Raw genomic sequence first — 144,179 nt, 5'->3', positions numbered from 1 at the left:
GATGATGAAGCCATCACTCAACAAGGAACAAAAGTGGTAGATCTGCTGCACTAAAGAAGATGATAGAAATCCTTAAAAATTTTGACAGAGTCTCCCCTGCAAAACTGACTTCTGAACCCAAAACAAATGTGTGCAATGACTAAAATGTTGCTCAAAGTGGCTAAACTGGCAAGATAGAATCTCAAAGAACTGTGATCATTAGTGTCTCCGACTCTAGAAGAGTGTCTCTGACCGATTGAACACTGCCAAACACATACGCATAACGATGACATCAATGCCAATAACGGCGGGTCAGCAGATGCACACTAATGTTGCACTGACCGCAAAAACATACATCCTATGTTGATGCCGACACTATGGGGATATCGGGGGCTCGCTCCAAAACCTTTATCACCGAAAGGATCTCCACATTTGAGAATCCCCCAGCTCAACAAAACCTTACCCCACGACCCTCAACAATAGGCTTTGCATATTTCCATCACAATACATTAACCACATAAGATCTTACATCAACCACAGACACCCTTTTCTATAATTGGTACGGTAGTTTGTCTGATTTAACAAACCCTCAAGATCTTGCATCAAATATGCATGTGACAGAAATTGCAGAAAGAGTCTGCAATGAAAACCTATACGTAGAAGAACCGACGAAGGTAGATCACCTTGCTATCTGAATGAAATATCTCTCAAATCGTGCAAAATTTGCAAAAACTTCCTTCTACAAAGTTGTAGACCACGTGAAAACGGTTGGGTAGAGTCGGACTAGACATGAAGTCAGCTGTTTTTACAGGTCAAAATAGATCTGTAAAAATTTGCAGCTTGTACTTCATGACCTACAGGTAGTCTGAGTGACATATCTCAAAATTCGTGAAGATTTTGAGGTGAAAATTTTGAGAGAACTTTATTTTGCAAAGTTGAAGAGGACCAAAAATCCATCAAGCACAGCGAGAATCGGCTTCAATGAAGACGTTTTTATAGGCCAAAACACATCTACAAAAACATGTTGCAGTTTTTGCTACTTCTCCGCCTGCTTCCCCGATCGGAGCTCCAATGGTGCTCCCAATCCTTGAGCTCTAATACCCGTTGAAGTGCACGTGCAAGAGCATGTGTGTGTGTGCAATAATGGAGGAGAAGAGAGAAGAAGAGAGGAGACACAAGTTTGGGTGGACTTTAAACACAATAGTGCGAGGGTTATGAGTCCTTATTGTTTTATGTAGAATGAATGGTCAGTGTTAGTTCCCGGTTAGTCTCTGATCGTCCAACACTTAGGCGTGGCACATTGGACTTTACCACCCCAACAATAATGATTGAATAACTTTTATGCATATTACAAGCCCAAAAGCTTAAGAAGAAATCATTCTTATATTTGTGTTAACACCGGCATCCACTTCTACTCAACTAGTAGTCATGGGCCGGGATTGTCGGTCCAATAGGAAAAGGGTAAGAGTGATCGCCGATGAGAGGTGCACTCTAACTTGAACATTCAAGGGTTAGTTGGCTAAGCATGGGTACCCGAGTGTGAATGGGCGAGCTCATATAAAAGTCACCTAAACCTAAAAAACACTCATTCTCTCATTTGTGCAATTGAAGAGTGCTCTTGCTCCATCTCCATCTTCTTCTTCTTCATCTCCTTGTGTGTATGTGTGTATGCATGAGAGGGAGACACACACACACACACACACACACACACACACACACACACACAGCGATCAAGCATTGTGATGATGGCACGGTGGCGGCGGTTGAGCGCGGCACGACGGTAGCTCCTTCTTCTTCGCGGCGAGGAATTCTCCACGAAGGTGAGCGTAGGGCGGTGAGTGACACACCCTTTCTCTCTTGAGCTTGCTAGATTAGTTTGGTTGTATTCTTGTAGCCATTTGTGGCTCGCACACAGTGTATGGCAAGTCCCTTGCATTGACACGTACAACAGACGCGCATATTTTTGGCACCGTTTCCAGGGAAATTCCCTGCATTAAGCTCGAGTAGCACTCTATGCTGCTTTGTGGTGCATTATGAAATGTAAGAAAGGTAGAGAAAGAAGGTGTGTGGCTTGTTGAGAAGGATTTTTGACCTTTGTTTTGCTGCAGTGTACTGTTTTTGTTAATAAGGTGTTGAAAGGTACTGTGTTTTCTCTGTTGATAAGGTATTAGAATTAAGGTAGTAGATCTATAATGTTAGTTCTGTGTAAAGTACACTAAGTAGATTTGTTAGCTAATGAGTTTTTGTAGTATTGTGTTAGTGTGTAAAAGTAGATGCGTTAGTTGTAAGTAGGTAGGTTAGGCGTGTGTGTGCTCGCAGCGTAGCGTGGCCACAGTGACCTTATCCCCCCGAAAAAAATGTAAAAAAATTTCAAAAAAAACTAAAGGTAGGACCGGGATCAAGAATATTCCCCAAGCCCAAGGCCACGCTTAGGCTCAGGCCTGAGTCACCCTTTATAATTACTTATTTTAGCCTCACGTCTAAGTAAAAACCGACCTTTTTGAGGACCAATGGAGCTTCGGGTAACCGAACATTATGTTGTAAAGCACATCACGACCCCCCGAGTGATACGCTTGTTTCGAGCTATCACACGCTCTAATCCAAAAGCCGATCATTAAAAAAACATTAAAAAAACATTAAAAAACATAAAAAATGAGTGAAAACGGGATGCAAAACGCCCAAAAAATCAGGTAGCTAACCTTCGAGGGTATTCACCGACGCTTGTAGGGTGTCAAAGGCACATGCATCTGCGCTCTGATTGTGTGCTAGAGGCCGAGAAACCAGCGAGAATTTCAACTTACACGAGTTCTCAATACCCACCTACTTTAGGTTTCGGGCCCTCGGCGAGAACCCAAGGTAGTACCACTCAAGACCCGCATATAGCGTCTAGTGACTCTTCCTCTGACTACGACGTCATGGAGGGTTACCCAATTCTTAATCTTGATAGCTCAAGCCAAGACATGCATGCCATGGGCCCACGGTCCAGACCGAGTGTGCTTAGCCACTTGAAGGAAACCTTTAGTGGAGCCACTCTCCGAACATGGAGCTAACGATGTAAATGAGGGGGTGGGGAAGTAAATTTTCCATTTATGACCAACGTAGACCCTATGCTCTTAAAGAGTGTGCACGTGAATACTCCAATCACTACACCCCCTAACTCTTCAAAGCTATTCCCCTCTGAGGTTATATTACCTGATGGTAGAAGCCTTGCCGAAGTACAAGAAGTTGAGCGATATATCATTGCGGCTAGGGAAAAGGAAATCGAAAGCTTACGCAAGACGGAGCAACGAAGAGAGTTAAAAGCGAAAGCCCCTATGTTAAATTTCTTGCTAGGAGAGCAATTGAGTGCGCTTGAATTAGCGACCACTAAGGGTCAACCCATAGAGAGCCACATTGCATCTAGTTCAAAAGACACCCCTAGCACCTCAATCCTAGATGGAGCATTCTTAAATGAGAACTGGAAGTACGAACTACAAACAAAAACTCTAACCAACCTATACACAGGTCACACCTATCACGTGGGTTGGTTAGATGTCCTAAAATCCACAACGGGTGCTACTAGTGTGGAGGATCAACAACAAAGAGTTTGTGAGGTCATCCATAGGGTTATTGAGCTAGAGAGATAGAACAAGGGGATCCACATGCCTTCAACAGGTCTCATGAGATTCTTGGATACAAGGAAGGCTAAACAACCAACCTTATCGCAAATGGAGACTCCCTCGGTAAGTCCGATGGATCCTCCATATGTTGTTTTGACAGGGGTCTCAGTGCAATCTGAGCCCACACGTGATATCTTTACCTTTCCAAGTCTAGCTCATCTTTCCCTTGATGGAACCATGGCTACCATGCCTACCCCAATGATGGGCATGCCAAGAAACACGCCATGGACCTCATTTGTTAGTAAAGCACCACTACATGGTAGCTCAATACCTGCAATAGTACCTACAAGTGTGTACCAATCGTATACACCTATGGGTCCTCGTACTCATGTAGTTCGTACCCCTCCCATTGTTTCAAAAACCTATTCCACAAACACAACACCCAAGCTCTTATTTCCATGGGACCATACCGGCTAGCATTAGCATGTCACATCCGATGTCTGCTATGCCTAGGGCCACACATATGAACTTTGGGCCACCACATGGCGCAACATCGTACCAAACTTGGAACCCAAGGGCTTCCTATGCACCAAGCCCAATTCCAATACCTACTCCAAATGTAGTCTTTGGAGCACCTTCACCCACGGTGCCTACTCACTTAGGTGACCTGGCAACATTTGCTCAAGCTACCGGTCGGTCTATTGCTGAGAATATGCATAACATGCCCGATAGAGAGCCTAGAAGTAAGGCAGTACAAATAGCCAAGCTCACCCAAAAATTTAGTGGGGATGGGGATGTGAGAAAGCATATCGAAGTGTTTGAACAAATATGCAATTCTCTAGGAGAACACAATGACCTGCATAAGAGTAATGCTTTAAGCCTAACCTTAAGTGGGAAGGCTAGGGATTGGTATAGAGCCCTAAGGGTGGAAGAAAAAACAATTTACACTAGTCTTAGGAGATTGTTCTTGAAAGAATATATACGAGAGGGAGTGCTTTGGGGTGTAGCCTCTCAGCTCTAGAAAGCCCAATGAGAGGAAGGAGAGTCGATGAGAGACTTTATTAGTCGCTTGAAGCATTTGAATTCTCTTTGTAATCCAAATAAGCGCTTCAATATTAATCAATTGCTTGATAGATTCATTAGGGGATTACGACATGAGGATATCTTCAATGGCCTAGTCATTAGAGGTATCACCACTTGGAAAGCAATCATCACCAATGCAGTCCAATTGGAGGATAATTTAATGATTCAAGGAGAAAGAATGTCTGCTGAGCCTAAATCTATTAGCTCGCAAGCATCGGGGCATCAGCCAATGATCCTAAAGACTATTGCTAAGGAGCCAAAAATATCTGAGATGACTTTAGCAGATCTCACCAAGGCCATTCAAGAGAGTCTTAGAGGCAATCGTGCTCCGCAAAACAATCATATGTATCCAAGAAGGGAGCAACAATGGTGCTCAGTATGCTATGGTCCGCATAGTACATGTGAATGCCCTACTTTTAGAGTAAAATTCAATGGGAATTTCAATGCGTATGGGAGGTATGGTCATCAAGCTAAGGATTGCATAGTATTTAAACGCACTATGGCCAATAGACCAACCTTAGCATGGACAGACACACCTCGAGTTCTTGCATTGATGTCGGTCCCACCTCTGGAACAAACATCACAACACATGATCCCTAGGGCCCAAAATATTGTTCAAACAACACCCTTACCACCTCCAGTGCTAGGACCGCAACCACCACATCTGAGAATCACTTCTGTGAATCAAGTGGGTTGTGAGTCATCTATTTCTTGTTTGGAAGGCTGTGAGGAAGATATAGACCCTAATATTTCCTATGGGATGGATGCGCTTGAAGAAATTCCACTGTACTACATGGAGGACTATTGGGGACAAGTCAAACCTGTCTATCAAGTAGTTGCTCTTGCTGCAAGAGGCCAAAATATCAATTACACTGCTAAGAGACCACCTCTTCAATGCTATGAGTGTGGAGGTTCACATCGTGTAGTCGAGTGTCTATTAGGCTACAAAAGAATGCCACACTAATGCAAACCAATCAAGTAAGCACATCTACAATGCCAATACTCATGTGTAATCAGTGCGGCATAGATCATTTGATTGCCCAACATCCAAATAATCCAAATGCATCGAAGATTACGGCATTAAACTTGATTGAGGTTACTAAGGAGCCATCACAAACTATAATTGTGGTACTAGTAAACGTACTCACACGATCGATGCTCCAAAAACAAAATTATATTCTTGAGGAAAGAGACACGGCATCAATTGCCTAATCACAAAAAAAGAATAAAACACGAAGGAAGAGATCGTAAAAAGTAGCAAAGTCAGACCCCAGTTCAAAGACCAACATAGGGACTGGTGACGACCCCGTATATATGAACGACACTAAAGAGGATTCTGATTCAGGTGAAACCATGGAGACCAAAACGACCACTAAGATAGAAACAACCAAGGAAGATCTTCATGAGCCACAATGGCCAAGATCCAAGAAGAAGATAGGAACTTATCCAAACCCTACAAAGGAGATCAAGCAACTTAGGCAATCAAGGAGTTTGGTAGAAGATACCCAAAGGGATCTAGAACCAGCACCTAGGCAGATCCAGATTATAGACACAGTGTTCCCTACGCAAAAACAACCTCACCAAGTACATAGACCCTTAGCCATACCTAGTGTCATCCAAGAAGACAGTGACTTAAAGTCATGGGAAAGTGGGCATACTCACTTCTTGATGGAAAGAATGTTTATAGAGGGACTACCTGACCCTATCAAAGAAATGGAGATCCCATCTTCCCCACATCAAGGGACTGAAGCCCAAAAGGTGCCGTTAAACATTGCCAAATTGATGGATTTCATGTCTTAAAAAGCTAGAACCACCATTATGTCTAAACTATGTAAAGACCCTAAGCTAGTCTTAACTCTTCGAGCTTTCCTCAATGGAGAACTGAAGGTTTGGCTACCACAATTTTCACAGATGGATGGAGCTGGGGAGATTCTAATAGAGGAGGAACACTTAGATCCACAACCCAACCTAGATGAGAACCTTGTTGTAGAAATACATGTTAACAAGTTGGGACAATACTTTGAGAGCAATGAATCCAATGCAACCATACCAATCACTACCAAGGGATTAACTATGAAGGGAATCCTTGATGGTGGCGCTGGGGTTAGCATTGTGACTAAAAATTGCTGAGAAACTATGGGAAGACCTCACCTTGGGACCACAACCATACTAGTAAAGACGGCCAATGGGTCTATTGTTAAACCAATTGGGATGCTAGAAGATCTCAAGATCAAGGTCTTTGGACATAAAATACGAATTACCTTCATTGTTATGGATTTATCCAAGCAAACTAGGGCATCTGAGATGATCTTAGGATGTCCTTTCATGAGGGAAACAAAAATGGTGCATGACTGGTCTAAAAACCATGTCTACTTGCAGTTCCAAGATTCTGTTCATTTGAGTGGATCTTATAACTGGTCGAGCACATCCTCTAGGAAACAGGTTTATAATTGATCATAGATCTGACACCACAGTTCACTCGGCCGCATTGCAGCATTGTTACACGTGTAAAGTGGACATTGATGTTGGGGAAGATTCTCCTTATATGGATGTACTATCTGGGATGATTGAGTCGGACAATGTGGATTGGGTCCACCTAGCAGCAACCATAGACACTTGGGGAAACAGGGGGACGACCTGGGTAACAACCGTCGAGGGGGATGAAATACCACCACTCGTACCTTTAAATATGCTAGAAGCAACGCATATAGCTTTTGATGACCTACAAGATGAAGGTTTGACTGGCATTGGGACCATTAACGTCTCACAAGACTATAGTCCACATGATTTGGGGTCAGCATCATCAATTGAAATTGACTCTGAGGACAAAGAATCTAAGTTAAATCTTAGTGCAAATGTGGGGACAAACCATTCAGGGCCTAGTGGTACCCTAGATGACAATCTATCCAAGGGAGCAAAAGACACAAGTAGCGATTCATCTAGTGACTCTTCACTAGAGATCCGCCGTAATTGAAAATAAGACAAGAAGAGTAAGAGATATAAGAGGCGATGATATCGATCAAATGTGTGTGCTAGAAAAAATGAAAAGAAAGCAGCCAAAGAACAGGCAGAGCGTAAAAAGATCCAAGCAAGAGTTGAGGCTCAAGAAAGACAACAACGTCTTAGACGCCAACGAGAAACTAATCTGGGAATCACGGAACCGTTTTTTGAAGACACTGATGATGATTCATTGGAATTTGAGCCACCTCTACGGTATCCAATTGAACTAAATAGCCTCTATGGGAAAGTACTATATAACGCATTATTGGATACATGAGCTCAACATAATTTGTTATCCTATGGAGTTTGGTGTCAACTAGAAAAACCACCCCTATCCACAAGCACCATCCAAGTCAAGGGTGTCAATAGAAGAAGACCACTATTTTAGGAATCCTAAACACTCATGTTATTTATGACAATGGAACCGTGGTTCAAAGCTTTTTGGTCATGCCTATTGGTACTATGGAGGGTAATATAAACCTGGTTGCAAATGGATGTCTGCAGTCAAATGTAATATTGATTGGGAGATCGGAGTATCACGACGCAGAAACCAACTCATGGCCCTATGGCTCAAGGAATAACACCTGAAATCTCACCTCTTCATAACACAAAAAACAACAAAATATTGCCAATCCAAAAAGTCACAACATCCTTGCGAGTAGCACAACCCTCTAAAGCTTCAAATTCCATGGACAGATAATGCTACATCAAAGGCTCCACGTGATTTGACCAAGGGGACATATCAATGGGTCCCCAAGGTATCATTATCGAACCCCCCTATGGTTCAAGTTCATTCACAAAGGAAACCTCAAAGGAAGGCGTCCACTCAGGTTAAGAAGGTGAAAACCAAATCATGTTGGATTCCCAAACAACTATTAGAAGCCCAAGTCTACTATGATGGAAATGATTGAACTTGGGTACCTAAACGTAAATCATGTCCTTTCCTATCCACTATGAAACCATGTCAGTCAAACCTTGTGATTCCAAAGCTGATGGAAGACCGTGGGAAGGGAAAGATCATAGAATGCTACACACCTATTCCAGAGCTAGTTTAGGTTCCAAGGCAAAACCAATCTATTTAGCTTAGCTTAGGAAAGGGGGAGTTCCGTGAAGCTTCTAGCTCCTCATGTAATGCATCCATAGAGGTAAAAGATTCTACTCAATCTTCACCTACCATAGGCAACCTCCATGAAGCTACAAAAGATTCGACACCTCCCATTGTTCAATTATTACCTGATGCACTACTTCAAGTTCGTTCATGGGAGAGTACCTTACCACCCTTGCAACTCGATGAGGCACCCAAGGTAATAGAGATCTAATGGCTAAAACCCTCACTTATTACCAATTAGAATAACTGGTTCCAAAAGGTGATGACATCCTTTTAAAGTATGATCTACCCAAGGAAGGGGGAGGTCTTCATTCATGTCAGCCTATTGAATTATTTCCCTCTTACCCTTCTTTCCCTAACCCTTGAGCTTTCCGATTTTAGTGATTGTATATATATAGATATATAGTAACTAACCACCCTAGTTTAAAACAAAACAAAAAAAATATATAGTAAAGAGCAAGAGCAATTAGCAAACGAGTGTGCACAATACTAGTCATAATCATTGACCCAGACCTACACATGTCACATCCAGTACACTGAAACAGAAACCTATGTCATTAAACACCTTTGATCCTCATCACTTGAGTGATGAAGAGTAGGTAGGATTAGTACGATAGGAGTGTTTTAGTTTTAGAGTTTAGTGATTACCAAAGTTCTTTTTTTCCATTGATGTGCCTCTGGAAGGTAGATTTTTGGTGGTGACTATTGTGCAGTTTGTGACTACATAAGGATGCCTTTGAAGGACAATGACAATGGATGTTTACATGTTACAACGTTCTCCATTATATCAGGTGTACTACTTCCTTTTATCTATGCTTCCGCATTTACATGTTTGCATCTTGTCATTTGAATTCTAACAATGAATAAAATTTATGAAGTTGTGACATTGCCAATTTAGATGCTATAATTTTTTCAAAATTATAGTACCTTGTTCTTCTCTTTGAGTTTGGTCTATTAGTTGACTTTAAGTAGGTATTAGGACCTTAGGCTAAACTAGGCCATTTAATTGCTGACTTCAATTCCTAAATAGTCTATTAATTGTAGTAACTTTTAGTAATGGTTTAGGCTCTGAGGATATAGTTCTCTCTAGCTATTCCACCTAAGTGTGACTTGTGTTGTGGAAGTCCATGTATTAATCTGGTATTTGAGACCTTGAGTCTCTCGGCTAGTTTATGCTCAAGCTGGTATTTGAGACCTCAAGTCTCCCAGCTTGCTGGTATTTGAGACCTCGAGTTCTCCAGCTACTTGTAACAACTAGCACACCAACAAAAAAAAGAGAGAAAAAAAGAGAAAAGAGAAAGCAAATAGCACAAACTTCCTCGTATTTTATGCTGATCACACTTAAGTGGTATAAGTGATAAGATCACTAGTCTTTAGACCCTAACGAGCATTCCTAGGGTTAACTACTCTTTAGTTGACATTTTTTAATTAACGCTAGACAATCTAGTACTTACTTTAGCCCTAGCTCTTGTGTACTTCTCTTAGAGTCAACCTAATAGACCTTTACTCAATTGCATTTCATTCAGGTACTACGCTTGTTCTAGTTGGCAATGTTACAATTCATGATTTTTTTTGCATTTCCTAGAATATCATGTATGCATCTCACTTATTGCATGCCTGCACATGGTGCCTTTGAGCTTTCACAATGTTGCTCTTCTTTTGAGACAGGTACTCCTATCGTGGATCCCAATGCTTCACAGCTATATTCCAAGGATGGAATCTACATCAGGTAGGGGGGCATGTTAATGATGGAATCTACATCAGGTAGGGGGGCATCTCACTTATTGCATGCCTGCACATGGTGCCTTTGAGCTTTCACAATGTTGCTCTTCTTTTGAGACAGGTACTCCTATCGTGGATCCCAATGCTTCACAGCTATATTCCAAGGATGGAATCTACATCAGGTAGGGGGGCATGTTAACGACCGGCGTCCACTTCTACTTCTAGTAGTCATGGGCCGGGCTTGTCGGTCCAATAGGAAAATGGTAAGAGTGATCACCGATGAGAGGTGCACTCTAACTGGAACATTTAAGGGTTAGTTGGCTAAGCATGGGAACCCAAGTGTGAATGGGCGAGATCATATAAAAGTCACTTAAACCCAAAAAACACTCATTCTCTCATTTGTGCAATTGAAGAGTGCTCTTGCTCCATCTCCATCTTCTTCTTCTTCATCTCCTTGTGTGTGTGTATGCGTGAGAGAGAGAGAGAGAGTGTGCAATTGAGCATTGCGACGACGGCACAGCGGTGGCGAGGCGGTTGAGCGCCGCACGGCGGTAGCTCCTTCTTCTTTGCGGCAAGGAATCCTCCACGAAGGCGAGTATAGGGCGGTGAGTGACACACCCTTGCACTCTCTTGATCTTGCTAGATTAGTCTGCTTGTGTGCTTGCAGCTATTTGTGGCTCGCACACAGTGTACTGCAAGTCCCTTGCATTGACACGTGCGATATACGTGCACAATTTGATTGATGTGGTTTGGAAACACCGAGGTGCAAAACAAACAAGGAAAATATAACAAAATCATTTAACCATGAAACCTTGTACTTCATGGTGCCACCATACAAATCACTTGAAGTGTTTCCATGTACAACTTTAGTTCCCAATATATTACTACACAAATATGAGTTTGCCAAATAGAGCCGTGTCAATGGGAACAAAAAACATTTCCTTCAACGTAGAAAATGATTGATAGCCTTTGAACTATGATATAATATAACACCTATTTTGCAATATGATTTTGAAGTGGTTTTCCTATGTATCCCAAACGGGTGGCATAATATATCATACTAGAGTCCTTTAATTAAAATTTTGATGGATCTTTCCTTAGAATTTCTATTTGTTTCTTCATTTAGCTCAAGAGTGGCTTACTCATAATAGGAAAAGAATTGCTTTTGGGTATGGATGATGTTTACTTTTGGGTATGGATGATATCATACTAGAGTCCTTTAATTAAAATTTTGATGGATCTTTCCTTATAATTTCTATTTGTTTCTTCATTTAGCTCAAAGAGTGGCTTACTCATAATAGGAAAAGAATTGCTTTCGGGTATGGATGATCTCCTCCATACTAAATACATAGTTCTTTCCAATGTCTTTGCGAAAAGAGCTACTAGTATTTATCAATCAGATAAAGAAATACGCATGAAAATTAAGCACAAGTGATTTCTATTCTTCAATTTGTGTTTTTGGCTTTTGGATGGTTGTTCAAATCTCATAAAGCCCGGGGAAGAGCCAATCTATATTCTATATTCTTTATAATGCACCTTAAAATTTTCAAGGAAGAAGAGGGCGTCCATGTGTCACTCCCTGGTTCATTTCAAAAAACACCTTACAAAACATCTAATCTAAAATGTAGAAGTAAAGGGTAAGATTGTAAGAAATGACAGCTTTCTCCTTTTCAGAATGTAAGAAGTGACAAGCCTTTTCAAATGTAAAATCAAGAGACTTTGTATTTCACATAAAATAAATGTTGAAATTTTATTGCACATAACAAAAAGGGGATAACTTTAGTGGAGGTTTTGTTACTTAATGCGAATTTACTTTTTGAAGATATAACAAAAAAAGAAAAATTTTAGTGATTTTTTTTTGTTTAATGGAAATGTGTGTGTGTGTATGTGTGTGTGTGTGTGTGTGTGTGTGAGAGAGAGAGAGAGAGAGAGAGAGACCATCACATTGCATGTGTGCATCCACATGTACATTTATGAGGGGGAGAGAAAGAAAGAAATATTTTACCGTTGAGCTCACGCACTTTTTAAATTTTCAAGATATTATTTTTTGGCGTTAGTGTATTTTCAAAAGGATAGCTAAAGTTTTTAACCCGTAGAAAAAGGATTAAATACCCAACAAAGACCAACCCTCACATTAACACCCCAAATGGGTCCTTTTACCAATTCTTGGATATTTTGTTCTTTTTATTTTTAAAAGTTAACATGTGGGCCATGCTTAAAAATTTATAAATTCCTTAAATTTTGGCAGACAAGGGTGCCAATCTAAAATCAACAAGAGAGAACACCCCAAATGGGTAGAGAGATTTCCCAGTTGATGGACCTTTTACCAATTCTTGGATAATTTTGTTCTTTTTATTTTTAAGAGTTAACATGTGGGCCATGCTAAAAATTCTATAAATTCCTTAAATTTTGCAAGACAAGGGTGCCAATCTAAAACCAACGAGAGAGAGAGAGAGAGAGAGAGAGAGAGAGAGAGAGAGAGAGAGAGAGAGAGAGGGGGGAGGACAATTGTTAATGCCGTATTTAATTTGTTGAAATGCAAAGTTCAACAAATGACGCAAAAGGAGAGAGGAAGACATAACAAAATGATTGTGTGTAGCAAGAATCTAAAGTGACTTTAAAAGTTACAAGACAAGCCTTCAACAAAAGTGAATATCTATGGGGAGGAGAGAGAGAGAGAGAGAGAGAGAGAGAGAATAAACAAGCAGAAAATTTTTAATGCCATCAGAACAATCCCAAAAGATATATCTCACAACATGGGTAAGAATAAAGTTATTTTTTGTTTCATCTTCTCTCTCTCTCTCTCTCTCTCTCTCTCTCTCTCTCTCTCTCTCTCAAACACACACACACACACATGTCTTGATAAAAGGAGAATTTGAAATGTTGTAGGAACATCCAATGAGATCTCAAATATCTATCCGATGGTAGAGAGAGAGAGAGAGAGAGAGAGAGAGAGAGAGACCAATCAATATTTTTCTTTTCAAAAAAAATGAGAAAAATGAGTTCAATTCTTCTTTTTAAATGTCCACCTCGGATAGTCACTTCAACTAGAGGGTTTTGGGGGGCCGGGGGGGGGGGGGGGTGAGGGGAGCATAGAAACTTTGAATGTCATAGTTACTGTATTGGAACAATAGCAAGATGCCTCTTTGTGACAAATGTGACAAACTCAAGACATATGTGACAAAGCTTTCCTTCAAGCATATATGTGTGTGTGTGTGTGTGTGTGTGTGTGTGTGTGTGTGTGTGTGTGTGTGTGTGTGTGTGAGTGTGTGAGCGCGCACTATGTGTACATATAGACATAGTTGGAACATATCACGATGTCTCAAGATTTATGTGACAAATCTTCACTTCAAGCGCATATATATATATATATATATATATGTATGTATGTATGTATGTATATGTGTGTGTGTGTGTGTGTGTGTGTACTATGTGTACATATAGATGTATATATGTATACATACATCCATACATACGTACAAGGATAGAAGCATGTAAGAGAGTGGAGCAGAGATATTGAATCCAATTGCGTTCCTATCATTGAAACCAATTCTAGAACTCAGTCCATTTTATTTATTATTTTAATTATTACATTGAATTCTCTTAGATTTCATCTCTTCACACCATGCTAACTTATCTAATCTCTATAATCAAGCTTGGTAGCATTGCTAGATCAAGGTAGACCAAATGAAGGAATCTCTCTCTCTCTCTCTCTCTCTCTCTCTCTCTCTCTCTCTCTCTCTCTCTATGCACACACACACACACACACACCCCAATAGAATTAGATCACTCCTAAGTTTGTTGAACAAGGGCTAGCACCTCATGAAAAATAATGTTTATGAGAAGCTTCCAATCTTGGTATCAAAGAATGCTTTGCATCATCTATTAAGAGTTCGTGTCATGCATCACTTTTTAAATGCCATAGACTATACGTGTAGGAAGAGAGTATTGACATTGTTCCACTTGGAAGAGAAGATAGCCCTATGAGAATAGAGGCATTGTTTCCTTGACCGCAGTAACGCGCGGGTCACATATTAGTGATAGATGGAAGTTAACGCTCAAGAGATCTTGTAAACTCAAGATGCATGTGCACTAGTGGAGATAATAAAGTCATGGTTCAGCTCACATAAGAACTGTTACTTTCTTTTGTATTTGCAATGTACTTTTGTGAATGTATTTTGTCCTTCTTAAGGTAGCATGGCACTAGCACCCAGAAAAGTCAATCAAGAATAGCCTATAAACCTATGATCCATAGATTTTGATTTGGTGTGACAAACAATTAGATCAAACAAATATATTGAAAAAATTGAGAGTGAGCAATTTTATTCTCCAATCAGCGTTCTTGAGTTTTGTACAATTTTCCAAATATCATAAAGGCTAAGGGAAAGACAATGATAGATGGTAAAATATCTTTTAGTACACCATTCCAAGTTCATGATGTTTAGACAATTATCCAAATCTCACAATTACTAGGAGAGGGACAACAATTGATGGGCATCTAGTTCAAATAGAAAACAAATCATCTAATAAATTAGGAAATGTAAATATGAGATGGTACATACATGGTTATAAGTACGCATCAGAATATGTTTTATCAATTAGTTTCTATCATTAAGTACACAAGTGCATGGAAACATTCACGAAATCACACAAGTAAGTAGAAGTAACGTATAGAAGTTAAAAATGTTTAGGTACTTACATCCTCATTGTTGTGGGTGGCATGATTTGGGATCCATTGAAAAGGCTTCACAAGTGTTCCAAAGATGTCCCACTACCTTCTCACATGCGTTAACTACTCTAGAGTTGATTGTTTGTCATAAAAACTAATATCTAATTCTTCCAAATGATTTTCTCATGTTAAACTGGTCATTTAATATAGAGAAGTACCAGGGGAGTAAAAGCTAGAATATTGTTAAGGCTGCCAGATCGGTCTCTGCAGGGATCCAAAGGAGGAAAAATAGGGATCCAAAGGGGGACACTCTACAAAAGAACAATGTGCTTCAATGGGGCTTAAAAGACCTAAGGTTCAACTCCATTAAGACTTCCATAGGCTAAGGTTCCTAAATTTAATTTAATTGTCCAAAGGCCAAAGTAGGGGAAAAATGGATGGTCATGGGAAGACTAAAAAGTCTTCCCACATCCCTAGGAAGGAGGGGGCGAGCCCTAATAGTAGGGGATGAGAGAGAAACACACACACACACACACTCCAAAGCTCCCCCTTTACACAAAGGGAATACTGCAAACATGTCAGGCTCCTAGGCCAGTTGCCCCCAATCTACCCTCAAATCCTATTGGATGGTCATAGAGGTGGACCAATGACAATTAGGCTAGAGTAAAATTAGTCTAATCAATTTAAAAACACTTGATAAAAGAACCAATAGAAAGTAAGCTCCCTAGAAGACTATTGGACAGTCTACCAAGGGGTCCGTCCAATGAGCATCCAGTAGCCCAATGGCTTTCCTCATTCCTATTGGCCAAAAGACTAAGAGGTCCAATGAGAGTTTAATTGAATTATTTAGTTACGTAAAGCTCTTGCAAAAGGGGAAAGGGGGATACATTCAAAAGGCTATCAATTATGCTATTAATTTGTGATTGGCTAAGCTTTGCCGGAGCCGATAGGATGCCAACATGAGCAAAAAGCAAGAGGGGTCGACCAAGAGAGAGGGAGTTTGGCATTTTAGTCTATCTTTTATGCTACACACACACAACTCATGTGTGCAAGAAGAACTCCATCTCCTTCTCCAAGAACAGAGAAGTAGAGGCCTACACTAACAACTCTTGGCTATGGAATGCAAATCCAACCAAGAGCCAAGCTTCAATGGCATGCTTATCTCCTCTACCATGCTAATTACTAAGCTAAGCTATGCTATTGGAGTGATTATGTGAGGAGAATACTTCTTTCTCGTAGATACATCTTCCTCTCAATATATCCTCATTCCCTCCTAGCTCTCACCATTTTTGAAGGTGTGGGAGGACTTGGGACTCAGGCTAGGGACACTAGGTCTGTTTTTCAAGAATAATTTGGTGCATGAAGCTTCCATTTTCATTGCACCAACTAGTTTTGTTAAGGAACAAAAATATTGTATTGTACAAAAGTCTCCTTTGATGGGAGAAGCTATAATACAAAGCCTTTATGGAGGAGGGATTGGGTCCATGTATATCTGGTCTTCAACTGTTGTCAATTGTTCTATTTCTCTCTTTTCAAGTATTGTCAATGCCAAATCAGCTAGGTGTAAATTGCTATGTTGCTTTCTCAAATTAAGTACTCTCTCTATGCTCATTAGGAACTTGTTCTTAATGAAATGCTCACTATGTTATCAGCTTCTGCTACACACAAGTTATTAGTGCATTAAATGCTCCATTGGTATCAGAGCTATTGGTTTCTCTTTTCTTGCTCGAGAAGAGAGGTCATCAAGCTTGCTACAAATGGTTGGTATTATTAATTGCAAACGAGTAAGTAGATTATGGATTTTTTATCCTTGAAGCACGCCTACTTTATGCAATTAACGAGGATACCGTCAAGAGCTATGGTCTCTTCTGAAGCAAGTGATGGTGCAGACAAGGAGGAACAACGGAAGAAAAAGGCGAGAAAGAGGTTATCCCCTTCTCCATCCTCCTCATACTTTTCCTCATCTGAAGAAAGTGATGTTGCAGCTCTTGAACCACCTAAAAGAAGAGGCCATAGCAAATCCTATGCCACCTAGAAGAGGTCGTCCAAGCTCAAAAAGTTCAAAGAGGGAGGAAAGAACATCTCTTTCCTTACCTACGATGGCACTTTTGGTGCTACTGACAAAGTCTTGGCCTTTATCCAACAATTCGATGCCGCGTTTGGAGATGGGGGGCTTCACGGAGTCCTTAAGCTACATCATCTAGCTATGAATTTTCAAAAGTCCTCCAAGAAATGGTGGTCTAGCCTACGAGCAAATTGTGGAGCTCCACAAACATGGAAAAATTTAAGAGCTTCCATCATGAAGCAGATTTTGGCTACCGATGCCAAAGACAAAGTACTCACCGAATGGCGAAGCTTGAAGATCTCTCCCTACAAATCTATTCACAAATATGAAAACAAGTTTTGTGATTTACACCTCAAAGCCATTGTCTTCAAAAAGATGGATTTTGGAGAGAAAAACAACAATTTTGTGCGGGTTTAACTGAGGATATGGCGAAGTATGTTAACTTGCAAAGGCCACGCAGCATATCTGCGGTCATACACCATACCATGGTGGCTTCAAAAATCAGCTTCCAACAAGGGGCTAAGAGAAATCTTAAGCCCACGGAATACAAGGACCGTAACAAGCCTAAGGCGAATGACAACGTCCAAAAGTCTCCCAAAGGCAACGCCAACAACAAAAAAGCTAAGGAGAAGGGAGTTTATAAAGGAAAAAATAGACTATCTCCTGAAGAGCTAGAGTGTTATCAAAAAGATAACCGTTGTTTCAAGTGTGGGGAGCAAGGGTATTCCTATTGTGCTTATCCCCACAAGAATACACGTAATGAGCCTCCTAGAGCTACCTTGGTCAAAATTGAAGAAGAGGATGCTTATCACAAAGTATCTCCTCTATGCCATGCTTGGGGAAAGGTAAGAGAACATGATGCTTTTATTCTCTTTGACCCTCGTTCTACTCACAATTTCATATCCCCATAGTTGGCCACCAAGATAGGCATCCAAGCCTATGAGATGGGAGATGTCCTACCTGTTGATGGTGCTTTCAAGGGGCAAGAAGCCTCAGTCACTCGCTTAATTGGGAAATTGAGGCTCCATGTCCAAAGCTATGTGGACAAGAAAGATTTCTTCATCTCTCCTCTCAAGCATGAGGATGTAACCCTAGGGGCACCATGGTTTGATCGCATGGCTGCCAATGTTAAATTCCCTGAAAGGCAAATTTACTTTAGGTTCAGGGAAAAAGATATGTACATAGATGGTAAGGAGTTGGGTAGTACCATATCCCTTATACATAAGCAAGCTTTCAATAAGCCAATAAAGAGCTCTATTTTTGTGTACGTGATTTTTGTCAAAGATTCTCAAAATGAACCTAATGCTTTAGCAAAAGAAAATATAAACAATCAAAAGGAATTAAAGTTATGCAGTTTCCTCAAGGGGTTCCTAGATGTTTTTATTGACGATATCCCTTGTGGACTACCTCCCAAACGAGGCAATGACAACCATGCAATTGAACTTCTTCCAGGAAGCTCACCGCCTAATAAACCTCCTTATCGAGTTTCTCAAGCTCAACAAGAGGATATTATGCAGCAAATGCATGAGTTGGTTGAGAAAGGCATGGTTAGGCCTAGCTCATCTCCATTTTGTTCACTAGTGTTATTAATGCAAAAGAAAGATGGCACATATCGTAGTTGTGTTGACTATAGAGCACTAAATAGGATCACTATCAAGAATAGGTTTCCCGTTCCACGGGTAGAAGACCTATTTGATAAGCTACAAGGGTCGACCTACTTCCGTAGGATTGACCTAAAAAGTGGCTACCATCAAATGTAAACACGGCATTTCGCACCACATTTGGTCTTTACAAGTACATTGTCATGCCTTTTGGCTTGACCAATGCACCAGCCACATTTAACCGCTTGATGGAGAAGCTATTCAGGCCTCACTGAGCCTTTATTGGAGTGTTCTTTGATGATATAATCATCTACTCTAATTCATTAGACGAAGACAAGCAACACCTCCAGGTAATATTTCAAGTTTTATGAGAGAATAAACTTTATATTAATCGAAATAAAAGTGAATTTTTCTTCAAGAGATTTAATATTTAGGTCACATTATCTCTCAAGATGGCATCCAAATGGATCCATCAAAGCTAGAGGTAATAAAAGGATGGCCTAATCCAAGGAATTTACATGAACTAAGAAGCTTGATAGGTATGTGTGCATACTATAGACGCTTCATAGAAAAGTTCTCACAAATTGCAGGACCATTACATGACCTAACAAAGAAAACGGTTAGGTATATATGGTCCACCAAGGAGAACAATGCTTTTAAAAAGCTTAAAGAGAAGCTCATCTCTCAATCTGTGCTTACACTGTTGGATCTTTCAAAGCCATTTGAGGTCCAATGCAATGCTTGTGGTGATTGCCTTGGAGCTGTTTTGCTGCAAGAAGGGCACGCCATAGCCTATGAGAGTCAAAGGCTTGACCCTATTGAGCAAGCTCTAGGAATATATGAGAAGGAACTCTTAGCAGTTCTTCATGCTCTAGACTCGTGGAAGCTATTTATTGGGGACTCCTTTCATTCTGTGAACGGATCACCAAAGCCTTAAGTACTTCATGACACAGATCAAGCTCTCCAAAAAACAAATAATGTGGAAAAATTTCCTTTTGCAATTTCATTTTCATATTGCTCACATTGTTGGCAAGTATAATCAAGTGGCCGAGATGCACTCTCAAGACGACCGAGAGTGAATGTGATATCCATAGCAACTCACAATGATCTATCTTCTATGATAGATGAGTACGCTATCGACCTTGATTTTAGAGATTGATTTCATCCCTTGCACTAGGGAAGAAGGAAGAACCATTTACCTACAAGATGGTTATCTTCTCTATGGAAATACACTATGCGTTACTAACTCACTAAATTAGAAAGTAATGTATGAATCTCATGCTCCTCCTTATGTGGGGCATAGAGGGATTCAGTCTACCCTAAATGGGATAGAAACATATTTGTATTGGCCTACCATGAAAGCAAATATACAAGAGTATGTTTCTAAATTTGTGGTATGCCAAAAGATGAAGTTTGATAGAGGGAAGCAACCTGGATTGCTTCAACCTTTGCCAATATCTAATATATCATGGGAGAGCATTCCATGGATTTTATCTTTGGATTCCCCAAGTCTATCCATGGGAATACAGGAATATGGACGATAGTAGACAAGTTTAGCAAACAAGAACATTTCATACCTGTCAAAAAGACTATCAAGGCCCATCAAATGGCACTCTTTATATCCCAAATCTTCAAATACCATGGCTTTCCAATGTCTATAGTGTTGGATAGAGATCCTAGAATGACCAGTAGTATCTGGAAGGATCTCTTTGAGAATTTAGGTACAAGGCTAAACTTCTCTTCGGCTAAACCAGTAGTATCTGGAAGGATCTCTTTGAGAATTTAGGTACAAGGCTAAACTTCTCTTCGGCCTATCATCCACAAATGGATGGCCAAAGTGAAATAGCTAACCTAACATTCTTGATTTACTAAAAGCTTATTTCCCAAAAGTAGATCAAAAGTCCCAATGGAAGAAGTACTTACCTTTAGTGGAGAATGCCTACAATAACATTGTACATACTTCCACGGGAAAAGCACCTTTTGAGGTGATAGAGGGAAGATAAAAAAGTCCCTTGCTACTCAAGGTACATGGGAAGATCTTCGCTGCAGATGAATATAGCCGAGACCTACAAGAATCTTTCCAAAAGATTAAGGATGCTAAAGCCATCTCTCAGCAAAGGCAAAAGACTGCTACTGATAAGCACAAAAGAGCCCTAGCCTTTAAACAAAATGAGTGAGTCTTGCTTAAGTTTCCCAAGGCTCGATTAAGGCACACAACGGGCAAGAATCCTACAGGACACCAAAAGTACTATGCTAAGTTAGCAAAAAGGTACTATGGTCCCTTTTAGATTCTTATGCCCATCAATGAGATGACCTATCAACTTAAGTTGCCCAACCATTGGCTCATACACAATGCTTTCCATGTGAGCCTACTAAATCCTTACAAAGGAGAGCCACCTTAAGAAGCAATCATTGAAGACCCAACGGAGATAGAGGACCAAGAAGAGGTGCTGCAGCTCGAGTCCATTATTCTCCAACATGAAGAGAAGGTATTAAGAGGCAGTAAGACTATCCGACGATATCTTATCAAGTTTAAAATTTATCCTTTTGAATATTCTAGATGGATGCAAGGCATACAATTAAAGGATAGTCTAAACCTTGTCAATGCTTACAATAATTCCCTAGAGTAAGCAAATGTAAATATGTTTTAATGAACAAAGTTTTTGTCTTATAAGACTCTCTTTTTCTTTATTGTGCACAAATGTTAATAAGTATGCATGCTTAGGATCATGTTTGTGGAGACGACGTCTCCCAAACAAAAGTAGAGTTTGTCACTCTACTCTGGAAGATTGATACAGACTAAAGTGCAGACATGCTTGCGGTAGCTAAGGCTCTCAAGCACCAAATGGACTAGTCATCCATTATGGAATGGTGTCATAGGGTACGATAGGGATCCTCTACCCTCTAGCAAACGGACTAATGACTAGGCTTTATCTTCTCCACCTCATGCTCGAGGATGACTATGATTTCAAGAGAGAGGTAATGTCATAAAAACTAATATCTAATTCTTCTAAATGATTTTCTCATGTTAAACTGATAATTTTAATATGAGGAAGTACTAGGGGAGTAAAAGCTAGAATATTGGTAAGACTGCCAGACCAGTCTCTGTAGGGATCCAAAGGGGGAAAAATAGGGATCCAAAGGGGGACAGTCTACAAAAGAGAAATGTGATTCAATGGGGCTTAAAAGACCTAAGGTTCAGATCCATTAAGACTTCTATAGGCTAAGGTTTCTAAACTTAATTCAATTGTCCAAAGGCCAAAGTAGGGGAAAATTGGATGGTCATGGGAAGACTAAAAAGTCTTCCCACATCCCTAGGAAGGAGGGGTGCGAGCCCTAATAGTAGGGGATGAGAGAGAAACACACACTCCAAAGCTCCCCCTTTACACAAAGGGAATAATGGACACATGTCAGACTCCTAGGCCAATTGTCTCCAAGCTCCCCTCAAATCCTATTGGATGGACATAGAGGTGGACCAATGAGAATTACGCTAGAGTAAATTTAGTCTAATCAATTTACAAATGCTTGATAAAAGAACCAAAAGAAATTAAGCTCCTTAGAATACTATTGGACGGTCTACCAAGTGGTCCAATGAGCATCCAGTAGCCCAATGGCTTGCCTGATTCCTATTGGCCAAAAGACTAAGAGGTCCAATGAGAGTTTAGTTGAATTATTTAATTACCTAAAGCTCTCGCAAAAGAGGAAAGGGGGACACATGTCAAAAGGCTATCAATTATGCTTCTAATTTTTGATTGGCTAAACTTTGCAAGAGCCAATAGGATGCCAGCATGAGCTAAAAGCAAGAGGGGTTGAACAAGAGAGAGGGAGTTTGGAATTTTAGTCTATCTTTTATGCTACACACACACACACACACACACACACACAAATCATGTGTGCAAGAAGAACTCCGTCTCCTTCTCCAAGCATGGAGAAGTAGAGGCCTACACCAACAACTCTTGGCTATGGAATGCAAATCCAACCAAGAGCCAAGCTTCAATGGCATGCTCATCTCCTCTACCATGCTAATTACTAAGCTAAGCTATGCTATTAGAGTGATTATGTGAGGAGAATACTTCTTTCTCGTAAGATACATCTTCTTCCTCTCAATCTATCCTCATTCCCTACTAGCTCTTGATGGGGGCTTTTCACAAGCCAAGCTCCCATACCCCTCTTCTCTCGTCCCCACCCCATGAAAACCCCCTCTTAGGGAGGGAGTGATAAAAGGCATTGGAAAAAGTAAGAAAAAAATAAAGTATGATTATGTAAATATATAAGAAAGGTAAAATAGGCCACCTCATGCCTGCGGGGTAGCCCATCCCCACCTTGCCTCCTTTTTCTTCACTGTTGCCCCGCCGGGTGTCCCTTTTCCTCTCCTCCACTCAAAAGGTCAACCCCCTCTCTCTTCCCCTTGTCCTTTCTCCTTTCTCTCTCCCCTCAAGCTACCCCACCTCTCACCAATAATGCATTATAACTCACCAATAATGCACCCTAACTCACATGCAACTTATGCTATCTTCCAAAACAGTATACCCCACCCCCCTTTTCTCTCTCCTACACTCTCCCATGATCCAAATACCCCCCTCTCTCTCTAAAATTCGAAATCTCTCTTGTCTTCGTAGCCAGATGGCCTCCCCCACACTCACACACACTTAGTTTCACTGAAAAAGGTGCCCACAGACCCATCCCCACCCAGTGGTTACCTGATTTTCTTGTGTTCACACACATCTGCACACAGATTCACCTCTTAACACACTCCCCTCTCTCTCCTCTTGTAATTACTTTATTCTCCATGTCACCTCTCACTTTTTTTCATCAACCCATCTCTCTCTCTTAGTCTCTCTCTCATGAGACTGCTGTTCTGGCACATATACACACAGCCAGACAAGTGGGGCCCACAGTCACATGGTTTGTGTAGATAATGATTTCTTCATTTCTAAATTCTAGAATTTCTCCCCCCTCCTACCCTATATAAAGAGGAATCACTATCACACTAAACACACACAACATCACCAAAGAATACACTATGCATTGTGTGTGCCTAGTGCACACACACACACACCCACACCATCACCATCACCGCAATCACCATGCTCGTCTTGAGCATGACCTCTACACCCTTGGGCTATGGAAGATGAAGGGCAGCTAAATGAAGGATGATGGCCATAATCCTCGTGCGAGTCTTCGCCATCAACTCCCACATATCCGCCATGTGCTCTACCACTCTCTCCCTTCTCATTCCCCTACCTTATGCTCCCCATTTCATCACCTTATTCTCTAAATAAAGCTTGAGGTTTTGTGAGTATGTTTTCCTGCAATTTTTTGCCCATGTGAGGTGTGTGGAATCGCCACCTAGTCTTCTGTTTGGAGTGAGCTTGTGTATGTGTGAAGGGTGTGCGGATTCGCCATCCTTCTGTGGTGCCTAAGTACTAAGCCGCTATACCTCTCTCTCTCTCTCTCTCTCTCTCTCTCTCTCTCTCTCTCTCTCTCTCTCTCTCTCTCTCTCTCTCTCTCTCTCTCGATCTCATTTCCCTTCCTCTTCATCATTACTCCCAAGCATCCATCTCTCTTGGATGAAAACTTTGTTATGGTGGTGTGTTGTTTGCGTCCTAGCCGCTGAAGCTAGGTGGTGCCCCCTGTTCGCTTTACCGTGACAGGCTCGAGGCATGCCATTCGGTCCCCGGTGTTTTAGAGGCCGTCGGGGGTTCGGGGTTCGCTTTGCTCCCGTCATTTGGTGCCCCCACTGAGGAGGGCTTTCTAAGACCCTTCAGTTTACAATGTTGAAAGTGACGCCCACTATCAATCATGGACGAATGGCTGAAGGAATTTTTTAACTGGAGGACGGAAGAAGAAGAGACGAAGGAGGCACTAGCCGCCTTCATTGAGGTGCTACTGCCAGGCTGCAGTGTCGTCAGCATTCAAGAGGTAAATTCTCCATCTCGTGTCGCTCGTTCTAACTATAAATTGAGAGCATCAGGTGGGAGGTCGGTGAAGTGCCATCACTATTGTCAACCAAGGCACACTGTCAATGAGTGCCAGCAACGAAGGCAGCGAAAGGGCTGAAGTCATCTACATCAACATTCATCGCAAAGAAGTCATTCACATCAAGGAAGGGAAGCAAACGGTGAGACCTCTTTTCCCTAAAGAAACTACAGTCAAAGTTATAACTCCAAAGTGGCCTAAAGGGGCTGCTCAAGCCAAAGGCAAGGAGAAGATAAGCCAATCTGGAAACACATGACCCCGAAGGGAGAAGCATCTGGCCAAGCAAGTGCTTCAAGCTCAGAAATCCGGGTTGTACCCAGTTTTCCAAAGAGGAGGTCATCCGAAGCTAAGCGGCGAAAGGTCGCCTACCGATTTGCCCGACGCATGCGAGTGCTACCAATCCACTTCGACAATCCGGAAGAAGAAGTGGTAAGAAGATTCCCATGTCCTAGAGAAGAGTGGTTCGGCTACTGCTCTCGCTGTTTTGGAAAGAGAGTGGAGGATCTTCCTCCTCTCCCTGTACAACTTATCCTGAAGAAGCTCTCTACCACGGGAGAAACCCAGTGGGCTGGGGACGAGTTGCAACTGAATGGAGTAGAATTCATGCAAAACGCCGACTACGGAAATTACCTGCAATTGCTGTTAGCCAAGAGGCTGGGAGTGGTCAGACGCGTCGCCATCACCGCGTACATGCTGAGCAACGAAGGAAAGGTAGAGCCCATGAAAGGCGACGACCTCTTGTGGATGTGCCGACTCATCAACACTGGCACGGTAAGAGTATAAGTAAGTATTTCATCCTCTGGCATGATGGAAAACGGGCCAACGGCATTCCCGTTCAGATTCTTGCAGCATATGCATGTGAATATCTATGTAGATAGGAAAGTCTTCTACCAACAGAAGATCGTACACCTATTCGGTGCGGCGGTACTAGGAGAAATCCTCAATTCCCTGAACCCTATCATTCTCCCCATATTAGATTACCATCATTCCTTTAATGTTTCTATCTTTATCTTGTTTTAACCTATCCACCCACCCTTGTAAAAAAACTGCTATGAGCCGCTACTGTTAATGTAATGTAAAAAAGAAAAGGAAAAAAAAGAAAAAAGAGGTTTGTAATTTCCTGAGTCACTACCATGGCAAGTGTTTCTTTCCCCACATTCAGTGGAAAGAAGGGAGAGGATCTCACCACCGACTTTTTGGATGATTTCGACATTGCTTGTATCGTCTCCAACAAAGATGACGATGCTTCACGACTTAGAATTTTTCCTCTACTGATGAAAGTAGAGGCCAAGTCTTGGTATAATGCATTGCCCCAGGCCACCAAGAATGCATGGGATGTGTTAATGGCTGCTTTTGTAAAGAGGTTTGGTGGAGGCACAACCACGGAGAGGCTATGGCAGTTACTGACAGAATTAAAGCAGGGAGGCCTGTTGGAGTATGCCACCTACGAGTCTAAATTTGTGGACTTATGGGAGACATGGGTTGCCTCACTGGAGGAAGGTGAAGGAGCGCCTAATTTCCTAAAGAAGGACCGTTTCATTGCTGGTCTATGGTCGTCGCTTAGAGAGAAGGTGAAGGGAAGGTTTCCTGCAACATATGAGTTGGCAGTCGAAGTAGCCCGCCTTAAAGACAAGAAGCTACGCATGCAAGCAAGAGTAAACGAGTCAGAGGAAACAAGCTCGGCCCAACCAACCCCAGTGACTGCAACAGCCAATCATAGAGTCCAACCACAGGAGGCATCAGAAGAGCAAGACCTGCTGAGTCGCATCACCACCCAACTAGAGAGTTTATCTGTGCATCTGGTGCAGCAAGGGCATACACCTTGAAGGAACCCAGAACAAGGAAGAGGACAACGAAGGCAGAACCCAGAGTACCATTGTTACAACTATGGGGAAGATGGCCGTGGAATGTACTACTGCCCACACCCGAGGAGGCAGAATTTCAATAGAGGGGAGAGACAGAATCAGATCTCTCCACCAAGAGCAAGACCACCGCCACTCACGCAACCAATCCCACCTGTTCAAATCCCACCACCAGCGGTGCAACCACAGCTGGACACACCAATTCGATGCCAGTCACCAATGCAACCACCACCACAATCACCACTTACAATCATCCTACGCCCACCATCAATTGGTACCCGCACACCAAGTATCATTGGTCTTGTAGAAGAGGTCAAAATGAGTGTAACAGAAGAAGGATCAAGTAAGAAGTTTATTCAAAGAACTCAAGCAGTGGAACAAGAGGTTAAAGAATCAAAAGATGCTACCCAGGTAGGGGAGGTAAGTGAAGAAAATTGTGTTACAAATGTGATTACATCTTTAACCTTGAATGAAATAGGCACCAAAGCGATCAATCGACAGCATTGGGCAGTAAGGGTAAGAAGGTGTAAAGTCTTGATTAGGCCTCGTCAGAGTAAGAGGAATGCAAAGGGCATGAAAGATACAAGAGAAGAGGAAGACCAGCCTGCTAGCAAGGCTTTGCAGAAGGTGGACAACATATCAAGCAAAGGGGAGGGCTTTGAAAACGGAAGCCTGTGCACCACCATGGACCCAGGACAGTGTAGCAAGCTAAAGGAATCTTGCATCAAGGCAGTTTCACTTAAGGACCATAACGAAGAGGTAAGTATGACTGAATGTTTGGAGTTGGCTATTGCTCCAGAGGCTTGGCAGCCGAACAAGACTTTATTGTGTAGTGTTATAGACTTAGAGATGGGTAATGCCTCTAGTCTACTAAAGGGTGTTATAAACTTGGAGATGGGTAATGCCTCCAGTTTATGTGAGGATGTTCATAGTAAGTTTGATGATCAATATGTTGCCAACCTTTTAAGGATGTTCCAAACTCCTCCACAACACAGCATTGTGTTTGTATGGGATGCATCAGACCTATGGCTATGGCTAGCTGCTCTAACATATAGAGAGAAGATCAGCATGGAGATAAGAGCAAAGGATCCATGGATAGACAAAAGCCTGATAGAATGCAAGAATAAAGACCTCATTCACAATTTGGTACAATTTTTTACAAATAGTGCATCCTCTCTTTGGAGAAACGTAAGTGGATTACGCTTGTATTTAAGCCGCAAGGTAGGTGGCTTGCTATTAGCATCAGTAAAGGAAGCTGACATGTTTGAGCACACCCAAAAGAAGCATGATATGCTTGCAGTTTTTTCTAATGGCAGTAAGCAGGACTCTGAAGACAACTTGAGCTCACCACACCAACAAGGCGGCCATATATGGTGGATTCTTGGTACACTCTTGGGAATCATAATTTTCAGTTCTGTCTTTGCAGGAGCCAAGATGCTCATTTCCCCTCTCGCTACTGGTGGTTACAAATTTGATCCAATTTGGCATGCAAATTTTATTGTTCGGACACTGCAAACAATGATCCTATTTTTCACTTGGGATCCAGGAGGACACTGGCATAAAGTTCTGGAAGCCATGGGCTTCCCCTTTAATCAACCGACACTATTCCAAGAAACAAGCTATCACCCGGACCTGTTACAGATCAACGAATATCCCAGAAATCTCACCAATGGCCAAATGGAATGGATAGTTCAGAAGGCAACTCGATATCGGATCCTACAGCTAAGCGGAAGAAGAAACAGATGAGCTAGAGGCACGAATGCCTCTAGCCAAAAGGGGAGGGCTAATGATGGGGGCTTTTCACAAGCCAAGCTCCCATACCCCTCTTCTCTCGTCCCCACCCCATGAAAACCCCCTCTTAGGGAGGGAGTGATAAAAGGCATTGGAAAAAGTAAGAAAAAAATAAAGTATGATTATGTAAATATATAAGAAAGGTAAAATAGGCCACCTCATGCCTGCGGGGTAGCCCATCCCCACCTTGCCTCCTTTTTCTTCACTGTTGCCCCGTCGGGTGTCCCTTTTTCTCTCCTCCACTCAAAAGGTCAACCCCCTCTCTCTTCCCCTTGTCCTTTCTCCTTTATCTCTCCCCTCAAGCTACCCCACCTCTCACCAATAATGTATTATAACTCACCAATAATGCACCCTAACTCACATGCAACTTATGCTATCTTCCAAAACAGTATACCCCACCCCCCTTTTCTCTCTCCTACACTCTCCCATGATCCAAATACCCCCCTCTCTCTCTAAAATTCGAAATCTCTCTTGTCTTGTAGCCAGATGGCCTCCCCCACACTCACACACACTCAGTTTCACTGAAAAAGGTGCCCACAGACCCATCCCCACCCAGTGGTTACCTGATTTTCTTGTGTTCACACACATCTGCACACAGATTCACCTCTTAACACACTCCCCTCTCTCTCCTCTTGTAATTACTTTATTCTCCATGTCACCTCTCACTTTTTTTCATCAACCCATCTCTCTCTCTTAGTCTCTCTCTCATGAGACTGCTGTTCTGGCACATATACACACAGCCAGACAAGTGGGGCCCACAGTCACATGGTTTGTGTAGATAATGATTTCTTCATTTCTAAATTCTAGAATTTCTCCCCCCTCCTACCCTATATAAAGAGGAATCACTATCACACTAAACACACACAACATCACCAAAGAATACACTATGCATTGTGTGTGCCTAGTGCACACACACACACACCCACACCATCACCATCACCGCAATCACCATGCTCATCTTGAGCATGACCTCTACACCCTTGGGCTATGGAAGATGAAGGGCAGCTAAATGAAGGATGATGGCCATAATCCTCGTGCGAGTCTTCGCCATCAACTCCCACATATCCGCCATGCGCTCTACCACTCTCTCCCTTCTCATTCCCCTACCTTATGCTCCCCATTTCATCACCTTATTCTCTAAATAAAGCTTGAGGTTTTGTGAGTATGTTTCCCTGCAATTTTTTGCCCATGTGAGGTGTGCAGAATCGCCACCTAGTCTTGTGTTTGGAGTGAGCTTGTGTATGTGTGAAGGGTGTGCGGATTCGCCATCCTTCTGTGGTGCCTAAGTACTAAGCCGCTATACCCCCCCCCTCTCTCTCTCTCTCTCTCTCTCTCTCTCTCTCTCTCTCTCTCTCTCTCTCTCTCTCTCTCTCTCTCTCATTTCCCTTCCTCTTCATCATTACTCCCAAGCATCCATCTCTCTTGGATGAAAACTTTGTTATGGTGGTGTGTTGTTTGCGTCCTAGCCGCTGAAGCTAGGTGGTGCCCCCTGTTCGCTTTACCGTGACAGGCTCGAGGCATGCCATTCGGTCCCCGGTGTTTTAGAGGCCGTCGGGGGTTCGGGGTTCGCTTTGCTCCCGTCACTCTCACCAATTTTGAAAGCGTGTGAGGTCTTGGGACTGAGGCTAGGGACACTAGGTGTGTTTTTCAAGCATAATTTGGTGCATGAAGCTTCCATCTTCATTGCACCAACTAGTTTTGTTAAGGAACACAAAGATTGTATTGTACAAAAGTCTCCTTTGATGGGAGAAGCTATAATACAAAGCCTTTATGGAGGGGGGATTGGCTCCATGTAAATCTGGTCCTCAACTATTGTCAATTGTTCTATTTCTCTCTTTTCAAGTATCGTCAATGCCAAATTAGCTAGGTGGAAACTGCTATGTTGCTTTCTCAAATTAAGTACTCTCTCTATGCTCATTAGGAACTTGTTCTTAATGAAATGCTCACTATGTTATCAATTTTTGCTACACACAAGTTACTAGTGCATGAAATGTTACATTGTTTCTTCAACAAAAATTACTTTTCTAGATTTACCATCAAAGAGATCTGACACAAGATTGTGATGGACAATCATCCATAAATATTGCCAAACTTTTTTGCTTTGTTTTTCATGTGGCATACTCAGGATCATCTATGCTTGTGAAGATCTTTGCAACCATTATTAAGTGTTGACCCCCAAGAATCTAATACCTAAGTATGCTAAGATTTTTCTTCTTAAATTGTTCCAATTTAATTGGTTTCTTTGTCTCTAAATTGTATGTCATAAGGTCTACTACAAAAGAGCATGGTGTCACATTGTCCCAAACTCTTCTACTACATTCTCAAACAATGGTTCATTCATAAGTAGCAGAATGTCAAATCACATAATGCAACTAGGTGTTACTTGGTATATGAAAGCCCCAATGGATAACATTTCTCATATTGAACGAGTCTAGCTAACACAATATGGCTTCTATTGTCAAAATTCTTACTAATTCTTTATATCAACATTGGGTAAGACATTGTGAACACTCTCTCAAATGATTTCTTAGTATGCAACATTGAAAAGATCATGTTTCTTTTTCATTTCCTCATCATCAAGTAGGATGAAATCTCAATAGAAACTAGCTCAATAGATTGAGCCTCATCTATAACTTATTCTTCAATAGGACTCAAGTTCAAATCATACCCTTCTTCTTGAACCATGCCATGCTTTGGGGATACCACTATTGCTAATTGTTGCATTGAGTGTTGTTTCCTAAAAGAGGATCTTGAACCATGCCATGCTTTGGGGATACCACTATTGCTAATTGTTGCATTGAGTGTTGTTTCATAAAAGAGGATCTTGCCTCAATTTTACTTTGAATGATCTTCTCTATTTGCAAAGAGTTTCAATGAGACAAATGAAGATGCAAGTTTTGATAGCGATCAAGTATAACACTACTTGGGATGTCATTATTATCCACCCCTTGGAAACCATGATACTTGGTGCAATATATTTCTCATACCATCAAAGTTATAGTATTCTAGATCTAAGAGCAATTTCTTACTTACATGAGAACAGACGACACCTTGTGAATATGGGATTGATATCTAGATGAGTTTCTAGATCGCATTAACCCCTAAGTTTAAAAATTTGTTAGATTATGTTAAGACCACAATTCTATAAGTGACAAGTTTATGAGATATGGTCAATTGCCCAAATATAATTCCCTAGTTTGTGTATTTTTTAGGGATGCTAAGATGTCAAAAAGAGTGATCAAGGCTTTTATACTTGAAGCAATTGACTATAAGAGGTGCAAGATCCACATGTCAATTTAACAAAAGTAAAATATGGTGTCTAGTAGTAGAAATCCCATGAGAAATGTTGTCATTGAAGCTTGGGTTAAGACATTGATCACTCTCTAAATCTTATTTGAGGTTGATATATGGATGAATTTCCAAAACTCATTATCCCATAGGTGTCTTTATTTGTTATGCATGTTAAATGTTCTATATTTAAGAGTCACAAATCTATTGGATCGAGACAACCGTCCAAATCTCATTTTAAAGCATGGATTCTCTTTGAGTTTGAGATTTGGACAATTTTCCAAATCACATTCCCTAGGTTTGTGTATTTCTCATGGATATTAATATGTAAAAACTATTGATCAAGGGTATTGAATTTGAGCTAAGCTTTGAGAAATGGACAATCTACCATATTTGGTACAAGACCCATAAGTAAAAATAGAAAATGGATAATGTGGTATTTGGTTGAACCAAACTCATGAGATAGGTGGTATAGAGATTGGGTTTAAGCTTTGGATGGTGGTTTAAATCTAGTTTGGGTTGAGATTAGACGTTGTCTAGATATCATCCCCCCATAGGTTTTTGTATCTGCTAAAGGTGTTAAGATTGTTGAATCAATGGGTGTCAAGCCTATGAGATTTGGAAAATTGTCCAAATATCATGGTCAAGCATGGATCTTCTTTGAGCTTGAGATTTGAACGATTTTCCAAAACTCATCTTGTAGGTTTGTGTATTTGTTAGGGATGTTAATATGTCAATAAGAGTGACCAAGGATTTTTAACTTGAGATAAGCCTTAGGAATTAAACAATCATCCATAATAGGCCCAAGAACCATACGTCAAATCAACAAAAGTCTGTTTGGCATATGGTTGCATCAATGCTATGAGAAAGGTTGTTAACAGGTAAAGATTGGGCTTGAATTACATATAGCTGTCCAAATCTCATTATCGCACATGTATCTATATTTTTTAGGAATTTTAATTGTCTTAAACCAAAGTGTGGCAATTCTACTAGATTTGGACAACCAATCAAATCCAATGTTCAAGCATGGATCTTATTTTGGGTAGAGCTTTTGACGATTTTCTAGATTTCATCTCGTAGGTTTTTGTATTTGATAAGGATATGAACATGTCAACAAAACTGATCAAGGGTCATGGATTTGAGATAAGCTTTGAGAAATGGAAATTGAGTGGAAAATCAACCATAATTGGTACAAAACCCATAAGTAAAATTAACAAACACCGGATTGTGTATCTAGTTGCACCAAACCTATGTAAAAGGTGATCTTTGAATCTTGGGTTTATTGGATTGTTGTTTAAATCTGGTTTTGGCTAAGATCAAAACCGTTATTTAGATCTCATCTCATAGGCTTTTGTATATGTTAGAGATGTTAAGAGTCCTAAATCAATGAGTGACAAGTGTATGAGATTTGGACAACCGCCAAAAAAATATGCTTGGCCGTGGATCTTCTTGTGCTTGAGATATGGACAATTACCTAAAACTCATCTCCTAGGTTTCTTCATTTGTTAGAGACATTGAGGGTCTTAAATCTTTAAGTGAAAAATCTCTGAGAATTAGAAACCATCCAAATTTCATGCTCAAGCATGGATTCGATTTGGGGTTGAGATTTGGACTCATGTGACCTTTGAAGCTTGGGTTTAAGATTTTGATGGTTATTTAAATTTGGTTTGGGGTTGAGATCTAAATTGTTGTCGAGATCGCATACCATAGGTTTTCATATTTAAAATCAATGATAAGAGTCCTAAATCAATGGGTGAAAGTTTATGAGATTTGTCCAAATCTCATGGTCAAGCATGGATTCTCTTTGGTCTTAAAATTTGGACGATTGAAAAAGCTCTTCTCATAAGTTTTTGTACTTGTTAAAGGTTAAGAGTTTTAAATCTATGATGAGTGACAAGTCTATGAGGTTTGGACAACCATTGAAATCTCATGTTCAAGCATGGTTTGAGGTTGAGGTTGAGATTTGGATGATCCACCTTCATGACCATTTCAGAGGGAAGAGTACATTTACTACTATTGAACATCTGTTAAAAGTGTTATTTAAATTATCAAATAATATCTAAAGACAACCTTTATCCATGATTTGTTGCAACTTTTAGCCTAGCAACTTGAGGCATGGTAACAAAATTTCACCTTAGAAATGTTGAGATTGGGATGTCCGTACAAATATCATGCATCTTCTGTAGAGCTCCATTCCTTAGCATTCCATCTCTGTAGATTTAAACATCTCATGAAGTTTTGTTTTGAAGGAAAAAACAATGGTGGCATACGAGTTTTGGACAGCCGTCCTAAACTAAGCATGTCCTTATCTTGTCTACAATACCTACTGAACAATAGTACCACTTTAACACATAAGAATTTTGCATGCAAGTAAAACACAAATAAGTCATCTGCCCAATGAAGTGCGCGAGCGGGAGCATGTGTGTGTGTAGCAATGGAGAAGAGAGGAGAAGAGGAGACCTTGTTTGCAGGGGCTAAAATTCACTTTCAATATGTGAGCCCCCTTATTCTATTATGTACATAATGAATAAGTATAGTGGGGAGGCACATGGCCTAACCGGCCACATGGGGCTTTATCCCAACAACCTCCCACGTAAAGACCAATGTGGCTGTGAGACAAAAAATAAAACCGTACAAAACTTGTACAAGGTCATCACAAGTATGACCTCAACCAATGAGCACTGGCTCACTGAATCTGTGTGCATCCATCTCTAATGTAGAGAAATTATAGAGCGATTGACATCATACCCCTCACCAAAGTCGCACACATCTTGTAGGTATCTCACCATATGCTGCAAAGTGCCTTTATGCTCAAGGCCAATATCAGTCATTGCATGAGTACTAATTGGGTTAAGCCTTTGTATAAATGAGGGAATGTAAAGAATGTAAACAACTACCGGAGTATAATGATTGGGTCTCTTATGGCAAAGTTGTTTGGGTGCATAATGGAGATGAAATCAAGTGATTGGGCTGAAGAGAATCACAAGCATGCAAAGGGACAAGCGGGTTTTTGTCGATGCCATAGCATCATTGCTCATCTTGTCACTCTTCGTGTTCTCATGGAGGAAAGTCAGTTGAAAGGCAAGCGATTGTATTGTTGTTTTGTGGACTTTAAGGAAGCCTATGATATGATTCCATGTAACATTTTGTGGAGAAGGATGGAAGAACTCCAAACGCCAAGTGAGTTTGATTTGTCAATTGCGCATGGGAAGAGAAATTTCAAAAAAAAATTGTAAGCACCATTGGGGTTAAACAAGGATGTCCGTTGTCACCAACTCTCTTTGGTCTATGCATCGATCAATTGGAACAAATGGTACTTGACTTTATGCAAGAAGAAGGCATTGAAGAGGTCACTATTTGCAATGCAGTAATCATGCTTTTGTTGTATGCGGATGATGTAGTGCTTCTAGCACACACTTTAGAAGATGCACAAAAGCTTATGGTTGTCCTTGAGAACTTTTGCTTGCATAGTGGGATGATTGTGAATGAATCCAAGCCAAAGGTTATGCTTGTGAAAACCAACCATAAGGAGAAGCCATGCATTGTGTACAACAATGAGACACTTGAAGTTGTTGAGAGCTTTAAGTACCTTGACCTTGAGGTTCCGTCCAATCACAAGTGGTATGAATGTGCTATGCGTCGTTTGGAAGTGGAAAAGAGAGAATTTTATGCATTTGAGAACATGTGTAATGCGGGAAACATCAAGTGTTGCGTTCTCAAGAAGTATGTTTTCGATGCATTGGTGACACCGGTTCTTCTTTCTGGAGTTGAAGTGTGGGATGGGAGCATCTCAAAGTCTACTTGGAAAGAGTTTGAGAATTTCCAAAAGCGTTTTCTCACAAACTTTCTCCACAAACACCTTATATGCTCCTACTTCTTGAGTCGGGATCTCTTCCAATTGAGGTTATGTACATGGAAAGGGTTGTGGAGTACATGATAAAGATGCATCAAAACCCCTCACATCGCCTTCCTACAATTGCATGGGAAGCAAGCAAAAAAGTTCAAAAGATGCATAAAAGCAAGATCTTGAGGACAGGATGGATGCAAGACATAAAGAAGTGGTTTGGGAGATGGGATGCATTACACTTGCTACATGATGCTTCGACTCCCAAGTGAATGAAGCTTTTCTACAATGCTAATGTATTACGGCTTGGGAGAAATCGGGTGGGTCACGCTACATACATTACACCACCCGTATTGCCTCCAACTACAAAACCATGTTCTTCGCTGAAAGAGGAAACCGTACTTAGACTTACATGCTTGAGCCTATCCTCTTGTCGGCGATACGCACTACCGCAACCATTCGGCTTAGCTCCCATTTCCTTCGATGCGAGATAGGGCGTTGGGGAAATGGAGAAGAGTCAAATTGATTGTGCACATTATGCTCACTACAAGTTCGAGAGTCTGAGTACCACACACTACTAGAGTGCTCATCTTTTGGTCACATCCGAACTTGCTTCTCTCACATTTTCAGCCATAACTTAGACCTACACACTTTCCTCTCCCAGCCACAATGTAGGCTCTCCATTGCGACTCTCATCACCACAATTTTGGAGCATCGAGAGTCACTCATCAGCCATACACATACTACATCACATGTAACTTTGGTCCCATAGGTCATATTTGACCTTCGAGGACGATAATAAACTCTCTCTCTCTCTCTCTCTCTCTCTCTCTCTCTCTCTCTCTCTCTCTCTCTCTCTCTCTCTCTCTCTCTCAAAAAGTCATATACATCTAAAGATCATAAATACAAGAATCAATGGACTAAGAGTGTTATGGTTAGTAAATCTTCCTTAACCAAGAAACATACGGGCCAAATTTGCGTTCTGCTAATTGCACTGACATAAAAAAATTGTCTTTAATTTCTAGCATGCTAATTTATAGTAATGACGAATGGTTTTTATAGTAAAATTTCTAGCATGCTAATTTATAGTAATGACGAATGGTTTTTATAGTAAAATTGTGTTCCCTTTATTTGTGCACATTAATTTCATTGGCATATATAGTGGAAGTTTAACTTCTCTAAGTCCGTCTTGTGCAAATTTTCTTTTTTAATACTTCATTAGAATGAGTAACTATTGGACTCACTTTTCATTATGGTATGCCTCATTATTACCTTGTTACCTAAGGATATGGTAATATGAACTAAGAAATTAGGAATTGATAATGAGAAAATTCTAAAAGATACCAAACCAGGTCTTCTTAAATTTGTGATTACTCCGTTTTGGGAGATTTATGAGTTACTTTCTCAAGTCCTTTTCTCTCAGAGGGAGTAGAAAGTGGAGTTGAGGAAATATTTAAAATGATTTTCAAGGTATAGCACTTAGAAAGAAGCTTTAGTCATTCAAAGGTCTAAAATGCATTTCTTTTGTACAATATAATGTGCCAAAATCTCATAGATGATCTATGTGGTTTTGTACAATCATATTTATCTAGTTTCGCAAGCAATGGTCAAGTTTGGGCCAAAAGAGCACTCAAACAAACATTCTTGGCCATGGCCAACAAAATTGGGACAAGTAATGAGGAAATTTTGATTAGAAATTATAGCACTTTAAAGAACAATGCAACTTTTGTTAGAAAATGGAAGTTTGACACGTTTTGGAGCACATTCAATAGTTGCAACCTGGAATTGGTGAACTGATATCAATTGGAGTATGTGTTTTGCTATAATTCTTTTAAGTTTTATGGGCAACCCCAGTTTTGCAATGAACCTTTACAAGAACTCTAGAAAAAGGAGTGTTCAATAACAAAAAAAATTGAACACCTATAATACTAGTTGAAGGACAACCAAAACAAACAATGGATTGCCAACTAGTAGAAAAGGGATACATGTGTCAAAAAAATGTGCCACCTAGAAAAAGGAGAGTGTTGAATTCAAAATAAGAAGCAAAAATGCGGATGGGCGTCTGATAAGTCGCGCTTCTTCTTACAATACATTTGTATTGTCTTTTTGCAAGCAATAAGAGTATTTCAATCAACATTATGTTGAAAGTTGGGCAGTAATGGTTGGCAAAGTCACAATGGCCCACATAAGAGGATGAGAAAGAATGTGTTTGATCCACTACTCCATGCCTCTATTTAAAGAAATATGATAAGCAAATGTGTTTGATTCACTACTCCATGCCCCTATTTATAGAGATATGATAAACAAATGGGAACTATCCTTCACTAGACTCTCTTAGAATTCTTTTATCCCATTATTCACTTGCCATGTGGCATTAATCGTCAAGCTTTATCCAATGGTCCACAATTGCTCCCAAGGGTTCAATGTAAAGTTCTTTCTATGAGTACATTGTTTGTATTTAGCTTTTTTTTTACTCTAGCATGTTAGTGTGTGAGATATGACTATATTCCTTGGTAGAGAAATATTTTTCTAGCTTATTGTGTCTAGAGACTTATCACAAATCCTTGCCCTCATTTATAACCATTTGTGATTATGTTACTAAGGGGTAGGGAATGGTCCTTTGGTGACCATTCCTTGTAATCCTTGTGACCCCTTGGCGATTGGCGGAGGTCGAGAGCCATGGGGGAGCAGAGTTTGCTAGTGACCAATTCCAACCATCAAGAGTCAGGAGACAGCGACGTTGCAAGCCATGGTGAGGCAAAGCGCAGCTGATGATTGCTAAGGTGATATTTCAACTGCTGATCTGTCGCGCGGTGATTGCATGCACCCCTTGAAAATTTTGTGCGATGAGGTGTAGCACGCTAGTTGAAATTCTCATTGTTCACCTGCCATGCAATCATTGAATAAGGCGAAACTAACTTTCGCATGTTGCCGCAAAGTGCAACAAATGGAGGGCGCAATCTACTACCCTGTGACTCCCAACCTTGACGGGTTGGGGATCTCTCAATTTAAGTAATATCCATGCAATTGAACCTTTTATACAAAGACTTATCAGAGTGGGCTTTTGTTCATGTCAATTTAGCCTCTTCTTTGTTTCTTGTAGCCTTAACCAGTGGCATTGGTGTTGCTAGTAGCCTTGGTAAAGTCATAGTACACATTGCTGGAATAATAGAGGGATAAGGCTACACAAGGTGAGTGTCCGGCTATGCACTATGGAGATTAATGTGATTTAGAATTTACTCACACAAAACATAAAGTCAATGTAATACTATTGAGGAGACATTTTACTTTCAAGCTATAAAGCTAGTAATATGAACATTTTCCCTTGTATTTAGGAGTTGCAAGACCATGATCTTTGTGTTTGCCAAAAACATCATGATTTTTTTATTTTTGCATAAGCCTGTAGCCCTTAAATTCCTTAATGCTCTTAAGAGCATAGGGGGACTCCTCTCCATCGCCTACTTTACAAGCAACACTCCCTCGTCTCTCTATCTACACACACACCAAAGTTGTGCGAGAGAGAGAGAGAGAGAGAGAGAGAAAACAATATTATCCTTTAATTGTGCAAAAAGTGGAAAACCTTACGAAGTAGACAACGCATCAGGCGAAAGGAACAAGTAAAGTTTTGTTTCTTACCTCCATCGCTAGATCCTCTAGCTCAAGCATAATTTTATAGCAAGAAAGAAAAATAGAATTTTGCCATTGGAACTTGGTGAGATGGAAAAACAGTTTTAGGCTTAGCACAAACTTTTGTACAAGAAGGTTGACCTCCTTGAGAGAGCAACATGTGACACCTTATGTCTGCAAGAGAGCAGTGCTACATCACACTTTTCTCCAATAAAGAAACAGTGTTAACTCCTCTAAAGGAAAAGGCTTGCTAGGTGCTCAAGACGACATATTAAGGTGGTGTGACATCCATGGTCATAGCTATGCTATGACACACACAAATCATTGGAGCCTTTGTGGTTGAGCAAACAGTGTTTGGAGTAGGATATCTTGGGAGTGAAAAGCCCAAGATCTTGGTGTGACATCCATGATCATAGCTATGCTATGACACACACAAATCATTGGAGCCTTTGTGGTTGAGCAAACAGTGTTTGGAGTAGGATATCTTGGGAGTGAAAAGCCTTATCTCGACATAGGATTTCTTGGGGGTGAAAAGCCCATCTCTCTTATTTTGTTTGATGTGTGAGATGGTAATTTTGCAAGGCGTTTTATGTTTTGCATGCATCCGACTATGTGCACGGATACAATGGTTGATACACACCTCAAGAAGTAGCATTGAAGAGTTGTGGTACACTCTTCACTAACCTGTTTGTACAGGTTCATTCTTGTATGGTACATTTAGAATAACATAACTTAAAAGATAGCTGACATTAGGAGTAGAAGTAACTAGGCAAGAGTAGGATATGATGGCAACCTTAGCACCCTCGCATATATGCATGAAAGACATGCTCTTGTAAAATGTACATATTCTCGAGTCTTCTTGAGAATATGCTAACAGATCCACAAGTCTTCACTGTCTGACTTCTGACAAGGGCATTCCTCAGATGCTTCCAAGCCCTTCAGAAAATGCAATACCTGGCCACAGTATTTGGTCAGTGCTCTAAAAAGCAAGCAATCTTATCGATGCATTTGAGAAGTTTGATCTGGTAAGCTGTAACTCGGGCTACCTATTGTTGGCTCTACCAAATGCTTTGAAACCAGGCAGTGACAAATCGCCGCAAACAAATGACAAAAAGATGAGACACAATGGACTTGTTCTTAAAATGCTAAGGTACCACTACTTCCTCATTACTTGAATTCATAGCACAGGAGTAGGACAATCCTGTGAAACATGTATACAACTTTATTTAGATCGTCAGTCAGTTGTTGAATGCTCACGAGCAAAAGTACCTAGTTTCTTGTACATCCGGGTACTGTATACTGCATGTGGAGGAAAGAATCTTTGTGAAGGCGTGCCATCTTGAGTTTCGAACATTCCTAAATCTTGCTCCTTAGGTGGACTCCCATCATCCTGCTTTAATCTTTCTGTAAGGGCCCTGAACATAGCGCGTCGCTCACTCATTTCTTGCTGGTGCTGTTGCTGGAACTCCCTCTTAATGGCTAGTAGTTTTTTCCTCTCCATCTGCCTCCATTCCTTGTCTGGCACCCCACCAGGGTGGGTCCTTGGTCCACTCCCCATCATCCATATGGTTTGTAAGGTTGCCATATTTCTCTTAGTGGCTGCACATGCCCCAAGCAACAGACACTTCACCACAACCCTTCAGATTATAAATAACCTGTAAAATTGGAAAAGGTGAAGCCCTTCTCTGCAATCACACTCTCATCTAGTATTATTCCTCGAAATGATAAAAAACCAACATCTAGTGAGCATACAAAAGTGGATATCAGGGTTCATACATCGTGGTTCACATGTACGCACAGTAATTAACGCTTCGCCCATTTCAGTAAAACAATTTCCACAAATTTGTGAGTCCCCAGCTTAGATTGGCCTTTCGTAATCTTCTGCTTTTCATCAAGCATAATCCTGATAGACCACTCAGACATCCCTAATGATGTACATTGAGTGTAACCTTCGTGTACACTGACAAGAATCTTTAGGCACAGCAAGGAGATTAGTAAATTATCCTCATTGTTGTTATCTGAATAAAAATGAGAATAGCCACTCAATTTATGTGCAAGAGTCATGGGTTACCGAAGTCCAGTTGATTCATGATCACAGCTGGCACTTGAAATACAGGGTATCCCCAACTTGAACAAGGCAAGGTATGAAGGTGTTAGAGAACGAGTTTGTGGAGGTGGTCTAGGAAGAAGCAGCACATAATCTTGCCAAGAAGGAAGTGCCACCTGGCACAAGGAGTGCCCTTGTTTGGCTGACATTTGTTGAGTCTGCAAGGGCGTTGCCCACATCCAACGGTGCACCCCTACATCCAGCCCATCTAGTCCTGTATGAACTAGTATGTTAGGTGTCTGATCAGTTTGACCATTGACTGACCAGCTGTCGTTTTGGGCAAATTTTGGCCCACGGCCAAGGCCCAAGGCTCAAGGGTGTGGGGCCAAGGTTCAAGCCTCTTGTGCTCCAAAGATGGTATTTGAGCCCTTCCAACTTTGGTATCCTAAGCTCTTTTCTAGACTCTCTTTCTTTCATCGTATGTGTCGTACTAGCTTTGGCTTAGTCCATTTTGTACCGTACTAACCTCAGAAGCTCGGACTGTACTAGCAAAGGACATTCGGATGTGCCAACCCTGGGTAAGACCTGCGTATTTGACAGCCATCTGGTCAATTTTCAGTCAATTGGTGCCAATTGGCATGCACAGCATATCCGATTGGCCGGCTGCTCTGAAATAGGAAGAGGAGAAGTTTCCTGGAAGTTGAAACCACAAGGAAGTTGCACGGGCAGCTCCCCCATTGACTTTTTGAGCTGAAGAGGAAACTGCTTAAGCAGCTGCCCACAACTGACTACAAAGAACATGCAAGGGAGGTGGCTAGAAATCCCCATGACATTTCTGAGAGGCTCCCCCTTTCCAGCTTCCCAGAAGCATGGAGATCATAAACAGGCGCTTCAAGGAAGGTTCCATGCAGCTGCTTCTTAAAGAAATGCCCCCGACAAGACACTGCTGCCTCGAGAGCCCCCTGACGAGAGATCATTAGTCAGCACTGCCAGGAAGTAACCTGACTGGCACGTGGAAGTTGCCGTGAAGCTTCCTCAGGTTGGAAAGCTGGCCCCCACCTTGCTGGAGTTGTCATCAAGACGGTACGCTGCAGCAGTGGAATAGGGAGGGAAAATCAGCAGAAGTGAGGGGAAGAAAGCAGCAATCCTCTGAGCAATAAGCCCTTACTTTGAGGGAAACCATTGATCATTCCTGTCCTTTGAACAAGAAGCCAGTAGGTTGTGGTGTTCAATCTGACTGCATATGCCTCCAATAATTGTAGTGCACAAGATGACTGCGAACACAACCGATTGCCAACTAGAGGATGGTCAGAGTTTGTCTGTTGAGGGTGCTTCAAGATCTGCTCCAATAGGCCAGAACAAATCCATCCTGTATGACTCCCTTATACTCCAGAAAACCCAGCCTTAGGAAGCTAAGCAAGCTTCCCAGCTGGCTGAACAACATCAAGCACAAGCCTTCCTGGTTGAGATCATCAACCAAAGATAATGGAAAGGTAAATGACAGCCATTTGTTTCTCTCCCTCTCTCTTTAGATGATTCATACCATTCCTGGCTATGTGGTGAGGGGTGCTAGCATGCCTCGAACAGCTCCCTCAAGACGCCTATAGGCAGGCTCTGCTTCTTATGTGACTTCTGCGCAGCGGAAGGAGCGCAAAGAGACCCATATTGACTCTTGGCTGGTGAAATGGACAGACTACTTCGATTTGTACCATTCGACTGATGCCCAGCACATCTCGAGGAGGAACTACAGGTACTCTATAGAATTTAGAAGCGCCATCTTGCTCTCTCTGTTCTTGAAGGGACCAGTTTGCTTTCAAAAAAGCACACACTTGAAGCTCTAATACCACATTAATGGGATGGCACCAATGCCAACTAAAAAGAACAGATTGGAACAGACTTCTAGAACTTCAAAACAATTGAACACAGAGAGAGAGAGAGAGAGAGAGAGAGAGAGAGAGAGAGAGAGAGAGAGAGAGATTTTTAACATCTATGTGAGGCCGAAGTCAGCCTATGAGACAAATCAAATATACATGTGTGTGTATGTCCCCATCTATCAGAAAAGACAAAACAATACAAATTGGTACAAAATAAGGATAAGGAGAAAAACCTTGGTTTGTGATGGGATCCGGGGGGGGGGGGGGGGGGGATGGATGGATCTCTAGTACTAGGGGTATGTGCATGTCTATATGCTTAGGTAGTACAACCATGCAAATGCATCAAGCTAGCTAGCTCCATTCTGTGCCAATAGGAGAGTGTAAAATGTGGTACATGGGAGGATCGTGAGCAAGGGTTGCTCGGATGAACGCAGCTGGGTGAGCCATCATCTCGGCTATTCTCTCCTCGGCAGCTCGACGCGCTCACATCTGGACCTCCTCAATCTGTCTGCGGTGAAGTCGTGGGGCTCGGCTTGTCTCAGCCTGCTAGAGAGTCACTCCTCTCGGTGGATCTGGGGGGGGGGGGGGGGGGGGGGGGGGGGGTCCTCTAGAAAAAATTTGTAAGCTATGGCAGTCTGCTCCTCCCCCCGTGTCTCTGTAGCTGGCTGAAGAAGTGTATCTTTGTGCCTCTGATCTCCAGCAGGTAGCGCCCCAACTTTCTCTGATCTAGAGAGTGCATGATCTTGCGGAGGGTAGGCTGCCCTCTGAAAAGTGACTTGTATCTGCCTCTGATATCATCATAAGCTCTGCATCTGCAAACAAAGTGCTCCTCACTCTCCACCTCCTCTCTGCATACTCGACAGACTCTCTCCTCTTTGGGAATGTCATGAGCGCGCCCCACCTCGATCGGTACTGATACTCTGAGCTGACCAATCGCCACTCGTGAGCTATGTGGTATGTAGATGTCCATATAGCGTGGTCGCTGTCTGAACCCGTCCTTGTAGTGTGACATCTGTATGGATGACTCAATGCTCGCCATGTTAGTCTGTCGGGCGGGAGCTCTCTCGCCCTCTAAATAAAGCACATCATCTGAAAGAGTGCCTCCACTACCATGGGGGGGAGCAAGCTCTGCCCTGATGATGTCGAAGGCACTGTGTGCTTGCCTCGAATTAAACAGGAGATCATATATATGTGTGGTCTCTCGATCCGTGCCCACTGCCTATCTATCAATCCGGGTGCCCACATTGCTGCTGCGTACATCAAGGCTGGGGTGACTAATGTATCAAATAGTCAGCCCTTCGTGCCGGGCTCCTGAAAGTGTGCCTGATGACATCTCCGCTCTAACATGGCCAAAGCTGCATATCCTTGGGTGAGTCTGTCAGTGGCGGCCTGTGCCATGGAGAAGGGTCCCTGTTTGCTAGTGAAGGTGACTCCCAAGTAGACGTAGGAGGTGACCACCTTAACTGGGCCTCCTACTGCTGCTGTAAAAGTGGCTGCTCACCGCACTGATCTGGAGGTGTGGAAGATCATGACCTTGGTCTTCCCAAGGTTCACTGTCTGTCCTCTATGTGTACACAACTCATCCAAGGCACTCAAATCGCTCAAATGGCTCTGTAAACCCTCTGGTGACTTTGAAATCAAAACAATGTCATCAGAATCTCGCATAATGTGGATTGGGGTACCTGCTAGGTCAGCTCCTGCTCCTCCCGCTCGTAAGATGTAATTGGAGATCTCGTCGATGTAGAATCCAAAGACGGTCGGGGAGAGGGGGCATCCTTGCTTAACACCAACGCTAGCAATAGACTCTGACAGGCCACATGGACAACGAACTCTCCCAGTCACTCTCTCATAGAGAGCATAGGTGGCCCATATCATCTCGGATGGTATCCCCAGACTTTGAAGCCACTGAAAGAGCCTCCCCGTGGGACTATATCAAACGCTTTGCGGAAATCCACAAAGCGGCAATAAAGTTTCTTCTTCCGCACCTTTGCCCCATCAATGAGGCACGCAGAACGAAGATGTGGTCGATGGTGGAGAAGCCCCGCCTGAACCCTACCTGGCCGAGAGCCCATAGGCCCTCATTTTCTCCATATAAACTGAGCTCAGCCTCAAGTATTGCCCCATATAGTTTGGCCATTGTATGGCCAATCATGATAGTCCTGTAATTCCCTTGGTCCAAGGTGTCCCCAGACTTGTGGATTGGCACAATGGTGTGCCGCGTCCACTCCTCTAGGAAGCCCTCCCCTACAATCTGATTGAATACATGTGCAATCAACGGGGCTATAGTGGCAGCTGCGTAAATGAGGTGCTCACTCCGTAATCCTGTATAATCTGAAGACCAGCAGTCCTGTAGACGGTGGATGGCCTTCTTGACCATCTCCGCTATGAAGAAAGAGGAGCTTGTGGGTCGAGGCCTAGGTGGTTGTGGGATCAAAGACTGGTTTGGTACCCGATAGAATTTCTCTGCATAATCATGCCATACCTGTGGATCCTTGATAGGGTAAGAGAGAGAGAGAGAGAGAGAGAGAGAGAGAGAGAGAGAGAGAGTCCACGTGAGAGACACGGAGTGGCCGAGGTCCACTCCCAGACTACACTAGCCCCAAACCCTGGTGCCCCTTTTGGTATTACTTTATATTGCTTCCACAAGGTTATAGCTTTGGGTCTCTTCTCCGCTCTTCTGAAAGGTAGGATGCCAGAGTGAAAGCCCACAAAAGGCCCTTGGCCCCCAAAAGCATCTCACATGAAAAGCAACTGCTCTAAAAGCGTCTGGTCCAAAATCTGCCACATATGGGGTGGTTCGTACAACACTACCATGTCAGCAAGAATTTCCATAATTTGCGGACAGGTCTGTACGGTTTGCCACGTCATCATCGCTTGCGCAATTGGTGCTCTGCTTGCTCTTTTTAGGGTTTAGACCCCTCAGCCGAGATATGCAAGTTGGTAGAATCCTAACCCCCATTGTCTTCAGTTCAAGTGTTAGGCCCCTCAGTTGGGATTTGTAAGTTAGCTAGGGTTAGGATCACGAAGTCATAACCCTCTTCATCTTCAGCGGTTGACACATCTGCAGTTTGTAACATAGACTCCCACCATCTGCTTGCATGTGCCTGTCACAAACTGCTTGACGTGTCAAAGCCCTAAAGAATGGAGCCAACTTGCAGATCCCGGCTGAGGGGCAACCCTAAGAACAAGTAACAGAAGAAGAAGTCCTACCAACTTATGGGGACCCCGTCCCATGGGGCCCCTGTGAAATAAAGGAATTAAAAATAAAGCAAGACCGACACACACACACACAAAGGCTTGCACAACCAATTGATGACGTGGCAGAACTGTATGGATCTCTGCAATTTGCGTTGACGGTGCTGACGTGGCAGATTTCCACAAAACGTGCTAAGAGAGCTGACGTTGTAGTTGTATGGAATTCCAGGATTTACGCTAGCAGCTTTTTGGCATTGCTTTTGGACCAGAAACTTTTGAGTTTGAAGGCTTTTCATGTAAACTGCTATTGGGACCTAGGGCCTTTAAATATGAGGCCATGGGCTCATTCTCTGGCATGCTTCCTGGAGAAGGTGCAGAGTCTGGAGTACCGGCTTGTACTGTGTTGATGCAATATAAAGAAATACCGAAAGGGGCGCCAAGGTTTGGGGCCAATACTTTCTGGGGTGGAATTCCGCCACTCCGTGTCGCGTGTCGTCTCTCTCTCAGTGTGAAGTGCTAAAAGTCTGTTCTTTTCTATTGGCACGTGGTGCCCGTCTTGTGACAGTGGTATCAGAGTAGCAGGCATGTGCTTTTCTGAAAGCATACTGGTCCTACCAAAGAGCAGACGGAATTTTATTTGAGGTATCTTCGGGGCTCGACCCAGACCCTGACCCCGACCCCGGACTTATTAGCCACTCGCACCCTTCATACATCGCGCATCGGGCGTGCTGCTCATGTCTTACAAGGCATAAGCCAAAAAGATCACTTGCAAGAGAAGGATCCAAGATTTGTTTCAAGTCAATGTTTTTCTCAAAAGCAGTGCCATAGAGATGTCAATGTCTATACCTACCAAGCCGCACACTCCAAGACCTTGGCAAGCTTTCAAGAAAAATTTTGCCCGAAGTTATATGGTTTCTCACATCTTCCTTCTGGGTGCAACTTCTGGTAGAGTGGGGTATCCTGAAATGCTTGCCATGGAAACCCTAGCAAATTATAACTTGAAATTTCTCGACATCTCTCAGTAGATGTCTCTTCACGAGCTGATGACCTTGGAGGTCCGATGTGATTGCTATGTCTTGGGACTACCATTGCCACCAGAGGAAGACTGTCAAAGAGATAATGGACCATGCTATGGTCGGCTACGACCTTATGGAAGGAACCTAACCCTAATTTTTGGTGCAGGTTTCAGGATGAAAAGTCAATCGATTTTCGAGCTCGTCTGATGTCAAGATTGCTTTTTAAGTTTGAGTTCTGTTTGAATTTGTTTGACGATGTTGTTTGGAATTTGTTTGAAATGGATGGTATCTGTTTTGAACCTGTTTTGGTGCCGATTTGAAATGTTTAACTTTGGTTTTAATATTGGTTTCATTGATTGGTGATCTTTACTCCCGAGTGGAGTAGTGAGAAATGTTGTTTTGGTATTGTTTGAACCTCAGAATGACGCAGGCCGATGCCTGGGGAGCGTTTCATTGTGTGTTTGAAAACCTCGGAATGACGCAGGCCGATGCCTGGGGAGCGTTTCGTTGTATGTTTGAAAACCTTAAAACGACGCAGGCCGATGTCTGGGGAGCCTTCCGTTGTATGCTAGAAAACCTCCGAACGACGCAGGCCGATGCCTGGGGAGCATTTGGTTGTATGCTTGAACCTCCAAGCGACGCAGACTGCGGTGGGGAGCGTTTGGTTGTACAGTCCTCTGAGCTCATGGCCCGAACCTTTTTGGGTTATTTGCGGGGGGTGGGATGAGGTAGTCGTTGAGTAGTTTCATACCGCAGACCATTTGTCTCGGGGGAGTGCTCAGCGGCGTTGTTTGTTAGCATGCATATGTGAGCATTTGTGTTGCATTGTGATGTGCCAACTATTGAATATTCCTAATTGGATGAGATTGCCTGGGTATGTAATTTTAGTGCATCAAGACACCCGTGGAACATCAATGCGGTCTGGGTGTGATGGCTAATTTTACTACGCCAACATATCAAGAGTGCCGAACTGGACGAAAGAAGAAGCCAACTCCTTAACAAAAAAATAGCGAACTATTTGTCCCTCGGAATGATCCTCGGAAATCTTTGAGCTAACTTGAGTTGTTTTGCAGATATGCTAGAATCGCGGATGATTACTTTCTTTCAAGAAGGGGGGATGTCACAAACTGCTGACTGTCAAAGCCCTAAGAATGGAGCCAACTTGCACATCCCGGCTGAGGGGCCTAAACCCTAAGAAGAACAAGTAACAGAAGAACAAGTCCTACCAACTTATGGGGACCCCGTCCGATGGGGCCCCAGTGACATGAAGGAATTAAAAATAAAGCAAGACCCACATACACACACAAAGGCTTGCGCAACTAGCTGATGACGTGGCAGAATTGTACAGATCTCCACAATTTGCGTTGACAGTGCTGACGTGGCAGATTTCCGCAAAACGCGCTTACAGTGCTGACGTGGCAGTTTTACGAAATTCCATGATTTACGTTGGTAGCGTTTTGGCATTGCTTTTGGACCAAAAGCTTTTGAGTTTGAAGGCTTTTCATGTAAACTACTTTTGGGGCCTAGGGCCTTTAAATATGAGGCCATGGGCTCATTCTCTGGCATGCTTCTTGGAGAAGGTGCAAAGTTTGGAGTACGGGCTTGTACTGTGTCGATGCAATATAAAGAAATACCGAAAGGGGCGCCAAGGTTTGGGGCCAATACTTTCTGGGGTGGAATTCCGCCACTCCGTGTCGCATGTCGTCTCTCTCTCTCTCAGTTCAATTGTTATTGAAGTGCTAAAAGTCTGTTTAGTCTGTTCTTTTCTATTGGCACGTGGTGCCTGTCTTGTGACAGTGCCCCCCTTGCTCTCCTTTCTTGCTAGTAGTGTCCCATACTGCACTCTGCAAAAGTGTAGAGAGCTTTTCACGCTAGGCCATCATGGCCTCATGAGCTCTAATGAATTTTTGCATGTTTCCATGTCATACACATAAGCAAGAAGAGGCTCTAATACCAGTGTTAGTCCCTGGTTGGATCCATCCTGCATATATCACATGACACAAGCCATACTCATGCATAAATGAGCGTAGAGAGCGGACATCAAACTCACCTCCAACCATCGAGCTAGTGCTAGGTTTATACTTATACAAACTTAGCAAAATTGCCCTACCTACTTTCCAACAAAAGTCACTTAAAAATAATAAGTGAAAAATCTCAAAAATAGGAAAAATAGGTTTAATGCACTGGAAAATTCCCTTGATGGATTCTAATGGATATGATGGGAATGTTGATGATCATGTTGTGTGCAACCAGAGGATATGCATCTAATCTAAGTGTCTGGACATGCACCGTCTACGAACAGACTCACAAAAGTGCCAAATCACTTCCTATTCTAGACTGACTTGACTGAACTGAACCTTGGTCATGCTGTAGCTTGTCCATGGACACATAGGGTTGGATGTGTCATGTGACAACCACTCGGCAAGACTTTGCAAGTTGGAAAAACTTCTTCTGCTTCTCTTCTTAGGGTTTAAGCCTCTCGGCCACGATTTGCACGTTGGCTCCGTTCTACAGAGAAACTCAAGCTAGCTCAAAAATTTCCAAGGGACAATCAGTTTTCTCATTCCAAATCGGAGCTCTTGATTTCCTAGGTCGTTGGCTTCCCAAAAGAATCTCATTCAATAAGGAGTCTCATTCCAGATTGGAGCTCTTGATTTCCTCAGTCGTTGGTTTCCCAGAAGTATCTCATCCAATAAGGAGTCTCGTTCCAGATCTGAACTCTTGATATCCTTAGTCGTTGGTTTCCCAGAAGTATCTTATCCAATAAGGAATATTCAGTGGTTTGCACATCACAATGCAACACGAATGCTCACATATGCATGTTACAAGACATAGAAACAAAAAGGCGTCGATTAACACTCCCCATGTAAATAACCATCCAGGTCTGGGCCATGAGTTGTTCAACGACTCCCTCATCACTCCTCCCGCATAACCTAAAAAGGTCCACGCTACTAACTTAAAAAGCAATCTCAACATCAGTCGAGCTTGAAAAGACGACTGGCTTTCCATCATGAAACCTACACCAAGATTAGGATTAGATTTCGTTCATAAGGTCGTAGCCGACTACAACATGGTCCATAAGCGCTTGAATAGTTGAAACAAGCCTCGACAGAGAGTTTTTCATGTGGCGACGATGGTAACCCCAAGATATACCAATCATATTGGACCTCCAAGGTTATCAGCTCTGGAAAAAACACATGTTGAGAGATCTCGAGAAATTTCAAGTTTTAATTTGCTAGGGTTTCTATGGCAAGCCTTTCAAGATACCCCACTTTGCCAGAAGTTGCAATCCGAAGGAAGATGTCTAAAGGCATGTAACCTCAGGCAAAAAGATTCTTGAAAGCTTGCCAAGTCCTTAGAGTGTGCGGCTTGGTAGCTATAAACATCCACCACTACATGGCACTGCCTCTGAGAAAAACAGCGGCTTGAGAAAAAATCCTTGATCCTTCTTTGCGAGTGATCTTTATGGCTTATGCCTTGTAAGGCAAAGCAATGAAGACAGGAACACGCCCGATGCGCGATGAAGTAAGGGTGGGAGTGGCTAATAAGTCTGGGGTCAAGGCACGAAGATAGGTCGGGGCATGAAGATACTTCAAATAAAATTCCAATAGAATTTGGAAGCGTCGGTTTGTTGTCTGCTCTTTGGTGGGACTAGGATGCTTTCAGAAAAGAACACGCCTGGGCCCTGAAGCTCTGATACCACTGTAACAAGGGGACGGGCCCACGTGCCAATGGAAAAGAATAGACTGAACACTTTTAGCACTTCAAAATAACATTGACCTCAAAGAGAGAGAGAGTGCACGACACACAAGACGGGGAGTGGCGGAGTGCCACTCCGAGAGAGCACTGGCCCCAAACCTTGGCGTCCGTACAACTGCCACGTCATCATCTTCTTCGCTTTGTGTGTGTGTGTGTGTGTGTGTTTTGGTCCCGCTTTAGTTTATTCTCTCTAGGTCACTAGGGCCCCATCAGACGGGGTCCCATAAGTTGGCGGAAACTCCTCTTTAGTAATAGGCCACTCGGCAAGACTTTGCAAGTAGGTAAAACTTCTTGGTGCAGCTTCTTCTAGGGTTTAGGCTTCTCGACCGCGATTTGCAGATTGGCTCTGTTCTTCATTGGCTTGGCACGTCAGCAATTTGTGACATCCCCCCTTCTTGATAGAAAGTAATCGTCCTTGATTACAGCATATCTGCAAAACAACTCAAGTTAGCTCAAAAATTTCCGGAGTCATTCCGAGGGACGAGTAGTTTTCTCATTCCAAATCAGAGCTCTTGATTTCCTTGGTCGTTGGCTTACCAGAAGAATCTCATCCAATAAGGAGTCTCATTCCAGATTGGAGTATCCTCGGTCGTTGGTTTCCCAATAGTATCTCATCCAATGGAGAGTCTCATTCCAGGTCGGAACTCTTGATATCCTTCGTCGTTGGTTTCCCAAAAGAATAATGAATATTCAGTGGTTGGCAAATCACAATGCAACATGAATGCTCACATATGCATGTTACAAGACCTAGAAACATAAAGCCGCCGAGGAACACTCCCCCCATAAATAACCATCCAAGTCTGGGTCATGTTGTTCAACGACTCCCTCATCACTCTCCCGCATAACCTAAAAAGGTCCAAGCCGAGAGATATAGAGGCCTTTTACAACCAAACATCCCCCCGGACCGCAGTCTGCGTCGTTTGGAGGTGCTGAGAGTAACCACTGCTTAGACTTCTTAATACTCCCCCCGTAATAACCACAAGGATCTGGGCCATGAATAAAAACAACACTTTTCAAACATCGAAACAAGCCTCAACAGATAGTGTTCCTGTGGCAGTGATGGTAACCCCAAAATATATCAATCATACTTGACCTCCAAGGTTATCAGCTCGAGAAGAGACACCTATCAAGAGATGTCAAGAAATTTCAAATTTTAATTTGCTAGGGCCTCTGCAACAGGCCTTTCAAGATACCCCACTTTGCTAGAAGTTGCAATCCAAAGAAAGATGTCTGAAGGCATGTAACCTCGAGCAAAAAAAAATTTGAAAGCTTGCCAAGTACTTGGAGTGTGCGACTTGGTAGCTATAAACATCCACCACTACATGGCATTGCCTCTGAGAAAAACAGCGGCTTGTAAAAGAATCCTTGATCCTTCTTTGCGAGTGATCTTCATGGCTTATGCCATGTAAGGCCGAGCAATGCAAAGAGGAGCGCGCCCGATGCGCGATGAAGTAAGGGTGGGAGTGGCTAATAAGTCCATGGTCGGGGAACGAAGATACTTCAAATAAAATTCCAGTAGACTTTGGAAGCACCGGTTTGCTCTGTTTGCTCTTTGGTGGGACCGGTATGCTTTCAGAAAAGCACATGCCTGAAGCTCTGATACCATTGTAACAAGGGACGGGCACCACGTGCCAACGGAAAAGAACAGACTGAACACTTTTAGCACTTCAAATAACCCTGACCTGAGAGAGAGAGAGAGAGAGAGAGAGAGAGAGAGAGAGAGCGAGCATGACACACGAGACAGGGAGTGGCAGGGTTCCACCCCGAGAGAGCACTGGCCCCAAAACTTGGCGTCCCTTCGGCATTTCTTTATATTGCTTGAACAAGGTACAATGTCGGTACTCCATATTCTTTGCACCTTCATACTGCAGCATTCCAAAGAATGAGCCCTTGGCTCATATTTAAAGGCCCTTGGCCATGAAAAGTTGTTACATGAAAAGCTTTCAAATTCAAAAGCATCTAATCCCAAAAACTGGCTAAAAAGTTGGTAGCACATCTGTACAGCTGCCACATTAGTAGCGCAAAATGCGGAAATCCGTATTGTCTGTCACGTGGCACTGCCACGCAAATCACATGTGTCAGTATAGCTGCCATGACATCATCTTTTACGCTTTGTGTGTGTGTGTGTGTGTGTGTGTGTGTGTGTGTGTGTGTGTGTGTGTGTGTGTTGGTCCCGCTTTAGTTTATTCTCTTTAGGTCACTAGGGCCTTATCGGACGGGGTCCCATAAGTTGGCGGGAACTACTCTTTAGTAATAGGCCACTCAGCAAGACTTTGCAAGTTGGTAAAACTTCTTCTGCTGCTTCTTCTAGGGTTTAGGCTTCTCGGCCGGGATTTGCAAGTTGGCTCTATTCTTCAGTGGCTTGACACGTCAGCACTTTTTGACATGCAATGTGCCATGTGGAAATTTATCCGTGTCCAGATAGTATGATAAGTAGAACAGTAGTCGGACGTAGTGCAGAATAGTTCTAAACAAGCACATGAATAAGATGGTGTCCCTAGTCTGCTCGAGCAAGCTATAATGTAATAATCTTGCAGTGGCTGCCCACGAAAGTGGCCGGTTGGACACAATGGAAATACGACCCGGCGAGAGCCAACAAATTGGGTCGGGAGAGACATAAAATCAGTCGAGTTGTTAATACTCTAGAGTGGCCAAAAACCCGGGTTTCAACACTCATCTTTAAGTCTAAGGTTTGAAACCTTTTAAAAAATGAGTGGCCCGGTCAGTATGAACGCGGTCAAATGACTTAACATTACAATAAGACTAAAAACTGCTAGCGTAGGATTCTAGAAAGCCCAACGTTGGCAACTCTCTCTCTCTCTCCCTCTCTCTCTCTCTCTCTCTCTCTTTGGTGCCATCTAGCAAGGATTTAGCATGTGCAACCTTACATAAGGCCTAGTGCTACCACATTTTCGAGTTCTGTAGCAATTTCCACCCACGCACAGAGTCCCCTCTCTCGGCTCTAAGTTCAGCCAATTCTCTCTCCCCTCGCGATTTTCTTACTATGGAATCCGTGAAGGCCGGGCAGAGGCTATGAAGCCCGCGACGGAGGTAGAGTGCAGCCATAGCAGCTTGTGTGCGTACCTGCGGAAAGCGTCCCACTCAGACAAGTCCAGTACCGGCCGCCCATGAAAATTTCCGCACTCTGACACATTTCAGAAGTAGGTTCCAACCAAGGAGAACTCGTGTGGGAGTCCCCTACGCGAGCAAATATAAGTAGAAGCTTCTCCCACGCTAAAAATCCCTGTACGAAGCAGACATATCCATTCTTGGCTACAAGTATGATGATTTCAGCCAATAGGCTTATGAAAGCATGCATCTTTACGCATCAAAAATATTTGGGACATGAACAATGAATTCTATTTCGGGTTCACATGCTTGTAACACTTACAAATAAATTAAAATCTCCTTCAAGGGGGAGAACCAGTCCATCTTCTAGTCCCTAGTGTTGTGTCGATTTGTTGCAATTTTATGTCTTGCAGAATTCCACGTGAATTAGTCACTTAGTTTTAAAGTATTATGTACACGCTTCCATTTTTGTGGCAGTGATATCAAAGCAAGGTCCTCTCATTTCCTTTCTTAAGAAGAGACAGTCCTTGGAAAAAAAATACCCGTCATGGCAGGACAAGCACAAGAGCTTGAGCAACTCAGGCAACAAATGGCAGAATTGCAAGCTGCTGTTGCTCAGCCATAGGTGCAAAAAGTACTTAAGCCCCTTGAAAAAGGGAAAGCAAAGATGGTGAAAGAACCACCTCAAAACTCCCCCAGTACCTCAAAACTCCCCCACCTCAAAACTCCTGCAATAGGAACCTCCCGACAGCACGAAGAAGAAGAAGAAAACAAATTCGCCGACTTACTCGCCAGAATACTCTTTTATGAAGAACCTGGATAATATCATTCCTCATGAGGAACGTGAGTTGCCCCCAGAGAAGGCTATAGATCAACCACCAAAAGCAGAAAAGCAAGAAAAGGATCGTAGGAAGAGTCGGCACACAATTCTGGTGCACAAGGATTCCAAAGCCATCTCCAAGAAGCGGACCCGACACCACAAGAAGAAGAAGAAGACATTCAAAGCTGGAGATAAAGATGTTAAATTCAAATGTTATAATGGAAAGAGGATTGATACGAAGGCTCTCCCTTTTATTCGACAATTCGAGGTGGCCTTTGTAGAAGGTAATTTCTCAGAGCGCTCAAAACTACGCCATGTTAGCATGTATCTGAAAGATACGGGTAGCAACAAGTGGCTTACCACAATTCTGGAAAAACACAAACCCAAAGACTTGGGAGGAGTTCAAAAAGGAGTTCTACCCTCAATTCCTTCCCCCATACTTTGCCGACAATGTGTAGACAGAATGGGATTGGCTCTCCCAAAGAGAGAACGAAGTTGTGTCCGACTACGTCTACAAATTCTGAGAAGTCCTTAAAGTTACTCCCTTTATAAAAGTTTCTGAGAAGAGACGATGCACAAGTTTGAAGCTGGACTTTAGCCAATACTTCAAAAAAGTATGAAGCTCTACCCCCGAAACACTGTTCAAATTATGATGCAGTCCGTCTTGATAGCCAATAACTTGCATTGGAAAGGAATTCCTCGCAAGCAGGAGTTTAGTACCTTTCATGCAAAGCAAAAGGCTCTCACTACTAAGCCAGAAATCTCCACACGAAAGCGGCCTTCAGATCAAACTAAAAGCCCAGAAAAGAAGCTAAAGTAAATTCTTCACTCCCTCTCAATTAAACCTACATGGACGAGGGAAAATGTTTCTATTGAGGTGAGAAAGACCATAAGAAACCAAATTGCCTACAGCTTAAGAAAGATTCTCCTCCTGCATCAAATCTTGTACCTGACGTACAAGCCAACACGAGGAAGGATAAAGAAAAAAGGCAGCTACTCATAGGGTGGGGCAGTCTCAATGGGCAAAGAGGATTGATCTTGTTTGATCCAGGATCCACCAACAATTTCATTTCATTGGACACCTCAGAATCTATGCCCGAGTGATTGGGAACTCCAATCAGTTCAGGATCAGCCTTTGACGGGTTGACTACGAATTCCATTTCAGTGCAAGAGCATTTGAATCTAAAGATTGGGAAGTACTCCTGATCAAGAGTCTTTCCTAGCTGCTCCAATACAAGGCTGCGATGTTATTTTGGGAATGCCTTGGCATTACATAACTCATCCATTTCCAGATTATGTAAATAAGGAGAATGGGTCTTGTTCGCCCTAGTACTTCTCCTTATTGTTCACCAATATTGCTTTTTCAGAAGAAAAACGGTACTTTTTGAATGTGCATTGACTATCATTCTCTCAACAAGATTACAATCAAAATTAGATTTTTGATTCCGCGAATCGATGATATCAAAGACAAGCTACAAGGGCACAAATTTTCAACCGCATAGATTTCAAGAGCAGCTACCATCAAATTCATATTGCTCCAAAAGACATACATAAGATTGCATTTCGTACAAATTTAGGATTGTACGAGTTTTTAGTAATGCCTTTTGGTCGTACAAAAGACTGCATTGTTTGCTCCATAAGATATACACAAGACTGCATTCTGTACAAATTTAGGATTGTACGAGTCTCTAGTCATGCCTTTCCGTCGTTCCAGCAACTTTCAATCGAATGATGGAACAAATTTTTCGTCCTCATCGACAATTCACAGGCATCTTCTTCGATAACATTTTTGTCTTCTCTCACACAAAGGAGGAACACAAACGACACATTGCCTCCCATAATCAAGTACGCATTGACCAAGCAAAGGTTCAAGCTATTTCAGATTAACCACACCCTGCTTCAGTTCATGATGTCCAAAGTTTCCTTGGCCTTTGTTTCTACTACAAAAGCTTTATTCGCCATTTTGCTCATGTAGTTGCACCTCTCGATGATCTCACAAAGAAAAAGATATCTTTTGTATGGGGCCTAGAAAGAAGGAAGCTTATGAAAAGCTTAAGTACCTTCTCACCCATGGACCCATCCTCATTGTCTCTGATCTCCGAAAACCATTTAAAGTACATTGTGATGTTTCAGGCGATTGCATTGGCTCAGCTCTTAATCAAGAAGGCCACGCAATAGCTTATATAAGAAAGTAGATGACTACGTGATGTGGAGCTTCATGCTTCCATCTATGAGAAGGAACTCATGGCAATCATTCATGCTCTCTCAGTTTGGAAACACTACCTTCTAGGAGCAGATTTTACGATCAAGACAGATCATCAAAGTCTTTGATACTTTCTCTCTCAACACAAGTTGTTTGAGAAACATATGTTGTGGGCCAATTTTCTTTCCATCTTTCACTTCCAAATTCTCCACACTCCTGGAAGTAAAAATGTGGTGGCAAATGCTCTCTCTCTCTCTACGGCCCCAAGTAAATGCCATAACAAATATACATTATCAAGAGTTGGAATCTCTACCCGAGATGTACTCTGACAACCTCGATTTCGGTGAAATTTGGCAGCAACTACAAACTGCTACTGAAATTTTTCCCTACTCTATTAAAGCTAGTTACCTTTATTTTCATCAGGCTCTTTGTGTGGTGCGTCCCACTTAGAACAAAGGTAATGGATAAAGCACATGCTTCTTCTTACGCACGACACGACATAGAGGTGTAATGTCTACGACACAAGCCTTAGAGATATTTTTATTGGCCAACACGACGAGCCTCAAAGACACACTCCTCAAGAAAGACGGTCCCAGATTGTTCATGTAACTGCTCATCTCGTTGTCAAGGTCTAGTTGCTCATCCTCAGTGAACATCCTATCTAGGTACTCCGATCGCAAGTTGAGCAAACCGCTCTCTGCAAAAAGCTCTGGAGTCTTGTAGAGAGGATGGAGTATAGCAGCCATCCCATGAATAGGACAACTCATATACGTCCATCTACTCTCCACAATAGCAAGGATGTCATCCGCCTGCAATTCACAAGACTTCACGATCAAGACTTAAAACAAATACAGCATCCAACTTTCCAAGGATCAAGCGAGAAGGCAGAAACAAAATACAGTACCAATTTTCAAATGCATTGACTTACCGCTCTGATGTCACGGAGGTACGTGTTGCTATATGCTGCCTCATCTGCATGAATAGATGATACACAAGGCCAAGAGTCGACCCCTCCATGTCTGTACACGCAAGAGAACATAGAGAGGCTGGAGAGCCACTGCCAAAGAGTGCACCTCTACCCAAAAGCTCTCATCAAGCACTTTCCTCTGTATGTACTTGGTAGGCTCCGTCTGCGCATGGTGCATCAACCGCCACTTAGGGTCCACAACTGTCTGCAACAATGGATCCCTCAACCTGTAAAGCCTCTGAAGTACTAGGTACATGTATGCAAACCTAGTCTTCAAGCGACGCACCATGTCTAGTGTGCTGACTCCTGAATATGGCAAGTGCTTGATGTTTCTTGCGGAAGAAAGTAGTCATCTTCGACGCATCAGAAACAATAGGCTGTACCCAAGTCAACTTGCCAATATCCTCCACGAGTAAGTCGAGGCAATGTGCAGCACATGGAGTCCAAACTATGCGAGGGAACTCCGCCTCAACCATCTCCCCCATGGCCTTGTAGTTGGACGCATTGTCCGTAACAACCTGCAAAATCAGTGACCATTATACGACCAATATCTTGTTAGTTACAAACTATGGCTTCTAAAAAGCGCAAGAGATTCGACAAACTACAAAACGCAAGAGATTCGACTCTCGAGAATGATAGAGTAACTGTACGACATTATCCTTCCCAACCCCCTTGATGGCTTGCCGAATGTGCCCAAAAATAAACTCTGCCGAAATATGCTCACCAGCCTTGCCCGCGTCCACAACACGTAGGAAGTATGTACCAAGGCAAGAGGAAACAAGGATGTTGATAATGTGGCGTCTGCGAATATCACTCAACCCATCAAAGATAATAGTACAACCAAACTGCTGCCACCCAGCTTTCACTGGGACCAATGCTCTATCAATGATCTCTTGCTGCTCATCTAACATTTTTGTGCGCATCTTCTGATAATCCAAGCCACTCCAAGAATCTGTGGCGCCGACTTGTGCAATGGCTCGGACCATTTTCTTCCATTGCTCTGTCCGCAAGACATTAAATGCAATGTTGCACCCTATAAGAGTGCGAGCAATCTCTGTTTCTGCAGTTTTTTGCCTCTCATTTACCCCGGACTGTGCATGGATACGTAAAGGCAAAGTAGACTACGTATACATGCCTGTCTCTTGATCTGTATCCTCATCTACATCCTGAGAACAACGAGCCCTTTTCCTGCTAACGTCCTTTCCTTGTTGTATATGTGCATCTGGAAAATCTGCAAACAATGCATCATGCGTTGCCTCATCTACTTTCTTACTCTTGGACGAGGGAAGACCCTGAAACGAACTCTCGGAGTGGATCTCCCAGCTACACGGACCGCCTACAGACACGCATCGGAAAAACCACCCGACCATAGCCAACATCCGACAACTCCCCCGTGCTGGGGCGTGCACCTATAAGACCAAGCATCCCATACCACCCGGCCTCACCTCCTCGAGGTGACCTCGTGCACTCCTAGCCTTGCAGGCTAACCATTGGCACTCTGTCGGTGGGGGTCGATAACTTCAAATGAGGCCTTGGCCTCCCTTTTATAATAATGGCCGGCCACACTAGTCGAGTTCACACTACGTCCGCCCGGACACTGGACGCCCATCCCGACGGCGTCTGGACTAGATCCCCTCTCCTATGAGCGGGACATAACAAACTTCCCCCCTTAAGAACCATTGATGTCCTCATCAATGAAGTGGGGATACTAAGCTGTCAGAGCCCTAACTGGTTCCCAAGTAGCAAACCTTTCAGTTTGACCCTTCCATTTAATTAGGTACTCGTCATAAGCCTTTTGGCGTGAATGATGGGTACGATGATTTAAAACTGCCTCTGGTTCTCGAGGAATATACTCAGTTTGCATATCTTGCCATACATTTTCCTCGATGGGCACAACAACGTCAGCTTCGCCCAATTTTACTTTAAGGCGGCTGACATGAAACATTGGATGTACACTAACATCCGAAGGAAGAGCCAGTTTATAGGCAACTTGGCCAATTTTCTTTGTGATCAAGAACGGACCACAATATCTAGCTGAAAGCTTATAATGCTTTCCTGTTCACATAGTCTTGGAATCCTCAGATAGACCCATTGTCCCACATCTAGAGTCCTTGGAGATCTCTTTTGATTAGCATAAGTAGTGACTCGATCACGAGCCGTTCTTATCTTATCCTTAGCCAATTCGAGCATTTCTTGCATGTCATGCAGGATATCACGAGCTTGGTGTTCGTTGACTTTCTCTAAGCCAATAGCAATCGGGGATTTAGGCTCAAATCCATACATCAGCATGAACGGGCTAAATCCAATAGCAGAATGCTTGCTACTATTATAGGCAAACTCTTAACTGTGGGAGATACCTTTCCCAATCAGACTGCCTTGAGAGACATAGGCTCTCAACATGTCCTCTAACGTCTAATTCATCCTCTCAATTTGTCCATCGGACTCAGGATGGTCAGAAGACGACATACTCAACTTAGTCTGAAGATGAGCAAACACATCTCGCCAAAATCGGCCAGTGAACTTAGTATCTCGATCACTGACGATATCCTCTGGCAAACCATACAGCTTATAAAGCTAATCGACAAATAAAACTACCAACTAGTGGCTTTTTGCTGTCAACTTCGTTAGTATCAACACTTCACCATTTTTGTGAGTCTATCGACCACAACCCAAATAGCGTCATTGCCCCAACTAGTATTTGGCAAACCAACGATGAAGTCCATGGAAATACTCTACCACTTGGCATCTGGGATTTCCAATGGATGTAGCAGGCCAGCTTTCCTAAGGCACTCTGCCTTATTGACCTGACACTGAGCGCACTTCTTCACATAGCCCTCTATGTATGAGCGCATCCTTGGCCAATAGAAATATCACTTGACCAAAGCCAAAGTTCTTTGGATGCCTGGGTGCCCAGCGCTAGGAACATCGTGGCATTCGCACAAAATCCTTTGTCGAACCTCATCGATTTTCGGCATGCAGACTTTACCATTTCTGAACAATAGTTCAACTTTAATGGAATATTGTCGTTGTCTCGTCTCTCTGGCACGACTCACTTGGGTCTCCGGATCACCCAAGCCTGTACGCGAGTGATCCCTCGCTTCGACCTCGTTCCATATCTTGCCAAAATGGCCATCGGAACGACATAGCCCTCGGAGGGAGAGAGAGAGAGAGAGAGAGAGAGAGAGAAGTCCGTCGAGATTTCAACCATAGACAAGGGCATTAACCTTAGGAATCCTGTTGAGTGCATCAGCAACTCGATTGCTGGATCCTTTTCCATAACGGATCTCAAAGTCAAACTCTTGCATAAGCTCAACCCATTTAGCCTTCCGGCCCTTGAGATCACCCTGATCACAGCCATAGCGCAAGGAATGATGATCTGTCCATGCAACAAATGTAGAGCCATACAAGTAGTGTCGCCATTTCCTCAAGGCGCGAACCACGGCGTAAAGCTCCTTCTCATACGTTGGATAACGCATCTCAGCATCAGAAAGTTTCTTACTTTCAAACGCGACAGGACGTCCATCCTGGTATAATGCCACACCAATGGCATAATCACTAGCATCCGTTTCAACCACAAACGATTTGCTAGGATCCACAATGTGCAATATTGGCGCAGTAGTCACCAAGTGCATTAGTGTTCGAAAGCTCTCATCGAGACACTTATTCCAGACAACAGGGGGGTTACCTTTACAATGAGGACCCGAAGTCTTCGGTCCTGTCACCCCTCCTTTTAAAAGTTGCGTAAGCGGAGCAACAACTTTAGAGTAATCCTTGATAAACTTGCGAAAGAATCCAGTAAAGCCTCAAAAGGACTTTACTTGGCGTACATTCTTCAGAATGGGCCAATTTCACACTTTATCCAACTTTTCAGGGTCAACGCGAATTCCATCACGAGTAATGATGTGACCCAAGTACAGAAGCTCTTTCTTGAAAAATTCACACTTGGAAGCCTTAGCATAAAGCTTCTCAGTTCTCAGTACTTCGAGAACAGCGCGTATATGTGCTAAGTGCTCAGACAAACTTCGTGTCAAGTGACACATCCAACCCTATGTGTCCATGGACAAGCTACACCATAACAGGGTTCCCGTCAGTCCAGTCAATCTAGATTAGAAGTGATCTGGCACTTTTGTGAGTCTATTCGTAGACCGTGCATGCCGAGTCACTTAGTGTAGATGCATATTCTTTGGTTGCACACCGCATAAGCATAAGCATTTCCATCAGATTCCATCAGAGTCAGTTTGGGGATTTTTCAAGTGACTTTATCCTATTTTTCCCTATTTTTAACATTTTTCACTTATTTATTAAGTGACTTTTGTTGGGAACTCAGTAGGACAAATTGGGTAAGTTAATATATAAGCAAACCCAAGTTAGCACAATTGGGCAAATGAGCAAGGAGCACAGCAGGCTTTCCAAGCAACAGGTGTTCCCTCCCTCTCTCAGCAAGATCCTCCCCAAGCCATCTTGGTAGGTCACTCCACCATCAGCCCCAGCGTTTTATCATCGCCATCTATTCTCCCTCCCTTGGCGTTTCTCAAGCATCAGCCCATTGCCATCAAAGCTCCCCTTTCCTGGCGTTTGTCTCCCCTACCGGCAGCCAACCCTAGCATTTACTAACGCTAGTAAGACCTGCAAATTCTCAGCGTCTTCAGCCACAAAAACGCAGCCTCAGCCCTGCAGCAAGGCAGCGTTTTCAGCCCTCGACTTCAGCCCAAAAACGCAGATTGATTATTGCAATAACCCAGCGTTTTTGTCATCTGTATGAGCCTCTACCAATCAGAGAATTTCAGCCATAAAAACAGCAGTAAGACAGGGATTTTCAGCCATACGAAACAGCCCCAAGATCTCGCACATTCTTAGCCATTAAGCCCTTGTGGACAACAGATAGAAGCGAACCAAATTCAGCCCTAAGTCATCATCGTCGTCATCGACATAGTCCCCGTTTGCATCAGTCCATGCATCATCATTGTACACCTTTGTGCAATCAAAAGTAGACCACTCTCGCCGACGAGAGTGGGGCCTTCGGAGGAGGGTTTTACAACCTCTCGGGTGTCATATCTCTTTCTCTCCTCTCAGTCTCATACATTTTGCACGCACAATATCCACTCACTTTGTTCGTGATCATAGCACTCTCCATAATGACGGAAGGATCTCTCCTTCCCTAAGAACTAAAAGGAACCTTGAGCAAATAAAGATCACTAATCTTGAGAAAATACAACATTCATTCCGTTGCACCTTACATTCGTATCAGAGCTTTGGAAGTGTTCTGCATTACTCAAGGAAAGAACCACAAGAATTTTTTTTGCTTGTTGCGGTCGCACGAACCCAAGTTTACTTGGGCGTGTCGATTCCTAATCATGTTTTGTTGAAGAGTGACAGGAATCCCAAGAAAGAAGGGCTTGTCCAGCCTCACCTTGTGTCTCTTTTCACTCATTGAGAGCGGACCGTGCACTTAGCAGCCGGCCAATCGACGTGAGGTGGGAAACTGCAACCTTGGTGTGAGTGCAAGGCCTCCAAGGGGTGCGCCCACAGAAAAGAGTAGAACTCGGGTGAAGAGAAGATCATTCTCCAACGTGATTTGCAAGCAAAAGGAAACCTCAAGAACCTCAAGACCCTCAAGAACCAAGTTCCTCGTGAACTTAAGAACCAAAGATCCTAGTGCATGGTTGTCACCCGAAGCGGAATGGACTTCGCATACAGGTGATGAGCATGAGAGAGGCGACGAAAGATTCTCCCCACCAGGAGATTTTTCCAACCCTCCCTCTTCACCATCTACGCCACGAGTTGTTCTAACTCCTATGGAGATGATGGTCAAGTCAATGATGGACATGATGTTGGCACAACAAGAAGCGACTCGTGTCACTTTAGAAGCGAATCCCGTTGCGTTGGCACAACAAGAACCAATCGCCTTGCTTTCGAACACAAGCGCGATGAACGAAATGAACGAAAAGCAGAAAGGGAGGCCGAGCGTGAAGCTCAAAGGGAGATACGCACTCAAGAATTTATTTCCCAAGTGCTAGCCTCGAAGATCGAACCACCCAAAGATCGTGGGAGTTCCTCAAGTGGTGCAAGCCACGATGTGGATTGCAACAACCCAGTCACCGAAAAGTTGACTTTCAGTAAGTATGATGGTAAGATGGATGCTACGGTGATTCAATTTTGGTTGCATCAATTTAATGCTTATTTTGCGACAACTAAGAAAATAGGAAATAGCAAAGTTTTGACGGCAGCTATGTACCTTGCCGGTGATACCATCAATTGGTACCACGCATGGCAAGAGGCACAGCTAGCCGCGCACCTAAAGGCGGCTGCCGACGATTTCGCGCCCCTCTCTTTTAGTTGGGCGAATTTCCAAGACAAGCTCAAGGCGCGGTTTATGCCACCTCAGTACCTCGCACGATTGAAAGAGGATTGGCGCAATCTCAAGCAACATGGTATGCCAGTCATGTCTTTTTCTAACCGTGTTTTGCAGCTACGTACTCAATTACGCAAATCGGATGATGAGCGCAAAGAGGCTTTTCTCTTTGGGTTAGACGAATACATCAAGTTTGATGTCGAAGTCTTTGACCCCGCGGATCTCAACAAGGCGGTAGCAATCGCTCTCTCCCAAGAGATGAAGCACAACAAGGGAAAACCTAAGGAGAACAAGTCTTCTCAAGGGACATCTCAAAATTCTCAGAACACACTGAATGGTAAGAACGGTAAGAATTGTAATTCTTCTAGCCCTTCTTCCTCTAATTCCTCGGAAAAGAACTCTAACAATGAATCTAAGGGTAAAGCTAAAGCACCTGCAAAACCTAAGCTAACCCCTGATGAAAAAGCTTCACAAGGAACTATAGGAGGATACATCACAGCTGAAGAACAAGTGATTTATGCTAAAGAATGTAGATGTTTTCAATGTCACGTCAAGGGTCACATTAAGAAGGCTTGTCCTAAGACAGTCCCACCTAAAGAACCAAAGGTACCCACAGCTACCACAAACTCTGTCACGACACAACCTGCATCTTCTCCTGACTCTGACACTCACATTGATGAGTCTCTCTTGAAGTGTTATGGTCATGTAAAGGGGCAGCGTTTTATCATATTGTTTGATCCAGGCAGTATGCATGATGTGATTAGTCCCCTCTTGTTGAGAGAGCCCGCCTAGAGGTTAGTCAGAAATCTCCTCTCGAGGTTTTTGGCTTCGCTCCTGGTATGGACTCTCTCATCACGAAGGAGTGCCTTGATGTGATGTTTACCGTTCAACAAGCTTCTTTTCGTAGGAAATTTCTTGTGTCTCCTCTCTCAGGATGTGATATGATTTTGGGTATTAAATGGTTTTGTGAACTCGACGCTCTCATTGATTTGAGGCTAACACTCTCATTTTACATTCCAAATCTGATTCCCCCCTCATGATTCGTGCTGAGGAGGGCTTCCATTCTTTGCCTCTCATCTCGCATGTGCAGGTAAAGCGTGAATTACGACGAGGAGCACAAGCGGCATTCATCTATGCTGCTCCAGTTTCCTAAAGCATTCAGGCTCCAGGTAAGTAATCGGAGTTGTTTACCAAGTTTAAACATCTCTTTTTGCAGGATGATCTTCCACCTCGTCTCCCACCCGAGCGGCCGGAGGACCATCGCATCGAGCTTATGGAGGGAGCACAGCCTATCAGTAAGGCTCCCTGCCGTTTGAACAAGTCACAGGAGGAAGAGTTAGAGCGACAACTCACGGAGTTGGTGGCTAGAGGATTCATACGTCCTAGTGTAAGTCCTTTCGCTGCTCCTATTTTGTTTGTTCGCAAGAAGGATGGTTCGTCTCGTTCGTGTGTTGATTACAGGGCATTAAACAAGATGACCGTCAAGAACAAGTTTCCGATGCCTCGCATTGAGTATATCCTTGATAGGCTCAATGGGGCAAAGGTTTTCAGCAAGATTGGATACCATCAGGCACGGGTATTCAAAGGCGACATTTTCAAGACCGCCTTTCGTACCAAGCGAGGGCAATGGGAGTACATTGTTATGCCTTTTGGATTGACAGGAGCCGTGGGTACGTTCAATTGTCTCATGGTAGGTCATTTCAGCGATATGGTAGGTGTATGTGTGTGCATCTTTTTAGATGATATTCTCATTTTTTCTGCATCGTGGAAGCAATATGAAAGAGATGTTGAAAGGGTACTAACTCATTTGGATGAGTGTCAATTGTACCTTGCAGCTAAGAAGTTTGATTTTTTTCTTACTGAAGTCACTTATCTGGGTTATATCATTTCTACAGAAGGCGTCAAGCTAGATCCCGCGAGGGTGGAACAGGTTCGAAATTGAGATTTGCCCAAAACTGCATATGATGTGCGTTCTTTTCTTGGTTTATGTCAAGCATATAGTTCGCACATAGAATTTTGCCCGCATTGCTGCACCTATGACTGATGTTTTGAAAGGGGTAAAGACTCGCCGTCAGCACGAAGACTTGCCCGAGGCAGCCATTGAGGCTTTCGCAGCTCTCAAGGTTGCGGTGACAGAAGCTCCGTGTCTTATCCTTGCTTCTTGGGATGATCCCTTTGAGATATGGACAGATGCGAGCAATGTCGCCATAGGCGCTGTGCTCCAGCAGCATGGTCGTCCTGTAGCTTTCCTTAGCCGGAAGCTCAATAGTGCGGAAAAGAATTATTCAGTTTATGATAAAGAACTTTTATCTGTCATTCACTCTCTTAAGCATTGGAAGCATTTTTTGTATGGTAGAGAGTTTACAGTGCGCACAGATCATCAAGCCCTCAAGTGGCTCCAGTCTATGCCTAGTGCACATTGGAGTGATTGCCAAGCGCGGTGGTCACAATTTTTTGAGCAATTTGGCGGTTTGATTGAGTATGTGCCTGGAAAAGCTAACCCTGTTGCAGATGCGTTGAGTCGCAAAGGACAGATTTTGGCTCTTGAGTCAAGAACCACATTTTCTATACAGGGTGAGTCTTTCGACAGCATGAAGAATCAGTATGCAGATTCGGAGTTTGGTATGTATTGGTTGCAGGCTCTTGCTTCCCAAGGGCCCAATAACTATCTCATTCGTGATGGATTGTTATTTTTTGGTCAGCGTCTATGTGTGTTGCCCTCTCTCAGGCCAACCATATTGCATGGTGCACATGATTCTTTCACGGGTGGGCACAGGGGAATGAACACCACATTGGAAAGGATTGAACGTTTTTTTTATTGGCCTAAAATGCGGAAAGATGTCTTTCGTTATGTCACACAGTGCACTATATGTCAAAAAGTAAAAGCTCCTCGGGGTAAGCAACAAGGCCTCTTGCTTCCGCTGCCTATTCCCAAGGAACCTTTTCAGGATATCTCTATGGATTTTGTGACTAACTTACCACCAAGTCTGCATTCAAGGAACACTCAATGTTTAACAATTGTTGATCGTTTCAGCAAATTTTGCATGTTGATTCCTTGTAAAGCCACAATTACTGCACAGGATGTTGCACGATTGTTCATTAAGCATTGGTACCCCCTCTGTGGTTTGCCAAAGTCCATTGTTTCAGATAGGGATGTTAAGTTCACGTCCAACTTTTTGCGTGCACTCTTTGAAAATTTTGACACAAAGCTGAATTTTTCATCCGCTTTTCATCCACAATCAGATGGTCAAACGGAAATTTATAATCAGTTGGCTTTTGATGTGTTGAAATCTTATGTTCATGATCAGCAGTCTCAATGGGAGCTCTATCTCCCATTGGTTCAGGCTATTCTAAATGATTCCTTTTCTTCTGCTTTTGGTCAAACTCTGTATGGGGTAGCTTTTGGCCGTCCGTTCCAGTCACTTTTGACTAGATCGGTCAGTCAAATGCCTGATGCCAATGCTGAGAGCCAGTCATTGGATGAGATTTCTGAGAGTGTGAAGCTTCGGCTAAGCAAGGCTCAGGAGTCTTATTCTCTATAGGCTAACAAGCATCGCCAAGAGGTCTCGATCAAGGAAGGAGATTGGGTGTATCTACAAATCATGAAACAGCGCCTTAAGCAAGTTGGAAAGAAATGTCCTAAGTTGTCTTTTCGTATGTATAGTCTATTTCCAGTCATCAAAAAGATTAATGAGGTTTCAATGAAATTGCAATTGCCTACCTCATGGTTAATGCACAATGTTTTCAATGTTTCTTGGTTGAAAGTGTTTCAGGGAACACCTCCAAAGGACGTTTCGGAAGAAGAAGAACCGGAGATCATCGATGAAGCTGAAGTCATGGAGCCGGAGCAAGGCTTGTTGCATTGGTTTCGCCATGGTTCAAAGAAACAAGTACGACAATATTTTCTGAAGTTCAAAGATCGAGGAACCCATGAAGCGGTGTGGGTAGACAAAGAGTTCTTCAAGGATTATCCAGAGTTGTTGGCAGACTACAAGGAAGCCATGCAGCTCGGTACCAGTACCTCACTTTAAAAAGGAGGGGATGTCACTTGACACATCCAACCCTATGTGTCCGTGGACAAGCTACACCATAACAAGGTTCCCGTCAGTCCAATCAGTCTAGATTAGAAGTAATCTGGCACTTTTGTGAGTCTATTCGTAGACCGTGCATGCCGAGTCACTTAGTGTAGATGCATATTCTCTGGTTGCACACCGCATAAGCATAAGCATTTCCATCAGATTCCATCAGAGTCAGTTTGGGGATTTTTCAAGTGACTTTATCCTATTTTTCCCTATTTTTAACATTTTTCACTTATTTATTAAGTGACTTTTGTTGGGAACTCAGTAGGGCAAATTGGATAAGTTAATATATAAGCAAACCCAAGTTAGCACAATTGGGCAAATGAGCAAGGAGCACAACAGGCTTTCCAAGCAACAGGTGTTCCCTCCCTCTCTCAGCAAGATCCTCCCCAAGCCATCTTGGTGAGGCCACTCCACCATCAGCCCCAGCGTTTTATCATCGCCATCCATTCTCCCTCCCTTGGCGTTTCTCAAGCATCAGCCCATCGCCATCAAAGCTCCCCTTTCCTGGCGTTTGTCTCCCCTACCGGCAGCCAACCCTAGCATTACTAATGCTAGCAAGACCTGCAAATTCTCAGTGTCTTCAGCCACAAAAACGCAGCCTCAGCCCTGCAGCAAGGCAGCGTTTTCAGCCCTCGACTTCAGCCCAAAAACGCAGATTGATTATTGCAATAACCCAGCGTTTTTGTCATCTGTATGAGCCTCTACCAATCAGAGAATTTCAGCCATAAAAGCAGCAGTAAAACAGGGATTTTCAGCCATACGAAACAGCCCCAAGATCTCGCAGATTCTTAGCCATTAAGCCCTTGTGGACAACAGATAGAAGCGAACCAAATTCAGCCCTAAGTCATCATCGTGGTCATCGACATAGTCCCCGTTTGCATCAGTCCATGCATCATCATTGTACACCTTTGTGCAATCAAAAGTAGACCACTCTCGCCGACGAGAGTGGGGCCTTCGGAGGAGGGTTTTACAACCTCTCAGGTGTCGTATCTCTTTCTCTCCTTCTCTCAGTCTCATACACTTGCACGCACAATATCCACTCACTTTGTTCGTGATCATAGCACTCTCCATAATGAAGGAAGGCTCTCTCCTTCCCTAAGAACTAAAAGGAACCTTGAGCAAATAAAGATCACTAATCTTGAGAAAATACAACATTCATTTCGCTGCACCTTACACTTCGGCTGTAGATCAAGATATCATCGAGAAATACAACAACAAAGTTGCCTAAAAATGGCCTCAGCAGATCATTCATCATCTGCTGAAACGTAGCTGGAGCATTGGTCAAACCAATAGACAAGACCAAAAACTTGTAGTGACCATAACACGTATGGAAGCCTATCTTGGGAACATCTTCCAGTTTGATGCGTATTTGGTGCTAGCCTGATCGCAGGTCTATCTTCGTAAAATACAACGCGCCAGACAAACTTCGGCTGTAGATCAAGATATGATCGAGAATTACAACAACGAAGTTGCCTAAAAATGGCCTCAGCAGATCATTCATCATCTGCTGAAACGTGGCTGGAGCATTGGTCAAACCAAAAGGCAAGACCAAAAACTCGTAGTGACCATAACGCGTATGGAAGCCTGTCTTGGGAACGTCTTCCAGTTTGATGCGTATTTGGTGCTAGCCTGATCGCAGGTCTATCTTCGAAAAATACAACGCGCCATGGAGCCGATCTATCACATTGTCCATGCGCGGGAGCGGTTACTTGTTCTTAACAGTGAGCTTATTCAACCCTTTGTAATCCACGCAGAAGCGCATAGTGTTATCCTTCTTTCGAGAAAGTAACACTGGCGCTCCCCACGAGGATTTACTTGGCCGAACAAAACCCTTGTCGAGATAATCTTTCAGCTGCCGCTGAATCTCGTCCTCTTCGGTTTTACTAAACCGATAGGGTTGCTTTGAGAAGGGCTGCCTACCAGCCACCAACTCAATGCCATGATCTGCTCCTCTCGAAGGGGGCAAGCCAAGAGGTAGATCATCAGGAAAAACATCCTTGAAAACAGTCATGATTTCTCGGATAAGGTCGGATTCGTCAGAATCCCCAAGTTTAGCAGAAGAACATGAAACATTTTTACGAAATTCAGTGACAGAAGTATCAAGCACTAATGAATCAAACCAAGCAGATGGTACACATTGATAAAAGTCAACATCAGAAGACTTTGTATCTTTATACATTTCCAAAGCAGTAACAACTGGTATTGCAAAACCATTATTTACAGACCTATGGTTACAAAGCGACACAAATACATGAGGCATATCTTGCTTAACAAAAACAAGAGAGTGATGTACATAGTCTATATACAATGAGTCTTGTTTATCATAAAACCATGGAATTCCTAAAATAACATCTGCTCTATCGAGGCGCATGATGTGGAAATCCAGGTTCTCTTTGTAATCAGCCAACTCGAGCGACAAATCTGGAACCATCCAATTCCATACATCCGTATCCTCGCCACGAGCCATCTTCACGCGATACTCATGGTCACTGTCCCGTGTCCGCAGGCTCAGTTTCTGCACCAATTTTGCATCCACAAAATTGTGTCAGCGAGCTTCCATTATCAAGGAGTACGGTCACGTCGTGACCATTGATCTTCCCGAGAAAACGGAGAAGATCATGCTTATCAAACACTTTGGTGCTAAAAGTACAGTTAGTGCATGAACTGTGCGCTAAATGATGGATTTCAACTTGAACAACATCAGAGTTACCTGAGATCTCGTGAATCTGAACCGAAGGACGACCTTGCGGTTTCTGCATCTTTTTCTTCTTGGGGCAGTCCTTGATTTAGTGACCTGTCTGGCCACATCCGAAGCAAGCCCCCTTCTTCACTGCATCAGCAACTGAAGCATTTTTGGCTTTCTTCTTCTCCTGAGAAGATCTTGGCGGTGATTTTGACTTATGCTGGATTCGGGGTCGCTTCCTCGAAGCGCCCTCACCGGATTGATGGTTTGCAGTTCTTTTCTTCTCATAGTTGCTCCATTTATTAAATGGAACGTCCTGGCCTTTCTACTGCATCCTCGGCGTCAATCGGGGCTTTGTCCTTGATTAAGGCCCATAGGTAATCTTCATGTAATCCCAGCAAGTACATGTGCATAGCGTGCGTGGAATCCACCTTACAGAAGGTGAGCGCCTCTTTGAAAGCTGTCGTATACTTAACAAAAGATAGAGCTTTCATCGAAAGACTCTGCAATTTGGCATAAGCTTTCAAAGGATCCATTTTGGCGAAATCCTTCTTGAATTTCACACAAAAGTGAGCCCACGTCGTAGGCTTCTTTGTCATATCACGCCACCAGGTAAGCGCCTTACTACGCAAATAGAGAGGAATCGTCTGAATCCTCCGTTCATCATGCTCCCCATGGAGATCAAAATACGCCCACTGGTGCAGCCAGTTATTTACGACCAATTCCGTACACTCCTTCTCTTCCCCTGAGAAATTTTTTGTACGGAATCGTGGCAGTCGGACTACCCTGTGAACGCCCAAAAGCAGCAATCTGCATCCGCAATTGCTGGAGATGGGTTTCGCCCTCGACAAGACGCGCAGTCGTCGACTGATCCATATTAGCGGGACATAACAGACCCCCTCCCGGGAAGTGCTCCAGAATCAAAGCATCCTTGATCTCTCGCGGAACAAGCTTGCATCCTCTGCATTGGCCAGTAGTGCCGATGCCAGTAAGGTGCCTGAACACACGCGTCACCGTACTTGTCTTTTGCTTCCCACAATATTTGCAAGTCCAAGTGCGTTTCCTGATCCTGCTTGCCCTCCTGTATTTACCACCGCAATGACATTGGTGTGTGCGCTCCAGGCTGGGTTGGGTTTGCGAGGCATGGTGGACCTACACATGCAGTATGAACACGACATCGTGACTAAAACGCATGTGCTATCGCGAGAGAATCACAAAGAAATGTGCGAGGGAGAGAGGGAGAGAGGAAAGATTTGCTTTCTTACCGATGAACATGCGCGAAAAGGCTCCGCAGATGGACTTTGCAGGTTGCAGGTCACTGTTGCAGACAATCTCCAGTAAAATAAGGCGCCCAAACTAAACCCAGCCAGGCGAAAATATAAGGCTCCTCGCGTAGGGTTTTTTCTCAAGCCAAAAAAATTCCATACACTACGGATCCGTACGGTACAGACGTACGGTGCCGTACAGATACGTACGTACGTCCGGATCCTTCCTTGGGTGGAATTCTGCCACTTCGTGTCACGTGTCGTCTCTCTCTCTCTCTCAGTTCAATTGTTATTGAAGTGCTAAAAGTTTGTTCAGTCTATTCTTTTCTATTGTCATGTGGTGCCCGTCTTGTGACAAGAACAGTAGTTGTAAGCAATGTAAAATAGTTCAAAACAAGCGAATGAATAAGATGGTGTCCCCAATCCGCTCGGAAAAGCTATAATTTGATAGTCCTGCAGTGGCTGCCCAAGATAGTGGTCGGCTGCACAATGGAAATACGACGCAGCAGGAGCCGGCAGATTTGGTAGGGGGAGACATAAAATCGGCCAAGTTGTTAATACTCTAAAGTGGCCAAGAATCTGGATTTTAACACTCATTTTTAAGTCAACCAAAAAAAATGCATTTGATAGCCTTATCATCCAGTTTTCTTTGCTGTATTTGTGGCACTAAAGCATAAGCTTCAGGTTTGAAACCTTTTGAAATGAGTGGTGGGGTCAGTATAAAAGCGGTCAAATGAATTAACATTAAAAATACTACAGCAAACTCGCGTAGGATTTTGGAAAGCCAACATTGGCGGCTTGCGAGCAGCTCTCTCTCTCTCTCTCTCTCTCTCTCTCTCTCTCTCTCTCTCTCTCTCTCTCTCTCTCTCTCTCTCTCTCTCTCTCTCTCTCACATTTAGCATGCGCAACCTTACATAAGGCCTAGCGCTACTAATTTGTGGAGTTCTGCAACAGTTTTCACCCACGCAAAAAGTCTCCTTTATCGGCTCTCAGTTCAGCCAATTCTCTCTCTCCTCACGATTTTCTTACTTTGGAGTCCGTGGAGGTCGTGCATAGACTGTGAGGTCCACGGCGGAGGTAAAGTGCAACCATAGGAGCTTGTGTACGTCCCTGCGGAAATAGTCGCACTCAGATAAGCGCAGCACCGACTGCCCACAAAAATTTATGCACTCTGACGCGTTCCAGAAGCAAATTCCAGCCAAGGAGAACTGGTGTGGGAGTCCCCTACGTGAGCAAATATCAGTAGAAGCTTCTCCCGCACTGAAAATCGAAGCAGACATAGCCGTTTTTGGCTACAAGTATGATGAATTTCAGCCAATAGGCTTCTAAAACCAAAATTTCTTGAAAGATTGTCAAGTCCTTGGAGTGTGCATCTTGGTAGCTATAGACATCCACCACTATATGGCACTACCTTTGAGAAAAAAGGAGGCTTTAAAAAAAAAACTTTGATCCTTCTCTTGCAAGTGATCTTGGATTCTTTATGGCTTATACCCCTTCAGAAAGAGCGATGAAGACGAGAGTGCGCTTGATGCGTGATGGACTAAGGGTAGGAGTGACTAGTAAGTCCGTTGCAGGGCCACAAAGATTCTTTGATGAAAATTTGGAAGCGTCATTTTGCTATGTCTGCTCTTTGATAGGACCGGTATGCTTTGAGGAAACCACTCGATTGGAGCTCTGATACCATTGTAACAAGCGAAACCACGTGCCACGGAAGAGAACATACTGAACAACTTTTAGCACTTCCAATAACATTGAACTGAAAGAGATGCACGACACACGAGACAGGAAGTGGTGGAGTTCCACCCCAAGAGAGAACTGGCCCCAAACCCTGGCGCCCCTTTCGGTATTTCTTTATATTACTTCATCAGAAAACAATGCCGATACTCCATCCTTTGCACCTTCACGTGGAAGCACACCAGAGAATGAGCCCATGACACATATTTAAAGGCCCTAGGCCCATGAAAAGCAATATATATGAAAAGATTCAAGTTTTAAAAGCATCTAGTCTCGAAAAGCTTGTGCAAAAGGTCTAACTATACAATTTGCCACGTCATCAGTAGTCATCGAAAATCCGTACTCTACCACATCATCAGCGCAAATCGCGGGCGTCCGTACACCTGCCACATTATCAATAATTTATGCAAGAATTGAGAGTGTGTGTGTGTGTATGTGTGCTCCTACTTTATTTACTTGTTCTTTGAGTAACCTGGGTCCCATAAGTTGGTAAGAACTCATCTTAAAAAATAAGCCACTTGGCAAGACTTAGTAAGTTAGTAAAACTTCTTCTGCTGCTTCTACTTCTTCTATTGCTGCTTCTTACGATTTAGGCCCCTCAGCCGGGATCTGCAATGGCTTGACACGTCAATAGTAGTTGTGACAGCAACCATCGAATTTCTAACCAATACCACCATCAATGCCACCACCGCCAAATGGGTAAAACGGTTGGAGCCCGTATGCCTTCCTCTATTATCCACATCCTAGATTTGCACCGCATCAGCCAAAAGATTTCAAGGATGGTGGATCTATATTTAAATTTTTCTCCTTTTTAGGCATGAAAGATAGAAAAAAAGCTTTACAGTTCTTGGAGGACTTTGACATATCTATGACTCTTGTAGAAGTGAGCAGCTTGAGAGTGCGACTGTATGTTTATGTTGTGGGCGATTTGGCGTATAAGCCAATGAGTTTTCTTCTTAAAGCTTATAAATCCAAAGGGAGGCAAGACTAGCTACAAAAGAATCTTTTTCACAGACACATTGCGAAGGGTAGAGTCAAGGCTGAGAATGCCTTTGGTATTTTAGAAAATCGATGGCGCATTCTCCATGACGACCTTAATGTAAATCTTCCTTTTGGTCCCTTAGTTGTTATTGAAATCAAGGGAGTAATGGAGGCTTGCTGTCCCTTGAAAGTGGCTTCGGCAGTTACAACATCTCCCATCTCAAAAGTTTGAATGCCCAACTTGGTGGCCAACTCCATTGATATGAAGTTGTGAGTAGAACCAAGGTCAAACAAGATGAAGGCATCATGATCCCTTACCTTTCCCCAAGCATAAGAGAGAGGTGATCCTTTACAATGAGCATCCTCTTTTGGAGCTTTGATAGTGGAAGCTCTAGGAGTCTTATTGCGAGCATTTCTTTTGGGGCAAGAACAATAACCATGTCCTTGCTCCCCACACTTAAAACATTTGTGATCCTTGCGAAAAGTTTCAAGCTCTTCAGGTGAGTTTATTTTTACCTTTGTAAACTCCTTACTCTTGGACCGATTGTTGTTGGTGTTGTTGGAATGGCCTTGGGAAAAATTTTGGGCATTAATTTTTCCCTTTGCATCACTTTTGTCTTTATTTTCCATGGGCTTGACATTTCGTACAACCCCTTGACTGCGTGCTACACAATTTTGTGCATCTGAAGCGAGAACCGGAGTTTTCGAAGCAAATTGACCCATGCCCCAATGCGGAGGAGACCATGAGGTGGCGCACAATGATACGTCAGCGTGCGGCAAGTCTAAGAATGCGAACGGCACTATTTATGGATTTCAATAGGCAAATGTCGCACACTCAAGTTGACTTTTGATGTGTTTGCCATGCAGGAATAGCTCGTTTCGACTGCACGTTTTTTGCATTGTTACATGTTTTTACATATGTGCATATTGTGATATTTGCTTGTTTCATATGTTTCCTCTTGTGTGTTTTATCAGCTTGTGTATTTCTTTCTTTGTGTGTGTTGCTTGATTGACTTGTGTTACATTCCATTAAAAATATATATATTTTATCCTTGAAAGGCATGGGTAACTTTGGGTAGAATGTGCACATAGCCTGTGGAGGGGCCGGGTTCGAATCCCAGGTAACTTTGACGGAGTGGATCCCCCCCCCGTAGCATGCATCTACGTAACTTTTTTTTTAAAAAAGCTTATTTAGATAGTTTTTAGCGAGGATTAGGCTTGTTAACTCTGAGCGGCCACTCTCTATGTATTCAAGAAAACAACCACCTCCCGACGGCTTGATAGCAACCCAACAAATAGGCATCGACCTGTAGCGAAGTGCTCAAAACCACCGACTGACCGGAGAATATTCTCGAGTGACCATACGGCGGCCGCACGGCCTCATGTGCTAAGGCTAAGGGTTGGGTGGCCGCTCTGCGGTCACTCTAAAATCCCAAGAATATTCTCTGGCTCGCCGATGGTTTTGAGCATATGACTGCCGGTTCACGCCCATTTAATGCCCTGCTATAAGGCCACCAGGAGGTAGTCGATGTTTTGAACTCATGAAGAGTGGCCGCTTGGAGTTAACAAGCATTAATCTTACCTAAAATTTATCTAAATAAGCTTCTTTTTTTGGTAGTTACGTAGATGCATGCTACGGAGAAAGATCCACCATGTCAAAGTCACTTGGAATTCAAACCTAGCCCTACACAGGCCATGGACATGTTCTCCCCAAAGGTTGCCCAGGCCTTTCAAGGATAGAATGCTTCTTTTTTTCATGAAATGTAAACACAAGTCAATACTGAGGATACGCGAGGAAAAAAACACACAACCTAATAAAACACACAAGAGTAAATATATGAAACAAGCAAATGCTACACTATGTACACACACGTAAAAACATGCAACAATGAAAAAAAAATCATTCGACCCAACTATTCTTCATGACAAACACATCAAAACTCAGTTTGAGTCTCAAAATCAATACACACTGTCAGAATAAACACTCAATTTTACGACGTTCGCCTATTGAATCACGTGCTCATTCTTAGACATGCCACACACTGACGTGTCATTGCGTATCACCGCATGGTCTCCTCCACATTGGTGTGTGGATCAATTTGCTCCAATGGCTCTGGTTCTCCCGTTAGTTGCACAAAATTGTGTAGCACCTAGCAAGCAATAACAACTAAGGGAGCAAAGGGAAGATTTAGATTAAGGTCACGGAGAATGCGCCATCGATTTTTCAATATACCAAAGGAACTCTCAACCTTCAACCTACCCTTCACAATGTGTCTATCAAAAAAATTCTTTGTAGCAGGTCTTGCTTCCCTTTGGATTTATAAGCTAACTCGTCGTCTTATACACCGAATTAACCACAATATGCGGCCGCACTCTCGAACCATTCACTTCCACAAGAGGCATATTTAAAACCTCATTCCTCTTCATTTGAGCATATATTGTAGACTCCTTGAAGACTGGCATAATGTTCTCACGGAATGGCCATGTGTAAGCCTCCATGGCACGCAGCCACGAGCTTGATCAACTTGGATGGGCTCCAAAATGTCACCTGCCTAGAGAAGCACCACCACATCCATGGCACAATCCCATCAAACCCTCCTCTATCAAACCAGACATGGATGCAATGCAACAAACTACACAGCAAAACAAAGAGAAAAACAACCAAACTACACAGCTAAACAAAGAGAAATACATAGAGTGCATTCTATGCCTCTTATGATCCTACAATGGGTCTTCCTTGCTAGAGGAAATGTGATGCAAATTTAGCAATAACATAAGAAGAAATTTTGTTGCATCAACATCATCCATCTATATTTTCAAAAGAAAAAAGACACATTAAAGAATAACACAAAGCAAAAGTTTATTTCCATTTACTTCCTCCTTCCCTCTCTTCGTCCCTCGACAAAATTTAAAGTCGAGTAGCAACGTACCTTGTATTTGGTGACAATCTTCACGACGTCCAGTTGAAATTTTATGTACATCTTCATTCGTCAAGCCTCCTATTATGTAGACGGCGAAAACAGTCTCAACAGGCAGCAACCGTCTCCTGGAAGCCGAACAGTGGATCAGTCAGTAATTACCACGGCGATTACCACAGTAACTTCGAGAGGCTGTAAATAGGACCCATTACATTGTAATTGGGCTGCTTGTATTTTGACTTCTTACTCCTAGTCTCTTGGTTTTAGTCTCCGAAGCTGTTCTTGAGTTACAATCTCTTCACTTGTAATTCTACTCTATAATCATTACTACAGTAGTCAATTGGGCTTCAATCTGTTATACCTTGTACTTGTTCTTCATAAACTCTGAATCTGAACCTGAAACACTTTTCCAGTCATTCAATCTGTTTCTAATCCCAGTAGAGTATTTCAGTTCAGTTAACTATTTCACTTCAGTTTCCATATTCCATTCCAATTTCATTGTCTGAACTGACGACTTCCAGTAGCTGTAAATTCTTTGCAATCAACTATCTAAAGAGATCAGCTCCAATTCCATTTTGGCGATCACGGTGGCTAGAGTTGTTTGCTCGTTGACCAGAACGCTTCTCCCAGTTTGAATTTTCAGCTGAAGTTATGGCATTTCCATTGTGAATTGCCACAATTGATTGCTTTAGATCAAAAGAGAAAGATTCGATCTCATTGTTTGCGTGTGTGTGGTGAACCGTTTGGCAATCCGTCTCTTTGTTCATCTACATTGCATGCACACTCTTTGAGGAAGACAAGATTTTTTCTAGTCACTTTACATGAAATAGGTATGTTCATGGTTTTGTGTTGGAAGTGGTTTCAGGAATTTTCAGCCATGGTGATTCTTGAAGAAGGAAGAAGCAGGACTCTGGACGAAGTTGAAGCATCGAAGAAGCACGTTCTGCGAACAGACTCACAAAAGTGCCAGATCACTTGCTAATCTAGACTGACCGGACTGACAGAACCCTTGTTATGAAGTAGCTTGTCCAAACACTTAGATTAGATGCATATCCTCTGGTTGCACACAGCATGACCATCAAATTACAGTCAGAACCCATCAGTAGCATTTTTACAGAGCATAGGCCTATTTTCCCTATTTTTGACATTTTTCACTTATTATTTTTAAGTGACTTTTGTTGGAAAGTAGGTAGGGCAAATTGAGTAAGTTTGTATATAAGCAAACCTAAGCTAGCACTATTTGGTAGAAGAGGCAGCAAGAGCACCTTGCTCAACAGGCAACTTCTCAGCAAGACCAACCCCCGCGACAACTTTGGCGTTTTCTCTCAACAAAAGGCCTAGCATTTTTGCACCAGATCAGACAACGTTTTTGCACTTGCAGATTCTCAACGGCAGTAGATAGCAGATCAGCCCTAGCATTAGCAGATTCCCACAACAACACAGCAGATTTCCTAGCGTTAGCATATTTCCCCGCAAGGTCAGTTTTCAGCCCTAGCGTTTTTGGTTTGCAGATCAACCTCAACGTTTTTGCAGATCATCGCGACAGAATCAACCATAGGACCAGCGTTTTCAGTTTTCAGCCTTTAGCACTCGCAGAACAAGTCCCGAACCTCGCAGACCTCACCTTCCCGCAGCAGTTCCTCGCCGCACGGTCAGATCCAACGAAGTTTGCAGTTTCAGCCCAGAAAACGCAGATTTCAGCATCTGCGTTTTCAGCGCGTCGTCGTCGTAGTGTCGTCATCGACATAGAGTAAGAATTCAGCAGATAAAGATTTGCAGATTTCAGCCCTTAGAGTTTTCAGAATTCAACCCATCTCGTCATCGTCCTCATCGTCGTCGACATCGTCGGCAAGTCCAAGCATTGTAGAGATTTGTGCAATCATAAGTAGACCGCTCTCGCCATAGAGAGTGGGCCTTCGGAGGAGGGTTTTACAACGTCTATAGTGTCGTATTTCTCTTCTTTCTCTATCTCTCAGTCTCATGCACTTTCACGCACAGTGTCCATTCACTTTGTTTGTGTCCATTGCACTCTCTCGTTAAGAACGGAAGGCTCTCCCTTCCATAAGAACAAAAGGAACCTTGAGCACAGTTCGAAGCACTCATCTTGAGCAAAGCGCAAACATTCATTCCGCTGCACCTAACATTGGTATCAGAGCTTTGGCAGTGTTCTGTATCACTCAAGGAAAGAACCACAAGAATCACAAGAATTTTTTTGCTTGTTGCGGTCGCACGAACCCAAGTTCGCTTGGGCGTGTCGATTTTTTGAAGAGTGACAGAAATCCCAAGAAAGAAGGGCTTGTCCAACCTCCCCTTGTGTCTCTTTTCACTCATGGAGAGCGGACCGTGCACTTAGCGGCCGGCCAATCGACGTGAGGTGGGAAAAAGCAAGCTTGGTGTGAGCGCAAGGCCGCTAAGGGGTGCGTCCGCAGAAAGGAGTAAAACTCGGGTGAAGAGAAGATCCTTCTCAAACGCAGTTTGCAAGTGAAAGAAAATCTCAAGAACCTCAAGACCCTCAAGAACCCAAGAACCCAAGACCCTCAAGAACCCAAGAACCCAAGACTTTCAAGAATCCAAGTTCCTCGTGAACTTAAGAACCAAAGATCATAGTGCATGGTCGCCACCCGAAGCAGAATGGATACTTCGCATACAGGTGATGAGCATGAGAGAGGCGACGAAGAATTTTTTCCCCACCAAGAGATTTTTCCGACCCTCCCCCTTCGCCATCTACACCACAAAGTGTACCAAACCCTATGGAGGCAATGGTCAAGCAGATGATGGACATGATGGCCAAACAAGAAGAGACTTGCATGAACATGATGGCCCAACAACAAGAAGCGAATCAAATTGCATTGGCACAACAAGAAGAAAATCACATTGCTTTAGAACGCGAGCGCGATGAACGAAAAGAAAGAAAAGCAGAACGAAAGGCCGAGCGTGAAGCTCAAAGAGTAGCCTTGGAGGTCGAGCGTGAGGCTCAAAGAGAACTACGCACTCAAGAATTGGTTCGACAAGTACTTGCCTCGAAGTCTGAACCAGTCAAAGATCGTGGGAGTTCCTCGAGTGGCGCAAGCCACGATGCGGATTCCAACTATCCAGTCACAAAGAAGTTGACTTTCAGTAAGTATGATGGTAAGATGGATGCTACGGTTATTCATTCTTGGTTACATCAATTTAATGCTTATTTTGCGAAAACTAAGAAGACAGTGAATAGCAAGGCTTTGATGGCAGCTATGTACCTTGCCGGTGATGCCATCAATTGGTACCACGCTTAGCAAGAGGCACAGTTAGCCGCGCACCTAGAGGAAGCCGACAAACTCACGCCCCTTTCCTTCAATTGGGCTGATTTCCAAGACAAGCTCAAGGCGCGGTTTATGCCACCTCAGTACCTCGCACGATTGAAGGACGATTGGCGCGCTCTCAAGCAAAATGGTATGCCGGTTATGTCTTTCTAATCGTGTTTTGCAGCTAGGTACCCAATTACGCAAGTCGGATTATGAACGCAAAGATGCATTCCTTTATGGATTGGACGAGTATATCAAGTACGATGTCGAGGTGCTCGATCCAATCGATCTCAACAAGGCGGTAGGATTGCTCTCGCGCAGCATTGAAGCACAACAAGGGAAAGCCTAAGGAGAACAAGACTTCCACAAGTCCCTCGCAGACTTCTCTGAACCCTCAGAACGGTAAGAATGGTAACTCTTCTAACCAATCTTCCAACAGTCTCTCAGAAAATAATTCTTCCAATGAATCTAAGGGTAAAGCTAACACAATTGCTAAACCTAAGCTTACTCCAGATGAAAAGGTAGCACAAGGAATTGTAGGAGGATACGTCACGTCGAAAGAGCAAAGCACTTATTCTAAGGAAGGTCGTTGTTTTCATTGTCACATTAAGGGTCACATAAAAAGAACATGTCCTAAGCTTGAATCGAATGAATCTAAAGAATCCACAGTGCAATTAATGATAACACGAGTGTGCCCCAAGTTTCTCTTGACCCTCCCATTAATAATTCTCTCATTAAATGTTATGGTCAGGTGTCGGGACAGTGTTTTGTCATATTGTTTGACCCAGGTAGTATGCATGATGTGATCAGTCCCTCTCTTGTTGAGAGAGCCCGCCTAGAAGTTAGTCAGAAATCTCCTCTTGAGGTCTCTGTCTTTGTTCCCGGTATGGACTCTCTCATCACGCAGGAGTGTCTTGGTGTGTTGTTTACAATTCAACAACTAAATGCCTTCACTAGAAGATTTGTTGTCTCTCCTCTCTCAGGATGTGATATGATTTTGGGCATTCGATGGTTTCGTGATCTTAACCCTCTCATTGATTTGAAGGCTAACATTTTCACTCCCTATGCCAAAAGTGATTCTCCCATTGTCATTCGTGGAGAGGACATTGTTCATTCTCCCTCTCTCATTGCTAATATGCAAGACAAGATTGAAAGGATTCATGAGAAGGAGACTCTCTCACTCTCTTCTTCTCCAAAGCATGACACACAGGATTTGCATGAGTACGAGAAGCATGATGATGATTTGATTGACAATGATTTGCATGATGATTTGGATGATAATGATGAGCATGATGATTTGCATGATCAAGATGTGATTTCTCACAAGCATGATGAGTTGCATGAAGATGATGTGATTGTTCACAAGGATGCTGTGTTAGTGGATGCTTTTTCTAGCGAAGCTAACCTCGTTGTAGATTCGATCAATCACGAAGAACCGATCTTGGCTTTCGAGTCGAGGTTCAAAGAACCCCCACGGGACGATTCGATCATTCAGGAAGAACCGATATTGGTTCTCGAGCCTAGGTCCAAAGAACCCTCACAGGAAGTATTATGTGTTCGCATGATTGATACGCACGCATTGATCGAGTGTTTCATTCGTGATCGTTTCCTATATTTTAGTCAACGTCTTTATGTGATCCCTTTTATTAGGCATGACATATTGTACTTTGAGCACGTTTCACTCATGGATGAGCACGAATGTATGCGGATTGTTTATAAAAAGCTGAAAAGTATGCATTCAAGGAAGTCACATTCCATGTCTCTTTCTTGGCATGACACAGTTGTAGAAAGAGCACATGAAAGTATGAGCACCAAGCATGCGCATTTCCATTGTGAATTGCCACAATTGATTGCTTTAGATCAAAAGAGAAAGATTCGATCTCATTGTTTGCGTGTGTGTGGTGAATGGTTTGGCAATCCGTCTCTTTGTTCATCTACATTGCATGCACACTCTTTGAGGAAGACAAGATTTTTTCTAGTCACTTTATACATGAAATAGGTATGTTCATGGTTTTGTGTTGGAAGTGGTTTCAGGAATTTTTAGCCATGGTGATTCTTGAAGAAGGAAGGAGCAGGACTCTAGACGAAGTTGAAGCATCGAAGGAGCACGTTCTGCGAACAGTCTCACAAAAGTGCCAGATCACTTGCTAATCTAGACTGATTGGACTGACAAAACCCTTGTTATGAAGTAGCTTGTCCAGACACTTAGATTAGATGCGTATCCTTTGGTTGCACACAGCATGACCATCAGATTACAGTCAGAACCCATTAGTAGCATTTTTACAGAGCATAGGCCTATTTTTCTTCTTCTTGATATTTTTCACTTATTATTTTTAAGTGACTTTTGTTGGAGAGTAGGTAGGTAGGGCAAATTGAGTAAGTTTGTATATAAGCAAACCTAGGCTAGCACTATTTGGCAAAAGAGGCAGCAGGAACACCTTGCTCAACAGGCAACTTCTTAGCAAGACCAACCCCCGCGACAACTCTCGCGTTTTCTCTCAACAGAAGGCCTAGCGTTTTTGCACCAGATCAGCAAACGTTTTTGCACTTGCAGATTCTCGGCGACATTAGAAGCAGATCAGCCCTAGCGTTAGCAGATTCCCACAACAACACAGCAGATTTTCTAGCGTTAGCAGATTTCCCCGCAAGGTCAGTTTTCAGCCTTAGCATTTTTGGTTTGCAGATCAACCTCAACTTTTTTGCAGATCATCGCGACAGAATCAGCCATAGGACCAGCGTTTTCAGTTTTCAACCTTTAGCACTCGCAGAACAAGTCCCGAACCTCGCAGACCTCACCTTCTCGCGGCAGTTCCTCGCCGCACGGTCAGATCCAACGAAGTTTGCAGTTCAGCCCGGAAAACGCAGATTTCAGCATCTGCGTATTCAGCTCGTCGTCATCGTAGTCGTCATCAACATCGTCACCGATATAGAGTCAGAATTCAGAAGATAAAGATTTGCAGATTTCAGCCCTTAAGAGTTTTCAGAATTCAACCCGTCTCGTCGTCGTCCTCATCTTCGGCAAGTCCAAGCATTGTAGAGATTTGTGCAATCATAAGTAGCCGCTCTCGCCATAGAGAGTGGGCCTTCGGAGGAGGGTTTTACGTCTCTAGTGTCGTATTTCTCTTCTTTCTCTATCTCTCAGTCTCATGCACTTTCACGCACAGTGTCCATTCACTTTGTTTGTGTCCATTGCACTCTCTCATTAAGAACGGAAGGCTCTCTTTTCCATACGAACAAAAGGAACCTTGAGCACAGTTCGGAGCACTCATCTTAAGCAAAGTTCAAACATTCATTCCACTGCACCTTACATGAGACGAGGCAGAAACGATGCTGATCGACATGATTACACCTCTTCATTGAAAATTTCTTTTCCAGTTTTCAAAGGTGGGAAGACAGATGACCCGGATGTTCATATCCAAGCCTTTGGACAGTATGCTGAGTTGAAAAATATTGATGAAGATGACTGGGGGGAATACTTTCCTCAAACATTAAAGGAGGCAGCAAAGAAATGGTACTACCATTACACAACTTGCCAACTCATATCATATAACAAACTACTCAAAGCTTTCCGACTGGAATATTCAGATAACAGAGGAGATGAGGATATCCTCTGTGAATTGGATAAGATAAAGCAAAGGAAATTATCAATCAAAAGTTATGTTGAGAAAATCAAAAAGCTGACTAAGTAGCTGCAGGAACCACCATCAGAAAAGCGGTTGCGGACATGGTTTTAAAATGGTTTCCACAGTAAGAAGCTTAGGGAACAGGAGGATCACAAACCGGCTACTGCAACTTATCGAGGAGTCCTCTAAAATCCCTGAAAAGGATTTTACGGCTACACCAAGCCTGGGACCACAGTACAGAGAGATGGTTGAGATTCTCTTTGAAGCTAGGATTAAAACAAATCAGCCTCTTCCAAAAGGATGGATCCATACAGGTTCGCGTTGTCATAAATTGGCCAGAACTCGTCTAACAAAAGGCAAACGCACGCTCTATGATCCCGACACCAAAACCTATCATCCTCTCACGTCTTATGAATTGGAAATGACCACAAAAAGGTGGGATCAACTTGAGCAGGAGTCCATTTACAGACTTATCCGGAAGGACAATGCTGGTACTAGGACTTCTGAAACACCAACACGACCCAAGGGCAAGAGAAAGCGGATTCAGTGGAAGGATACTGGGTAGTTCTATCTCAGAATCCGATGGTGGATTTTTCCAGCCGTTCTCAGAATCAGATGGTGGATTTTTCTAGCCAATTTCAGAATCAAAAGGTGGATTTTCCCAGTAAGTCTGAATCTGAAACACTTCTCCAGTCATTCAATCTGTTTCTAATCCCAATAGAGTATTTCAGTTCAGTTACTATTCCAATTCAATTTCCATATTCTATTCCAATTTCACTGACTGAACTGACGACTTCCAGTAGCTGTAAATTCTAACACTGGAATCACCTATCTAAAGAGATCAGCTCCAATTCCATCATCCATCCTCAACTTCAACAAGCTCTTCTCTTGGGCGGTCCGTCCTTTTTCGTAGACTTTCCTTGTTTGGGTCATCCCTTTCATCCCCTCCCCGAGCACTTTGTCAATAGATCCTAGCGATGTGCGTTTGGGCTCTTTGACTTTTTGCGATTTAACTCCAGGAAGGTCTTGTACCTGAGGTATCCGTGTTGTATTCCCCCCCATCGATTGTGCCACCCGCACTTGCAGTCTCCTCTATCATAGTCTCACTCTCGCCCCCAATCTCTCCCTCCCCCTTTTCCTCTCCATAAATGCTCCCTCTCCCTCTTGATCGTTGAAACCAGCTTGTAGGGCGTTAGACTTTAGCTTTCACCCGATCTTTACATTGTAAACTTTATGACATAGGAACTTCACGAATAAGCCTGCAACTGGGAATTACACTTCAAACAAAACACGGCTTAGCAGCTAGAGTCCTTCCAAGCAGACAGTGACGCACTCTAGGCCCCAAAGACTAGCGCCCCTTTCGGTATTTTTTTAGCCTTATTAAACTTAAGCGCTTTTACCGGGCCAAAAATGACCTCGATTTCGACAGCATAACCGCAGTAGGAGGTTTCACATACAAAATCCACGTGGAAGAGGTGACTTTCCTGGCGCATTCGAGCACTTTCTCAAACCCAGCGAGAATCTGCAGCCACTGAATTCTCTGCTTTCTGCCCCAAAAATGCACTAGACCACTTGTACAGTGATCCCCTAGCTTCCCCAAAGGTCTTGAGGGTATTAGGGATCAATTAGGGTCAAAATCCTAAACCTGCAAAATTACACAGCAGGCTGTGCAACCTACTGTTTCGCGCTCCGCTTCGCGAGCCGGTCGCATCCGTAGCAAGCCCTCGAGCTCCCGCACCTAAAGGGATACTTGCTTTTTGAATCGGAGGAGATTTCTCGCGTGAAATCTCTCCGAGTTCACCAATACCTGTGAGGGATAAGCAATTAGCTAATCCAGCACCTGTGCAAGAGGCTCTTGCCTCAACAATCACGCATGAATCCACACAACTCTACATACACATGAAAAGCCCTCGAGTGGGGGATCACGTTTCTGTATTCAAAGGGGGGGAGAGGTGCACGAGAGCGGAATCATCGTGCTACATAAGACAAGGGCAATACACATGCGCCAAGAGCCATCCTTCTTCTGCGCTAGAAGCGATTGGGAGCAAAAGGGTGAAGAACTAGGTTGAATCAGCCCTTTTTCTACCAGTTCCTCTACTTGGCCCATAATCTCTTTTTGTTGAGCCGCACTAACCCTATACAGAGGCCTATTTGGTGGGCTACAACCTGGCACCAAATCTAATCCTCAGGCCTCTCCGACGGCAACCAAGACAGTAATGAGTCAAAAAAAATGGTCACTAAATTCTCGTAAAAATGCTAACCTTTCTTTATTTAACGTAGATAAATTTGACTGACAATTATCTGAAACATCACATGCGAAAATCAAGTACGTAGAAAGATGATTCTTAATTTACAGAAGTAGATACAAGAGGGACACACTCCCCTTTAAGCTTTACATCAAGGATGTGAGTTTTGCCCTATGTTGAAGGGTGATCTTTTTGTTAAAGACATCCAGCACTCCATGTATACGGAACATCACCAGGCTTCCCAACAGCGCATCACACCCTTCCAGTGGCATGATATAAAATTCCACTGTGTCCACATATGATTGAAAATGGAAACGCAACTTTCCAATGATACGCGTAACACGCTCTGAATGGCCAGGACATCCCTGCCTGAGCTGAATACCCCATCTCTTCAACTTTGTTGCCCAACTTGATGGCCAACTCTGGTGAGATAAAGTTTGCTTTATAGTTTTTTTCAGACGCGTCTGATTGGGCAACCATACTTCCAGGCGCGTCCGCGTGAGATTGGAGTGAGATTGAGGATTTCGGACGTGGGCAGGGTCGATTTGACGATGTGGCATTTTTTCCCCCAAAGGTCACATTTGCCCGTAAACGCCTCTACGCGAGTCTTCTGGAGTCTGCCGCGCTGCATTTTCTGCACAGCCGTGACCCGATTGAGGCCATTGTGGGCTTGAGCCCGTGAGCCCTACCCACACTCTCTCTCCTGCGGTTCTCCATCTTCACCTACGCTCTCCTTTTACCCGTGAGCTGCTCCTGAGGCCTCCACTTTGTCAAGGTTTGAAGTTTGAACTTTGGACTATGCAGATGGGCCGAGTGAAGCGTCCTGAATGGCAGTATGTAGAACAATTGAAGCCTCAAAAGAAAGGGCAATTTACATGTAAATGCAAGTATTGTGGGCATACTTGGGACGGATGTCCCTCCGTATTCGTGCACATTTATTGTCCATCTCTGGCCATGGTGTAGACCCATGTGAGAGTGTGCCAGAGGACATCAAAGAGGTGGTCACAAGATTGCATGTAGACGTGAAGAATGATGGGAAGGACCCAAATGCATATGTAGATGCCTTGGTGGATGATTTGGGAGGTAATGCCTCTCTATCTCAAGGAGGTGCCTCAGGCTCAATGAGTACACATGCATCAGGGAGTGCACATGTAAGTGCCACTGGGACTTCGGCTTCCAAATCAAATGTGGGGTCCTCAAGCAAGAAGAGGAAGGTTGCACAAGGGCCTTTGACAAGTGCATTTAGCTTGCAAGCACGCAAGCAAGCAGATCAAGCCTTGCGCATGTTTTTTTATGCAGAGGACATTCCTGAATGGAAAGTGCGGATTTCTTTCTTTTTGGAAATGGTCAAGGCAATTGGACAAGTTGGTCCATCTTATGTGCCTCCCACATACAATGCTTTGTGCACCACAGAGTTAAATGATGAGGTCAAATGCATTGGTCATGAGATCATGGGTGTGCGCGAGAAATGGAAGAAACATGGATGCACAATTGTATGTGATGGATGGTCTGACACTAGACGCAGGTCTATCATTAACTTTCTTGCATGCTCTATACATGGTTCTGTGTTTCTGAAATCGGTGGACACATCTGGGGAGATAAAGACATCAGAATTTATTTTCAAGCAGCTTAAGGATGTGATTATTGGGGTAGGACCCTCCAATGTTGTGCAGGTATGCATGGACAATGCAACTAATTGTGTTGGGGCTGGGCAAATGGTGGAAGAGAAATGGAAACACATTTTTTTCACGAGGTGTGCATGCCATTGCTTGGACCTCTTGTTTGAGGATATTGGGAAGCTCCCTTGGATTGCAAAAATTCTTGAAGATGCAACAAAGGTTGTCACATTTGTCACAAGGAAGTCCACTGTCTTGGCATTGTTTCGAATGCTTAGCAAGAAGGAATTGTTGAAGCCATCGGCCACTCAATTTGCCTACTACTTCATCATGTTGGTAAGCCTTGTGGATGAGAGATGTATGCAAGGTGTGCGTAGGCTTATGATTGATACAAATTTTGTGAAAATGAAGGCATCCAGGACTACAAAGGCCACAGTGGTCTCGGACATTGTGTTTAATGTATCCTTTTGGCAAGAGGCCAAGTTGATTTTGAAGAGTTGTGCTTCCATCACTTCATTTGGCTGATAGGGAAGGAGCCACCATGGGGCTTGTGTATGAGCTTACGGATCGCATGGTGAGAAAATTCAAAACATGCAAGGTATTGATGCGGCAAGGATGCAAGAGATCAAGGACCTATCCGTTGATAGATGGAATATGATGCACACACCATTGCATGCTGTGGGATACTTGTTTCATCCTGTATGGCGAGGAAGAGGGCAATTCAATGATCATGTGGTTCATGACGGGTGGATGACATTTGGACAAGAATACCAAAGATGATTTGACCATGCAAGGTACCCTCATTGATGAGTTGGACACTTTCCTCATTGAAAGAAAGTCATTTGCTCATCCTATTGCACAAGATCCAAAGAGAATGCAAGAGGGTGTAAAATGGTGGGAGACTTTTGGAGCTTGCACGCCCACATTGCAGACTCTTGCACTTAAGGTGCTTTCTCAAGGGACATGTGCCTCTCCATGTGAGAGAAATTGGAGCACCTTCTCTCTCATTCACACCAAGAGAAGAAATAGGCTACTTCCTGCAAATACCAAGAAGCTTGTCTACATACACACCAACTTGAGGCTCTTATGCAAGATCAAAGAGCGCGGCTATGAGAGAATGGAGGTGACATTAGAGATGCTTAACAAAGAGAAGGATGAGGAGCGCTTGCTTGAATTGCAGGAGATTCAGGAGGCGATTGCACAGAGCACTGATGATGTTATGGAGTCTCTTCCGATTAGCATGCCGAGTGATATTGGGACTTCATGCTCCGTTGCTGAGGATGAGGCTTGGGATGAGGATGAGGATGAGGATGAGGATGAGGATGAGGAGGGTGATGATGAGGATGACGATGAAGAGGTGGCCTGCGATGAGAGTTAGAGCTCATTGCATTTTGCTCTAGCCTCGTTCCTGACTCTTCTTAGCTCTACTTATGTTTTGGATTCACTATTTAGCATCGAGCTGTTGGACTCCACCCTCTAGGCTCTATTTATGTTTTGTCATTTGGAGTACTCAGTATACAGTCTTGTTGGTTTTGGAGGCTCCCTATTTTGTCATCTCCTGCTTTGCTCTAGCCTCTAGTATGATGTATCTATTGATCAGAGATCTTGATCTGTTTCTCAACTCCCGACTCCTTGATTTAGCTAGATTCTACATTTTCTATAATGTTTTAATGCATTATGTGGCTTTGGGCTGCTCTCTAGAGTCTAGTGTTTTAAATTTAATTGCTATTTGTTGTGATATATATATATTTATATATATACACACACTAATTTTTTAGTGTCGTGTGGTATTCCACGTATGGAATCTTCGGGGGGTTTAAATCGGGCTTATATCGGGCTTCCATACCCGTCCGAGTGAGACGCACGGTTGACGTATGAAAAAACTATGGTTTGCTTTAGCACCTGGATCAAAGAAGATAAGTGTTGCCTGGTCTCTGACTCTACTCCACGCAACTCACTGGCATCTGAGTTCGGCCTATGACCCACCATATTTGGCACTAACCCGGCCATGGGTGTCACGTGACACATCCAACCATGTGTGTCCGTCGACAAGCTACAGCAGGACAAGGGTTCAGTCAGTCCAATCAGTCTAGATTTAGTAGTGATCTGGCACTTTTGTGAGTCTATTCGTAGACCGTGTATGCACAGATACTTAGTGTAGATGCATATCCTCTAGTTGCACACAGCATGATCATAAGCATTCCCATCAGAATTCTTCAGGGGAATTTTCCAGTGCCTTTAGCCTATTTTACCTATTTTTGACATTTTTCACTTAATATTTCTAAGTGACTTTTGTTGGAAAGTAGGTGGGGCAATTTTGCTAAGTTTGTATATAAGCAAACTAGAGCTAGCACTAAATGGCAGAAGAGGCAACAGGAGCCAAGCTCAGCAGGCAACTTCTCAGCAAGACGAAGCCTTGGTGGATTCCCTCCAAGCAGCAGATCCCCCCTATTCTAGCGTTTCTTCATCAGCATTGCCTGGCGTTTTTGCACCAGCACATCATCGCCATACCCCCCAGTGCCTAGCGTTTTGCATCAGTTGTCATTGCCAGAAGACCACAGGAGCTAGCGTTTTTGACAAGACAACAGGCCAGCGTTTTTGTCATCAGCATCTCTAGCGTTTTTGGTCCTAGATCCAGCATTTTCAGTAGATACCACCCACAGCAATGCAGCGATTTTCAGCAATGAAGTAGTTGCAGATTCAGCCCCTAAAGGTAGCAGATTCAGGCCAGGAAAGACCATCAGTTTTCAGCCTTAAGAACCTTTGTTTTCAGCCCTAAACCTGCAGATTTTCAGCGTCAAAGACCCACCGAAAACGGCCCCCAAAATCAGCGTTTTCGGCTTAGTCGCAGATTTCAGCCCATGCGTTTTTGAACAGCAGTAGAAAGATTGCAGATTTCAGCCCTTAGATCGACTTCGTCATCACCGTCGTCATCGTCGACATAGCCTAGACTTGCATCAGTCTCATGCATCCCCATTGTACCAGATTGTGCAATCAATAGTAGACCACTCTCGCCGATGAGAGTGGGGCCTTGGGAGGAGGGTTTTACAACGTCTCTAGTGTCGTATCTCTCTTCTCTCTCTATCTCTCAATCTCATACACTTGCACGCACAGTGTCCATTCACTTTGTTTGTGATCAAAGCATTCTCTCGTTAAGAACCTAAGGCTCTACCTTCCATAAGAACAAAAGGAACCTTGAGCACAGTTCGGAGCACTCATCTTGAGCAAAGCGCAAACATTCATTCTGCTGCACCTAACATTGGTATCAGAGCTTTGGCAGTGTTCTGTATCACTCAAGGAAAGAACCACAAGAACCACATAATTTTTTTTTGCTTGTTGAGGTCGCACGAACCCAAGCTCGCTTGGGCGTGTCCATTCCTAATCGTGTTTTTGAAGAGTGACGGGAATCCCAAGAAAGAAGGGCTTGTCCAGCCTCCCCTTGTGTCTCTTTTCACTCATTGAGAGCGGACCGTGCACTTAGCGGCCGGCCAATCGACGTGAGGTGGGAAAAAGCAACCTTGGTGTGAGCGAAAGGCCGCCAAGGGGTGCGCCCGCGGAAAAGAGTAGAACTCAGGTGAAGAGAAGATTCTTCTCAAACACGGTTTGCAAGCGAAAGAAAACCTCAAGAACTCAAGAACCCTCAAGAACTCAAGACCCGCAAGAACCCAAGTTCCTCGTGAACTTAAGAACCCACAAGAACCCACGACTTCAGCATGGTCATCACTCGAAGCGGAATGGATACTTCGCTTGGAGGTGATGAGCATGAGAGAGGCGAAGAAGAATTTTCCCCACCACCAAGAGGTTTTCTGACCCTTCCCCATCTACATCAAGGATAGCACTAACTCCTATGGAGGCTTTAGACCAGATATTTATGGAAAGAAAGTTAGAACGCGAAGCAAGACATGCAGAAAGAATGGCAGAAATGGAACACAGACACGCAGAAAGAAGAGCAGAAAGAAAATCAGAAATGGAGCGCAGACACCAAGAAAGAATGGCAGCCGCTGTCAAAGGAAAGAGCGACCAACACATGAAAGAGTTCTTGCGACTCGTTTCTCAAGCTCAGGCACAGATGCAAGAGATTCGGGAAAAGGTGACTCTCTCAGTCTCTTCTTCTCCAAAGCATGACACACAGGATTTGCATGATTGTGAGAAGCATGATGATTTGAATGACAATGATAAGCATGATGATTTGAATGATAATGATAAGCATGATGATTTCCATGATCAAGATGTGATTTCTCACAAGCATGATGAGTTGCATGAAGATGATGTGATTGTTCACAAGGATGATGAGTTAGTTGATGCTTTTTCTAGCGAAGCTAACCTCGTTGTAGATTCGATCAATCACGAAGAACTGATCTTGGCTTTCGAGTCGAGGTCCAAAGAACCACCACAGGACGATTCGATCATTCAGGAAGAACTAATCTTGGCTCCTGAGCCTAGGTCCAAAGAACCCTCACAGGAAGTATTATGTGTTCGCATGATTGATACGCACGCATTGTTCGAGTGTTTCATTCGTGATCGTTTCCTGTATTTTCGTCAGTGTCTTTATGTGATCCCTTTTCCTAGGAATGACATATTGTACGTTGAGCACGTTTCCCTCATGAATGAGCACAAATATATGCGGATTGTTCATGAAAAGCTGAAAAGTATGCATTCAAGGAAGTCACATTCCATGTCTCTTCCTTGGTATGACACAGTTGTAGAAAGAGCACATGAAAATATGAGCACCAAGCATGGGCATTTCCATTGTGTTTTGCCACAGTTGATTGCTCTAGATTCTAAGAGAAAGATTCGATCTCATTGTTTGCGTGTGTGTGGTGAACAAGTTAGCACTCCGTCTCTTTGTTCATCTACATTGCATGCACAGTCTTTGAGGAAGACAATATTTTTTCTACACACTTCACATGGAATAGGTATGTTCATGGTTTTGTGTTGGAATTGGTTTCAGGAATTTTCAGCCATGGAGATTCTTGAAGAAGAAAGAAGCATGACTCTCGACGAAGTTCAAGCATTGAAGGAGCCAAAGAAGACTTTGTGTCGCTTTTGGCGTGGCCCAAAGAAGGAGCCAAAGAAGACTTTGGCCATTGAAGGAGCCAAAGAAGACTTTGTGTCGCTTTCGGCGCGGCCCAAAGAAGCAAGCGTTGCAGACCTTTATGACATTCAAGTACCACACGACCCACACATCAGAGTGGGCCGACGAAGAGTCCCTTTTAGGATTCCGGATGCTATTGGCGATCTCCCTCGACGCCATACAATTCGGTACCAGTACCTCACTTTGAAAATGAGGGGATGTCACGTGACACATCCAACCCTATGTGTCCATGGACAAGCTATAGCACGACAAGGGTTCAGTCAATCCAGTCAGTCTAGATTTAGAATCGATCTGGCACTTTTGTGAGTCTATTTGTAGACTGTGCATGCGCAGACACTTAGTGTAGATGCATATCCTCTAGTTGCACACAGCATGATCATAAGCATTCCCATCAGAATCCATCAGAATTCTTTAGGGGAATTTTCCAGTGCATTTAGCCTATTTTACCTATTTTTGACATTTTTTACTTATTATTTTTAAGACTTTTGTTGGAAAGTAGGTAGGGCAATTTTGCTAAGTTTGTATATATGCAAACTAGAGCTAGCACTAAATGGCAGAAGAGGCAACAGGAGCCAAGCTCAGCAGGCAACTTCTCAGCAAGACCAAGCCTTGGTGGATTCCCTCCAAGGAGCAGATCCCCCCCATCCTGCGTTTCTTCATCAGCATTGCCGGGCGTTTTTTGCACCAGCACATCATTGCCATACCCCCCAATGCCTAGCGTTTTGCATCAGTTATCATCGCAAGAAGACCACAGGAGCTAGCGTTTTTGACAAGACAACAGGCCAGCGTTTTTGTCATCAGCATCTCTAGCGTTTTTGGTCCTAGATCCAGCGTTTTCAGCAGATACCACCCACAGCAATGCAGCGATTTTCAGCAATGAAGTAGTTGCAGATTCAGCCCCTAAAGGTAGCAGATTCAGGCCCGGAAAGACCATCAGTTTTCAGCCTTAAGAACCTTTGTTTTCAGCCCTAAACCTGCAGATTTTCAGCGTCAAAGACCCACCAAAAACGGCCCCCAAAATCAGCGTTTTTGGCTTAGTCGCAGATTTCAGCCCATAGCGTTTTTGGACAGCAGTAGAAAGATTGCAGATTTCAGCCCTTAGGTCGACTTCGTCATCACCGTCGTCATCGTGACATAGCCTAGACTTGCATCAGTCTCATGCATCCCATTGTACCAGATTGTGCAATCAATAGTAGACCACTCTCGCCGATGAGAGTGGGGCCTTGGGAGGAGGGTTTTACAATGTCTCTGGTGTCGTATCTCTCTTCTCTCTCTATCTCTCAGTCTCATACACTTGCACGCACAGTGTCCATTCACTTTGTTTGTGATCATAGCATTCTCTCATTAAGAACGGAAGGCTCTACCTTCCATAAGAACAAAAGGAACCTTGAGCACAGTTCGGAGCACTCATCTTGAGCAAAGCGCAAACATTCATTCTGCTGCACCTACCAATGGGTTTGGGATTCTTCCCTCTCCTGTCCTCTGAGTAGCTAGCCTCCTCCTCTCGGGACAATCTGCAACAAAATGGCCAGGCTACTTGCATCTAAAGCATTTGTTCTCAGCCATTAAAGCCTTTTTTTCCTCTAGCGACTTACACACAAAAGGCTTCCTTTTCTTTTTCTTGGCCTGTCCTTCAGACGTCTCGGCTGAGTCCTTAGCTTTCCCTGTCTTTTCTGACCCTTGGGACGCTTCAACAGTTACTTTCACAAAGGGGCTCTTTGCTGAAATTTTATTTTGCTGACTCCCTTTCACGTTGCCCTGAAACCCATTGTTCAACAAGGCATGACCAGTTTTGGCAACTGCCATAAGTTGAGTAAGGGTGGCCACTTAGTTCTTTGTAGAATAGTTTCAACTTTCAAAGCCCTTTAGGCAGCTCACAACAATACTTCTCAATCTGCTCTGTCAATGGCACAAACCTATAGGAGGTTCCTGAGAGCAACGCTTTACAGAACGTCCGATCGTACTCCTCTAGGCTCTTGCAAGTAGCCGCAGTGAGTTGGTGCCAATCCGTCATGACATCGCCTTCAGATTCATTTGACAGTGGTGCAGATGCAAGCATTTGCTTGAAGTATACCCTTGTGGCAGGTGCTTGTCCTTGCATAAACAGCGTCGTCCACCATGTAAGCGCATTGCCTTTCAAGAAAGTGGCAGCTTTCCTGACCTTGGAGGCTTCTGTAAAATCCCCCCCTGCATAAGCACTATCAAACTGCTGGAAGAAATTGAGAGCCTCTTTTATCCTCAAAGCCGATGAAAGTATCAAACTTAACAATTGCAACACCTTCTTTGTATGCTTTTGGCTTTTCTTGTGCTTCCAAATTATCATAGGGAATTGTCTGCAACATGGCCACTGTAATAGGGATCATCGGCGCCTCTTGGCCATTGACATTCTGAGTCACCGGTGCCATATCTGACTGCTGGTCGGAAAAACCATCCATACCAAAATTGCCCTGTGGCACCCCAAACTGGCCATGATTGCACTGAAACCCTTGTTGCATGCCAATGTTACCATACATGGGATTTGGCATCATGCCTTGCATACCCCAAAGACTGTTCCTTGCATATATTGCTGGTTTCCAGGCACATAACCAGTCATGCTCTGAAACAAAGATCCGCCCCAAAATACCCAGGATGTACTGTGGGTGGTGAAAGAACCTGTTGCATAGCTTGCAAGCTGTTTCCCTGTCCATTTAATGCAACATTTGGACTCCGAAAGGTGTCAGTTCAACCTGTGGAATAGGCGTCCTAACCACCTGTTTATGGACAGAAGGAATTTGTCTTGGAGCCCCAACTGACTCCGCAACATGCGAGTGCTCCCTGCCCTATTGGATCCAACGTTACCCGAAATGGGAACGAGAACGGGAGTGTCCAGAATGGGACGGGAACAAGGAGGAGGAGGGGAGGCCAGAACGAATCAGCCCCAAAACGTGCCCTCAAACAGCCCCGAAACGTGTCCCCAAATGCCTACTTTTGCCCGTTCTGCCCCACATTCTGCCGTTCCAAAACACCGTTCCGGTTACACCCCGTTCCGGAACAGTGTTTCGATCTCGACTCCATTTCGGGAGCAGAACTCGTTCGGAACACCGTTTCGAAACATTTGGGCTGCGTTCCGTCCGTTCCCTGTTACACTGGCTAGGACACATAAGGGACCTGAGCTTGAGCCTCAACGGACTCTCCTACATGAGAGAATTTCCTTGTCTGCTGTGGCATTGGTGGTGCTTGCAGAAATTCCATAAACCTAGGATTCTGCACCAACCGAGTAAACACAATCATAGCAACAACCAAGTGTGTCCTGAATGCATCCTCTTCTACTTGTCCCAGTCATAAACCCCTGGACTTGTGGAGCATTCACATCAACAAAAGGTACAAACATGGGTGGCCGAGAACTTTCACGACACTCGAACACTGGAGGAGGAACAGCTTGTCTGTCCTGTAAAGAGGAACCCTCTTCCGTGGTGTTATTTGTCCTATGATTCTATCTTGGGGACCAGTGTTAGAAAAAAACCAAGGTCTAGTGTATTTTAACCGGCTGAAAATTATAAAATCCCGGTTAGATTTTGAGCTTGCCTTTAAGAAAACCGGAAAATTTACACAAGTTTTAGTGTAATTACTGGCAAAAGCTTCAAATTTTGACCTGAAAACCGAGAGAATTTCAAATTTCCCCTTATTTTGATCGATTAGGAAAAATGTATTTTTCTAGCCCTGCTGGGGACGGAATCATGAAACCAGCCCGTAGCACGGTACCCACACAATTGTACATATAGATGAAAAGCCCTCAAGTGGGGCATCACGTTTCTGTATTCAAAGGGGAAATTTGAAACCGGCCCGTAGCACGGTACCCACACAATTGTACATATAGATGAAAAGCCCTCAAGTGGGGCATCACGTTTCTATATTCAAAGGGGGCTACTCACACACACAAGAGTTCACTTAATGAAGGAGAAGCAGCCTCCCCTCTCAAAATTGGGCGCCTCCTCTTCATGTGAGTCCGGCAAGATAATCTGGGGCCACCATGTGTCCACTTTGCCTCTTTTAAGTGAATTTCCTGGTACCCACCAACTTATAAGCACCGCGTGGGGCCTAAATGACTTTGAACTGAGCCTAGACATACTTTTACTGCTCAAATTTCAGTGCCGACTTGCCCGACCATCCTCGTGGTGACTTGCCCTTCACTGATGCGGGTGAACACACTCGCCATACAATGTCCGGTCATTTGCGACTTCAAAAGAGGTTCCCAAAAATTAAATAAAAATAACCAAAAAGAAACCAACAACTAAGGTTGGTGGTTGACATAGCCTCGTGACATGGCCCCTGCATGATGGCTATGCCAGCTAGCACTATTAAAGGCTCCCGGAATCCCGACACATCGTGGAGTGCACGACCACAGGGAGTCGACCACCTTGAAGTATTCCCATGTGGTCCTCATTCCCCCAATGGTGGTTGTTTTTTACTTTTCTTTTTTGTATTTTTTCTAAGAGTGTTTATGCAATTCCTAACCTGCTCCAGTGTAAACGTGCCAATGACCTCATTGTTTAACTGCAATGTAACTTCCTCCCAATCTTTCGGTCACAAATAGCCTCTGTATACATGAGACCATCGCTCTTCGTAGTATTTCAACAAGGTCGATGTTCCATCCCACACTGATACCGCCACATGAGGGCGTTTAGCCCGACTCACTCGAAGAGGTCTCGGGAGGATGCAATTGAATAGGAGAGGTGTTGTGGACAGAAGAGAAGGCATGACACTCATTGCAGGCACGGTCGGAGGTGCCCCCATGCGAAGAGGCCAGAAGTCTTGGGAAATCATCGAAATAAATGTTGTAGGTAGGGGCCTCAGACATATGAAGGAAACACCCGGAGCGACACTAGGCTTGAGAGGGATGGTCGAGTGACTCAATCCTATGTTCTCAATTGACTGACCCTCAGTCAATGTGCCCCCCAACCACCCTCTTGAAGCAACTACATAAAACCTAGGTCTTCGCTCAATTGTGTCTCGAAAACTGTTCTGTGACTACCTAACCCATATCCATCGCTCAAAATATATAAACTTAACAAGAAACTTCTAATTAGATGGTTCATCCTCATGCGGTCACTTCAATGGTCAGGAAAAAAAAAAAATCAGATAAAAAACCCTGCAGCAAAACTCAACTCGACTGAAAACACATGCATCATTGATTCAAAACAACAGAGCCGATTGAGGATAAAGTAATAGTAGGTGTGTGTGTGTGTGTGTGTGTGTGTGTGTGTGTGTGTGTGTGTTTTGGGGGGAGAAATCAGATTAAAAACCCTGCATCAAAACTCCCCAAACAAACACACACTCACTAACTAGCTATTGCTTTTTCCTCAAACGCCTCTGTTGTTTTTAATCAATGATGCATGTGTTTTCAGTCGAGTTTTTTTTTTTTTTTTTTTTTTTGGGGGGGGGGGGGGGGGGGGGGGGGGGGTACCTTGATGCAGCTTGAACAGTCGAAAGCACTGAATGAAGAAGGCTTCACGAACTTGGAATCAGCAGCGCAAAATTATGGAGGGCATACGAAAAACCGAGAAGTAGGGAGTGAAGTAGGCCGTTGCGCAGCTGCAGCCAAGCGGATTGCGTGCTCTATGTCATTGGCCAGCCAAAAATGGCATTGGGGGGGGTGGGGGGAGGGGGCTTTGTGTTGTTAATTAAATGAAACCTTTGTCATGGGATCCATCTACGAGCGAGAATCACGAGAGGTGTAACGTCGTCTGATTTTTACAAGTAAACTTAGTAAACTAAGACACGAGAGAGTGGACATTCGAGTTTATTTTTAAATCTTATGTTTGCCTATGAAATCACATGATGCACGTGAGTGACGTGGTTAACCATGAGCCTCATTAGGCGAAGGTTTCGGGTTCAAAACACTTGGCGAAAAACAAGGGCACGTTTTTTATGGACTGCACATTCGCCTTGAGATTCCCATCGGGGACGAACACCATGGATCCCACCCCTCAAACCCTATGTTAGATAATGCGAGGGGGAGGGGAGGCTAAGCACTATTCGATACGAGGTCTTAAATGTCCCAAGGTGGTGGGATCGACGGTAGAGGGTGAAGCGCATGAATCTCAAGGCACGAGAAGTGTGCAAAAAGAAGTCAATGTGCGCCAGGATTTGAAATTTGAACCCAGCACTTCGACATTAGGGCTCACCACGCAGGTGCGTGTGGGTTGTTGAAACCCATGTGAGTCCATATCTATACTATATATAATGGAGCTTAAAATTTCAAGGAAAGAGAGGGCATCCACGTGTCACTCATTGGTTCTATCTATATTATGTACTAGTATGTGACCCGTGCGTTGCTTCGGCCAAGAAACATCGCTTCTATTCTTGTAAGAATATCTCCTCTTCTAAGTGAAACATTATCAATACTCTTTTCCTACATGTATATTCTATTGCATTTCTAAAAGTAATGCACTGCACAACCTCTTCAACATTCTACCAAACATAAATATATGTAAGATTCTACAAAGCATTCTTTGATACCAAGCTTGGGAGCTTCTCATAGACATTTTTTTCATGAGGTGCTAGCCCTTGTTCAAAAAACTTCAGAGTGCTCTACTTCTATCGTGTGAGAGAGAGAGTAAGAGAAAGAGAGAGAGTCGCCTCCTTCTGGTGTATCTTTGTTTAGCAATGCTATCAACGTGGATTATACAGATTAGGTAAGTTAGCATGGTGTGAAGAGATGAAGCCGTCTGAAATCAATGTAAAAATAAAGCTTTTTTGAAAATGGAGTGGGTTCTAGAATTGGCTTCAACAATAAGAACACAATTGAATTCAATGTCTCTACTCCATTCTCTTACTTACTTCTATCATTGCTTCTTCCTTATGAGCAAGACATGGTAGAAATGTACATCATAACTTTCTATATGGCAAGAAGACCATCTTTCCCTTGGTCTACCTAGAGTTGACAAAACTGCTACCAAATTTTCATGTCTAAGAGTAGAGTTGTGAAAATATAAGGGCTCATAGTTCCAATGTACCAGAAAAGCTTCAAGTACAAAAAGAGATGAGCTAACTTGCTTTTAATATTAAGAATGTGATTACATCTATGCTGCTCTCTCTATGCTTCTCTTGGATCTTTATCTATGTTCACAAGCATGGTAATGGTTTACGTCATCACCTAATCACAACAATACACAAGCAGCTTAGTATGATAAGGTGCACTATATTTGTTCATGTACACTTTCTGTAATGGAAATGGCCTATGAACTTAGAGAATAGCGGAATTAAGAGAATTAGAGTGAGCAATTTTGAGAGCATAGAGGGTGAACTTAATTGGTAGTAGAAACTCTATCATAACACTTAATTAACTAGGCATGAACAATACTTTTGCAAGAGAGAGAGTGTAGAGAATATGACAACATGCACTTGTAGAAAGCATTAACTATCCCAAGTCTCAATTCCAAGACCTCAAACACCTTCGAAGGTGGAGAGAGCTAGTAGGGAATGAGGGTAGGGAAGAGGAAGAAGAAACATTTCATAGGAGAAAGAAGTAGTTCCTCACTTATCATACTCTTGTTGCTAGCATACATAATAGCATAGTAATGAAGAAGAAGGAAATGGCAAGCTTAAGCATTGAAGCATAGCTCTTGGTTGGATTTGCATTCCATAGCCAAGAGAGTTGGTGTAGGCTCTCAACTTCTCAAGGAGCTTGGAAAAGGAGATGGAGCTCTTGCCTTTGCATAGCACACCATGAGAGTGTTTGTGAGTGTGTGTGGGTGAGTATACCCCCTAAGCACCCCCCTAGCTTGCTTGGGTCGACCCCCCCTTGTAGCTCATGCTTGAAGCTCATTGGACCCCTCCAGGCCTAGCCAATCACAAGCAGGAGCCATTACAAGCAACATGGGTAGCCTTGGGACAAGTGTCCCCCTTTCCCCTTTGAGAGAGAGGACTTGATAAATGCAAAATCAATTAATTAAATATCCTAAATTATCATTGGACCCCTTGGGTGGCCAACCAATAGGTTTCAGGCACACCATGAGGGCAACATGAGGAAGAACTTGACAAGTGTCCTTGCTGCCTCTTCAAGCTGGGGCTTCCCTTATGTGTGTGTGTGTGTGTGTGTGTGTGTGTGTGTGTGTGTGTGTGTGTGTGTGTGTGTGTGTGTGTGTTCTCTCTCATCCCCCCCCTTGTAGGTCTCGCCCCCCTCCTTGTAGGGATCTTTTTGACTTTGGATGAGCAAGCCCCTTAGTCATTAAGCATGACAAAGCACTTGAACTAGGGGGTGTTCCCACAAGCATCTCAGGCAAGCATCTCAGGCAAGCATCTCAAGGCACCTCAAGCACCTTAATCATGTAGCAAGTCAAGCACCTCAAGCATGGAGCCAATCAAGCACCTCAAACATCTTAATCAAGCACCTCAAGCATGATAAGCACCTCAAGCACAACAAGCACCTCAAGCAGGACAAGTACCTCGAGCTTGGGCCGGGTTCCCACCTCAAGCTCAGCCCTAGCTTACCTAAGGTCAAAGTACTTTACACACATTATTGGAGGTCTTCAATGAAGCTAACCCTAAGGTCTTATGCTCCATTGGTTAGCCTTGCTCTTTGATAGACCATCTCTCATTTGGGCCCCTTTACCATTGGCCCCGCCTTGGGATAGATCTATAAGCACATGTATATATCTTAACCCTTGTTCCCGTGTATTCTCCCACATTAAGTGATCAGTTTAATATGAGAAAATCATTTGGGTTGGTTAGATATTAGTTTTTATGACACTTTCACATCATTTGCATCTTAAAATGTGATAGAAATGAAAGCAAAGTAAAGTTGCTCAATTGTTTATTTTTGTAGGAGTTTTGGCCATTATGCTAAACTGAAGGACGTGGTGTAAAATTGAGGTTGTGACTAAAATCATGCATACCATTGATCTCTATTTGTTCTCTAATTACAAAAGCATATTCCTCCTTGAGAGAGAAGATTGTATTCAACCAGCTTGAACCTATTTCCTTGCGCACAATCTATACTATACCAACCATTTGGTATAATTGTTGCTTTGTTAAATGTGTGATTGGACATTGAGGAAATGTAGGACAACCTCCTTTTGTGTACACATTAGGTTCCTTGAAAATTTGAGAATATGAGTATCATACCCTACTTGAGTACACACACACATCCACATATGTGTATTTGTGTGCATATGTGTGTGTGTGTGTGTGTATGTATACATACATACATACGTATACATACACACACATAAAAGATTCGTCACATAGGTCTTGAAGCCTCTTGTTGTTGTTATAGTACAATAACTATGACATTCAAAACTTTAATGCTTCCTTTGTGCTCCCCCCCCCCTCTCTCTCTCTCTCTCTCTCTCTCTCTCTCTCTCATACACACACACACACATGATTAGATGGATAGCAGTTTGCATGGAGCTTATGTGTGCATACACATACGACTTGTCCTAGTGGTATAGTAGTTGATTGTTAACCCTCACGGACACCTTCGACGGATACCTTATCATTTATTCGAGTCATGGACCGAGCTTGTCGGTCCTATAGGTGTGTATGTGATCGCCGATGAGAGGTGCACTACTTATCTTATTTTTACAGTATTTTTGCAACGATCGGCTACTGTGGGCGCCCATGTGTGAATGGTTCGGACTCTTATAAAAGGTCTATTTTTTGACATAAAATCCTCATTCTTTAAGGTGTATTCTAAGAAGTGCTCTTGCTCTACCTCTATCTCCTTCTCTTTTGTGTGCTCACGCGCGCGCGTGTGTGTGTGTGTGTGTGTGTGCACGCGCTTGAGAGAGAGAGAGAGAGAGAGAGAGAGAGAGAGAGAGAGAGAGAGAGAGAGAGAGAGTCGTTCTGTGATCGAGCATTGCGGCGACGAGGCGGTTGAGCATGGTGGCGACGGCGGCTCCTTCTTCTTTGCAGCACAGGATCCTTCACGATGGAAGCATTGAGAGGTGAGTGACACACCATTGCCCCTTTGAGCTTGCTAGGACTGTTTAGTTGTGTGCTTGCAGCCATTCATGGCTCGCACACTGTGTTTTGGCAAGTTCTCAGCCTTCGACACGTGCGGCAAAGCGCACATTTTTGGCATTGTTTGGGACTGCCATGCACTAAGCTTGAGGAGCACTCAATAGTACCTCAGAAAGGCATTCACTTCTGCCATTTCTGGTTTTTTGTTGAGTTATGTTAGATCTTTTAAGTGGCTGCAATGTGCAGGTTTTAGTAGGTTTTTGTTAGCTCTATTAAGTGTTGTGATGTACATGTTTTGTTAGATTTGCTAAGTGTTGCAATGTGCAGGTGTTAGAAAATCTATTAGTTAGTGTAGGTTTGTAATGTGCAATGGACAGTGAGCAATAGACTGTGAAGGTTGATTGTCTATCAGTGTGTAGTTTACTGTGTTAGGCAATTTGTGATCAGAGATAATTAGTTTTCATTTTTTCTGTGAGCTATAGACAGGTTAGACAAAGCTGTCAGGGGCAGTTGTGTGAGCACGTGAGCTCGGCGTCCACGCGCAGCATTATCCACAGAAAATGTTTTTTCAAAAAGTTATATATATATAAACGCTCAAAAATTTGAGATCAAAAAGGAAATTCAAAAATAAAATTTTAAAAATCTTATTTTAAAAGAAGGATCAGGACCAGGATCATTCCTCGAGCCCGAGCCCGTAAAGACTAGCACCTCAAGTGAGGGGAGGACATGTGAGAGAAGTTCCTCAAGTCCTTAACCCTTCCCTTCGCACTTACCCTTTGGACTTACTAATTCTACCCTTCTTTTCGATTTGAAAAAGACTGTTTTAAGAATTTCGAGGGCTTTAAGTAACCGAATCGGGATTTGTAAATCACGGCACGTCCCTCTAACCAAGACGCTTATTTTGAGCTATCACACGCCATATTTCGTGGCTTGATTAGAAAAAAAGGACCATAAAAACAAAAAAAATTGAGAAAAAATTTGGGTTGTAAACACCTTAAAAACTAGGTGAGCGACCTTCATGGGCACTCACCAACACTTCTAGAGTGTGAGGTCACATGTCCTTATGCTCTGGTCGTGTGCTAGAGGACAATCGCATAGAGAGTGTTTCCGTTTACGCGGGCACTTATTATTTCTCCACGTTATACTCTAGGCCCTCAGCGGGAACCCAAGGTAGTACCACTCAGGATCCACATATTGCATCTAGTGACTCTTCCTCTGACTACGACGTCATGGAAGGTTACCCGATGCCTAATCTTGATAGTTCAAGCCAAGATATGCATGCCATGAGCCCACGGTCCGGGCCGAGCGTGTTTAGCGGCCTGAAAGAGACTTTGAGTAGAGCCACTCGCTTCGAACATGGAGCCGACGATGTGAATGAAGGGGGTGGGGAAGTAAATTCACCATTCATGACCAACATAGACCCCATTCTCCTAGAGAGTGTGCATGTGAATACTCCATTCACTGCACCCCCTGACTCTTAAGAGTTATTTCACTCCAAGGTTATATTATCTGATGGTAGAAGCCTTGTCAAAGTGCAAGAGGTTGAGCGATTTATCATTGCGGCTAGGGAAAAGGAAATCGAGAGTCTACGCAAGACAGAGAAACGGAGAGAGCTAAAAGTGAAGGTCCTTATGTCAACATCCCTGCTAGCCGAGCAATTAAGTGCTCCTGAATTAGCAACCACTAAGGGTCAACCCATAGAGAGCCACATTGTATCTAGTTCAAAGGACACCCCTAGCACTTAAATCCTAGATAGAGCATTTCTAACTTAAAATTGGGAGTATGAACTACAAACGGAGACTTTAATCGACCTATACACAGGTCACACCTATCACGTGGGTTGGTTAGATGTCCTACAATCCACATTGGGTGCTACTAGCATAGAGGAGAAACAACAAAGAGATAGTGATGTCGTCCATAGGTTTATTGAGTTGGAGAGGCAAAAAAAGGGATCCACATGCCTTCAACGGGTCTCATGAGATTCTTGTATAACTCCTACCGCTCCCATTGTTTTAACAGCTTATGCTCCACAACCACAACATCCGAGCTCTTATTTCAATGGGGCCATACTAGCTAGCATTAGCATCTCACATCCCACATCTGCTATGCTTAGGGCCACACATATGAACTTTGGGCCACCACATGGCACAACATCATACCCAACTTGGAACCCAAGGGCTGCATATACGCCAAACCCAATGTCAACCCCCATTCCACATGCAGTCCCAAGAGCGTCTGTCTCCACTATACCTGCTCACTTAGGTGACTTGGCAACATTTTCTCAAGCTATAGGTAGATCTATTGTTGAAAATATGCGTAACACGAGAGATCCTAGAAGTAAGGCAGTACAAATAGCCAAGCTCACGCAAAAATTTAGTGGAGACGGGGATGTAAGGAAGCATATCAAAGTATTTGAACAAATATGTGATTCCCTAGGAGAACACAATGACCTGCATAAGAGTAATGCTTTAAGCCTGACCCTGAGTGGAAAGGTTGGGGATTGGTATAAAACCCTAAGGGTGGAAGAAAAAACGATTTTCCCTACTCTTAGGAGACTATTCTTGAAAGAGTACATACGAGAGGGAGTACTTTGAGGTGTAGCAATTCAGCTCCAAAAAGCCCAAAGAGAGGAAGGGGAGTCTGTGAGAGGCTTTATTAGTCGCTTGAAGCATTTGAATTCTTGTTGTAATCCAATAATAACCAATTTCTTGATAGCTTCATTAGGGGACTACAACATGAGGATATCTACAATGGCCTAATGATTAGAGGTATCACCACTTGGGAAGCAGTCACCACCAATGCGATCCAATTGGAGGATAATTTAATGATTCAAGGAGAAAGAGTGTCTGTTGAGCCTAAATCTACTAGCTCGCAAGCATCAGGGCATGAGCCAATGACCATAAAGCCTATTGCTAAAGAGCCAAAGATATCTGAGATGACTTTAACAGATCTCACCAAGACCATTTAAGAGAGTCTTAGAGACAATCGCACTCCACAAAACAACCATATGTATCCAAGAAGGAAGCAACAATGGTGCTCAGTTTGCTATGGTCCGCATAGTACCAGGGAATACCCTACTTTTAGAGTAAAATTTAATGGGAATTGCAATGCATGTGGGAGGTATGGTCATCAAGACAAGGATTGCATAGTATTTAAATGCGTGATGGCCAATAGACAAACCTTAACATGGACGGACACACCTCAAGTGCTTGCATTGATGCCGGCCCCACCTCTTGAACAACCGTCACAACACATTGTCCCTAGGGCCCAAAATGTTGTTCAAACAACACCCTTACTACCTCCAGTGCTAGGACAACAACCTCCACATTCGAGAATCACTTCTGTGAATCAAATTGGAGTCTGTGAGGAAGATATAGACCCTAATATTGCCTCTGGGATTGATGCACTTGAAGATAGTCCACAATACTACATGGAGGACTATTAGGGACCAGTCAAACCTATCTATCAAGTAGTTGTCTCTTGTAGCAAGAGGCCAAAATAGCAATTTCACTGCCAAGAGATCACCTCTTCAATGCTATGAGTGTGGAGGTCCATATTGTGTAGCCGAGTCTCCTATTAGACTACAAAAGAATGCCACACTAATGCAAACCAATCAAGCAAGTACATTTGCAATGCCAATACTCATATGTAATCGATGTGGCATAGATCATTTGATTGCCCAATGCCCTAATAATCCGAATGCGCCAAAAATCACACCATTGAACTTAATTGAGGTTACTGAGGAGCCAACACAAAGTACGCATGTGGTACCAGTAAATGTACTCACACGATTGATGCTCCAAAACCATAATTATATTCAGAATCTCGAAGAAAGAGACACAGCATCAATTGCCCAATCTCAGAAGAAGAAGAAAACACGAAGGAAGAGATCGAAGCAGGTCAAACCCCAGTTCAAAGACCAACATAGGGACTGGTGACGACTCCTATGTATGAACGACGTTGAAGATGATTCTGATTCAGGTGAGACCATGGAGACTAAAACGACTACTAGGAAAGAAACAAAAAAGAAAGATTGTTATGAGCTACAATGGCCAAGACCCAAGAAAAAGATAGAAACTTACCCAAACCCTACAGAGGACTTCGAGCGACTCAAGCAATTAAAGGGTTTGGTAGAAGAGACCCAAAGGGATCTAGAGCTAGCACCTAGACAGATCCAAATTATAGACATAGTGTTTCCTACACAAAAGCAACCTCACAAAGACCATAGACCATTAGCCATACCTAGTGTCATCCAAGAAGAAAGTGACTTTAATTCATGGGAGAGTGGACGTACTCACTTCTTGTTGGAGAGAATGTTTACAGAGGGATTGCCTGACCCCATTGAAGAAATGGAAATCCCATCTTCCCCATGTCAAGGGATTGAAGCCCAAAAAATGCCGTTAAATATTGCCAAATTGATGGATTTCATCGATTCAGAAGTTAGAACCGCCATCATGTCCAAACTATATGAAGACCCCGAGCTATTCTTAGCTCTTTGAGCTTTCCTCAATGGAGAACAAAGTCAGGCTACCACAATTTGCACAGATGGATGGAGCTAAGGAGGTGCCAATAGAAGGAGAACACTTAGATTCACAACCCAACCTAGATGAGAACTTTGTTGTTGAAATACTTGTTAACAAGTTGGGACAATACTTTGAAGGCAATGAATCCAATGTAACCATACCAATCACTTCCAAGGGATTATCTGAGGGAATCCTTGGTGGTGGTGCTGAGGTTAGCATTGTAACTAAAAATTGCTAGAAAAATATGGGAAGACCTCACCTTGGGACTACAAACATAGTGGTAAAGATGGCCAATGGGACTATTGTTAAACCTATTGGAATGCTAGAAGATCTCAAGATCAAGGTCTTTGGACACAAAATAAGGCATACCTTCATTGTTATGGATTTTCCAAGCACACTATGTAATCTGAGATGATCTTAGGACGTCCTTTCATGAGGGAAGCAAAAATGGTACATGACTGTTCTAAAAACCATGTCTACTTGCAGTTCCAAGACTCTGTCATTCGAGTTGATCTTGTAACTGGTCGAGCACATCCTCTAGGAAACATATTTATAATTGATCATAGATCTGACACCACGATTCACTTGGCCCCATTGTAGTATTGTTACATGTGTAAAATGGACAATGATGCTGGGGAAGATTCTTCTTATATGGATGTTCTACCTAGGATGATTGAGTCTGACAATGTGGATTGGGTCCAGCTAGCAGCAACCATAGACACTTGGGGAAATAGGGGGACGACCTAGGTAACACCTGAGAGGGATGAAATGTGACCACTCGTACCTTTAAATATGATACGAGCAATGCATATAGCTTTTGATGACCTACAAGATGAACGCTTGACTGACAATGGAACCAATAACGTCTCAAAAGAATATAGCCCACACAATTCGGAGTCAGAATCATCAATTGAAAATGGCTCTGAGGAAGAAGAATCTGAGTTAAATCTTGGTGCAAATGTGGGGACAAACCATTCAAGGCCCAGTGGTACCCTAGATGACAATCTATCCAGGAGAGGAGAAGACACAAATAGCAATTCATCTAGTGACTCTTCACTGGAGATCGGCCATAATAAAAAATTAGATAAGAGGAGTAAGAGATATAAGAGGCAAGGATATCGAGCCAATGTACGTGCTAAGATAAATAAAAAGAAACCTACCGTAGAATGGCTTAATTATATAGGGGTATGTGATGCTCATTGTAAGTTGGTAGATAATTGGGGTGAATACCTTCAAAGCGTCATGTGGTGTAGTCCAAAACCCATTGACATTGCGCATTTAGAGGCTACAGAGAAGCCAAAGTTGAGCCGTACTGTAAGGAGACAACAAAATCGAGAGTTAGCTCAACGACAAAAGGAAGCGGAAGAGAAATCACTGTCCATACATAGAACAACAAGACCACACAGACTTACATCCTGCACCTGAGCATTTCAAGTCCTACACCATGGAGGAGCGTAAGTTTGTGTATACAAAGGCCTAGAGAACACCTATCGATGGAACTAATGGAGTCTATGATGGTCCAATGATAGCTAAGGAAATAGAGTTAGTAGACCAAGGTGAGGAGTCCAAACTTGTTTTCATTGCCCAAGATCTGATAGAGACTCAGGAATATGTACTCAAGGAGCTTCTCAAGTAATTCAAGGATATATTTGCTTGGACATATCATGATATGAAAGGTGTTCCACCTTCCATGGTGCAACACAAAATCCCCATGAATAGCATGGCTAAACCAGTTCAGCAACGACCCTACCCAGTGAATCCTAAGTATGTAAAAATTGTTCAAGAAGAGATTGAAAAGCTTGTCAAATGCGGATTCATATACCCTATTGAGCACTCAGAACAGGTGTCTCCAATAGTTATTGTGTCAAAAAAGAATAAGACACTCAGAGAGTGTGTGGATCTCAAGAAGGTCAATGCCGCCACTAGGAGAGACCGTTATCCCTTGCCATATTTGGAACATGTGCTTGAAAGAGTTGCAGGGAAGGAAGCTTATAGCTTTTTAGATGGGTACTCTAGATACAATCAAATCACAATTACGCTAGAGGACCAAGCTAAAATTTCTTTTATAATCAAATTTGGAGTGTTCGCATTTTGTGTTATGGCTTTTGGCTTAACCAATGCCCCTGCTACCTTCCAATGATTGATAAACACTGCTTTTAGGGAATATTTGAGGGAGTTTTGCGAAGCTTTCTTAGATGACCTTTGTGTTTATTCTTCTTGGAAAGAACATCTATCATGTTTACAAAAAGTGTTTGAAAAGTGCATATTGTATCACATCTCATTAAATCCTTTCAAATGCCAATTTTGGGTTAAACATGGAGTTATTTTAGGGCATATAGTGTCCAAAAATGGGATTTCCACAGATGAGAGAAAAATTAAGGCCATTTCCAATTTGCCACCACCTACAAACTATAAAGGAGTTCAAAGGTTCATGGGCAATGTTGGTTATTACCGACGTTTATTTTAAACTTTGTCAAGATAGCTCGCCCATAGTACAAGATTCTTATTGAGTTCCACTGGACTACGGAGTGTGAACATGCTTATGAGTTATTAAAAAAGGCCTTAACAAATGCTTCCATTCTATGAGTGCCCGATTGGAATGTAATTTCACATGTGCATATTGATGCATCGAACTTTGCTATTGGGTGTGTTCTAGCTCAACCAAGAGAACATAAATTGGATTGCCCCATTAGCTTTGCAAGTCGTTAATTAAATGATGTTGTGCGCTCCTTGCCGCACTGTCGAAGCAAGGGGCTTACCGATACACCGTGTACGAGCCGCAGACGGCTCCAAGCACACAACTAGTTTAACTAGTAAGCTCAAAGAGGGCAATGGTGTGTCACTCACCGCCTTATGCTCCTGCCGTAGAGGATTCCTCGCCGCGAAGAAGAGGGAGACACCGCTACGCCGCGCTCAACCGCCTCGCCGCCGTCGTGCCGCCGCAACGCTCGATCGCACACACACTCTCACTCTCTCTCTCTCTCTCTCTCACACACACACACACACATACGCACACACACAAGGAGATGGTGAAGGAGAAGGTGGAGATGGAGCAAGAGCAGCTTCTATTGCACAATGAGAGAATGACTCAATTTTAGGTTTAATTGGCTTTTATGTGAGCTCACCCCATTCACACTTGGGCGCCCATGCTTAGCCAACTAACCCTAGCATGTTCGTGTTAGAGTGCGCCTCTCATCGGCGATCACTCCACCTTTCCCTATTGGACCGACAAGCCCGGTGCCTGACTCTACTTAAATAAATAATACGGTTACAGTGTCCGTCGTAGGCGATAGGGTGTCCGTGAGACACGAGGGTTAACATTGCCCCCCTTCCTGATGTAGATTCCGTCCTCGGAAGCTATTGAGTTGAAGCTTGGTATGTCCATGTTGTAGAGCATCTAGATTTGAATCTGCAAGGCAAAGTCACTGTTTTAGCAAGCGGAATTATATTGCCATAAATCATGAGGGGAATGTAAAGTACATGTGGAAATGAGTAAATGCAAGATTTATGACATGTTAGACTGCCATTAAGGACAAATAAATTGCACTTTGAGTAAATTAATTAATCAAGAGTTTTGAGCTTATGGGTGAGTCTATCAATTAGTTAGCTATGACTAAGGTTAAAACAACTACTCTAGTACTAGCTAAGCTAAGAAGATTATCTAAATGCAAGATTCCCTAATTATGCTTTTCAGCTTTGATTAGCCAACTCGCTCTCACAACTGCAAACAAAAGCTTGAAATGTTAACTGTAAGCTCAATGGAAGTCTTTTAATTTTAATTTTAATTTTTTTAATACTTTTTTACTTTGGGTCACAATCATGTGACGTGTGTGCTTATTTTGTATGTCCAGGGTTTTTTGATTCTCAAGGAAAAGCGCCCACACTAGGAACCTCTAGGGCTCTAGTACCATAGACAATATATGTGAGTGAAGTACCAATTCAAGCCAGGATTTCTCTTCCAGCGTAAGATTTTTCATTTGTGGCACTTATGTTTTTTTTTTTTTTTTGCTTCCATTTCCTTGGTATTCACACTAGTGTTTTTTGTTGTTTGAGTGAGCAAGCCTTTCTCTGTTCCTAAGGTCTCAAATACTCGGATAATTTTATTAGCTAGGCCTAGTGGTCAAGTAAATGAGTTAACCTAAATTCACGGTCTCCTAATCTCCAGGCTCATCCATAAGATTAAACTGGAGTTCAATCAACTTAAGCAAAGACAAATTTGTACATCTATAATGGCAGATAACAATCATAACTATTGCACTCAAACAAAGAATGAATAATCATTATTAGCAATTACACATATCCACCAACATGAATCATGGAAAGTAGTACACCTGGAGGTATGGAGTGGCTCATTTCGTTGAAGCAGATGTCCTCAGCCATGTGGATGGAGATCCATATAAGTCCTACCTAACACATCCAAAAACAGGCACTATACCTCTAGGAGGCATGTCAGTGTGAAAAATTAAAACTCCTAAAAAACAAACTCAAAACACAATCTAGACCCCTAACCTACCTATCTGTCACCCCTTTTAGAATCAAGGAAAGAGGATATTATATAAACCGGGTGGCCACCCTAAGGCTAGGCCTCTATCCTAATCATCTAGATAAATAAAATCGTTGTCCATGAGGCCATAGTCTTCCTCGGTCTCTATTAGTTCCTCTTCATCATCCTCTTGTGCAAGCATACTAATCAAGAACCTCGCGATGCGTGGATACTCATCTTGTGCAAAAGAATAAGCATGTGCCATTGGAGACACATTCGCTACTGGGTAGGGATCACTAGTTAGCCATAGACGTATCAGCCATTCTAACTCCTCAAAATTTCTCTCACATGCAAGGCTCTCTATCAAATCCCATTCGCAAGAAAGTATAGGGTAGCATACGTAGAACACTTTAGGAAAAGACAAAGGGTACCTTTCATCAAAAATAGAAGTGCATGCCTCTGGTGAAGTAGCCATTTCTGACAAGACAGATAGATTTGGTTAGGCCTTTAAAACATAAGAGTTGTTTTTGTGTGTTGCTTGAATTGACACGGTGAATTTGGACTTATATGTAAGATCTGATAGGGTGCTCTCTGGTTGCTAGTCGCTCTTGCTCTTTACTATTTTTGTTTTTTGTGAGTATAAGGCTATATATATACATTCCCTAAGATTGGAATTGAGAGGTCAGGGAGGAAGGTTGAGAGGGGAGCGAGTGAATAATTGATGTTAGCAAACACTCCCCCCTTCCTTGGGTAGATCATACCTTTTGGAATGAAGTCATCACCTTTTGAAACCAATTGTTTCAAGTTGTTATGGGTGAAGGTTTTAACCAATAGTTTTCGACCGCCCTATGCGTTTCATCTAGTTGCAAGGGTGGTAAGGTACTCTCCCATGATTTTATTTGCAACGTTGTTGTAGGTGGTGAACTTACCCCGGGAGGTGAAAACTCTTTCGTGCTTGTATGGATATGTACAGTGGTAGGTGGAGGTTGTGTCGAAGCTTCTATTTGCGTATAGGAACTACATGAAGAGCAAGAAGCTTCATTTGATTTCCCTGTTCCTGAGCTAGGTGGAACAATTCGTTCTTTCTTTGGTACCCAAACTAGCTCTAGATCGGGTGTGTAGCATTCCATGATTTTTTCCTTTCCGCGATTTTCAATTTGTTTTGGAGCCACAGGATTGGGTTTACATGGGCCAGGTGACAGGTAAGAGTACACTTTACGTTTGGGCACCCAGATTTGATCATTTCCTTCATAGTATCCTTGGGCTTCCAATAGTCGTTTAGGAATCCAACGCAACGTTTCTTTACATTTCTTGGAGTGAGTGGGACGGTTCTTACTAGGTTTCCGTTTTTTTGCATCAATCATGCTCACTACAGAGGCTTTAGGGACCCACTTGTATGTTTTCTCTGTTATATTAGGATGGTTCTTGTGTGTCTCAAGCTTTCTTTCAACTACATCAGTTGAAGCTCTAGAGAGTTGGGCTATGGGGACGTATGGTTCAACCTCCTGGACATGCAATGTCTTGGGTTTTATTTCCTTAGGCAATATCTCAGGGACTATGGCTTGAGTGGTAGGGCTAAGAGTTGGTTTTTGCGTTGTAACACCCCCAGTCCCCCAATCAATAGTGCATTTGGTGGCTATCATCCACGTGCGGCCTAGGTTTATATTACCCTCCATAGTTCCAGTAGGCATGAACAAAAAGTCTTGAGCTACAATTCCATTGTCATAACTGACAGAAGTGTGCCAGATTCCAAAAACCGTAGTTTTTTTCTTGTTGAAACCCTTGACTTGGATAATACTCTCAGATAGAGGTGGCTTCCCTAACTGACACCACACCCCATAGGATAGCAGATTATGTTTAGCACCCGTGTCCAATAAGGCGTTATATAGCACTTTTCCATAGGCACTATTTAACTCGATAGGGTATCGTAGAGGTGTGTCAGAGTCCAACCCATCCTCTTCGATTTCCACGTGGAATGCATTTGTGACTCCAAGGTTAGCCTCTCGTTTTTGTCTTATACGTTGTTGTCGCTCCTTAGCCTCAGCTTGAGCTTGTATCTTGTTTAACTCGGTTTGTGCTTTGGCGGCCTTCTTTTGATGAATGGCCCGTAGTTCTTCTTGGCTTAAAGGATCATAATATCTTTTGAATTTACTCCCATTGAGGAATCCAATGGTTTCAACTCCATCAAGAGTTTCCACACGAAGGGTACCTTGTGGGGTAATTTCACATACTCTATATGGTCCTTTACCAGCATATTTCAACTTTTTCTTCTCTTTACGTACTCCATACATAAGAACTTTATCACCAACTTTGATGTCCTTGTCCTTCACATGGCGATCAAACCACTTCTTTCTCCTATCCTTTTCCACAAGAGCATTTTGCACAGCCAACTGTCTCTCTTCGTCTAGTTTTTCTAAGATATACAAACGCTCGGTTAAGGGGTTACCATTCCATCCTTCTTGCGAAGCTACCCTAAGACTAGGAATGACAAACTCCCAAGGCATAACCGCTTCTTGGCCGTATACCATTTTGAATGGCGTACAATTAATAGCCACTTTATAAGCCCATAGAGCAGATGTCAACTTCAAATCCCAATCAGTGCGATGAGCTTCTACCGTCTTGGTTAAAATAGAGATTAGAGTCTTGTTGGTGCTCTCGGCTTGTCCATTAGCTTGCGGGTAATAAGGTGTAGACTTATGGTGGGATATCATAAAGGTCGTGGTAAGCTCTCTTATTACCTCATTTATAAAATGGGTACCATTATCACTAACAATTTCAAAAGGGCAACCAAATCTTGTGATAATGTTCTCAAAAAGAAACTTAGCTGTTGTCCTCGCGTCAGCTTTTTGTGAAGCCTTAGCTTCAGCCCACTTTGTTACATAGTCCGTAGCAACTAGAATATATCGAGATTGAGTGTTGCGAGCTGCGGGACTAATTGGACCTACAAAGTCTAAGCCCCATTTTTCAAATGGTTGGGTTACTTTAATAGGATGTAAGGGCATTCTGTCTTTGCGCTGTGTGGTCTTGTAACGTTGGCACTCATCACACCCTTTTGTAAAAAGTGATGCATCCTTAAATAAAGTTGGCCACCAATAGCCTGATTGCAGCACCTTTCTAGCAGTCAGGTCTCCTGAAAAATGTCCTCCTGCTATGCCCATATGTGCTTCTTGCAAGATATACAAATATTCATCCTCGCGGGCACAACGCCTAAGAATATCATCCTTGCCTAATCTATACAGAGTTCCGGCAATCAAACAATAGGGTTCACATTCTTTTACTAGCCTTCGAGCGATATCCTTACGAAGTTCCTTGGGTGGAAAACCATTAACTAAAAAGTTAACAATGTTCTCACTCCATTCAGGCATAGTCTCAACTATGAATAGGGAAGTATCGGGTAATTCATCATCAACTCCTGTAGGGGCTTCACCATTGGGTATGCGAGACAAATGATCAGCCATGACGTGCCTTTTACCGGGTCTCACTACAATCGTGAAATCAAACTCCAGAAGAATTAACAACCATCGTGTGATTCTTCCTGTGGAGCATGGCTTGTTTACCAGATACAACAACGCTTGATGGTCCACATAAAATACAAACTTGTTTGCCAGAAGGTAGTAGCGAAATTTCTTTACTGCATAAACCATTGCCAAACCTTCTCGCTCTGTAGTGGTGTAGTTCCTTTCAGCATCGTTCAATTGACGGCTTGCAAAGCTAATGGGATAGTCCAATTTATGTTCTCCTGGTTGAGTGAGAACACACCCAATAGCAAAGTTTGATGCATCAATATGCACATGGAAAATGACATCCCAGTTAGGTGTCCTTAAAATCGGAGCACTTGCTAGTGTTTTCTTCAATTGTTCATAGGCCTGGTCACACTCTTCAGTCCATTTAAATTCAATGAGAAGCTTGTACAAAGGACGTGCTATCTCAGCGAAAAATAAAATAAACCGTCGATAATAACCCACGTGTCCCATGAACCTTTGAACTCCCTTGTAATTGGTTGGTGGTGGTAACTCTAGAATCACTTTAATTTTGCTCTCATCGGTTGAGATACCATTCTTGGATACTATATGCCCTAAAATAACTCCATGCTTGACCCAAAATTGGCATTTGAACGGGTTCAATGAGATACGATATAACCTACACTTTTCAAACACCTTCCGCAAACATGATAGATGTTCTTTCCAAGAAGAGTAAACACAAAGGTCGTCTAAGAAAGCTTCACAAAACTCTCTCAAATATTCTTTAAAAGCAGTGTTTATTAATCGTTGGAATGTAGCAGGGGCATTTGTTAAGCCAAAAGCCATCACACGAAATGCAAACACGCCAAATTCTGTGATGAAGGCAGTTTTAGCTTGGTCCTCTAGCGCTATCGTGATTTGGTTGTAGCCTGAGTACCCATCTAGAAAGCTATAAGCTTCCTTGCCTGCAACTCTTTCGAGTACATGTTCGGAATATGGTAGGGGGTAATGGTCTCTTCTAGTAGCTGCATTAACTTTTTTGAGGTCCACGCACACCCTGAGTTTCCCATTCTTTTTTGGCACGATAACTATTGGAGACACCCATTCAGAGTGTTCAATAGGATATATGAACCCACATTTGATAAGCTTTTCTAGTTCTTCTTGAATGATCTTTGCGTACTTAGGATTCATCGGGTAGGGTCTTTGTTGTACGGGCTTCGCAGTGCTAATCATAGGGATTGTATGTTGGACCACAGAAGGTGGAACACCTTTCATATCATGGTATGTCCAAGCGAATACGTCCTTGAATTCCTTGAGAAGCTCTTTGAGGACCGCCTCTTCAACTTCTGTGAGGTCTTGGGCAATAAAAACAGGTTTTGATTCTTCACCGGGGTCAGCTAATTCTATTTCTTTAACTATTGCCGGACCATCATAGATTCCATTATTCCCATCGATAGGTATTCTTTGGGCTTTTGTGTACACAACCTTTGCTTCCCCTGTGGTGTAAGATTTGAAATGTTCTGGTGCAGGATGCAAGTCTGTGGATTCTGGTTGTGCTTTGGTTTGTGCTTCCATTTCTGCTTTCTTGTGTTGTCGAGCTAACTCTTGGTTTTGACGCCTCCTTGCAGTGCGGCTCAACTTTGGCTTGTCTATGATCTCTAATTGGGCTATGTCATGGGGTCGTGGTCTACACCACATAACATTTTGGAGATATTCACCCCAATTGTCTACCAATTTTCGATGAGCATCACATGCTCCTATATAACTGAGCCATTCTGCTGAGGATCTCTTCTTTTTTATCCTAGCACGTACATTGGCTCGATATCGACGCCTCTTAAGGTTTTTCTTTTTCTTATTTGAGACCTGCTTTTGATTTGCATTTAGATCTGGCTCACTAAAGGAGTCCTCGTTGGTGTCCTCTTCACTCTCGGAGGAGCTATCATCGGTTGATGTGCTCGGTCCTTCCGAATGTTTTGACTCTGAACTTGCTCCACTCTCTAATTCATGAGATTCAGAATCCGTTTCACTCTGGGAGTCAGTGTCCAAGTCGTGTTGGTCAAAGTCTTCTATTGAGCTATCGGTGTCACTGTCAGATTGGTCCACAATTGCCTTGCCCTTAGAAGATGCATGTATGGCACTTATCATGTTCAGAGGTGCAATTTGTGGTACCTTTTCCCCCTCTGGTGTGACCCAAGTGGTCCTCTATTTCCCCAGGTATCTATGGTTGCAGCTAGGTGTACCCAGTCTACGTTGTCTGATTCCGTCATACCCGGTAACACATCCATGTAAGGAGAATCTTGGCCAATGTCTGTATCCTTCTTACAAGTGTAACAATATTGTAGTGGGGCCGAGTGAACTGTGGTGTCAGAGCGATGATCAATAATGGTTTTACTCCCTAAGGGGTGTACCTTACCAGTCACCAAATCCACTCTAAGGACAGAGTCTTGGAATTGCAAATAGACATGATTTTTAGACCAATCATGAACCATTTGTGCTTCCCTCATGAATGGTCGTCCTAAAATCATTTCATATGACATAAGGTGTTTAGAGAAATCCATTACAATGAACGTATGTCGTACCTTGTGTCCTAGAACTTTGATCTTAAGATCCTTGAGCATCCCCATAGGTTTGGCTATGGTACCATTTGCCATCTTTACCACAATGTTAGTAACACTGAGGCGGGGTTTTCCCATGGATTCCCAACAATCTTTTGTAACGATGCTAACTCCCGCACCACCATCAAGAATTCCCTTTATAGTTAATCCCTTGGTAGTGATGGGTAGGGTTGCATTAGACTCGTCGCCTTCAAAATACTGCCCTAATTCGTTAATGGGTACCTCGATCACAGACTCGTGTCCATCTAAGTCAAGTGATTGCACATGATTTTCCTCATCAATCATAATCGAGTCAGGGCAGGTGCTTGACTAGGAACTAGTGAGGATGGAATCTCATATTCCTCAATGGGATCAGGTATTCCTTCGTTAAACATCCTTTCCAACAAGAAAGGTGTATGCTCACTTTCTGATGTCCTGTCCTCACTCCCTTCTTGGATGATACTAGATATGGCTAACGGTCTATGGTTCATGTGGGGTGGATGAACTTGCGTGGGAAACACTGTGTCATGAATTTTGACATGCATGGGTTCTGGTTCTAGTTTCCTTTGAGTCTCCTCCACTAAACCTCTTAGATGTTTCACCTGCTCAATCTCGTCTACTGGTTTGGGTACGTCCCAATCTTCTTTTTACGATTTTTCCCTTTTTGCCCCTGCGGTTTATCTTGGGGGTCTTGGATTGGATTTGGAAACACTTGTGGTGTTTTCAGAGGCTCTTTATGGTTTTCTCTTATTCGGTTTTCATTTGGTTCCATGTTACGGTTTTCTTTGTCGGTCTTTCCCTTTGTGGTATTGGTTCTAGTCTCCATTGTCTCGATTGAATCTGAATCATCCTCGAGGTCATTCATATACACGGGGTCATCTCCTGTTCCTATGTTTGTTTTGGAACTTGGCTTTGAATTTCCCGTATTCTGCGACCTCTTCCTTCGTGTCTTCTTTTTCTTTGCTTGGATAACTGACGCGGTATCTCTCTCTTCGAGGATATGGCCTGGCCCTTGAAGCATGGACCGTGTAATCGCATAAGCGGGTGCGACGGGTGGTATTGGCGATGTCACACTAGCAATTTCGACCAAATTTAGGGGTGTGATTTTAGGCGCATTTGGGTTATAGGGGCATTGGGCAATCAAGTGATCTATGCCACAACGATTACATGTGAGTATTGGCATTGCAGACGTGCTCCCTTGATTCATTTGCATCTGTGCAGCATTCTTTTGCAGCCTAATAGGGCACTCCGCTGCCCGATGTGGTCCACCACACTCGTAGCATTGAAGAGGTGGCCTCCTAGCCTGGGTGTTGATATTTTGACCTCTGGATGCGAGAGCAGCAGCTTGATAAACCGGCTTGACTTGCCCCCAACAATCTTCCATGTAGTATATAGGACACTCTTCCAATGTATCAAGTCCGTAGGCAATACTAGTGTCTATTTCCTCCTCACAGCCATCTGCATAAGCATTTGATGGCTCGCAACCCACTTGGTTCATAGGGGCGACTCTTGGATGCGGGGGCTGCGGTCCTAGCACAGGAGGTGGTAGCGGTGTAGCTTGTACAACATTTTGAGATCTAGGGACCATGTGTTGCGGTAGTTGCTCAACAGGTGGAGCAGGCATCAATACAGGAGCTCGAGGTGCATCCGTCCAGGCTACAGGTGGTCTATTTGCCATCATACGTTTGATCATTAAACAATCCTTAGCTTGGTGACCATACCTACCACATGCGTTGCAAGTTCCATTAAATTTTACTCTAAACGTAGGGCACTCACTAGTGCTATGTGGACCTAAGCAAATGGAACACCATTGTTGCTCCCTTCTTGGATACATGTGACTATTTTGAGGGGGTCGATTATCCTTAAGAGACTCTTGGATTGCCTTGGTGAGGTCTGTCAAGAATGTCTCAAATACCTTTGGCTCATTGGCAATGGGCTTTGCAGTCATGGGTTCATACTCAATGGCTTGTGAGCTAGTGGATCTCGTGTCAGTAGACACCCTCATGCCTGCTATCATCAAGTTGTCCTCTAATTGGATTGCATTGGCAGTGACATCTTCCCAGGTTGTGATACCTCTAATCACTAGTCCATTATAGATTCCTTCATTCCTCAACCCTCGAATGAATCGATCAAGCAGTTGGTTATTGTTGAAGCGCTCATTTACAGGGCAGCGAGAGTTTAAGTGCTTTAGACGACTAATGAAGTCCCTTACTGACTCTCCTTCCTTACGTTCGGCCTTCTGTAGCTGAGATGCTACACCCCAAAGCACACCTTCTCGTATGTACTCCTTTAGAAACAACCTTCGAAGGGTAGGGTAGATTGTTTTCTCGTCCACCCTTAGGGTTCTATACCAATCTCCAGCCTTCCCACTTAATGTCAAGCTTAAGGCATTGCACTTATGTAGTTCGTTGCGTTCCCCTAAGGAATCACATACTTGTTCAAACACTTCAATGTGTTTTCTAGCATCTTCGTCCCCATTGAATTTTTGCGTGAGTTTGGCAATTTGTACTGCCTTACTTCTAGGCTCTCTATCAGATGCATGACGCATATTTTCCGCGATAGATCGACCTATGGTTTGAGCAAACGCTGCCAAGTCACCTATGTGAGGAGGCAGGGCCGGTGGAGGTACTCTTGGAATCATATGTGGGAGAGGGACGGGTACCGGTCTTGGCATATGTGTGGATGATGCAGGATATGGAACATAACCGGGCATAGGTCCACTCGGATAAGGGCTAGGGAGCGGCACTCGAGGAGCATAAACAAGTGGTACAATTGGAGGTGTGGCGGCGATGTGTGCATAAGGGGCTAGAGGCACATACGGTCGAGGCCCCATATTAGGTACTACGACACTAGGTAGTGGCACTGCGCTAACCGTAGATATCATCGGTACATTCTCTGTCAGGCTTATCCCTGGAGTGAGCACTGTGTTTTCCTTAATAGAGGGTTGAGCCAAGTTAGGGAAGCTAAAGTTGTCGCTCGGAGGCTCAGATTGCATAGAGACCCCAGGTGAAATGACGTAAGATGGGTCTATGGGGCTCATTAGAGGAGTCTCCATTTGTGATAGAGTAGGCTGTTGAGCCTTGCTCATATCCAGAAATCTCATGGGGCCAGTTGAGAGTATATTTACCCCTCGGTTTTGCCTTTCTGATTGAATAATGCCATGGATAACATTACAGATCATTTTCTGTTGATCTTCGATGCTCGTGGCACTAGAGGTGGATTGTACAATCTCTATCCATCTTACATGGTAGGCGTGGCCAGAGTGTAGATCCGTCAACACCTCAGTGTGGAGGTCGTATGTCCAATGATCATTAATGAACAATCCTTCTAGAGTCGACGTGTTAACGGTTTCTTGTGAGGTAGAAGCAATGTTGCTCCCCGTGGTTTTACTTGTTACCAACGGTACTCTAGAGGGAACTTCTGAAGGAGGCAGCTCAGCAGAGCCTTCTTGGTAAGAAGTTGACAGGATATCCACATGGACACTCTTTGGGGGTGTGGGGTCCACGTGCGATGTGAAAGGAGAGTCCACTTCCCCACCCCCTTCGTGTGCTTCATTTGCATCAGGTTCCGAGCGAGTAGCTCTACCTAATGTTTCCATGAAATGGCTAAACATACTAGTACTAGGCTGTGGAGCTTCGGGAGGTGCGTGGCCTTCTCTCTCAGTGTTTTGGGTAGGGTATGCTTCCATGATTTCTGAGTCGGAGGAGGAATCACTAGCGGCTATTTTAGGGTCTTGGGTGGTGCTACCTTGTGTCCCCGCTGAGGGTCTAGAGCCTATCGTGGATGGGTAATGGGTGTCCGTATGAACAGAGGCACCCTCAATATGCTTGTGTTCTAGCACCCGCCCAGAGCGTAAGTGCATGTGCTTTTGATACCCTAAGGTGTCAAAAAGCTGCTCTAGGAGGCCTTGTGACTAGTTTTTAGCGTGTTTTTTGTTTGTTTTTTTGCTAGATTTTTTAGAGCGTGTCGTGGAATGGGCCGTGTGATAGCTCGAAACGAGCGTATCTCTAGGAGGGATGCTCTGTGCTTTACAGCCCACCGTTTGGTTCTATTTTGCTCTAGAAAAGCCCGAAACAGTCTTTTCCTAGCTGGGGAACTAGGCTCCAAATAGCAAGTCTAAAGGTGCAAGTGGGAAGAGAAGGGAGGAGAGTGGAGGACTTGTCCCACATGCTCTCATTCCCTCTTGAGGAGGTAGGGGAAATGATCCCGATCCCGATCTAAAGCACAACGCGTCCCTCCTAGCGATCGGGAAATGCAAAAAAAACGCAAGAAATGCTAACTGTGTGCAAACAGAAAAACAGAATTTTGCTAACTGTCCAACTAATACTAAATGTACGCAGCAGAAAAACAGAAAATGCAAACTGTGCGCAACAGAAAAACAGAATTAACAACTTGCAGAAAAAATACGCCTTCCTCTCCCTCTTCTTTCCTACTGCAAACCACTCATACAAGAAGCACAAAGTGCCTCTTGGACTTAGTGTAGGGCTATTCCCCGGCAGCGGCGCCAAAAATGTGCGCTCCTTGCCGCACTGTCGAAGCAAGGGACTTGCCGATACACCGTGTACGAGCCGCAGACGGCTCCAAGCACACAACTAGTTTAACTAGTAAGCTCAAAGAGGGCAATGGTGTGTCACTCACCGCCTTATGCTCCTGCCGTAGAGGATTCCTCGCCGCGAAGAAGAGGGAGACGCCGCTACGCCGCGCTCAACCGCCTCGCCGCCGTCGTGCCGCCGCAACGCTCGATCGCACACACACTCTCACACACACTCTCTCTCTCTCTCTCTCTCACGCACACACACAAGGAGATGGTGAAGGAGAAGGTGGAGATGGAGCAAGAGCAGCTTCTATTGCACAATGAGAGAATGACTCAATTTTAGGTTTAATTGGCTTTTATGTGAGCTCACCCCATTCACACTTGGGCGCCCATGCTTAGCCAACTAACCCTAGCATGTTCGTGTTAGAGTGCGCCTCTCATCGGCGATCACTCTACCTTTCCCTATTGGACCGACAAGCCCGGTGCCTGACTCTACTTAAATAAATAATACGGTTACAGTGTCCGTCGTAGGTGATAGGGTGTCCGTGAGCCACGAGGGTTAACAGATGCTAAGAGAAACTACACTACTACAGAGCAGGAAGTTTTAGCTATGATTTATGCAATAAAGAAATTTCGCTACTACCTTCTTGCCAGCAAGATTGTTTTCTATGTTGATTATCAAGTGTTGTTGTATCTAGTGAATAAACCTTGTTCCACGGGAAGAAATACACAATGGTTGCTAATTCTTCTTGAGTTTGATTTTACATTGTGGTGAGACCCGAAAAGACATGTCATGGCGGATCATTTGTCTCGCATACCCAATGGTGAAGCCCCTGCTGGAATCGATGATGAATTGCCCGATACTTCCCTATTCCTAGTCGAGACCATGCCTGAATGGAGCGAGAAGATTGTGAACTTTTTAGTTAATGGTTTTCCACCCAAAGCGGCTTTGTAAGGATATAGCTTGAAAGATGTTAAAGGAATGTGAACCTTATTCTCTAATTGCACGAACTCTCTACAAGATAGGGAAGGACGATATTCTTAAACGTTGTACCCATGAGGATGAGTATTTATTCATACTGCAAGAAGCCCACATGGGTATAGCCGGAGGACATTTCTTATGGGAACTAACTGCTAGAAAGGTATTGCAATCAGGCTATTGGTGGCCTACCTTATTCAAAGATGCATCACTTTTTGCAAAAGAGTGTGATGAATGCCGATGTTACAAGATCACACAACGAAAGGATAAGACGCCCTTACATGCTACTAAAGTGACTCAACCATTTGAAATATGGGGTTTAATCTTTGTAGGCCCGATTAGTCTGGCAGCTCATAACACTCAATCTTGATATATTATTGTTGTCACTGACTATGTGAAAAAGTGGGCGGAAGCCAAGGTGACATGCAAGGCTGATGCAAGGTCAATTGCCAAGTTTCTCTTTGAGAACATTATTACGCAATTTGGTTGTTCCTTTGAGATTTGAGTGACAATGGTACTCATTTTATAAATGGAGTGATAAAGGAACTCACAACAAACTTCATGATAGGTCACCATAAGTCCACACCTTATTATCCACAAGCAAATGGCCAAGCTAAGAGGACTATCAAGACCTTAATTTCTATCTTGACCAAAATAGCGGAAGCTCATTGCACAAATTGGGATTTGAAGCTGACATCAACTCTATGGGCTTAATGTACTGCTTACAAAGTGGCTATTAATTGTACACCATTCAAGATGGTATATGGCCAAGAAGCAGTTATGCCATGGGAGTTTGTAATTCCTAGTCTACGGGTAGCTTCACAAGAAGGTTGGGATGGTAACCCTTTAGTTGAGCGTATATATCTTGGAGAGGTTAGATGAAGAAAGACCATTGGCAGTGCAAAATGCACTCGTGGAGAAAGTTAGGAGAAAGAAATGGTTTGACCGTCATTTAAAGAACAAGGATATCAAGGTTGGGGATAAAGTCCTTATGTATGGAGTGCGTAATGAGAAGAAAAAGTTGAAATATGCGGGAAAAGGACCATATAAAGTATGTGAAATCACCACAAGGTACCATTCGTGTGGAAACTCTTGATGGAGTTGAAACCATTGGATTCCTCAATGGGAGTAAATTTAAAAGATAGTATCATCTCTACCATCGGATAGATCTTTGAGATCTCATTGGATGTTCCTACCACATTTCAAATTCTCCTTTTATCAGAACGTGTGTGTACGTGTGAGTGTGAGTGTGAGTGTGTATGTGTGATTGTCCTTTTATCAAAACGTGTGTGTGTGTGTGTGTGTGTGTGTGTGTGTGTGAGAGAGAGAGAGAGAGAGAGAGAGAGAGAGAAAATGACACAAAAATAACTTTATTCTTACCCATGTTCTAAGATGTATCTTTTGGGATTGTTTCGATGGCATTAAAAACTTATTTCGTCTCTCTCTCTCTCTCTCTCTCTCTCTCTCTCTCTCTCTCTCTCTCTCTCTCTCTCTCTCTCTCCTCCTCCTCCCCATAGATATTCACTTTTGTTGAAGATTTGTCTTGTAAATTTTAAAGTCACTTTAAATTGTTCCTACACGCAAACATTTTGTTTTGTTTTCCTCTCTTCTCCTGCGTCATTTGCTAGACTTTGCATTTCAACACACTAAATACAACACTAAAAAATTGTCCTCACCCGCCCCCCCCCCCCCCCCCCCCCCCCCCCCCCCCCCCCTTCTCGTTGATTTTAGACTGCGACCCTCGTTTGCCAAAATTTAAGGAATTTATAGATTTTTAAGCATGGCCCACATGTTAACTTTTAAAAATAAAAAGAACAAAATATCCAAGAATTGGTAAAAGGTCCATCAACTGGGAAATCTCTCTACCGATTTGGGGAGTTAATGTCAGGGTTGGTCTTTGTCGGGCATTTAATCCATTTTCTACAGGTGAAAAATTTTAGCCATCCTTTTAAAAATATACTAATGTTAAAAATAATATTTTGAAAATTTAAAAAGTGTATGAGCACAATGGTGAAATCTTTCTTACTCCCTCTCTCCCTCATAAATGTACATGTGTATGCACACACGCAATGTGATGGTCTCTCTCTCTCTCTCTCTCTCTCTCTCACACACACACACACACACACACACACACACACACACATAAGCAATGCGGTGGTCTCTCTCTCTCTCTCTCTCTCTCTCTCTCTCTCTCTCTCTCATTCATGGTCAACAATGTGGATAACGACCCCTGCATTTGCATGTCATGCATGTCCTAAAAGCGAGACAGTCCCAAGTCAACATTAGGCAAGCTTTTTTCTTTTTCTCAAGCTCTTTAAAAAAATACATACTTCCAAAATTTTATAAAACATATCAATAATGGTTTTGAAAAAAGCCCCTTGAAAAGATGAAACCCAAATGTATCTTCAAAAATTACATTTTCATTAAACAAAAAAAATCACTAAAATTCTTTTTTTTTTGTTATATCTTCAAAAAGTAAATTCGCATTAAGTAACAAAACCTCCACTAAAGTTATCCCCTTTTTGTTATGTGCAATCAAACTTCAACATTTATTTTATGGAGAATACAAAGTCTTTTGACTTTACATTTGAAAAGGCTTGTCAGTTAGTACATTCTGCAAAGGCTGTCATTGCTTACAATCTTACCTTTTAGTTTTGCATTTTAGATTAGATGTTTTGTAAGGTGTTTTTTGAAATGAACCAGAGAGTGACATGTGGACACCCTCTCCTTCCTTGAAAATTTTAAGCTCCATTATAAAGAGTATAGAAGGTCATGTGATGGGGCAAGGAGGTGGTCATTGTCTCAAAGGCAATCAAAACACTAAAGTTAAAATAGCCCTTTGTTTCAAAGTACAAGGGTGGTCATTGTCTCCAAAGTATTCAAAATACTAAAGTATTCAGCGTGAGAGACGTAGAAAGGAGAAACCTACCTCCTCGTTGAACAAGTGATAAAATCACAAGGCGTGCCTATAGGTAATTGATAGATTGGTTCAAATAATTTTTTAATTTTTAACTCGCTATATCATTTGCAGAACTGTGGCTAGATTTAAAGATTGCTTTGAAGAAAACTTGTAAAGCTTTACATGTTTTTAGTGTAAAGTAGCTTGCGGGAGCTGCCTATTGGTGGGTCTCGCTCGCTCTTACTATGACACAAATCAAATTAATTAATGATATTTGTTTACATGCTGCCAGATCCTGGTTACTCCATGTTGTAGAGAGAGAGAGAGAGAGAGAGAGAGAGAGAGAGAGAGAGAGAGAACGTTATCGTGCATTTGTGTCGTGTTTTGACTTATGCTTGCAATCATTTCATACGGATTGTCTTTTCTCTCTCTACCTTCAATGAGAGAGAGAGAGAGAGAGAGAGAGAGAGAGAGAGAGATTACACAAAAACACATCAATAAAGAGAGAGATTTCAAACAAAAAAGGATTTTGTACCTTTTCAATCGAAAAGATTTCAAAAGTCACATCATTGTCATAAAGGCTCTAGAATATATATATGTACATAGCATAGCATTCATAGTTGTGCTATTTCAACAAAATCAAGATATTGAGCTGGAGCTTGACATACTTCTCTTAATTTTTTTTAAAAAAAACACTATCACCAATAACTTACGAATACTTATTTACCCATTGTTCAAATGCGAGTTTTTGTCTCACTTTGTCTTTGGCCCCTTTAGACTACTCCTGTCACATTTAACCTTTTCGCATCTTTCTCTTCTTCTTCTCCCTTTTGCGCGCGCACACACACACACACACACACACACAAAGAGAGAGAGAGAGAGAGAGAGAGAGAGAGAGAGAGAGAGAGATTACACAAAAACACATCAATAAAAAGAGAGATTTCAAACCAAAAAGGATTTTGTACCTTTTCAATCAAAAAGATTTCAAAAGTTACATCATTGCCAAAAAGGCTCTGGAATATATATATCTACATAGCATAGCAATCATAGTTTTTTTTGTGTGCAAAAATTACAATTGTGAGTGAATTATATTGAGCAGCCCAAAAAACTAAAAGGTTTTGTCATGCTCATGTTAAGCCATGACATCATCCAGGGATCATAATTACAACGGCTATTAGGGCAGCCACTCCTACCACTCCGCCTCCACGTCCTTGATACCCAAGGTCCATACTCTTTCATTCAGAGATCTTTAATTATCGATGGCCAAGATTTGCCCCCCTCCCAGGTATTCCATCTGCTGACAACAAGGCACAACTAATCCTAGACCAATCCTCTGAGTGATGCTTGCGCCCGAGTGCCCATATTAGCACTTTGCTTTCCTGTATAATTTTTGCGAAGCTTGCCACCTCAAATCCTCCTTCAAAAACACGGCGGTTCCTTGTTTGCCATACATTATGAAAGAAGAAGTATCTGACGATCTGAGTGCTAACGAGGAGTGCTGGACTACCTGATTTTTTACCTCCAAAGCATAGGTCAGTCTTGAAAAACCTAATTTTCCATGTTCTCTGGACCCACTTGCATACTTTCCCTGCGAGGCCTTTTATAGCTGGGGCAGTCCATGAAAAGGAGGGCCAGATCTTAACTAGTCAACCTGCACCCCAAGCATCGATCTGACCCAATCCCTCTCTCCTAAATCTTCACCCCCATCGGTAGAGCACCCCAAATAACCTTCCATAAGAAAACCTTCATGTGCTATGGAACCTTTGGATGCCATATGTTCTCCATTACATGCTCCCACCTTTCCTCCGGCCATTGCTTTTTCCATAGCTTATTAAGGGGGCTAGACCAATTCTTCTTTTGCATCATTGTCTGATAAATGATTTTAGTATGGGGTTTCCACAAAAGAATGCTTCCGGGCCATTTCCAGGCTTTCCAGTCCAACTCCGAGTCACAGATTGGCATCACTAGAGTGTCAAGTTCTTTCATCACTTTGTGGACAAGCAAGACCTCCAAGCTATTGAGTTGGTATTGGGCAATCATAAGGTCAATGGTTTTCCAATCTTGTTGACACTGTCCCAAAAGTGCTCAAGTCGGATCAGACCCTTATTATTCAGCTTCCTTGCAGTCTCAATCCAATAAGGAGTTTGTGGCGGATCTACAACTTTGGAGAGCCAAGAGGACCAATGTAGGATGGAGTTCTTGAAGTATCTGGCTTCTTCCCCCCACTTTAAGACTCCTACTACTCTATTGCATTTTCTTACCAATTCTCCTGAGCCGCCCCCCAATCTTAAGGTAGACCACGCCGGGGCCAACAGCTTGTCATGAACCTCCACCCCTCTCCACTTTCCTCCATTCGAGCCAATCTTAGTTGCTTCTATCATATCTCTAATCATGACTGCCCAAACTTGATCCTGTTTAGCCAAGGAAACAAAAAATTTGGCGCAACAAGCTTCTGCATGGGTCATAGGGTTAAGAATCAGGAGGCCTCCTTGATTCCCTGGCCGAGCAACCGATTCCCATTTGGCCCATTGCCATGGCCTGGAAGATTTCTTGTTATTTTTCCATAAAAATGTTTTTACGTTTTAAGAACTCTTTCCAGTGATACTTAGCCATCTTGAGAAGCGGGCTAGTGAAGGCAATATAAGGAATCATGAAGGCATTCATCACTTTTATCCGACTTGGGAATGGGAGAAGAGCATACTCCCACCTACTCATTTTTGTTTTGATTTTTTCAAGCACCCACTCGAATCTTTGCTTGTGAGTTACATCCACCCCCAAGGGGGCTCCCAAATGTCTGAAGATATTTCCTTTTGTGACAATCTCCCTTGACCAGACACAAGGGTCAAATGAGTCATTTTCTGATAGGGAAATCATCCTTGACTTCTCTATATTACACTAGGACCCCGAAGCTACCCAGAACATTTGTACAATCTCTAGAGCTTTTCTGATGACCTGGGGGCACGTCTTCAAGAAGAGGAGAGAATCATCTGCAAATATTTTTGCCAGGAGTTGTCTATTTCCTAGTAAAACAAGGCCTTGCACCTCCATGCGTTCAGCACTAGCTTCGAGCATCATGATTAGAGAATGTGATCCTATGGCGAATAGTAAGGGGGCAAGAGGGCATCCCTATTTAATAAACCTTTTAACCTCAAAAGAGCCCACAATTCTACCGTTAAACAAGAGCTCTGACTGGCTTCTAGCCCCCATTACACGAACCATCCGACAGAGGTGCGGCCCAAAGCCTAGAGCTTCCATGATGGATTCTATATATGTCCATGTTATTCTATCATAGGCCTTGTCCAGGTCCAACTGCAGCAGAATGCACTCTTGCTTTGTGAAAATTGTGTATTCTATGCCCACCATTGCTGCCAAGATGTTATTGTATATGGACCTTCCTTTAATGAACCCATGTTGATGGGGGGAGATGATCTTGGTTAGTAAGGGGGCTAGTATGAGGGCCACTGCTTTAGCTATAATTTTGTAGGCCACCGACATCATCGTTATAGGGCTCCAATGTTGTAGTTTAGAGTAGCATATCTGTTTTGGGATGGGCTTGATAAGCCCTCTCTTCACACTTGTCTCCAACGACCCTTCAACCATGGCTTTATTGACCAAACTTGTGATTGGGGCCTTGAGATCATCCCAAAATTTTGCATAGAATTCCACTGTCATCCCATCCCAACCAGGAGACTTTTCCTTGCCGAGGCACTACAAGAGGTTGTGTGCTCTTGTGACGCTTTTAGCAACGGAAATACACTAGGTTTTTATAACCCCCGACGTCGATAAGAGCGTCTCTATTAGTGTCGATATGGGGACGTTGCTATAAGCGTCGCTATGGCCATCGCTACAAGCGTCGTTATAGGCATCGCTATATAGCGACGCTGCATGGCCATCAGTAGTGACGCCTATAACGACACTGTAGAGCCTAATATAGCTACACTCATAGAGACGCCCGATATGAAATTTTTTTGGTGGCAGGGCATTCACCCCCATCAACCATATTGAATGTTTCATTTGTCTATTTACCTTTGAAAAAAAGTGCAAAGGTAAATATAGACCCAAAATAGTCACCCACAAGACAATATAATCATTAACTCCATCATCCGTAGTACGTACTGTTTGCAAAATAAACATACAAAAATGACAAGCGTGAATTAATAAAAGTAAATCAATGACAATTGTACACAGCAGCAAAATCACTTGATTGTTAATCATTGCAAATGTAATAGTTACAAACCATTGTCATTATCTAAAAAATATACATGGTTTTCAAAAAGACGTATAAAAGTCGTCTCATGATACATAATCTATGTCAAAACGAAACTAATGCTATCTAGCTATGATGAGTCTGACGTCGTCTAATCAGACGTCTCATGGCGTCGAAGCGCCATATCTGTCGGATTCTGCAAAAAAAAACAATAAGATAGCTTTTTGTAAGTATAAACATATAGCGATGTTTATAAAACAATACAATAAATAGAAAATAATAAACCCTAATACTAACCATGCCGCAACGAGAAGTCAGGATGTCTATAAGGGCGTTTAAGCCCTTCCTACCTACGTACTCATGCTCGTACGGTGTGGGATCACGTCCTGTAAACGACCACTGTCAAAACATACAAAGAATCCATTATGTTAGAATTTCAAATCCCATAAACCCTAAACTATCAAACATAGATGCGAAAACACTTACAAAATCGGCCTCAAATGATGCCCACCCAACGCTCCCCAAGTGGCTCACCAAGTGGTGCGAGCTCCCTGCCTCTACTCGCGCTCTGGATACCTCCTTTTGTTGCTTCCACTTGTCGGGATTCTTGCGCGCTTCTTTCTTTGCATGCTTCCAATCTTCTTTGGCCAGCCAATCTTGTCTGCTCCACCCATGCTTGATTGCTTTTTGCACTTCGGAACGCTTATGCTTGCAGTATTAGCGCATTCGAACCTTCATCACATCTTCATTGAAGCGGTCATCCCGTGTTGGAACGGGAAACTCGTCATGAAGCATGCTGATGACTCTATCTTTTAATTCATTTGGTACTTCACTCGAGGTGTTTAGTATGTAGTGTCTAAACACCTGAGAGCAAAGACCGCGCATGCGCGCAATCACCTTCTTGCCTTCATCATCCAAGATGATGCCATCGCTGAAGTCGACGGAGTAAGGCAAGCCCTCTTGCCGCTGACGCGTGAACCTGGGTGTCTCGGCAGGGGTCTCTAGCAACGTGTCAACGGGGGTACGGACGCCAGGTGTCTCCACTGGAGTCTGAGCCCCGAAGCGAGGAGTGTCCACTGGAGTGACTCCTGGAGGAGTAGCTAGTGGTGTGTAGCTGCGGGGAACGGCAGTCAGCCGCGCAAAACCTGGTGTCGATGGCGATGTTGTGGCTGGTGTCGGGACGGGAAAAGAAGGGGAGGGTAAAGAGCCTTGTCGAACACGAGGCGGTGTCGAAGCATCGGTGGCGCCACCCCCACAACAACCGCCACCGCCGCCGCCACCACTAGAGCGCCGGTGCCTAGACGAGTGTGAAGATCGTCTCGTCGACACCGAAGCTTCGGAAAGCGCTAAGCACTCCGAAACAGAGGGAGATGCGGATGGAGTAGGAACGCGCGATGGTGCGCCAGAGCGTGACGCTCCACGTACCATTGTCTCTGCTGGGGTGACAAAGAAGAAAGAAACTCCTCATCATCCATACTTGCATTAAACACACAAACATTTAAACTTAATATTGAATGAATGGAGTAGAAAACATGGACAAGTAGATAGATAGATAGATAGATAGATAGAGAGAGAGAGAGAGAGAGAGAGAGAGAGAGAGAGAGAGGAGGAGGAGGAGGTGCTCGTCGTCTCTGCTTATGAGAACATACCTAGAGCATACGTACCTGGAGTGGATGCAAAGACCATTAAATACAATGACGCAATGACGCATATAAATACAATGACGCAAATACTTAAAGAGCCGAAGAATCGCACAAGAACTTGAATGTGCTTGTAGCTTTGGAATGTTCAAAGGCTAGCAGCAACAGAAAGCGTTCTTCGTCTATTCAACTTAAGTGATGGAAGAGGCAAGTGCATAACTCTGAATTTACAAAACGGAGCAAAATTGTTCAAATACAATATTTATGGCTTTAAGGGATCTCTCTCTCATCCTCGCATAGCTCAGCATAACTTCCTATATCTATATAGAGCTCTCCGTTTAAACAGATGTCCTCTGTTTCATTTTGTAGATCCTCTGCATGCACCCCATAGAGAGTAGCAGCTTGATGTTCGTCTTGCACCACCTCCACGGCTTCTGACTGAGCATCTTCTCCGATCTCCTCCATTGATGCCGTTGTGATTGGCACATGGTAGCCTTCATACGTTCGTGCACAACGAGGGGCTACCTCTATGATGTACCACCAGTTTGATGCAGACTTTGTAGGATGAAATATCACATGCCAGAGCAGGTGATAACTTACATGAGAGCTTCCAAGCACATAAATTCTAAAATGGGATGTTAACTATTTACATACTTACTTGTTCACAATGCTCGGATAGTACGAAAGTGTCTCTTAGGTCAGTCCATTTCTTAGTTGAATCCACCTCAAGAAAACCAGACTCTCCTCTACGCACAGTAGCGTTGCGACCCTCCATGATTATCTTGAACCATTGCACGTTGAACAAGTCAACAAAAAATCCTCTATAATCGATCCTCAAAATCTCTTGTAGCGTGCCGAAGTACGTGAGTTCCGCCACCATAGGATCTGCATTAGAGGACCTTCGTCGACTAGACTGTTCAAATTTTGCCATGATTCCACAATCTTGAGTAAAACGTTTTTTGTCGATCCGTTCCACCCTAAAATGTCGACCTTTACACCATGTTGCTGTGTATGACTTATACTACAACCAACAAAGATTATGAGTGGCCGTTCAAACATCTAGAAAGTTACTAGCTAGTCGTACATTGCAAACATACCTTGGTCGCGCAACCCCTAGAGTACTTCCACTCTTCCTCAGTCACTTCTTCACCGCATTATTGTGCGCTTTTCAATTGGTTGTGCAACCATCTGGAAACCATCTTAAGCTCATGAATGTTGGTAGGCTCTCCAGACTGTCGGATAGTGCATCGGTGGTCATCTTCCCCGTCTCCACTCGATTCTTGCTCTTTGTCGCTCTTGCTTTGCATCCTCATATTGTGCAATCCACTTCTGCATGACTGGATTGTGAAGCATGCAAAATCGGTTGATTTTAGCCTCTAGATCTTCTGTCATCTTCTTCTCAACACCGAGATTGCACATGACAATTCCAGATATGCGCTCATCATCTATGGTTCGCCATAGCGTGTCCCGGGCTTTATCAAATCGGTCTAGCCACTCTCCAATGTACACTAGGGACTCTGATACCAGCCAACCTTCTGCCATGCTACCCTCCGGACGTGCCTTTTGACGCACATATCCCTTGAGCGTTTTCATGAAACGTTCTAAAAAGAACATCCATCTGGAAGTACTGTGCCAGCTATTTCCACCTCATCAACTATGTGAACAAGAAGATGCACCTGAATGGTTAGCATGGTAGTAGGAAAATGTTTCTCAAACATGCACACAACCTCCGCAACGTTTAGTTTGGCGAATGATATGGAGTCTACGTTGATCTCCTTTTGTGAGATCCATTGCACCAACTTTGTAAGTTTGTAGAGTGTGTTACGGACGTCAAGAGACAAACATCCCTCAATGGCAATTGGTAAAATAAACTGCAAAACACGTGCAGCAATGATATTAAAGTCCACACAAGAATTTTTTACACAATTCCCACTATGATATACTCCACTATGAACATACCTGACACATTTTATGCTAGTCGTGTGACTTCAAACCGGTAAGCTTTCCTTATTTAGTAAAACACGTTCGGAGCGAGTGCATTACGCCAGTGGGGGTCCACAAAGATCGAATGATCTCTTTTACTTTGCGTTCTTGGGCTCTTGTGAAAATCCATGGTGCTTTAGGGAGTTTTATCGATCCATTGGACGCTGTTTGCGGCGAATATTGCTCCATACGATCCACATTTTTAAGGTCAACTCTCGCTCCCAAAGTATCTTTCTTGCCGGTCAGATGGTCCCATAGTAGATAAACATTGTCTTGTTGGGAATGTGGTCAGCATGATCATCCCCCGAGCTGTCAGAGGCTACATCTTGTGGCCTCACATATGCTGCTTGACCAAAGCGCCTGCGAACATGTCTATTGGGTTGCAAGATTGCTGCCTGTTGGCCAACGTTAGAGTCCGACGAGTTATAATTGGCAACAACTCGATTTAGAATAGATGGATCGAACTCGCCAAATTTGCGAACGTGCTGCAAAGAAACGTGTCTTGTCCGTCGCACAACATTCTTGCAATGGTTACAAGGACATAAGATCCTCGTTGAGAGATATGTGTTTCGGTTGGATGGCCCCACATCCTCGTCACTACTCATAATAAGGGTAAAAATCTTATAACCTGGACAACAAATTTAATCTTCTATTAGCATTCTTCGTCTTTTATCTCTCTCTCTCTCTCTCTCTCTCTTTGTTCACAGTGTAAACTACCTCACATTCTCTAGTCATGTCCAATCCCCGCACACCTCGGTCTAGAGGTGCACGGAGATCAGAACCACTAGGTTATAATCTCATCTTTATTGGTCAATGCCTATATTTGTGGGTACAAGAAATCTACACACCCACGTCTACATGATACTGCATGTAGTGGACAAAACCCCTTTGCCTCTTCTCTAGCTGTAGCATTTCACAGCATCTTAACATCTTTTCACAGTAGATCTTTGTTTGTAGCATGCAGGTACGCCATTCTTGCAATGTAGCTGATGTCTACTCAAGGCACTTAATTCTTAATCTAGATTTGATGGGATGTGGTGTGTGTGTGTGTGTGACCCTTGGAATCGTCATCTTGCATCACTAATTTCTGTGTAGGCTCAATTTGCTCTTCCATTAGCTGAACATGACGGCTGATTGTATGGTAGCAGCAGTCGAACATGTAGGTGGAATTGCTGGTCCCCATGGACTGTCGAAGCTGTGAACGCAGGAAATTTTCTCGCCATTTCTTCTAACCTTATCTTAAACGATTAAAAAAAGAAAATGGTATAACCTTTCTATCACCCAAGTGTGGTAGATTGGTTATGCCAATTCCCTCTTCAATAACAGGTAAATAACCTAAATCTAATCTAATATACGTAAATAAACCTAAACCTAATCTAATATAATGTAAATCTAAATCTAACGTAAATAAATCTAAATCTAATCAAATGTAAATCTAACTAAATAAACCTAAATCTAATTTAATTTAACTTAAATAAACCTGAATCTAAATTAACGTAAGTCTACATCTAACCTAATCTTTAACGTCTTTTAGGATAGTTTCCTACGACAATAAAACTCTCTTCTTCTTGTGTGCATGTGTGTGTGTGTGGGTGTGTGTGTGTGCCAATAAAAAGAGAAAAATGGTATAACCTTTCTATCACCCAAGTATGCTAGATTGGTTATGCCATTTTCCCTCTTCAATAACAAGTAATTAACCTAAATCTAATCTAATATAACATAAATAAACCTAAATTAATAAACCTAAATCTAATCTAATATAACATAAATCTAAATCTAACGTAAATAAACCTAAATTTAATCAAACATAAATCTAACTAAAAATAAACCTAAATTTAATCTAATTTAACTAAAATAAACCTAAATCTAATTTAACGTAAGTCTACATCTAACCTAATCTTTAACGTCTTTTGGGATAGTTTCCTACGACGTTAAAACTCTCTTCTTCTTGTGTGTGTGTGTGTGGGTGTGTGTGTGCCAATAGAAAGAGAAAAATGGTACTAACCTTTCTATCACCCAAGTGTGGTAGATTGGTTATGCCATTTTCCTCTTGAATAACAGGTCTTGAGTTCAACTCCTCGTCAGCTAGATTTTTAGGTCTCTTTAATTAGTTTCCTACGACGTTAAATTAAACTCTCTTCTTCTCGAGTGTGTGTGCACGCCAATAAAAAAAGGAGAAAATGGTATAACTTTTCTATCACCGAAGTGTGATAGATTGGTTATGCCATTTCCCTTATGAATAACATGTCTTGAGTTCAACTCCTGTCGACTAGATCTTTAAGGTCTCTTGGGATAGTTTCCTACGATGTTAAGACTCTCTTCTTCTTCTTCTTTTCTCTCTCTCTCTCTCTCTCTTTGTTATATATATATATATATATATATATATATATCTTTTCTTCTCTCAATGTGTGTGTGCATTCTTTGTTTATGCATGTGTGTGTGCGTTTTTGGTTTATGCATGCTCTCTCTCTCTCTCTCTCTCTCTCTCTCTCTCTCTTTTCCTCTCTCAAGGTGTGTGTGCTTTCTTTGTTTATGCATGTGTGTGTGCGTTTTTTGTTTATGCTTGTGCTCTCTCTTTTGTTCTATCTCTCTCTCTCTCTCTCTCTCTCAAAAACACAATGTGTGTGTGTGTGTGTGTGTGTGTGTGAGAGAGAGAGAGAGAGAGAGAGAGAGAGAGAGAGGGAGAGAGAAAGAAGGGAAGGGACCATGAGAGTGAGGAGAGGGAAGGAGCATACCTGGCTCTCCTTCCTCTCCTCGTGTGTGTGTGTGTGTGTGAGAGAGAGAGAGAGAGAGAGAGAAAGAGGGGAAGGGAACATGAGAGTGAGGAGAGGGAAGGAGCATATCTGGCTCTCCTTCCTCTCCTCGTGTGTGTGTGTGTGTGTGTGTAGAAGAAAGAGAGAGAGAGAGGGAGAGCGTTACCTTGCTTGCTTGAGCACGCGTCGAAAACTCAGATCTGAGATCCGAGTTTTTGGACGCTCTCGATTATTTTTTTTAGCCTTGGCGGCGTCGCTTTGTTACTTTTAACATAGCGACGCATATAGCGATGCCGTATTTTTCATGTTTGAGCATCGCACTACGAGCGTCGCTACTATTAAGCACGTCTTGTAGTGAGGGCTTGCAATGCAAGTGAACATTCGTCTTCGGAAAATGCCCGCTCCAAGTTATTAGCTTCTGAGTGGGGAATTTCCTTTTTAACACTCTGAAGTAAGGTCCCTTTGGCTTCTTCCACTTCTTGGGACTGGGTCTCCGTCCGTCCAATGATTTGACTGAGATAGCTCAGCATCATACCAGCCACTTCATCCTGGTTATGAACTGCTGTCCCTTTCTCATCATCGAGCGAGCGGACGTAGCCCCGACTCTTCTTGCTTTTAAGAGCCCTAAAAAAATGAGCTTGATTGGAGGCTTCCGGTTGCAAATAAATCTCCCTAGAGAGAAGTCTAGCCTTTTTGATATCTTCTAACTACTCATTAGCGAGGGTCGATTTGGCTTCAAGCCATCGTTTGTGTTTGACCTCACTAGCATGCCCAGTGGCTTTTATAGTGGTAAGTAATTGTACCTCCGCTGAAAGATGCAACAGGTGATCCTCCCTAGCTTGCTTGATTCGGGGGCCCGAGGTTTTGATTGCTTTCTGGATGCTCCGAGCAAAGAGGTCCCACGCATTGTGTTTGTTGAGGTCGACATCTTTTTTTAGCTTACCCAGTGCTTTCTTGTCTTTGAATAGGTGTGTCCCTGTTACCAACATTTTTTTTTAACCTCTTGGGACTTGCTCCTCCTCTTTATTCTTCTTAAATTGAATGTGCATAGGAATGCGATCCGAGAGGATTGTTGTTGGGACTGTTGTTGGGACTATCTTCATTTCCATCAGCGTCGGTATCCAGTCAGCTTGGTGCGAGCAATAGCATTTGTTCACTTTGGAGGCAGTGCGGGCGTACTGAAGGCTTGTGTAGGTGAACCCAAGCATGCTGTTCCATGGGCCAACATCCCATAAGTCGATCATTGCCCACCTCTTGCACAAACTTTGCCATTTAGACCTTTCTGAGCAAGCCAGCACACTGGAGGATCCTGTTCTATCCCTGCTCTTTTCTACCATGTTAAAGTCACCAACCAACAACCACTCCCCTTCATATAGGGGTATCTCTGAGATGCATCCATAGTTTGGCTCTATCTTTTGCATTGCAAGGGCTGTACACATTCACAATGGTGAGGGGACGCCCTTACCATCTGATTCTAATCCCCAGGATCTTGCCGGGTGGGTGGTTAAGAACCAACTTTGTCTCCAATTCTCTGTCCACAATGCTGAGGACGCCACTGAAGGCGTTATTTCCTCCTCCATAGAATACCAATTTCTTTCCTAGCATCTGCTTTCTCTTACTATGGGCGTCTAGATGGTGTTCCTAAATGGCCCAAAAGTTGACTGTCTTCTCCTTTTTTATTTCCTCCCAAAAAAGGGTACTCTTCTTCCGGGTTTTCAACCCCTTTACGTTTCAAGATTGGATAGTTAGAGACTCCATCATTAATACGAGGCTCATTGGGATAGAGGAACAAATTCTTCAGCATCTAAATCATTCCCCCCCCCCTTCTCCTTGGTCTCAGGAGAATCCGGGGGTTCCAAGTCAGAGGATTTCTTTTCTTGCAGTGTTGCAAATGGATTGTGCATAGGGATAATGAACCCCCCTCCTTTCGAAGGGGTAGAGGATGAGTTAGATCCTTTCACCTCCAGTGTTCTGACGACTTGCAGCACTTTGGAGTCTCTTGCCACTACCTTCACTCTTTTGGCTCTTTTCAGACCAGGGACTTGGACAGCCGTCGCCGTTGTTACTGTCATAAATTTGGGGGTAGCAGCGGGAGTAATGATCCTATTAATATTGCTTATACCTTTCAAAGCTCATTGTATGGGAATCGATTCTTACACCATCTTTTCCTGCATCTTCGTATCCATTTTCTCACATACCATCCCTCCTTCATCCTTCCCTGTATTTGTCCCTTCATTATTGTCTCCCTGCTTCTCCAGCCCTCCTATCGGGGATTCCATTTTATTGGGGCCCTGTACTGCCAGAGCTGTAGTACCATTAGAATTCAATGGGAAATCCTTGGCGAAGTGACCAAAGTTGTTGCATTTAAAACATGCCTCAAAGTATGTTCCAAAGTTTAGCGGAATGGTAACAAGCCCAACTCTGACATTGATAACCGTGCTTTTAGGTGGCGTTTTAGATGAATCCCATCCTATACAAACCCTGTTTGAAGTTCTGCCAAACCCTCTCTTACTAGGTATAAATAAGGGAGTACCGAGTTGTCTAGCAAGCATCCTGAGATTATCCCACAGCCAGCTAGGCAGTCCCACAAACTCAACCCAGAGCGGATGAACCGCTTGTAGAGATTCAGCTGAGTCGAGCACTCGCTCCCAAGGCACCACACACAATGTAGTCCTGTTAAATACTAGGGGCCCTTTGTCTAGGATCTTATCCACATCGGAGGCTTCTTTGAATCTCACCGAGCAAAAACCCTTAGCTAGGTAGGAAGTACTTTCAACTGCTCCTCCATGACCAAGAATTTGAGGGCCCTGAAGCCATTGGATCATCTCAAACCTGTTCGGGATTCTTCCACTGAACCCAAATACAAGCGTCATCTTAGCTTGGCTGGCTAATTGTTTCTTTATCAGTGCTGGTGGAATCGCTACAGTAATAGCCTCGGCAACCTCCACTTGCTGTGGCAAGGATTTTCTAAAGCAGAGAAGTCTCGATCTGCCAACCTGTCTTCTATCAGCCCACTGAATTCTGAATGGGAGCAATTTCTTCTGTTGTTGTTAGGGCCGGCCTCAAGCATTTTGTTGACTTCCAAGAGCTCTTGTTGCAATCTAGCTTTTGTATTCGGCAGGTTTTTGATATCTCTTGCACTTGACATCCCTCTTGCTGAGCTATTTCCATTATCCCTAGAGTTAGGCCCCTTGAGTATGCTAGCAAATGATATACGTGGCCTGCAAGTAGCCGATGAACTTGACGCTTTATTTACGTTTGCACAAATTGGTCCCTGAGGAACCCCATCTTTGATGGTTTTTACTTCGAATTTGAACCCTTGCACTGAGCCCATTTTCTCTCTTGTTTCCTCAAAGGGGACTTTTTCGGTCAGAACAATATTGTCCTCTTTCGTGGTTGATACCTTTGGCGAATTGGGGCCTGACATTTCCGTGTCATGCACCTGTCTCAAGACAAAGCCGCCGCCTATATCCATTGGCACCGCTAGCTCCATTTCGGACCTTTTCGTCGCCGCTAACATCTGCGAGAATTTGCAAATGTCCTCACTTACGGCCTGACCGTCGAATTCTATTAGCACAGAACCTTTAACAGCTTATCAAAGGCTCAATTCCACAATTGGGCCAACCGCAAACTACAGGCTTTAAGGCTATGGTATGACTGGGGTACAATGCAAAAGGGAGGTCTCAAAGGGACTCAAAGGAGCAAGGGATTACAGAAAACAATAATTGTAAAACATGATATGGTGATTATTATCTAGGGCGCTTATTAAGGTTAGTGATCGCAGTGCGGGCTAGTTAATAATTGTTATAGCAAAAGGTAGCGATTATTAATAAAGGGGACCTTATTAAGGTTAATAATCACAATGCGGAATCGTCGCAACAGGCAAAGCCAAAAAGTAGCGATTATTAAGGTTAATAATCGTTACAGCAGGTAGCGATTATTAACAGCTCGGCATATGCAGGCAGACTTGAATGCATCCGGGCAGGAGGGGGTCGCTTAAGGAGGGAAATCTTTATGCTGTACTGATGAGTGCTCCGGCAGCTGACTGGCGCTACCACGGCTCACCGGGCCGACAATATCCACTCACTCACCTTCACGCAGTTTGTCACTCACCCAAGGTGGCTCAACGATAATGAACAGAGCTTCATCTCGCAGCTTACGCTATCGGGCGATTATTAACAGAGCGCGTCTTCATCTTCCCTAACTTCATCTTTTCAAACCAGCTTTCATTCTTAAGGCTCCCAGCATAGCATTCATAGTTGGAGTTGGAGCTTGACATACTTCTCTTAAATCTTTTTTTTAAACACTATCGCCAATAACTTACGAGAATATTGTGCGTGTATGTCGGACGTGTCAATGCAAGGAACTTGCCGATACACCGCGTGCGAGCCACAAATGGCTCCAAGCACACAACAAGCCTAAACTAGTAAGCTCAAAGATGCCGATGGTGTGTCACTCACCGCTCTACGCTTGCTTCGTGGAGGATTCCTCGTCGCGAAGAAGAGGGAGATGCCGCTACGCCGTGCTCAACCGCCTCGCCGCCGTCGTGCCACCGCAATGCTCGATCGCACACTCTCTCTCTTTCTCACACACACACACACACACACACACACACACACACACACACACACACAAGGAGATGATGAAGAAGAAGATGGAGATGGAGCAAGAGCACTCTTCAATTGCACAAATGAGAGAATGATTGAATTTGAGGTTTAGTTGACTTTTATATGAGCTCACCCCATTCACACTTGGGCGCCCATGCTTAGCCAACTAATCCCTTGAATGTTCCAGGTAGAGTGCGCCTCTCATTGGCGATCACTCTTACCCTTTTCCTATTGGACCGACCAGCCCGGTACCTGACTCTACCAAGTAAATAATACAACGTTTGTCGTAGGTGATATGGTGTCCGTGAGCCGTGAGGGTTAACATGCCCCCCTTCCTGATGTAGATTCCGTCCTCGAAAGCTATTGAGTTGAAGCTCGTTCGTCGAGGTGGAAGAGCATTTGAGATGAATGTCCTTAGCCTTCTTCAGTCACTTCAAAATCAAACAACATTGGCACAGTAATTGCATTCTCATAGAATTAAAAAGCATATGCAATTGTAGGCAGACAATGTGATTGGTAACGGAATTTTAAACCATTTGTCAGTAATAAACATTAAATTTTAATATAATCAAATGCATAAACAGATATAAAGGTAAAAAATTAAACAAGTCTGGGGTCGCTAATTTAACGGTCAAAAGGCACTAGAGATTGACTATTAATACCATGGGTAAGCTTCTCAATTTTCTATGGTCAATTAAGTTGTTTAATCGCGAGAGCCAAGTATTTCATGTTCGAGGGCTGACTAGAGGCTAAACTTAGAAGACCTTGTAGTTAAGCTACGATAAAAGGAATTTCTCATGTGACTGATTACTTTTTCTTTGACCCCCCAAAGTCTTTTCACAATGATTCAATTTTGATGTGTGTGCTTATTTTGTATGCCTTGGGTTTTTTGCTTTTCGAGGAAAAGCGCCCACACTGGGAATCTCTAGGGCTCTAGTACCATAGGCGATACATGTGAGTGAAGTACCAAATCAACTGAGATTTCTCTTCCAGCTTAAGATTTTACATTGTGGCACTTTGATTTTTTTGTTTTTTTGTTTTCAGCATTTTAATTTTGTAACTTTGGGGGTCATATAACACTGTTACACCTCCCCAGGCTCATCACACTAGTAAACTCCCTTTATAATACTTAAGCTAAAGGTCAATAGGGTCAAGCCCACTAGAAAGCCCTAGTACATTTTACACAATGCTGCCTAAATCGGATTAAGAACCTAAGTAACCATTGATTATTAGGAAGGCATTCCCCATGGTATTAAGAGAAGATCTCTAACGCCTAGCTTGGTCAAACTAGCTTAGTTGGACTGCTTGATTTTTAAGCCTAAACAAGTGATTATGACAAAAAATTACATTGAATTTAATGTTTGGTGCTAAACAAAGGCACTAAATATTATGCTACCAATCACAATCAAAGCAGACAATCATAGATGCAAAAAAGATAAGGGGCAATGCTAATGGACAAGAAACACCTGTTTGCGTTGATGGTCGTGCTTGATTTGAAGAGTGAGTCGAGATAAAGATTCCATGAAGGTCC

The 144,179-nt window shown here is 43.2% G+C and overlaps 2 protein-coding genes across 5 annotated transcripts; one reads left to right on the top strand and one right to left on the bottom strand.

Annotated features, from left to right (window-relative positions):
• Nucleotides 1-40,335: 40,335 nt before the first annotated feature.
• Nucleotides 40,336-99,687, bottom strand: LOC147420661 (uncharacterized). 4 transcript variants are annotated; one of them, XM_086504958.1, is made up of 3 exons: nt 99,487-99,687; nt 78,195-78,310; nt 40,336-40,816 (listed from the first exon to the last, which is right to left on the bottom strand). In XM_086504958.1, exon 3 carries the CDS (start codon nt 40,800-40,802, stop codon nt 40,452-40,454), a length of 351 nt encoding a protein of 116 aa, XP_086361084.1. In that variant the 5' UTR covers nt 40,803-40,816; nt 78,195-78,310; nt 99,487-99,687; the 3' UTR covers nt 40,336-40,451. The 4 variants fall into 4 exon arrangements, with proteins under 4 accessions (XP_086361084.1, XP_086361082.1, XP_086361083.1 ...); XM_086504956.1 differs by having other exon boundaries at nt 40,336-40,872; nt 99,487-99,686; XM_086504957.1 differs by lacking the exon at nt 78,195-78,310 and having other exon boundaries at nt 99,487-99,686.
• Nucleotides 88,244-89,473, top strand: LOC147420662 (uncharacterized). Its single transcript, XM_086504570.1, has one exon. The coding sequence runs from the start codon at nt 88,244-88,246 to the stop codon at nt 89,471-89,473; it is 1,230 nt and encodes a 409-aa protein (XP_086360696.1).
• Nucleotides 99,688-144,179: the final 44,492 nt, after the last annotated feature.

The sequence above is a fragment of the Adiantum capillus-veneris genome, chromosome 28 (assembly GCF_014529385.1).
Source record: "Adiantum capillus-veneris isolate H3 chromosome 28, ASM1452938v2, whole genome shotgun sequence".
In the NCBI taxonomy this organism is placed as follows: domain Eukaryota; kingdom Viridiplantae; phylum Streptophyta; class Polypodiopsida; order Polypodiales; family Pteridaceae; genus Adiantum; species Adiantum capillus-veneris.
The sequence above is the reverse complement of the archived record's forward strand: the minus strand, read 5'-3'. Positions and strand labels throughout refer to the sequence as shown.

Bases quoted from the DNA above. Each gene is read 5' to 3' on its own strand.
- LOC147420661 (XM_086504958.1), bottom strand. From the start codon at position 40,802: ATGGCAACCTTACAAACCATATGGATGATGGGGAGTGGACCAAGGACC.
- LOC147420662 (XM_086504570.1), top strand. From the start codon at position 88,244: ATGTCCCTCCGTATTCGTGCACATTTATTGTCCATCTCTGGCCATGGT.